Source organism: Homo sapiens, chromosome 3 (genome assembly GCF_000001405.40).
Source record: "Homo sapiens chromosome 3, GRCh38.p14 Primary Assembly".
Taxonomy (NCBI): Eukaryota; Metazoa; Chordata; class Mammalia; order Primates; family Hominidae; genus Homo; species Homo sapiens.
In genome coordinates this window covers 39453077-39597255 of record NC_000003.12, presented here as the reverse complement: position 1 = coordinate 39597255, position 144179 = coordinate 39453077, and the positions used below count along the sequence as shown (strand labels likewise).

General features: G+C 40.6%; 1 protein-coding gene across 8 annotated transcripts, besides 6 other annotated features; it reads right to left on the bottom strand.

Annotated features, from left to right (window-relative positions):
• Window positions 13496-14028: an enhancer, noted in NCBI's record as "OCT4-NANOG hESC enhancer chr3:39624719-39625251 (GRCh37/hg19 assembly coordinates)". NCBI's record gives its function as "activates a minimal SCP1, AML or CMV promoter by ChIP-STARR-seq in naive and primed H9 embryonic stem cells {active_cell/tissue: H9 hESC(naive and primed)}" and the evidence as "EXISTENCE:reporter gene assay evidence [ECO:0000049][PMID:30033119]".
• Window positions 18941-19880: an enhancer, noted in NCBI's record as "OCT4-NANOG-H3K27ac hESC enhancer chr3:39618867-39619806 (GRCh37/hg19 assembly coordinates)". NCBI's record gives its function as "activates a minimal SCP1, AML or CMV promoter by ChIP-STARR-seq in naive and primed H9 embryonic stem cells {active_cell/tissue: H9 hESC(naive and primed)}" and the evidence as "EXISTENCE:reporter gene assay evidence [ECO:0000049][PMID:30033119]".
• Window positions 67759-129576, bottom strand: MOBP (myelin associated oligodendrocyte basic protein). 8 transcript variants are annotated; one of them, NR_103505.2, is made up of 7 exons: window positions 129516-129576; window positions 117133-117216; window positions 94981-95190; window positions 94342-94721; window positions 83650-83873; window positions 72930-73013; window positions 67759-72812 (listed from the first exon to the last, which is right to left on the bottom strand). NR_103505.2 is itself a non-coding variant. In NM_001278322.2 (5 exons), coding segments are annotated over exons 3-5 (621 nt in total). In that variant the 5' UTR covers window positions 95187-95190; window positions 117133-117216; window positions 129516-129576; the 3' UTR covers window positions 81253-83872. The 8 variants fall into 8 exon arrangements, 4 of the variants coding, with proteins under 4 accessions (NP_001265251.1, NP_891980.1, NP_001380633.1 ...); NR_103504.2 differs by having other exon boundaries at window positions 94380-94721; NR_003090.3 differs by lacking the exon at window positions 94342-94721.
• Window positions 90865-91364: an enhancer, noted in NCBI's record as "NANOG-H3K4me1 hESC enhancer chr3:39547383-39547882 (GRCh37/hg19 assembly coordinates)". NCBI's record gives its function as "activates a minimal SCP1, AML or CMV promoter by ChIP-STARR-seq in primed H9 embryonic stem cells {active_cell/tissue: H9 hESC(primed)}" and the evidence as "EXISTENCE:reporter gene assay evidence [ECO:0000049][PMID:30033119]".
• Window positions 123327-124134: an enhancer, noted in NCBI's record as "OCT4-NANOG-H3K27ac hESC enhancer chr3:39514613-39515420 (GRCh37/hg19 assembly coordinates)". NCBI's record gives its function as "activates a minimal SCP1, AML or CMV promoter by ChIP-STARR-seq in primed H9 embryonic stem cells {active_cell/tissue: H9 hESC(primed)}" and the evidence as "EXISTENCE:reporter gene assay evidence [ECO:0000049][PMID:30033119]".
• Window positions 124135-124942: an enhancer, noted in NCBI's record as "H3K27ac hESC enhancer chr3:39513805-39514612 (GRCh37/hg19 assembly coordinates)". NCBI's record gives its function as "activates a minimal SCP1, AML or CMV promoter by ChIP-STARR-seq in primed H9 embryonic stem cells {active_cell/tissue: H9 hESC(primed)}" and the evidence as "EXISTENCE:reporter gene assay evidence [ECO:0000049][PMID:30033119]".
• Window positions 129276-129958: an enhancer, noted in NCBI's record as "NANOG hESC enhancer chr3:39508789-39509471 (GRCh37/hg19 assembly coordinates)". NCBI's record gives its function as "activates a minimal SCP1, AML or CMV promoter by ChIP-STARR-seq in primed H9 embryonic stem cells {active_cell/tissue: H9 hESC(primed)}" and the evidence as "EXISTENCE:reporter gene assay evidence [ECO:0000049][PMID:30033119]".

Here is a 144179-nt window from a genome sequence, read left to right as displayed (position 1 = left end):
TCAGTTTTATGAGGCTGTCTTCACTTGGGTTTCCCTAAAAACAGCCTGAAATAAGGCCTTCAGTGCAGATAATTCAGATAGGTGGTTCCGGGAAGCAGAAATGATAAAACTTGGTGAGGGAGAGAGGGAAAGGGGAAAACCCAGTATCAGATTGTGTTACTGAGGCCACAGCTACATGGGGGTCAAATTCTATCAAGACCCGCTAAGAGGCTCCCCAGATGCATCATCTGAATGTCATAGGTAAGAGCATTTGTGCACTTCTGGGGTACCTGTGGGTTGTTGTTCTAGTTGCCTGGAGCAGAAAGACTAAACCTTGGAGTGGGAAGCTGTCAGTGGAAGATGAACTTGAGCTTGCACAGAACTGCCCTTCATAGCAGCAGCTGAAATCGGAGGCTGCCAGGGACCAAGGGGATGTAGCACACAACACAAAAGGTAACTAGATCACCCAGCTGCTAAATGAAAGAGCCACAATTCCAAGTCAAGGCAGTTGGACTCCAAAACCTTCCTCCTTCTCGCCTCAGCCTTGAGTGCAGGATTCTCCCTAAATCCTTTGTTTCTGAACCACTAGTGACCTCAGCTGCCCCCTAAATCCACCCCATCTACCCAGTTCTTTATAGATTCTCTATCATAGGAAACACCTCACAGGGAAGAGCATATGTTCTTTGGTTTGCTCCTGGGGACAGAGAAATTCCTGCCCCTGTTCAACATTCAGTCATTCAGCACATGTCCGCTAAGGGCCTACTGTGTGGTAGTGTGGCAGGCCCTAAGTGTAATAGTGAACCACACACACTTTCACAGCACACACTCTCACACACTCACATACAGACACAAACTTGCACACAAGCACACAAAGTCTGTTTATTTTCCTTCCTCTATTGATTTGTGCAAGCCCAAATCAACCTGGGTTTACTCTTAGAGAAAGAACTCTATTTTCCCATCATCTTTCAAAAGAGAGCAACCAAGCCATATTAAATTTGAGCCTATTCATAACATTTAAAAGTAGTCCAAGATGCAGTTTACTTTGAGGGCAGGTCCATGGTTCATTTCTGTCCAACATTCCCCCACAGCATCTAGCAAACACCTTTATAAAAGAAATAGTTTGCTGAGCAATATAATAGTGTAAATGAGATTAAAGGGAAGCCGTTTAACCTACTCTACAGAATAACTCCCCTTCAGCATTCTTAAACTAAGTATTTTATAGAAAAAATTATGCTAATTATGTCAGCCTTATCTATTTCTTAATGCATTTTCAAAAATTTTACCCAATTCTTTTAGGATATAGGATTATCCAGGCTTTTTCTAATTTGGTTTCTATTGCAGAATTGGTGTAATTTCTATGTTTGCACATAGCATTCATCTTCAGAAAAGGATATTCAGTCTTTATCCTCCATTACCTCCATATCAGCTGATACTCTGTTGTGTGAAACCTTCCTGGGATCCCATCACCGCCAAGAAAACAAAGCAATTCCACATAAAGAGCAGATGGCGAGGGAGTTGGCCAAGACATGGAAAAAACTCATCAGATAAACGTTTTCTTCTTTGCTACTCTTTTCCTCATCCACAACTGTCTCCTTAATGAGTAAAAGTGAAATACGAGTACTATTAGATAAGTTTCCAACAAAAACTGTTGCCAGGTCTCTGAGAGCATGGCTTTCCATGTATGGCTCTCCTCATGAGAACAGTATTCATTCTCTCATTGCAAGGGGGGAATAACATTGTCCTAACAATGTTGCACTACGAAGAATTAGTAATTTCCTGGAAGTCGATGCTACTCTTTTTATTAATGTTTGTTAAAGTAGTAGCAATAGCTTATGTTCATTGAGCACTTACAATGACAATCGGAATTCTAAACACCTTTCATATACCAGCCATTGAATCCCCCCGAAATGTGTAAAGAATTTAACTATGATTATTCTCATTTTCAAGAGGAGGAAACTGAGACTAAAGGAAGTTTGGAAACTTGCCCAAAATAAATGAAAGAGCCCTCTCTGCCACACTCCAACCATTAAGCATCATGCAACTCTACTTCTCTGGCAGATCTCTTAGTCTATCTCTTCTTCCAGTACCGGGATGCTAACTTACCAATCAATCAAAAGTTTCTGTGTTCAGGTTGATTCAACTAACTCACTAGATTCTTATAAATAAGTTATGGTCATGTTAACTAGGCCCTAGTATGCATTACTATTTGACTTAAAGATATCTACCTTCTCAGACAGGTCATTTTAGCTTCATCTAAAATAGTTTTGAGAAGACTGACCAGTTTGCTCCATGTCACTGTCTTAGTCCATTGTGTTGCCATAAAGGAATACCTGATTGCTCACGCCTATAATCCCAGCACTTTTGGAGGCAAAGGCATGAGATTACTTGAGGCCAGGAGTTTGAAACCAGCCTGGTCAACATAGCAAGACCACGTCTCTACAAAAGAAAAATTTAAAAAATCAGCCAGGCGTGGTGGCACATGCTTGTGGGGAGGCTGAGGCAGGAGGATCACTTGAGCCTGGGAGGTTGAGACTGCAGTGACAGAATGAGACCCTGTGTCAAAAAAAAAAAAAAAAAAGAAAAAAGGAATACTTGTGGCTGGCTGGGTATTTATCAAAAAAAAAGAGGTTCATTTGGCCCACAGATCTGCAGGCTGTCTAAGAAGCATGGTTCCATGGTTCCAGCATTTGTTCCCGGGGAAGGCTTCAGGCTACTTCTACTTATGGCAAAGGGCAAAGAGGAGCCAGCGTGTGCAGTGATCACATGGTGAGAAATGAGGCAAAAGAGAGAGAGACATGCCAGACTCTTTTTAAAAAACAGTTCTCACCAGCCATGGTGGTTCACGCCTATAATCCCAGCACTTTGGGAGGCCGAGGCAGGAGGATTGCTTGAACCTAGGAGTTTGAGACCAGCCTGGGCAACATGGCAAAACTCTGTGCCTATAAAAAATATATACAAAAATTAGGCGGGTGTAGTAACACATGTCTGTGGTCCCAGCTACTGGAGAGGCTGAGGAGGGAGGATCGCTTGAGCCCAGGAGGTCAAGGCTACAGTGAGCTAAGATAGCGCCACTGCACTTCAGCCTGGAAGACAGAGTGTCTTAAAACAAAACAAACAAACAAACAAACAAACAGCTCTTGCAGGTGTTTTAAGCCCTTCCTGAGGGATCTACCCCCATGATCCAAACATCTTCCATTAGGCTCCACCTGCAAAACTTGGGATCCAATTTCAACATAAGGCTTGGAGAGGTCAAATATCCAAACCATAGCAGTCACATAGCTAGAAAGCTGCAGTGAATACTTTACAGAGTTAGGCCTTCACTGTCCATCCCTGGTGGACTTGGAAGCTGCATGAAAGGGCCACCTACACACTTTCCCCAGCCCTTTGACACCAGCAGCCACAGCCATGTCAGAAAAGGACACACTAGGAGCAGATTGGCTGGTACAGAGCTCCTGGCTTTTCTCCTTACCAGGCCCCAAATAGGATGCTGGGGTTCTGAATCTGACCAGCCCTCTGACTGTACTCTGGGGGGTTTTCTGACATCATCCTTCAGGTGATGAGCAGCAGTCCACTTACTTCCTGGAGGAACAGGGGTGGTCAGGAGACATGAAAGTGGGAGAGAGGGGAGAACTGACCCCAGATGCAACACAGAACTGCCTTTAGCTAGTCTCTCTGCCTCCCCACCCTCCCAGGGTCCGGGCAAGGTCATATCTGTGTCCTCCTCATGAAAGAAAAGCCATCAAGCACCCGTGAACACAAGCAATGTTTTCAGAGTCATCAGGGAAAACACATTGTGCGCTGGCATTTCCCCATCAGCCTTCACATTTTTTCCTACTCTCATTTTTCTTTGTTCTGAGTCTCTTTTGTTTTTCTTCTTTTTTTAATTTTCTATTTTCTTTTTATTCTTCTTTGTTGGCCCATATTTCTCTAGCTGCTTTCAAATCTCTTTTGTGTACAAGACGAGATGTTGAATAAATGAGAATGAGGAAGGTTCTCCTTCACTCCCAGCACACTCTAAACTTGGGCTTCTTTGTCTCCTCAGAGAAACATCTCAGAGAGTCAGAAAGGGCTTGACCCTAGAATTAACTGCCATTGGAGGAAGGAGGAAATAGCTAGTGGTGAAACCAGCTATTTGCATCCTTTCAAGAACTCAGCCAAAGGGTATTTAGGAAATCTGTTTCCAGTAGCCCAGCTAGGAGGAATTGCCCAGAACAGGGGAGCCCCAGATCCCCATGAACCCAGAAACTTATGGCCATGGGTGCTGGAGGCATATTTCTGGTTGACTATCTTTGGATTTCTGGTCAAGTTGTCTCCGCTGGTGAAGACCTGAAAGTTGAATATGAATTTGGTTCTTCTCTTAGCACAAGTATCTGCAGGAAACACGTGGCAGTCTGTTAGGTCTGTTAGGCCAAAGAGAGCCTGCTTGGTTTCTTCTGCCTCTGCCAGCAGCAAAATGTACTGTCGATACAAAACAGTCTTTGGGGAGAGAATGCCTTGGGTACCCTAAATAAATTCTAAAATGGGCAGGGCTGTCAGCCAAGACATATCTGCATAGTGTCGATAATAGTGTGTGCACTTTTGTTTCCTAATGCAGCAGCATTCTTTGTAAGCAGGGAGCCTGCCCACTAGGCAAGAAGCCACAATCCACCCCACATTTTATGGAGAGGGAGTTTGAAGTGTGGACTCACCCAGGGAACTAACCAAAGTCACATCATTGGTCTATGATAGAGGTCACTTTCTTCTGTAAGACTAGTGTCCTATTTACCCTATGAGGACACCTGCCTTCAGGCAATATAAGTGCTGCATTCTGTTTGTGACATGACTCACTCTGAAAATATACTGATTTAAAGAAACCCTATGATAAATCCCTAAAAAAAAATATTCTGGACCAGGCACGGTGGCCCACATCTGTAATCCCAGCACTGTGGGAGGCCAAGGTTGGTGGATCAATTGAGGTCAGGAGTTCGAGGCCAGCCTGGCCAACATGGCAAAACCCTGTCTCTACTAAAAATACAAAAAAAAAAAAAACAACATTAGCTAGGCATGGTGGCGCATGCCTGTAGTTCTAGCTACTCAGGAGGCTGAGGCAGGAGAATTGCTTGAACCTGGGAGCAGAGGTTGTAGTGAGCTAAGATAGTGCCACTGCCTTCCACCCTGGGTGACAGAGTGAAACTCCATATCAAAAAAAAAGAAAAGAAAAGAAAAGAAAGAAAGAAATATTCTGTAAAGTACATCTCTCCATCCACACATTGATGCACATCTACCCATGGAAGTAACTTTCCTTCCCCTATACCCATCCTATTCTTACTTTTGCACTATTTATCACTTATGGGATCATAGAATTCCAAACAGAGGCTCTAACAGGCTTAGTAGGTTGTCATTAGGTACCTTAGATGCCTGTTTGGTTCATAGGGAATGCACTCTAAGCTTGATAGGTTTACATGGAACTTTAGCAAACAAAAAGTGGCAATATTAAAACTAGGGATAAAATTGAACCCGTGTCTCATCTTCTTTTCTTTTTTCATGACTGGACAGCCAGATATAACCTGGCTACTATGGTTAGGCTCCTGAGGAAGTTGAAATTTTCCTTAAGATTCACAAATTAACAAAATATTGAGCCAGGCCCATGCAGCATCTTCCAGGAGTTCTAATAACAATTAAAAAGCTCCTGCCCTGGGTGGGCCAGTTGTTAATTCTCTACTCACATCATTTGAGGTGGAAAGAGCGACCCCATTCATGGTTCCTACTGAAGGGCTAGCCTGAGATTGGTCACAGTTGACTAAAGATGGACATCTGAGGAGGGGTGGGATGGGACTGAAAGCAAATCCATGGGCTGGGCTGAGCCAGTTTCTCTGTCAAGAATGTGAATTACAAAACCAAGTCCCTGTGCTTAGACCCTGTGTCGTATAGAGTTGGGACCCTGCTACCACTATAGTGAGCCACAGCCAAAGTTATCCAAGTAGCTATTGAGTGTTTACTATGCAGAGGAATCAGAAGATGCAGAAATAGGAGAAGTCTTATGGCCCAAGAGTTAGAGACCTCATGTTCTGACTTCACAGGCCCTGTCCATGAGCCTGACTGTACTTTATTTTCAGCCCTTGGATGCCTGTGCAATTGCCTGTTGGGGCCTCACGAACAAACTGCCTTTTCTTAATCCTGCACAAGAGGGATCCTGCTTCTTGATGCTCTGTGTATCCCAAACAAGACAGCTCTTTATCCCCACTGTGAAGGTGCAATGACAGTGGGATGTGTTGTCGGCCAGTGCTGGTGCTTCCGCTGACAGCATGAGCCTGCCTGAGCCACTGCTGTTCCCTGAACCAATGCTATGTCTTCAGGATGCAGGCCCACACTGGCCTGTTTGTGGGAGGCACAGCTGCTACAGAAAGTGCTCAAAAAGGAAAAAAAGAACTGTTAGAAATGAGGCAACTTAATGTAACTCATTGATTCTAGAACATACCTTTTAAAATGTTTTCATAGTGTTTGTTTGTTTGTTTGTTTGTTGTTTGTTTTTGAGACAGTCTCACTCTATCACCCAGGCTGGAGTGTGGTGGCACAATCTTGGCTCATTGCAACCTCCACTTCCTGGGTTCAAGTAATTCTTATGCCTCAGCCTCCTGAGTAGCTGGGAATATAGGCGCAAGCCACCATGCCAAGCTACATAGTTTAACTTTTGTAAAATCAGAAGGACAATCACTGTCAGTGAGGTAGAACTGACATGAGCAAACTCGGTAGTAGTCGTGAGCAAACTCGGTCATGGCTGTTCATAATGCTGTCACTTCAACTGAGTTATATGCATTGTTAGAGCAATGAGAATTTGTTATTGAAAACATCTTCAGAAAGATTTCATTATGATTTAGCAATCAAACAAAAAGTCATTGTGTGTGCAGAAAGCATGGAAATGGAGCAGCAGAGCATATACTTTATGTTAATGAAGCAAATATTTGTTGTTGAAGGAATGATTGCAATCTCACATATCTTTCAAAGCAATAACCAAGTATTTTAGAAACCCACAGGTAGAAGAAATTGTGGTACATTTTGTTACTGAGAGAAACGCATGAGAATGGCTTATCATCCACCAACACAATGCAACTAAAGAACAGGAGAAACTGCCAAATCCTTCAGAACAGATGAAAGACATTTTGAAGAATCAAGAAGCTGGTATGCCCAATCCATGCCAACTCTGCCAAGGTACATGCCTTGGCACTCCTTTTCTCTTCCTTTCTTTTTCATTCCCTTTCTTCTTCCACAACTCCCTTCCTTTTACCTCCCTGCAGCAGCAGCATGTACATACTGGAAAGACAAGAGCGTTTACGTAAGATGAGAAAATACCTAGGGATAAGTTCAGTATGTTTGCATGTGTCTCAGTGCACACATTCATGTGTACATGTGTGTGCAGAGCCAGTGTTTCTTCTCTCATTCCCAAATTTGGGATTTTACAAAGGCATGCAGCATAGGGTCTTCAAAAGTGGCAATACAAAACCATGAGTTCCTCTCAATGTATCAAAAAAAAATATGTATATGTGTCCTTGATAAAACTTCCCAACCTAAAATATCTCCATTTTCATCTATCATCAAGAATCCATTTTCATCCTCCATTTTCTTCTATCATCAAGAATGTATTTTTATGTATGTTAAGACTTAGAATCCCAATATTGCATTCTTGCAGGTAAAGTACACGTTAGGCCAGCATCATATATTAATATTAAATAAACCCCTGAATTGAAATGCCAACTTTGTCATAAATACATTCTGGGATTTACATACAGACTCTTCACTCTGCCTCTCAGTTTCATGTTTACTATTCTGACAATATGCATTTCAAATTTCAATAAGTTTTATATAATAAATTTTAATGGCTGATAAAGCAAATATGCAATCATCATTTTACTTTTCAAAACCATTTTAGCTATTCTTCCATATGAATTGTAAATAAATTTGAAGCAGGTAACCAAAAATGTTAGGATTGTGATTGGAATTGTGTTAAGTATGTATGTATATGTATGCATATGAAAGGGTAATATTTTTATGATATGTTTTCCCAACCAGGTATATAGCATACCTCAGTTTAGAGTTTATCTTAGCTCTAATAATATTTTGTGGCTTTCTCCATGTGCTTTTTATAGCTATTTAAGCTATTTTATACTTTTTAAATTTAAATTGGATTTTTAAAATTTCTATTCTAACTATGGTTTATATAGAGAAAGCCACTAGCATGTGTATAGTCACAGTTAATCCAGTCACATCTTTTTATTTTTAATTAATTTATCATATTGTCAAATAGAGTCTCTGGAGTTTTCTGGATGTGCAGTTTATCACCAGCAAATATCTTTTTTGTCTTCTTTTCCATAACTTGTGCAGTTTCAATTTCCTGTGTATTGAATTAGCTAAAATCTTCAAAGAGATTTTGAATCCCAGAGCACCCTTTCTAGTTTCTGATTTTAATAGAATTGGCTTTAAATTTTTATAATTTATTATGATTGCTTTTGGGTTTTCACAACTATATAATACTCTGATGGTTTGCTTTTACTTATAAATATTTTTACTGAGGTTAACATGCAGGAAAATGCTCAGATCATAAATGTACAATCCTATGAATTTTGCCACATGTATATGCCCATGGAACTAATAGCCCCAAGGTTTTGGTTACTTACTGCTACATAAATATTGCCCCAAAGCTGACTAACTTAAAATATGAACAATTCGTTATTCCTCAAGGTTCTATAAGCTGACAGGTGTACTATGAGTTGAGCTCTTTGATGTCAGTTGGTGGCTGGAATGGCTGGACAGCCCTAAAAGGCTGGCAACCGAGACTGGATACCAGCTGAGACTACTGATGTAGGGCCTCGGTTTTCTTGATGTGGGCCTCTCCAGGCAGCTGCATGGGAGCTGGATGCCAAAGAGGAGTGCTTTAAGGGACAAAGATGGGAATGGCAGTCTGAGAAGGCACAGGTCTGAAAGTTTATACATCATCACTTCTTCATTTGGTTGGTCAAAAAAGGTCACAGCACTAGGCCACATTCAATGGGAGGAGAAAGCTTGTGGTGGTGGGAGAGTGGAAAAGTCACACTGGAAAAGCACATACAGGATGGGAGGGATTATTACAACCATCTTTGGAAACATTTACCACCCTGATCTACATATAGAACATACCTGTAGCCCTAGAAAGTTCCCATGTGCTTCCGTCTAGTCACTCACCACCTCACATGGGCAGGTAATGTTCTAGCACAAGTTAGCTTTATCTGTTTTTTTGTTTGTTTGGTTTTTCTGTTTTTTGTTTGTTTGTTTGTTTGTTTTGTTTTTGAGGCAGAGTCTTGTTCTGTCACCCAGGCTGGAGTGCAGTGGCACGATCTTGGCTCACTGCAACCTCTGCCTCCTGTGTTCAAGCGATTCTCCTGTCTCAGCCTCCGGAGTAGCTGGGATTACAGGAGCCTGCCTCCATGCCCAGCTAATTTTTGTATCTTTAGTAGAAACGGTGTTTCACCATGTTGCCCAGGCTGGTCTCAAACTCCTGGCCTCAAGTGATCCACCTGCCTCGGCCTCCCAAAGTGCTAGGATTACAGGCGTGAGCCGCCACGCCTGGCCTAATTTTTGTATTTTTAGTAGAGGCAGGGTTTCACTGTGTTAGCCAGGCTGGTCTTGAACTCCTGACCTCGTGAGCCATTCTTTTATTCCTTTACTTTCTTAATAAACTTGCTTTCACTTTGAACTGTGGACTGACCCTGAATTCTGTCTTGCATGAGATCCAAGAACCCTCTCTTGGGGTCTGGATTGGGACCACTTTCCTGTAACAAAAAGAAAAGTTATCCATCAAGGAACAAGGATAAGAATTAAGCCATGTCTCATCAGAAACCATGACACCCGGAAGACAATGAGATGACCTCTCTAAAGTGCTGAGAGAAAAAAGTTTCCAATGCAGAATTCTTCTGTACTCTCCAAAAATATCTTTCAAAAGTGAAAAAGAAAGAAAGACTTTCTCAGACAATCAAAAATGAAAGACATTTATTGTCAGGGACTTACTCTGTAAGAAATGTTTAAGGAAGTTCTTCAGACAGAGGAAATTTGGTGTAGTCAGAAACTAGAAGCCACACAAAGAAATGAAGAGCATTGGAAATAGAATAAATGAAAAGAAAATACAATATTTATTTTTAATTTATTTCTCTTGTTTAAAAAAATCTGTTTAAAGCAGAAATTATAACAATGTAGTATATCTTTATAGCATGTGTAAAAGTAAAATATGTGGCACAAGGAATGAGTGGGAGGATTGGAAATATGCAAAGTGTGTATATATTATATGAAGCTAGATTCATATTTTTAATGCTTATTCTAAACCCTAGATTAATCACTAAAAACACTTAAAAAGAAGTATAATAATAAGTCCATGAAGGAGATAAAGTGGCATCATAATGTCAGGCTTCTGAGCCCAAACTAAGCCATCATATCCCCTGTGATCTGCACGTATACATCCAGATGGCCTGAAGCAACTGAAGATACACAAAAAAGTGAAAATAGCCTTAACTGATGACATTCCACCATTGTGGTTTGTTCCTGCCCCACCCTAACTGATACATATATTCTCCCCGACCCTTAAGAAGATACTTTGTAATATTCTCCCCGCCCTTTAGAATGTACTTAGTACGCCTATCCCAAACCTATAAGAACTAATGATAATCCCACCACCCTTTGCTGACTCCTTTTTCTGACTCAGCCCGCCTGCACCAGGTGAAATAAACAGCCTTGTTGCTCACACAAAGCCTGTTTGGTGGTCTCTTCACACAGATGCGTGTGACACATAAAATACTCAAACTCAGAAAAAAAGCAAAAATTTTGAAAATAAAAAACAAAACTGTAGTTTTGATTTGCATTTCTCTGATGGCCAGTGATGATGAGCATTTTTTCATGTGTTTTTTGGCTGCATAAATGTCTTCTTTTGAGAAGTGTCTGTTCATGTCCTTTGCCCACTTTTTGATGGGGTTGTTTGTTTTTTTCTTGTAAATTTGTTTGAGTTCATTGTAGATTCTGGATATTAGCCCTTTGTCAGACGAGTAGGTTGCGAAAATTTTCTCCCATTTTGTAGGTTGCCTGTTCACTCTGATGGTAGTTTCTTTTGCTGTGCAGAAGCTCTTTAGTTTAATTAGATCCCATTTGTCAATTTTGGCTTTTGTTGCCATTGCTTTTGGTGTTTTAGACATGAAGTCCTTGCCCATGCCTATGTTCTGAATGGTAATGCCTAGGTTTTCTTCTAGGGTTTTTATGGTTTTAGGTCTAACGTTTAAGTCTTTAATCCATCTTGAATTAATTTTGTATAAGGTGTAAGGAAGGGATCCAGTTTCTGCTTTCTACATATGGCTAGCCAGTTTTCCCAGCACCATTTATTAAATAGGGAATCCTTTCCCCATTGCTTGTTTTTCTCAGGTTTGTCAAAGATCAGATAGTTGTAGATATGCGGCGTTATTTCTGAGGGCTCTGTTCTGTTCCATTGATCTATATCTCTGTTTTGGTACCAGTACCATGCTGTTTTGGTTATTGTAGCCTTGTAGTATAGTTTGAAGTCAGGTAGTGTGATGCCTCCAGCTTTGTTCTTTTGGCTTAGGATTGACTTGGCAATGCGGGCTCTTTTTTGGTTCCATATGAACTTTAAAGTAGTTTTTTCCTATTCTGTGAAGAAAGTCATTGGTAGCTTGATGGGGATGGCACTGAATCTGTAAATTACCTTGGGCAGTATGGCCATTTTCACGATATTGATTCTTCCTGCCCATGAGCATGGAATGTTCTTCCATTTGTTTGTATCCTCTTTTATTTCCTTGAGCAGTGGTTTGTAGTTCTCCTTGAAGAGGTCCTTCACATCCCTTATAAGTTGGATTCCTAGGTATTTTATTCTCTTTGAAGCAATTGTGAATGGGAGTTCACTCATGATTTGGCTCTCTGTTTGTCTGTTGTTGGTGTATAAGAATGCTTGTGATTTTTGTACATTGATTTTGTATCCTGAGACTTTGCTGAAGTTGCTTATCAGCTTAAGGAGATTTTGGGCTGAGACAATGGGGTTTTCTAGATATACAATCATGTTGTCTGCAAACAGGGACAATTTGACTTCCTCTTTTCCTAATTGAATACCCTTTATTTCCTTCTCCTGCCTAATTGCCCTGGCCAGAACTTCCAACACTATGTTGAATAGGAGTGGTGAGAGAGGGCATCCCAATCAAAACCACAATGAGATACCATCTCACACCAGTTAGAATGGCAATCATTAAAAAGTCAGGAAACAACAGGTGCTGGAGAGGATGTGGGGAAATAGGAACACTTTTACACTGTTGGTGGGACTGTAAACTAGTTCAACCATTGTGGAAGTCAGTGTGGCGATTCCTCAGGGATCTAGAACTAGAAATACCATTTGACCCAGCCATCCCATTACTGGGTATATACCCAAAGGACTATAAATCATGCTGCTATAAAGACACATGCACACGTATGTTTATTGCGGCATTATTCACAACAGCAAAGACTTGGAACCAACCCAAATGTCCAACAATGATAGACTGGATCAAGAAAATGTGGCACGTATACACCATGGAATACTATGCAGCCATAAAAAATGATGAGTTCATGTCCTTTGTAGGGACATAGATGAAATTGGAAATCATCATTCTCAGTAAACTATCGCAAGAACAAAAAACCAAACACCACATATTCTCACTCATAGGTGGGAATTGAACAATGAGATCACATGGACACAGGAAGGGGAACATCACACTCTGGGGACTGTTGTGGGGTGGGGGGAGGGGGGAGGGATAGCATCGGGAGATATACCTAATGCTAGATGACGAGTTAGTGGGTGCAGCGCACCAGCATGGCACATGTATACATATGTTGCTAACCTGCACAACGTGCACATGTACCCTAAAACTTAAAGTTAATAAAAAATAAAAATAAAAATAAAAAAATAAAAAAAATAAAAAATAAAAAACAAAACTGTAAAGAAAAATAATCTCAGGACCCTCAAACTTGTTATGCCAAAGGGCAAAGTTACACCAGAAGAAACTGGAAACAGAGTCATGCAACATTTCCATCTTTTCCCCAAATTAATAGCTATTGCTTCACAACCTTGTGTCAGAGCATTGACATTACCCAGGCCCCACAGAAAGGCAAGAGGCCTCAGGCATCTCTGGATGACTGCCCTCATCAATTGTTCTTTGGTGGCCTCTAAACCTTTCAAGATGTATATTCTCCCATAAAACAATGATATGTCTATTGGACTTCACACTAATAATCCTTATTTTCTCACGTACAGAACAAAGACAATGTGAGAGCAATCATTCTTCTGCCTATCCTACACGCCTTTTCTCCCTTAAGGAAATGTATAAATACTGAGCCTCCTGAAAACCCCTTCAGGGAGAATATAAGCCACAGAAGATTTCTGTGACTCCTGTTTATCTTGGGCATGCCCTCAAGCTCGAGCTCAATAAACATCAATTGATAGAGACTCTTGCCTTAGTCACTCATTTTGGTTAACAGAACAAATAGAAAACAGCCAGCGACATGGTACATTTCAATTCAAATATATTAGTAATCAGTTTAAATGTAAATGGTGTAAATATGCCAGTTAAACATCAGATTATCGGATTGGATTAAAAAGCTAGACTCTACTATAAATACATGCTGTCTGTTAGGCCTCTGAGCCCAAGCTAAGCCATCATATCCCCTGTAACCTGCACATACACATCCAGATGGCCGGTTCCTGCCTTAACTGATGACATTCCACACAAAAGAAGTGAAAATGGCCTGTTCCTGCCTTAACTGATGACATTGTCTTGTGAAATTCCTTCTCCTGGCTCATCCTGGCTCAAAAGCTCCCCTACTGAGCACCTTGTGACTCCCACTCTGCCAGCCAGAGAACAACCCCCCTTTGACTGTAATTTTCCTTTACCTACCCAAATCCTGTAAAACAGCCCCACCCCTATCTCCCTTCGCTGACTCTCTTTTCAGACTCAGCCCACCTGCACCCAGGTGAAATAAATAGCCATGTTGCTCACACAAAGGCTGTTTGGTGGTCTCTTCACAGGGACGCGCATGAAATTTGGTGCCATGACTCAGATCGGGGGACCTCCCTTGGGAGATCAATCTCCTGTCCTCCTGCTCTTTGCTCCGTGAGAAAGATCCACCTATGACCTCAGGTCCTCAGACCAACCAGCCCAAGAAACATCTCACCAATTTCAAATCCAGTAAGCGGCTTCTTTTTACTCTCTTCTCCAACCTCTCTCACTGTCCCTCAACCACTTTCTCCTTTCCAATCTTCAATCTCTCCCTTCTTTTAATTTCAATTCCTTTCATTTTCTGGTAGAGACAAAGGAGACACATTTTATCCATGGACCCAAAACTCCGGCGCCAGTCACGGACTAGGGAAGGCAGCCTTCCCTTGGTGTTTAATCATTGCAGGGACACCTCTCTGATTATTCACCCAGGTTTCAGAGGTGTCAGACCACGCAGGGATGCCTGCCTTGGTCCTTCACCCTTAGAGGCAAATCCCTCTTTTCTGGGGTAGGGGCAAGTACCCCAACCCCTTCTCTCCATGTCTCTACCCCTTCTCCACCTTTCTGGGGGGCAAGAAACCCCCAACCCCTTCTCCCTCACTCTTAGCAGCAAGTCCCGCTTTTCTAGAGGAGGGGCAAGTACCCCAACCTCGTATCTCTGCATCCCAATCCCTTATTTCTGTGCCCCAACCTCTTATATCTCTGCACCCCAATCCCTTATTTCCACGCACCAACCTCTTATCTCTGCACCCCAATCCCTTATTTCCATGCCCCGACCTCATATCTCTGTGCCCCGATCCCTTATTTCCGCACCCCAACCTCTTATATCTCTGTGCCCTGATCCCTTATTTCCATGCCCCAACCTCGTATCTCTGCACCCCGACCCCTTTCCCACTTTTCTGGAGGGTAAGAACCCCCAAACCGCTTCCCTCCTTGTCTCTACTCTCCCTTTTCTTTAAACTTGCCTCCTTCACTATGGGCAACCTTCCACCCTCCATTCCTCCTTCTTCTCCCTTAGCCTCTGTTCTTAAGAACTTAAAACCTCTTCAACTCTCACCTGACCTAAAATCTAAGTGTCTTATTTTCTTCTGCAATGCTGCTTGACCCCAATACAAACTCAACAGTAGTTCCAAATAGCCAGAAAACAGCACTTTCAATTTTTTCATCCTGCAAGATCTAAATAATTCTTGTCATAAAATGGACAAACGGTCTGAGATGCCTGACGTCCAGGCATTCTTCTACACATCGGTCCCTCCCTAGTCTCTGTGCCCAGTGCAACTCGTCCCAAATCTTCCTTCTTTCCCTCCCATCTGTCCCCCCAGTCCCAACCCCAGGTGTCACTGAGTCTTTCTAATCTTCCTTTTCTACAGACCCTTCTGACCTCTCCTCTCCTCCCCAGGCTGCTCCTCACCAGGCTGAGCTAGGTCCCAATTCTTCCTCAGCCTCCGCTCCTCCACCCTATAATCCTTTTATCACCTCCCCTCCTCACACCTGGTCTGGCTTACAGTTTCGTTCCATGACTAGCCCTCCCCGACCTGCCCAGCAATTTATTCTTAAAAAGGTGGCTGGAACTAAAGGCATAGTCAAGGTTAATGCTCCTTTTTCTTTATCCCAAATCAGATAGCGTTTAGGCTCTTTTTCATCAAATATAAAAATCCAGCCCAGTTCACGACTCGTTTGGCAGCAACCCTGAGACACTTTACAGCCCTAGACCCTAAAAGGTCAAAAGGCCGTCTTATTCTCAAAATACATTGTATTACCCAATCTGCTCCTGACATTAAATAAAACTCCAAAAATTAAATTCTGGCCCTCAAACCCCACAACAGGATTTAATTAACCTCGCCTTCAAGGTGTACAATAATAGAAAAAAGTAGCAATTCCTTGCCTCCACTGTGAGACAAACCCCAGCCACATCTCCAGCACACAAGAACTTCCAAATGCCTGAACCGGAGCAGCCAGGCGTTTCTCCAGAACCTCCTCCCCCAGGAGCTTGCTACAAGTGCCAGAAATCTGGCCACCAGGCCAAGGAATGCCTGCAGCCCAGGATTCCTCCTAAGCCGCGTCCCATCTGTGCGGGACCCCACTGGAAATTGGACTGTCCAACTCACCTGGCAGCCACTCCCAGAGCCCCTGGAACTCTGGCCCAAGGCTCTCTGACTTCTTCCCAGTTCTTCTTGGCTTAGCGGCTGAAGATTGACACTGCCCGATCACCTCGGAAGCCCCCTAGACCATCACGGATGCCGAGCTTCGGGTAACTCTCACAGTGGAAGGTAAGTCCGTCCCCTTCTTAATCAATACGGAGGCTACCCACTCCACATTACCTTCTTTTCAAGGGCCTGTTTCCCTTGCCTCCATGACTGTTGTGGGTATTGACGGCCAGGCTTCTAAACCCCTGAAAACTCCCCCACTCTGGTGCCAACTTGGACAACACTCTTTTATGAACTCTTTTTTAGTTATCCCCACCTGCCCAGTTCCCTTATTAGGCTGAGATATTTTAACCAAATTATCTGCTTCCCTGACTATTCCTGGACTACAGCCACATCTCATTGCTGCACTTCTCCCCAACCCAAAGCCTCCTTCGCGTCTTCCTCTCGTATCCCCCCACCTTAACCCACAAGTATGGGACATCTCTACTCCTTCCCTGGCAACCGATCACATGCCCATTACCATCCCATTAAAACCTAATCACCCTTACCCCGCTCAACACCAATATCCAATCCCACAGCACGCTTTAAAAGGATTAAAACCTGTTATCACTCGCCTGCTACAGCATGGGCTTCTAAAACCTATAAACTCTCCTTACAATTCCCCCATTTTACCTATCCAAAAACCAGACAAGTCTTACAGATTAGTTCAGGATCTGCGCCTTATCAACCAAATTGTTTTTCCATCCATCCTATGGTGCCCAACCCGTACACTCTTTTGTCCTCAATACCTTCCTCCACAACTCACTATTCTGTTCTCGATCTTAAAGATGCTTTTTTCACTATTCCCCTGCACCCCTCGTCCCAGCCTCTCTTTGCTTTCACTTAGACTGACCCTGACACCCATTAGGCTCAGCAAATTACCTGGGCTGTACTGCCGCAAGGCTTCACAGACAGCCCCCATTACTTCAGTCAAGCTGAAATTTCTTCCTTATCTGTTACCTATCTCAGCATAATTCTCATAAAAACACACGTGCTCTCCCTGCTGATCATGTCTGATTAATCTCCCAAACCTCAATCCCTAATAAAACAACTCCTTTCCTCCCTAGGCATGGTTAGTGCGGTCAGAATTCTTACACAAGAGCCAGGACCACACCCTGTAGCCTTTCTGTCCAAACAACTTGACCTTACTGTTTTAGCATAGCCATCATGTCTCCGTGCAGTGGCTGCTGCCGCCCTAATACTTTTAGAGGCCCTCAAAATCACAACCTATGCTCAACTTACTCTCTACATTTCTCATAACTTCCAAAATCTATTTTCTTCCTCATACCTGACGCAGATACTTTCTGCTCCCCGGCTCCTTCAGCTGTACTCACTCTTTGTTAAGTCCCACAATTACCATTGTTCCTGGCCCGGACTTCAATCCGGCCTCCCACATTATTCTGGATACCACACCTGAGCCTCATTACTGTATCTCTCTGATCCACCTGAGATTCACCCCACTTCCCCATACTTCTTTCTTTCCTGTTCCTCACCCTGATCACGCTTGATTTATTAATGGCAGTTCCACCAGGCCTAATTGCCACACACCAGCAAAGGCAGGCTATGCTATAGTACAAGTCACTAGCCCGCCTCTTAAAATCTCTCATTTCCTTTCCATCGTGGAAATCTATCCTCAAGGAAATAACTTCTCAGTGTTCCGTCTGCTATTCTACTACTCCTCAAGATTATTCAGGCCCCCCTCCCTTCCCTCCACATCAAGCTTGAGGATTTGCCCCCACCCAGGACTGGCAAATTAGCTTTACTCAACATGCGAGTCAGATAACTAAAATACCTCTTAGTCTAGGTAGACACTTTCACTGGATAGGTAGAGTCCTTTCCTACAGGGTCTGAGAAGGCCACTGCAGTCATTTCTTCCCTTCCTTCAGGCATAATTCCTCAGTTTAGCCTTCTCACCTCTATACAGTCTGATAACAGACTAGCCTTTATTAGTCAAATCAGCCAAGCAGTTTTTCAGGCTCTTAGTATTCAGTGAAACCTTTATATCCCTTACAGTCCTCAGTCTTCAGGAAAAGTAGAACAGACTAATGGTCTTTTAAAAATACACCTCACCAAGCTCAGCCACCAACTTAAAAAGGACTAGACAATACTTTTACCACTTTCCCTTCTCAGAAGTCAGACCTGTCCTCAGAATGCTACAGGGTACAGCCCATTTGAGCTCCTGTATAGATGCTCCTTTTTGTTAGGCCCCAGTCTCATTCCAGACACCAGACTAACTTAGACTGTGCCCCAAAAAAACTTGTCATCCCTACTATCTTCTGTCTAGTCATACTCCTATTCACCGTTCTCAACTACTCATACATGCCCTGCTCTTGTTTACACTGCCGGTTTACACTGTTTCTCCAAGCCATCACAGCTGATATCTCCTGGTGCTATCCCCAAACTGCCACTCTTAACTCTTGAAGTAAATAAATAATCTTTGCTGACAGGACTATGCTGAATTTCCTTAGGCACTCTAATTAGATGTCGTAGGTCCTCCCAATTCTTAGACCTTTAATACCTGTTTTTCTCCTTCTCTTATTCCATTTAGTTTTTCAATTCATATAAAACTGTATCCAGGCCATCACCAATAATTCTAAATGACAAATGTTTCTTCTAACAGTCCCACAACATCACCCCTTACCACAAAATCTTCCTTCAGCTTAATCTCTCCCATTCTAGGTTCCCACGCCGCCCCTAATCCCACTCGAAGCAGCCCTGAGAAACATCGCCCATTATCTCTCCATACCACCCCCAAAAATTTTCACCGTCCTAACACTTTACCACTATTTCATTTTATTTTTCTTATTAATATAAGAAGACAGGAATGTTAGGCCTCTGAGACCAAGCTAAGCCATCATATCCCCTGTGACCTGCATGTATACATCCAGATGGCCGGTTCCTGCCTTAACTGATGACATTCCACACAAAAGAAGTGAAAATGGCCTGTTCCTGCCTTAACTGATGACATTGTCTTGTGAAATACCTTCTCCTGGCTCATCCTGGCTCAAAAGCTCCCCTGCTGAGCACCTTGTGACTCCCACTCTGCCCGCCAGAGAACAACCCCCCTTTGACTGTAATTTTCCTTTACCTACCCAAATCCTATAAAATGGCCCCACCCCTATCTCCCTTCACTGACTCTATTTTCGGACTCAGCCTGCCTGCACCCAGGTAAAATAAACAGCCATGTTGCTCACACAAAGCCTGTTTGGTGGTCTCTTTACACGGACGCACATGAAACTGTCTACAAGAAAACCCACTTAGATATGAAGACATAGCTAGGTTATTGCCCCCACATGTGCCTGGCAACATGGCCGCCCCCACATATCCCCACATGTGTAGGACATCATGGTGCCCTGTATTTGCATATTAAAAGGTTAGGGTGGGAGGGCCAGTTTTTCGTTGGCTATGTGAATGACATACCAGGTCAAACTAATCCCCTGAGCCCTATGCAAACCAGACACCACCTCCTCCAGCCTCCTCATATTACTGGCTGATTTCCATGGCACTCGGGGTTTCCTCTCTCAGCTTTGGAGCCCCTCTTCCTGTGTCTCTGTACAGGGGAGTTTCTTCCTTCTTTCTTGCCTATTAAACTCTCTGCTCTTTAAAACCGGAAAAAAAATATATATATATAGCTAGCTAGGTTAAAAGTAAAAGGGTGGAAGAAAGATACCATTATATAATATACTCACCAAAATAAAGCTAGAATAGCTGAATTTCTGGCAAAATAGATTTTAGAATGAGAAAGACAATCATTCATCATATAAAGCAAAAAATAATTTGAAGCCTAATTTTAAAATAATTATCACAGAAGAAAAGAAAAAATGAGTTTCAGGAAATCTTACTGTTTAAACTGAACTTTAATTTCATATATGCTTTTACTTAGATGTTCTGACTGTGAACATACATTTATTAAATGAAGAACTCCTGATATTTTGCTTAAATAGAAATATTGCTTAAAGCCACATATCTTTCTGATTCCCACAAATAGCTTTTTACTTTGCAGAAGGGTTTTGTCTTTTCAGACCATTTGGTAGAGGGGCATACCAACATTTCATTAAAAATGTTATATAGGCTGTATGCATTTAACATATTCTTTTCTCATTGTTGTATGATGAAGTCCAGGTGGAAATCCAAGTAGGAGTGAATTAAATTACATTTTTTGGCTACTGGTAATACTTTTCATGCTTGGGCTGAATGTAGATGAGAGAAGGGAATCTGTGAGTTTGTTTTCTTTTCTTACAGTGTTTCTCTGCTTGGGAGACACTAGAATTGGTGCAAGAGCATTTAAACACATCTGCTCAGTCGGTTTTAAGTCACTTTATCTTTAAGTTAGAAGGTGATATTGCTTTATGAACTTACATAGGGTAAATTGGCTAAAAATCTTTGATTTCAAAGCTGGATTGATGATATATTTATATTTATTGCTAATGTATAGTCATAATCAAAGGACTCAAAAATAACAAAACATACATTTGCAACCAAGAACTATTATAATGCACTAGTGACCATTTTAAATAATCTGATTTAATTTATGTTATGCTAAGAGTTTTGAAGCTCTTAATAAATAGCTGAGAATAAAGTCTTTCCAAGGGCAATAACTATAGGTAGAAGTGATTGTAATATGCTCACTAATCCATTTGTACTGAAATTGTTATTGGCTAGATATTATGAATGATTAAAAATCCGAAAAGAAAATAATGCGTGTGGCCAAACTGTTACCTTGGTGCACCTTAAAATAGATGCATGGGTGTTTATAACATTAATATTAACATGATTAATGCATGACTATGTGCAAATACTTACTGCAAATGGCATAGCATTTAAGGTGTCTGTAGCTCCTCTGGGGATTAAAAAAACCTATCTAGCACTGGTGAGCCTTGGATTCTTTGGGCAAGACACTAAAGCTGGGTATGCGTCTTTTGTGTCTTTTTGTGTCTCAGTTTCCTTGACTGTAACAACAAAAAAAAAGTATCAAACAATTTCCTAAAGTGGTCTGGGAGGGTCAAATTAAATCAGCTGACAGATAAGAACATATTTTGGAGAAGATTAAAGAGTAATATTACATATGTGAATGAAGAACATGAGATCACCTCATAATTTAGAAGAACAAATGCTTTAATTTCATTTATTCTTCTGCCTGCCTAAGCAATACAGTAGATGCGATGTTGAGGTTTTATATACTAATGGTCTCTTTCCCAAACCAGCAAATATTTGATAAATGTCAAAACATGATAGTAATGTTCATGACAAATTATCCTCAAATAAAGGAACTTTTCTTATCTCTGGGATTATGTATAGACTAGAAACTGATCCAAAGTACCCGATTTGAAAAAGATGAGATGTGATGATATTGATGGGTCAAAGAATAAAAGTGACTAAAAATAAAAGAAGATAAAGGTGCTGCAAAAGGAAAAAATTAACACCTGCTGACAACTTTATGTATGTTGTATCTTGAATCCTGATATCGTCGCCCACATTTTTCTGTTAAGCAAAGTTCAAAGAGAAGTAAAATCAATTGATCTAAACTCTTTTGATTGGATTCCATTCTTGTTTTTACCAGCTTCAAGCTCATCCATTTTCCAACTATCACAACCTGTGAAAGAACATAAACAGAAGGCCAACAGCACAAACACTTCAGAAAAATATTCAGTTTTCCCTACTAAGAACACTGCCCCTAAAATATTTACTTTTAATATTTTCAGTCTTCATTTCCCATGGCATATGCTGAGTCTTGAAATTATTAAAGGTCCTGTTAAACTTGACCTATTTCTAAAATTCATAAAGTCAATTTTACAGTCAACAGACTCTTTAGAAAGATGCCAACATGAATGCTGACATTTCGGAGAGCCCTTATCATGAAGTTACTTTACATCATGAAGTTATTGCTGTTGAGTCTCAATTAATTAGAGCTGTATGTCCAAAACTTCACCTGCCCAAATTCATGTGCAAAGGAAGAGGGAAGCCAGGACAGTAACAATGCCTTTCATTTGCTAATGATATTCATAGTTTTAAGTTTAGACATTGTAGCTACAAACCTCAAAATATGCTGAAGAACTAGGAATTATATTTATGATTAAATCTAGTGAGAAACACTCAATAGAGATTTCCCCAAACTATAAATAACCCCCCAAATTAAGAAACTCACAGCCACGCTGAAACCACAATTTGTAGTCAATAGCCAAAATCTAGTAACATTTTTCACTAAAAAGGTAGATGGATATAGATAAATAAATGACAATAGGTGGTCCATGCCTCATCCCATCACCCAGCCCTGCTTTTTTGAAAGAAAGAAAAAAAAATTTCCCTCTCCCACTGCATATCTTCTGTAGCAATCAGACTTCTGAGTAGCTGTCTGCTGGTTGGGCACATATCCTGTAGTGGCCAAGGTGTTAGACCCTGTCCCTGCACCTTTATCCCATGTAAGACTTATATACCCATTTGGAGCCTAGAACTTCTAGAGAATATCAGGGCAGGAAGTCATAGAGAGAAAATGGTGAAGCTTATGACTTTCTGAGAAGTTTGGGATACATAATGAGAGAACATGAGAATGACAGAAATATTTTTTCTTGACAGTCAAGTTGTAAATTCAATTTGTAATGAAATGGAGAAAACATACCTCAAGAAGTCAGAAGGGATTTCTATTTAGCAGGACCTATCTAAACAGATTAAACATATTGGTATCTAAAGAAGAAACTTCCTTAGAAAAGGGCCTGTATCAGCCATGCAAAAACCAGAGAGATCCCCTGAACACTGGAATGTTAAGAAGCTAAACACTGTCCAGTGAAGATAAGATCATGCCCAACAGAAGTAGTGCATTTAGGTTGTGGTGCAAAGACAGCTTTAATATGAAGATGGAGAAAGACATGGTGAATCCTTGATAATGGACTCTGAGTATTCCAATGCCATTCTAAGACCATCCCAACTGTAAGAGAACAGCATCCAGCTATGATGTCGTGATGGTATTGATAGTGACAGGAGACAGACAAATTCCTAGGCAGACAGGGATGGGTCCCCAGTGAAACCCCACCTTCAAGCCAAGGACAGTTTAAAGCCTGAAAACCAAGCTGCCAGTTCCAAACAGAGTCCACAACTGAGTGAGAACTTCTATCCCGGTTTTACCCACTCTCTGGATTGGTTCCTTCTTAATTATGCCTTTTACCCAATTGAATGGTGCTTTTTCCAAGACCATCCATGGACCAATCAACACACACTACCCCATTCTAGACCCATGAAAAACCCTGGACTCAGCCTCACAGATAGCAACCCACTTTTGGGTCCCCTCTTGATACTGAGAGCTGTCTTTCTGTCGCTCAATAAAATTCTACTCTGCTTTACTCACTCTCCAGTGTCCACGTGTGTTATTCCTCTTGGTCGTGGGACAAGAACCTGGAACTCGCCGAACTGTGGGAGTGAAAGAGCTTAGTACTCCTGCCCGCTGAGCTGTAGGCAGCAGAGTACAAGAGCTGTAACACTCCCTCCCACTCAGCAAACAACAGGAGAGAAGCAGCTGCTGGGCGCCACTCTCGTTCGCTGAACTACAGGAGTGAAAAAGCCACAAGTATTGAACATTTATTTAATTCCCCTGGTTCTGATTCCACCCTTACCAATCAACCTTTGGATTATTTGGCTTCCTGCATGGCTGACTACAGGGAATATCTGTGGACCCCTTGGGCTTCAGAATGTTCTCTCCGTGGCAGAGATTTCACTGCAAATGAGAGTTGGGATTCTGATTACGATTTGAATTTCAACTAACTCTGAAAACAGGGAAAGACTGTGCTACTAATTTGAACTTTAAACATTTTGCTTCTTGAGACAGTTCTTGTAAATGATGGATTTGGCCTATTTACATTATACGTTAGTCTTATTCATGAGCTTTATTAATGTAAAATTTGCCTGAGAAATGAATCCATTCTCAGGGTGCTCAAAAACTAAACACACACAAAAAAGCTAAGGACAGGGCAACAGGAAGAACACCACTGGGTAAGGTCTGTTTGGGCAGGACTTGTGCTCTATCCTTTAATACAACCTGACATCACCACAGGCCTGGGAGCATATTCACAAGTAGAGGTGCCTCTCTATAGGTGGAGGCAGAAAGAGAAAGAGCCTGGGGAGCAGCAGGTGCTCAGATTGTCATTTCTCTTACCTTTCATCAGTTCAGATTGTCAGAGTCAGGCACTGGGATAGAAGAAACTTCTATATCACCGAGTGGTAATGTAGGGAAACCTCCCAGTGGAGAAGTCGGCTTCTATTCAGGCCTCAAGGCTATAGCACAGGTGTGCAGCTGCACGTAGATAAAAAATATTACATATTGAGACTACAGAGTGTCTGCTCAGAGTAAGTTATTGTTAGACAGAAGATCAGGAAAAAAATCTCATAATTGGTAAAAGGAGCACACGTGCTTCAACAGAGATGCAGAAGAGAAAGAATAAATATGTCATTGGAGAATCCAGGACCCTTGCTGAGAGCCTCCAACAATTCTTGCTACTGTAGGATGGAGGCCGAGCTCCTTTGCTCTAAGGACCTCAGGATTTCCGAATGCAGTTTCACTCTTTGCACTCACACATCTCAACCTGGAGAACCTAATATAGGAGTTCAGTGCCCTGGTGGGAGCTCCCTCTGTGCTAATTCCCCCTGTCCCTCAGGTGACAAGCTAATTCACCACAACCAAGTGATTTCCCATTTCTGCCTATGCCCTCTGCACTGCCAGAAGTCCCATCTCCACAGTCCTCTGCATTCCTTCACTGATAAAATACAGGTAAGAGGAAAATAAAGCAAACTAAGGCCCCTACCCCTAGTGCAACCAGATTGAGGTCAGGGAGAGGGCAGAAGAAATGACGGCCCTTGGAAAGCTCAACAGACTTCATAAATCTTTACATCAGTGTGGATCTGAAGTATGGGTGGTCATATGGAAAAAATTCATGACATTCCCAGCACAAGTCACCACCAGGATAGACAGTGAGTGTGCACATTATTTATGTGAAACTTGGGTATATTTGTTTCCATTGCTGCTGTAACAAATTACTACAAATTTGGCAGCTTAAAAAAATACATATTATTATCTCACAGTTCTACAGGTCAAAAGAAAGAACTACGACTGGGCACAGTGGCTCATGCCTGTAATCCCAGCACTTTGGGAGGCTGAGGCAGGCAGATTGCTTGAGCCCAGGAGTTCGAGATCAGCCTGGCCAACAAAGGGAAAACCCGTCTCTACAAAAAGTGCAAAAATTAGTTGGGCATGGTGGCATATGCCTGTACTCCCAGCTACTCGGGAGGCTGAGGTGGGAGTATTGCTTGAGCCTGGGAAGTAGAGGCTGCAGTGAACTGTGATCGCACCACTGCACTCCAGCATGGATAACAGAGTGACACTCTGTCTCAAAAAGAAATAAAGAAAAAGGAAGGAAGGAAGGAAGGAAGGAAGGAAAGAAAGAAAGAAAGAAAGAAAGAAAGAAAGAAAGAAAGAAAGAAAGAAAGAAAGAAAGAAGAAAGAAAGAAAGAAGAAAGGAAGGAAGGAGAGAGAGGGAGAGAGGAAAGAAAGAAAGAGAAAGAAAGAAGGAAAGAGAGAAAGAAAAAGGAAGGAAAGAAAGGAAAAGAAAGAAAGAAAGAAAGAAAGAAAGAAAGAAAGAAAGAAAGAAAGAAAGAAAGAAAGAAAGAAAGAAAGAAAGAAAAGAAAGAAAAAAGTTTTTAAGAGTGGACTTGACTGGTCTCGTTGCTCTGGGTTTCATAGGTGGAAATTAAGGTGTCAGCCTGTGGGAGGCACTGGAAAGAATCTGTTTCTAACTCATTCAAAATGTTGGCTAAATTAAGTTCCTTGCAGCTATAGGATGGAAGCCTCTGTTTTCCTTACCAGATGTCAACTCCTAGAGGCCACTCTCAGGTCCTTGCACTTGGCCCATGCATCTCAGAGGCAACAAACGTGTGTCAAATCCTTCTTATGCTTCCAATCTCTCTGATTGCTTCTTCTGCTGCATCTTCCTGCCTCCTTCCAGAGAGTTATCTGCTTTTAAGAGTTCACATGATTAGATTAGGCCCACCCAGGTAACCCAAGATGATCTCTCTGTCTTAAGATCTACAACCTTAGTTACACCTGCAAAGCCCCCTTTGCTGTATTCATAAGCCCTAAGGGTGAGGATGTGAACACTTTGAAGGGGGCATTATGTTGCCTACCAGACTTGGCTTATGTCTTAGTTGGATTCCACAGAAGCAGACCTTGAGATGAAAGTTTGAGTGATAGTAATTTATTAGGAAGTAATTTTCTCTAGGGAAAACCTGGAGAAGTGAAGGGGAAGTGGGATCAGGAAAGAAAAAAGGTCAAGCAATGTATGATGCCCAGCTAAGTCCCCAGAGGAAACTTTGGCTTAACCTCACAATGTCTCTGGAGGCAGGTTAGGCACATGTCGGGGACAACGAAAGTAGAGTACTTCTACTTTACATCCATCTATCACCAGTCAAGGGCTGACCCTGGGAAGGACATAAATTCCCAGGCATATCTTGGTCTTCATGGGCACAGGCCAAGCAGGCCCCTCAGCCTTGGGGCAGTCATCGACAAAGGTGCATTTGCTGGCCATTGGGAGGGAAAGCATGTGGGGGGCCAGTATGCACGAAAATGGTAAAGGAATCAAAAGATACAGAGAGAGTGCACTAAGAAAGTCAGCAACAACTTTTATGCAGAGGATTTCCACCAGGGAACAGGACTCAATACCCTGGAAATCAACTCTGTAGAATTATTTCGCGGGTAACTAACAAGCTAAGAACCAAGTAGCCATAAAGCTCCAGAATCATATAGAAATAGAAACCCTTAGCCACCAGCCACAGGAGCAGGGGTTAAAATCCACAGAAGCAACAGAGAAGGCCAGATTACCTAGAGCTGCCAGGTTCCCTATTCCTGAGTTTTGAAGAACTTTTAGCAACAGATTCCTTGCCATGAATCCTAGCTCTTGATTTTATATATGCAATTATTTCATTCTGGAATGTTCTTACTCTCTGTTTATCCAAGTCTACATATAAGTCTAAGCCCAGTTGAAATGTCTTGTCATAATTCTCATTATATTAATGCTGCTGCAACATCTTTCTTGTTATCCTGTCCCTGCTTGTCACAGTTGACCTACATATTTCAAGACGGTCTTCACCCAGTTCCCATCTTCATTTTTTAGACAGATAAGGCCCTGTACCCTGAACCACTTAACCACCTTACTTCTGCTTCAAGCCTGGTGAACTTGACAAGGTAACCCTAAGTTCCCACACTTAGCTTCATACTCCCTTCAAATTAAGCAATCCAACCCTCCTATGGGAAACCCCTATAGGCAATGCCCTGAATCCCAGTCAAGGCTTCAGCCCACAGTTTCCTCCCTCTCTTTTGTTTCCAATCTGCTGGTTGAGCTCATGTGTTCTGGATGTCCCCTTCCCCTTCCTGTTGACCTGAAAGGTGTACTGTTCTCATGTCTCAGGGTCTGTGAGTAATAAATGTAATTGTTTTGCCATTCCAGTTTGAATGTTTCTTACTATGCCACACCTGACTACACCAAAACTAACTTAAATACCTAACCTAACAGGTCACAATATCCCTCTTCCCTCATGAAGAAGGCCCCTGGTTCCCTCCACTCTAGATGCCCCAGGACCTTGTAAAAATCTCTTTTGTGAAATGTATGACTTTGTATTTTGCACCATGCTATTTATGTGCACAGCTTATCTGCTTGGCTACACTATGCGGCTAGGAAGCAGGGATTGTGCTGCGTCAGCTCCATGCCCAGTGCCTGGCACAGGGCCTCACACACAGTGGTGCTCAGTGTGCACCCACTGAGAGCCACATGAGTGAAATCTTCCTGCTCCCCATCAGCAGTGCTACACATGGTGCCTAGGGAAGATGTGGGCCCACTCCAGAGCTCAGGCCACCTGCAGTGTTATTTGAGATGTGCTCCCATTCTTTTCTTCCACTATCTGTGCCCATCCACAGCCTATTTCCTGGCATCAAAGCTGACTGCAGCAATTCTTCTTGCATCCTGTGATTACTCACAATTCTGAATTTTCTGCCCTTACCAAATAGATTTCATCAACAGCATTTCTGCATTTCCAGCAGTTTTGGTTTCCAGAAAGCAAACTAAGGACAGAGAGCAAGAGAGAGAGAGAGAGAGCACATCGTTCCTAACATCTCCAGCAGTAATCTGGAAGAGACAGCCATAACTACTGATGACAGTGAGGCAAGGAAGAGCCTCAAGCCCAAGTTCCAGGCCTTCCTTCACTTGCCCCTCTCCCAGGCTCCACAGGCTATGAGCATGAGGTGTCAGGCCTCTAGTCAGCAGAGGCTCAGAAGTTTTCATTCAGCTCCACTGGCCTACAGTATCCCCTTGCCAGAGCTACTCTCTGAGGAGCAAGCTTTCCACTGAGTGAGAGATCCAAGCCTGCTCCAGTGAGTCTGAGGCCAAATTTAGCCAAACTGGTCTAGCCTTTGTAGACTGCATGCTTTGACCTGAGCCCTGCCTCTTCTCCTTGCCACCTTGCTAACTCTGGGAAAATGATTTAGACTCTGTAACTCTGCAAAAAAGAGACTCAGCTACCAAAGGGAGTTCTCAAGGTCATTTATTTCATAGGGGAATGTGAAACTTAACCGACATGACTGATCTACAAATGTGTTGAAAGCTTCTGGGTGCTACATATGTTAAGAAAACTATTCAAGTCTTCAATTCAAAAACAAACAGCTCTAAAGTCATTTCCTGGGTCGTTCCATCAGGAAGCGAGTGGACATTTTCAAACAGATGAGGTTCCTTTGAGCGTGGCTGCGCCAGATGTGAACTCATCTATGCACAGCCATTGATTGATTCATTCAATATACATTTATTGAGTACTTGCAACATGCCAGATACTTTTCTGGGAGCTGGAGGCAAGTCTGAAGACAAGGAGACACCAAAGGATTTAATTTCTGTAATCTAGGCAAGAGATGATGATGTCCTGAGATAATGGCAGTAGGGATAAAGTACACAGATTTAATTGATCTTTGAGAAGCAGAAGTAATACATCAGTTTGTTTGGATGAGGGAGAGGAATGTCGGCAAAAGAGGGGATGTAGTCAAGGATAACTCCCACTCTCTGGATTGAGCAGCTGGATAGATGATGATGTCAAATACAGAGATAGGGACTCTAGAAGAAGCAGGTTGGGTAGGGGAGGAAGTGAGTTCAAGTTAAGTCACAATGAGCTTTAAGTCCCTGTGGAACATCAGATGAGAGATATTTGTCAGATGATTGGATCTGGAACTGGGGGAGAAAGCTGAGTTCAGCAGATAGACCTGGGAAACACCAATATATAGATGAGAATGGATGGGACCATCCACTGAGCATCTACTACACATAGAGATACAAAGATGGACAGTCTCTGTCCTCAAGAAGTTCACAGTCTAAAGCAGGAGACAACCACAAGAGTTGACTCTAACATAATAGTAATAATGGTACTGTATAGTGGACAAAGTCGGTACAAAGGATTACAGAAACCCAGAGAAGGAAGATATTAATTCTTCCTAGGAAGTTTGGAGGAAGTTTGGATGAAGCTTTCAATAGAGTCGACATTTGCTCTGAGCCCAAAGGCTTTGCTAGAAGATAAAGGGGGTGAGTGATTTAGAGGTGATGGAAAGAGCCAGAAGAGAGGATCTGAGAAAACAAGACCCAAGAAGTGCTGAGTTGTGGCATTTGAGCAGGTGCTGGGTGCAGTGTGGAAGAGGAAAAACCCAACCTGCTTCTTCCAGAGATTGCAGATGGAGAGGAAAGAAATAAGGCTGGGATGGCATATCAATGTCCACTTATGCAGACTAAAGGGATTGGTTGTAATTCGATGGCCAGTGAAGATTGGCTTGTGTTTGTTTGTTTTATAGCGAATACATATAAACAAGTCTGCATTTTCAAAGGATAACTCGGGCAACATTGTGAAAACTGGATTGGAGGAGAAACTGGTTAGAGCTATTGTGTAAGAGTGTGAGCACATTTTCTGTTGTTTTCTACACTTGCTGTAGAGAACCAGGGGTCCTGGAAGAGAATTAGGGCTTATGACCTAATTCTATGATTAGCCCTTTCTGAGTCTTTGTGCAAAACACTTTACATTTTGGGAACTATAGCTATAAAATGAGCTTTATAATAGATCTACTTTATTCAATGTATTCTGTGAGGATGCAGTAAGAAAATACATGGAATACATTGAAAAGTATTCGGTGGGTTTTATGGAGAGTTATTTTGCATGCATGGTAGGACAGGATATCTGGTGGAATCAAGTCAGGAGTCTGAGATCATATTAGCATCAGAGCTCTTCAAAACTTGGCCATGGAAGGTCATCAAAATTAGTAGGAGGACAGTTTGTTTGTATGGTTAATGTACCTATCTGAAGACTTTAAAAGAGCTAAATCAATTCTGCTACAAGGGAGACTATAGATCTCTCAATGCCCTTCCAAGAAAGAGTAAAAAACCATGATCCATTTGGTCTTTAGCATCTTAAAGAGTGTCACCCATAATGAGAGACAAATGGAAGGTGGTGGAGTGTTGAGGTTAGAGGATACCCAGGGGAACTGGCATGGAAGAGAGGAGAAGGGAGAGTGATGGATCCCTGAATATTTATCCTGGGTAGACTTCACAGGGACTGAAAGGTGATGCAATGAAAAGGGTAGTGTTTTCTTCCGTCTTCTAGAGCAGTGCTGCCCAACAGAAATACAATGTAAGCCACATACACATTTCTAAACTTTCTAGTAGCCACATTTTTAACTTCAAAAATGGTGAAAATTAATATTACTAATAGATTTTATATAATATATCCAAAATATATCATCTTGACATGCAACCAATATTTTAAACTTGTTAATTAGATATTTTAAAAGTTTTTTCATGCTAATTCTTTGAAATCCAGTGTATGTTTTGCACTAACAGCACTTCTCAATTTGGACTAGGCACATTTTGAATGCTCAGTAGCCACATATGGCTCATGGTCACTGGGTTGGACAATGCAGCTCTAGACTGAGTGGGGTCTTATATCATGATTAGTGAACTCTACTTTTGATAATGGACGGGTCCATACTTCTAGGCATTGCAGACACAACTGAAGATTACACATATTTCCTTCCAAGCAGAATTGTTTCTGGGAATTTTCATTAATGTAACTGGAAAGTGCTACATCCCATTCCTTAATTAAAACATACCTCAGCAAGCTTTTGGTGGAAATTACCCTTCACCTTTCCACCACAAAGAGGCCACTGCGTGAATGTTGCAGGAAACAGAAATCCATCTGGGAGGACGATCAGGGAGGGTATATGTTGGTATAAAGCAAATACTTCAGAGCTTGTTTCCATTTCAGGGATACCAAGTCAGAGATAATTGGACAGTATAGAAAATGGGGCAATGAGAAAAGGAAGGGACCTAAAAAGGGCAAGGCTTCAAACATGGGCAATTAATCACCTCACATTTGTTTTACAATTTCCCAAATTTACCAACTGTGACATTAGGAAAAAGATGGAACAATTTATCAATCAAAAGTTGGCTTGAGCTGGGTGCAGTGGCTTACGCCTCTAATCCTAGCACTTTGGGAGGCCGAGGCTGGCAGACTGCCTGAGCTCAGAAGTTCGAGACCAGCCTGGGCAACACGGTGAAACCCCATCTCTACTAAAATACAAAAAATTAGCCGGGCGTGGCAGTGTGCGCCTGTACTCCCAGGTACTCAGAAGGCTAAGGCAGGAGAATTGCTTGAACCCGGGAGGTGGAGGTTGCAGTGAGCTAAGATCGTGCCACTGCACTCCAGCCTGGGCAACAGAGTGAGACTCCATCTCAAATTAAAAAAAAAAAAAAAGTTAGCTTGATACCTTTTCTGTCTTTCAGACCATTAGAAGCTATTGAATAACTCTTTATGCTTGGGATCTTAGTTAATTTTGTGAATGTCTAATATCTAATTTCAGTGCTCCTTCTCCACTGAATTCCTATGGTGAAAATCCTGCACAGTTTTCCACCTATTTATAAATCCACTGGCTCCTTTGCTCTGTGGAAGGAGAAACTCCATCTTCCACTCTTTCAGCTCAGAGCTGAATGTGTGGAAAATGCAAATTTCCATTTTAATCTTGCACTAGCCAGGGACTCTTTGCTCACTGACCATGCTCCCTTCACCCAAATAGTTTGGCCACTGCAGTCTTGATAGTGAGGAGGGCAGCCACATCAGGAGTAGAGAAGAAAAAATAAATGGAAAAGGGCCTAGCACTCAGGATGTTAGTAGAAGAACAGATATTCAACAGCATTTTATGAACTAGAGAGGAAGAAAAGCTGCCTGAGCATATGGCCTTGGCCCATCCTTAGGAAGAACAAATAACCTCACACATCTCCTCCTAGGGCTGGGCCAGTGAGGCTTTCCCTCCTTGCCTGTGGCCAATTGATGCTCAGAATGTCATCGCCACTCCAGCCTGGGTAGCAAAGAACTAACCTTGACTGACCCGCAGTACAGCTACCCTCCCTGCTTCCCAGAGCACACAACGAAGGCTGTTTAAACTTCTCAGGTCTGGGTGTGAGAGCATTTTTGAAAGACAGCTTACCTGGAGACTGTGTAGCCCATCCATTTATCAGACTCCCAGTAGCAAGTAAAATGCCTGCCAGATAAAGTACCTGGGAATTGCAGCCTGGGGTGGCCCATGATGGACTGGGCATATGCCATGAAAAGAGGCTGCCACTCCCCAGCCCTAATGATCTTCCCCCAGCAGTTTGTGGACTCACGCTACCACTTTCTTCCAATTTTTCAAGAGAAGTAGAAAATTCTGTCTTTTATATGAAGTCATCCCATTTTTACAGACTGGCATGCATTTACCTTTAAAATAGTGCTATGCAAGTTAAACAAAATGAATCTGTAGGCCAAATATGAGTGTATGAGTGGCGTCTGCTTATGCCTGGAATTCGACCCAGTATGCAGAAGGTAGCAGGCCACAGCCACTTTGCTTGGGCCATGGTAGGGCTGTTGCTTCTGAACTGCCCTTTGGCATGGCAAATTGGCTTACACTGTACCAGACTTGTGTGTGTGTGTGTGTGTGTGTGTGTACATGTATTTTGTCAACTGTAAAGTGAGACATCTTGTCCATGAAAGCATTACTCATTGTCCTCACAAACCTCAAAGCATGAACAAAGTATTATTATTGCAATTTCACAGAGAAAGTTCTATAACTTGCTCAGTGACCAAGTCAAGATTTACATTCAGGTCTGGCTCACTCTAAACCCATTTTTCAATTAGGTCTCCTAGCACCGTACACATTTCCACAGAGCAGAACACAGCAAGAAAGTGACTGAACAAAATCAGGAAATATTAGCAGTTGCCAGTTCTGTAGAAAACCAGAAAAATATGCTTGGGACAGTTAACAGAATAACCAAAAATAATAAAGATAAAGTAGGATCTAGCCTAGGGGTGTCATCTTGGTATTATAGATGCAAAACATTTCATAGCTCATATTCAATTTTTTAATAATCTTAGTTTATCTTTTTCCTTTCCAAACTGTACATTTTGAGCTTCTAAAATGTGGGGTTTTTTCCTTCTTCTTGGTGCAAATTAATGGAATTCTAGCATTTGGCCTTGATATTAACAGGCTTTTCTAACAAATGGTGAAATAAATCTCAATAAGGAGAAAATGTTCATTTTATCCAAAAGCTGCTGAAATGTGATAGTGCCTGCTTCATAAAATTGTTCTTGCAGATGTTATTTTTGACAAAGGAGTTTATGTAAGAAATTTGAACTTCAATATTTATTGCTATGGTCTATAATGAGTTGTCGACTTAATATTTTGTTGCCTTGATAAAAATAGTTAAGTTGACATTCTGTGGGAAGGGGGTTGGCTATAAAAGTGCCACACATGGTGAATTTTAGGATGTATAGTGCTGTGGTGGTCTAGAGACCTTGAGTATAAATTGGCTTACAAAAAGGTAGTGGGCTTTATCATTGAATAGATAGAAAGAAATAACATTCCATATTGACTCAAGTGGAAGCAGAAGCTATGTCACTAGGCAATTCAGCCCCGTGCTGGAAGAGAGTGGCAATGAAGAGGTTTTTAATAAGCAAAGTAAGAAAGATTAAACAGTGCCAACAGTAAAGATATATAAATTTTGCAAAACAAAGCAACAAAAACAGGAATGTCTGAAATTCCCTTTTTCTGAGAGAATTTATAATAACTGGGTTTTACCTATTAAATATAACAAACTTAATATCACAACTAACTCTGGGGCAAAATATTTCCGCAGGTCAAATTTAAGTTCATAGAGTAAAATGCAATATCTGGGGAAACGCAAGTATAAAGAAATTGGAGAGAAAGGAAGAGAGTCTCGATTTCAGTCTTTGGGATACCAGGCAATTTTGCATCCTTTAAAATACATTATATACTAATACAACCACGCTATATGTATTCTTTTGTCTCTTATTCCTTTCACTTATTTATTATGCTAATGAGACTCAACCACGACATATCAATCCACAATTAGTTTATTATCAGCTCTACTGTGGATTAACATTCAGGTCATTTCCATTGAGGCTGTTAAGAGCAACACTATCATAAGCATTCTTATTCTTATCTGTTGGTACACATGCAGATAATTGTTTCTAGGATATGTACTAAGGAGTGATAATGCTGTATTATAGAGGTTGCATCTCTTCAAATGTACTAGATAATGCCAAACTGTTTTCTAAAGTGGTGGTACAAATTCATGCCCTTTCAGCAATAAGTGAAAGTTTGTCAGGCTGCCCACTGACTTTAACACTCAAAGTCTTTTGGACCTTTCAACCTGTACCAATCTGTTGGCTGTGTAATATATATCTATATGTTTAACTGTATTTAATTATAGTTCCATTTATAGTTTAATTAGTTTAAGGTTAAGAGAGTTATTCTGTTTCTCAGCAATTTACCTTTCCTCTCTTGTGAAGTGTCTATCTGAGACTTTTGCCCAGTTTTCAGTTAGGCTTTTGGATTTGTGGAAGTTCTTTATACATCTTTGACTTCAGCCCTTTCTTAGTTATTCACATCTCTCGCTTCGCGGCTCAAACATTCACTCTCTTTGCAGTGACTGATGAACAGAAGTTCTTTAATGTAGTCAGATTTATTAATCATTACATTGTTGATTAACATTTTTGTGTCTCATATTTTTAAATATTTTCTTATGCAGGGTCATCAAAATAGTCTCCATCATATCTTCTAAACTCTTCACAGTTTTTTAATTAATCGATCTGGAATTGATTTTTGTGTTTAGTGTCAAAAGGTGTCGGATTTCTTTCCTTTATTTATTTATTTTTTTGAGATGGAGTCCAGGCTGGAGTGCAATGGCTCGATCTCAGCTCACTGCAAACTCCGCCTCCCGGGTTCAAGCAATTCTCCTGCCTCAGCCTCCCAAGTAGCTGGGATTACAGGCACCCACTACCATGCCAGGCTAATTTTTGTAATTTTTTTTTTTAAGTAGTGATAGGGTTTCATCATGTTGGCCAGGCTGGTCTCAAACTCCTGATCTCAAGGGATCCACACACCTTGGCCTCCCAAAGTGCTGGGATTACAGGCATGAGCCACCACGTCCAGTCTCTTTTTATTTTCTTAGATGAATAGCTGTATACTATGTATGGACCCAAAGGCTATTTTTTAAAATTCTTTCTTCTTCTAGTGATCTTCAATGCCTGTTTTCTCATAAGTAAAATGTTAATATAAGAAAGGATCTGTGTCTAGACTTTCTAGTCCCTTCCATCGGGTATTTGTATTAGTCTGTTTTCACACTGCTGATAAAGACATACCCGAGACTAGGTAATTTATAAAGAAAAAGAGGTTTAATGGACTCAGTTCCACGTGGCTAGGGAGGCCTCACTATCACGGTGGAAGGCAAAAGACACATCTCACGTAGTGGCAGGCAAGAGAGAATGAGAGTCAAGCAAAAGGTGTTTCCCCTTATAAAACCATCAGATCTCATGAGACGTATTCACCACCATAACAGTATGGAGGAAACCACCCCCAGGACTCCATAATCTCCCACTGGGTTCCTCTCACAACACGTGGGAATACAATTCAAGTTGAGATTTGGGTGGGAACACAGCCAAATCATATCAGTATTGTTCTGTACTTGTTTTCATACCACACTATCTTGACTACCAAAGCTTTATATCAATCTTGATATCCGGTAAGGTGAGTCCATACCTCATTCTTCTTCTTCACGACTATCTTGGCTATTCTTAGCCCTTTGCAATTTTACATAAATTTTAAAGTCAATATGTCAAGTTCTGCAAAATAAGTTTGTTCGAGTTTATAAATCTATTTGAAGCAAAGACATATATACTTATATTATATTCTATTATACATTCTGTATCCAGCAAATTATAAAATTTGCTTATTCTAACGTATCTGTAGATTCTTCAGACTTGTCTGTGTAAATATCTGCAAAAATGTCAACTTTGTTTCTTTATTTTCATACCTGGCTAAGAGCTCCAGAACAAAATTGAAGGTCCTTGGTGATGGTGGGCATCTTTGCCTTTTTCGGGACTTCAAAGGAGAAGATTTTAACCTTCCACTATTGATGATGCCATTTGCTGTGGGTTATTTGTAGACACTCCTTATCAGATTAAGGAAGTTCTTTGTCATCTAGGTTTGCCTATTTTTTTAATCGCAAATTAATGCTGAATTTTATCAGATGCTTCTGTATTAACTGAAACAATCATATGATTATTCTTCCTTAATCAGTTAGTGTGGTGGTTACATATTACATGAATTCTTACACTGAATCAACGTTATTTTGCTGGATTAGCTGTACTTAATCATTACGTAGTATTCTTGTCATGCACTAGTGGATTTAGTTTGCTAGTAATATAAATCTATGTTCATGACTGATAACTGGCCTGAAATTTTCCTTGCCCATGCTGTCCTGTTTTTTGGTATTAAAGTTAAGCTATCACCTTTAAATGAGTTGAGAAGCAGCCCTTCTCTTTATATTATCTCAAATAGGTCATATAGATTAGGATTATATGTGCCTTGACTGTTTGATAGAAGTTAACCAAAAAAGGTTTTTGGATACCTAGTCTTCTTTGTGGTTATAGGACTATTTAGTTATTTGCTATCATATTTCTGAATAATATGTTTACACTGCCATTTCTGAATATACCAGTTTTAGAGCATTATGCCTTAACTTCCTTTTGAGGTAGTTGAGGATTTAACTCTTACATTCTTCAGTCTTACCCCTTGTGCCCTCTCTTCTGTCTTCCCAATAGATATATCACTATTTTTGTTGGCATTTTAATAAATAAAATTTTCTCAAACATACTATTATTTCTGCAGTGAAGCATGTAAATGTGCACATTCAGTGGAAAAATTAAAGGTTATAAATAGCCTTGTGTCAGTTCAAGTTAGCTTCTCTCCAAATGAGTGAAGTCAGACCACTTTATGCAACTAAATGAGCTTTCCAAAAAAGAATTGGTCTGTTTTCCAACCTTCATGGATTTTGGAATTGCAAGTATCTTCAAGTGTTCAATTTCTCAGGGGTTCCAGGTCTGGCACATGTTTTGTCAGTAATCACCCAACAGGCACTACATTGTATTATCCTTTGTGATACTAATCTGTTCCCTCTTGTCTATCTACATATCCAAAAAATTGGTGAACTCTCTTTTCAAAGAATATTTCCCTTGCAATTCTCTTTGTTCTTACTAGTTGATACCATTTTAAAACTTTTGCTATTATTTTAGCAGTGTTTGTGGAGGGTTCAAACCTCCATTTTTAATGTAAAATCCTGGAATTTAGTCTTACTAACCTCTAACTTTTTATTTTATTTTATTTTATTTTATTTTATTTTATTTTTGTAGAGACAGGATCTCAATATGTTACCCAGGCTGGACTCCAACTCCTAGCTTCAAGCAATCCTCCCACCTATGTCAGCGACTCCATCTTGAATAGGGACTGGGTAAAATAAGGCTGAGGCCTACTGGGCTGCATTCCCAGGAGGTTAGTTATTCTTAATCACAGCATGAGATATGAGGTCAGCACAAGATACAGGTCACAAAAACCCTGCTAATAAAATAGGATGCGGTAAAGAAGCCAGCCAAAACCTACCAAAACCAAGATGAGGATGAAAGTGACCTCTGGTCATCCTCACTGCTCATTATACTCTAATTATAATGCATTAGCCAGTGCCATGACAGTTTACAAATGCCATGGCCATGCCTGGAAGTTACCCTATAAAGTCTAAAAAGGGGAGGAACTCTCAGTTCTGGGAAATCTCAGCCCCTTTCCCAGAAAATATATGAATAGTCCGCCTCTTGTTTAGTATATATTCAAGAAACAACTCTAAGTACACTCAGTTGAGCAGCCCATGTTGCTGTTCTGCCTTTGGAGTAGCCTTTCTTTTATTCCTTTACTTAATACACTTGCTTTCACCTTACTCTATGAACTCTCCCCAAATTCTTTCTTGTGTGAGGTCCGAGAACCTTCTCTTGGGGTCTGGATTGGGACCCCCTTCCAGTAACACCTAGACCTCCCAAAGAGCTGAAATTGCAGATGTGAACCACCGTGTCTGGCCCAGACTGTAAACCTTGATGCTTTACTTTCCGAATGTGTAAGAACACTCAGAACCAATGCCATGCTAGTCTGAAAGAATCCTCAAAGAGGACCAGGCGCAGTGGCTCACGCCTATAATCCCAGCACTTTGGGAGGCCGAGGCGGGTGGATCACCTGAGGTCAGGAGTTCAAGACCAGCCTGGCCAACATGCTGAAACCCCATCTCTACTAAAAATACAAAAATTAACCAGGCACGGTGGTGGGCACCTGTAATTCTAGCTTCTAAGGAGGCTGAGGCAGGAGAATTTCTTGAACCCGGGAGTGCAGTGAGCTGAGATTTTGCCACTGCACTCCAGCCTGGGCAACAGAGCAAAACTCCGTCTCAAAAAAAAAAAAAAAATCCTCAAAGAGAACTTTCCTTAAAGTGCCGTTTCAGCAGGACTTTGTGAACCTAATGCTGTTTTTCACAGACTTATCCTCCAATGTTGAGATTCTCCATACCTATTTTAAAGACAAAAGGCCTGGTTACCTATGGTATCTGTCGGGAGACCGCAGGTAAAACTTTCCAGTCTACTGGGTCTTGGGGCTGACCTCCAGAGGGAAATGAGTTGCTCTTGTGAAAAAGTCCTCCTGTGAGGGAGTATTAAAGAAAACCTCAAGGTGGAGGGGAAAGAAATGAGGCAGGTGGCAATGAGGAGAAGGGAACAGGGCAACTGAAAAACAGGATAGGACAGGCTCCATGGCTAAGCCTGTAACCTCAGCATTTTGGGGGGCTGATGCAGGAGAATTGTTTGAACCCAGGAGTTTGAGACCAGCCTGGGCAATATAGTGAGACCTTATCTCTACAAAAAATTAGCAGGGCATGGTGGCATGCACATGTGGTTCCAGATACAGGGGAAGCTGGGATGAGAGGATCACTTGAGACCAGGGTTTGGAGGCTGCAGTGAGCCATGATGGAGCCACTGCACTCCAGCCTGAGTGACAGAGTGAGACCCTGTCTCAAAAAAAAGAAAGAAAAAGAGAAGAAAAGAAAAGAAAAGAAAAAATAGGACAGATGGGTTGCAGAGGTAGCTAGTGAATCACAGCAACCAAGGCTTAGGGGTCAGGAAGAAACTTTTAAACTATTTGACCATATGCCAATCTCTATGAGTGGTTCAGTCAAAGGGGTTGAGCAGATAGGGCTGCGTGAAGGCAAATAACTTGGTTCCCCTTCAAAATAATATTTTTTATTATACTTTAAGTTCTGGGGTACATGTGAGGAATGTGCAGATTTGTTACATCGATATACATATGCCATGGTGGTTTGCTGCACTCATCAACCCGTCATCTACATTAGGTATTTCTCCTAATGCTATCCCTCCCCTTGCCCTCCACCCCTCGACAGGCCCCAGTGTGTGATGTTCCCGTCCCTGTACCCATAGGTTCTCATTGTTCATCTCCCACTTATAAGTGAGAACATGCAGTGACTGGTTTTCTGTTCCTGTGTTAGTTTGCTGAGAATGATGGTTTCCAGCTTCATCCACGGCCCTGCAAAGGACATGAACTCATGATTTTTTATGGTTGCATAGTATTCCATGGTGGATATGTGCCACATTTTCTTTATCCAGTCTAACATTGATGGGCATTTGGGTTGGTTTCAAGTCTTTGCTATTGTGAATAGTGCTGCAATAAACATACATGTGCCTGTGTCTTTATAGTAGAATGATTTATAATCCTTTGGTGATATACCCAGTAATGGGATTCCTTGGTCAAATGGTTTTTCTATTTCTAGATCCTTGAGGAATCACCACACTGTCTTCCACAATGGTTGAACTAATTTACACTCCCACCAACAGTGTAAAAGTGTTCTTATTTCTCCACATCCTCTCCAGCATCTGTTGTTTCCTGACTTCTTAATGATCACCATTCTAGCTGGCGTGAGGTGGTATCTCATTGTGGTTTTGATTTGCATTTCTCCCATGACCAGTGATGATGAGCATTTTTTCATATGCTTGTTGGCCACATAAATATCTTCTTTTGAAAAGTGTCTGTTCACATCCATCACATACTTTTTGACGGGGTTGTTTGTTTTTTTCTTGTAAATTTGTTTAAGTTCCTTGTAGATTCTGGATATTAGCTCCTTGCCAGATGGATAAATTGCAAAAATTTTCTCCCATTCTGTAGGTTGCCCATTCACTCTGATGATAGTTTCTTTTGCTCTGCAAAAGCTCTTTAGTTTAATTAGATCCCATTTGTCAATTTTGGCTTTTGTTGCCATTGCTTTTGGTGTTTTAGTCATGAAGTCTTTGCCCATGTCTACATCCTGAATGGTATTGCCTAGGTTTTCTTCTAGGGTTTTTATGGTTTTTAGGTCTCACATTTAAATCTTTAATCCATCTTGAGTTAATTTTTGTATAAGGTGTAAGGAAGGGACCCAGTTTCAGCTTTCTACATATGGCTAGCCAGTTTTCCCAACACCATTTATTAAATAGGGAATCCTTTCCCCATGGCTTATTTTTGTTAGGTTTGTCAAAGATCAGATGGTTGTAGATGTGTGGTGTTATTTCTGAGGCCTCTGTTCTGTTCCATTGGTCTATATATCTGTTTTGGTACCAGTACCATGCCATTTTGGTTACTGTAACCTTGTAGTATAGTTCAAAGTCAGGTAGCATGATGCCTCCAGCTTTGTTTTTCTTGCTTAGGGTTGTCTTGGCTACATGGGCTCTTTTTTGGTTCCATACGAAATTTAAAGTAGTTTTTTCTAATTCTGTGAATAAAGTAACTCATAGCTTGATGGGAATAGCATTGAATCTATAAATTACTTTAGGTAGGATGGCCATTTTCACAATCTTGATTCTTCCTATCCATGAGCATGAAATATTTTTCCAATTGTTTGTGTCCTCTCTTATTTCCTTGAGCAGTGGTTTGTAGTTCTCCTTGGAGAGGTCCTTCACATCCCTTGTAAATTGTATTCCTAGGTATTCTATTCTCTTTGTAGCAATTGTGAATAAGAGTTTGCTCATGATTTGGCTCTCTGTTTATCTATTATTGGTGGTTAGGAATGCTTGTGATTTCTGCACATTGATTTTGTATCCCGAGAGTTTGCTGAAGTTGCTTATCAGCTTAAGAAGTTTTGGGGCTGAGATGATGGGTTTTCTAAATATACACTTATGTCACCTGCAAACAGAGATCATTTGACTTCCTCTCTTCCTATTTGAATACCCTTTATTTCTTTCTCTTGCCTGATTGCCCTGGCCAGAACTTCCAATACTATGTTGAATAGGAGTGGTGAGAGAGGGCATACTTGTCTTGTGCCAGTTTTCAAAGGGAATGCTTCCAGCTTTTCCCATTCAGTATGATATTGGCTGTGGGTTTTTTCATAAATAGCTCTTATTATTTTGAGAAATGTTCCATTAATACCTAGTTTATTGAGTGTTTTTAGCCCATGAAGTAGTGTTGAATTTTATTGAAGCCCTTTTCTGTAATCTATTGAGATAATCGTGTGGTTTTTGTTTTTGGTTCTGTTTAGGTATTGGATTACATTTATTGATTTGCATATGTTGAACTAGCCGTGCAACCCAGGGATGAAGCCAACTTGACTGTGGTAGATAAGCTTTTTAATGTGCTGCTGGATTCAGTTTGCCAGTATTTTATTGAGGATTTTTGCATCAATATTCATCAGGGATATTGGCCTGAAATTTTCTTTTTTTGTTGTGTCTCTGCCAGGTTTTGGTATCAGGATAATGCTGGCCTCATAAAATGAGTTAGTGAGGAGTCTCTCTTTTTCTATTGTTTGGAATAGTTTTAGAAGGAATGGTACCAGCTTCTCTTTGTACCTGTAGTAGAATTCAGCTGTGAATCCATCTGGTCATGGGCTCTTTTTTGTTGGTAGGCTATTAATTACTGCCTCAATTTCAGAACTTGTATTGGTTTATTCAGGGATTTGACTTCTTCCTGGTTTAGTCTTGGGAGGGTGTATGTGTCCAGGAATTTATCTGTCTTCTAGATTTTCTAGTTTATTTTGTAGAGGTGTTTATAGTATTCTCTGATGGTAGTTTGCATTTCTGTGGGATCTGTGGTGATCTCCCCTTTATCATCTTTTATTGTTCCTATTTGATTCTTCTCTCTTTTCTTCTTTATTAGTCTGGCTAGCAGTCTATATATTTTGTTAACCTCTTCAAAAAACCAGCTTCTGGATTCATTGATTTTTTGAACAGTTTTTCATGTCTCTATCTCCTTCAGTTCTGCTCTGGTCTTAGTTATTTCTTGTCTTCTGCTAGCTTTTGAATTTGTTTGGTCTTGCTTCTCTAGTTCTTTTAATTGTGATGTTAGGGTGTCAATTTTAGATCTTTCCTGCTTTCTCCTGTGGGCATTTAGTGCTATAAATTTCCCTCTAAACACTGCTTTAGCTGTGTCCCAGAGATTCTGGTACATTGTGTCTTTGTTCTCATTGGTTTCAAAGAACATCTTTATTTCTGCCTTCATTTCATTATTTACCCAGTAGTCATTCAGGAGCAGGTTGTTCAGTTTCCATGTAGTTGAGCAGTTTTGAGTGAGTTTCTTAATCCTGAGTTCTAATTTGATTGCACTGTGGTCTGAGAGACTGTTATCATTTCCATTCTTTTGCATTTGCTGAGGAGTATTTTACTTCCAATTATGTGGTCAATTTTAGCATAAGTGCAATGTGGTGCTGAGAAGAACGAATATTCTATTGATTTGGGGTGGAGAGTTCTGTAGATGTCTATTAGATCTGTTTGGTCCAGAGTTGAGTTCAAGTCCTGAATATCCTTGTTAATTTTCTGTCTCATTGTTCTGTCTAATATTGACAGTGGGGTGTTAAAGTCTCCCACTATTATGGTGTGGGAGTCTAAGTATCTTTGTAGGTCTCTAAGAACTTGCTTTATGAATCTGGGTACACCTGTATTGGGTGCATATATATTTAGAATAGTTAGCTCTTCTTGCTGCATTGATTCCTTTACCATTATATAATACCCTTCTTTGTCTTTTTTGATCTTTGTTAGCTTAAAGTCTGTATTATCAGAGACTAGAATTGCAACTCCTGCTTTTTTTGCTTTCCATTTGCTTGGTAAATCTTCCTCAGTCCCTTTATTTTGAGCCTATGAGTGTCTTTGCACATGAGATGGGGCTCCTGAATACAGCACACTGATGGGTCTTGACTCTTTATCCAATTTTCCAGTCTATGTCTTTTAATTAGGGCATTTAGCCCATTTACATTTAATGTTAATATTGTTATGTGTGAATTTGATCCTGTCATCATGATGCTAGCTGGTTATTTTGCCCATTAGTTGATGGAGTTTCTTCATAGTGTCGATGGTCTTTATATTTTGGTTTCTTTTTGCAGTGGCTGGTACTGATTTTTCCTTTCCATATTTAGCACTTCCTTCAGGAGCTCTTTTAAGGCAGACCTGGTGGTAACAAAATCCCTCAGCATTTGCTTGTGTGTAAAGGATTTTATTTCTCCTTCACTTATGAAGCTTAGTTTGGCTGGATATGATATTCTGGGTTGAAAATTCTTTTCTTTAAGAATGTTGAATATTGGCCCCCATCTCTTATGGCTTGTAGGGTTTCTGCAGAGAGATCCACTGTTAGTCTGATGGGCTTCCTTTGTGGGTAACCCGACCTTTCTCTCTGGCTGCCCTTAACATGTTTTCCTTCATTTAATCCTTGGTGAATCTGATGATTATGTGTCTTGGGGTTGCTCTTCTTGAGGAGCATCTTTGTGGTGTTCTTTGTATTTCCTGAATTTGGATGTTGGCCTGTCTTGATAGGTTGGGGAAGTTCTCCTGGATAATATCCTGAAGAGAGTTTTCCAACTTGGTTCCATTCTCCCCGTCACTTTCAGGTACACCAATCAAACATAGGTTTGGTTTTTTCACATAGTCCCACATTTCTTGGAGGCTTTGTTCATTCCTTTTCATTTTTTTTTTCTCTAATCTTGTCTTCATGCTTTATTTCATTAAGTCAATCTTCAATCTCTGATGTCCTTTCTTCCGCTTGATCAGTTCGGCTATTGATACTCGTGTATGCTTCACAAAGTTCTTGTGCTGTGTTTTTCAGCTTCATCAGGTCATTTATTTTCTTCTCTAAACTGGTTATTCTAGTTAGTAATTCCTCTAACATTTTATCAAGGTTCTTAGCTTCCTTGCATTGGGTTAGAACATGCTCCTTTAGCTCAGACGAGTTTGTTATTACCCAGCTTCTGAAGTCTACTTCTGTCCATTCGTCAAATTCATTCCTCGTCCAGTTTTGTTCCCTTGCTGGCAAGGAGTTGTGATCCTTTGGAGGAGAAGAGGCATTCTGGTTTTTGGGATTTTCAGCCTTTTTGCTCTGGTTTTTCCTCATCTTCATGGATTTATCTACCTTTGGTCTTTGATGTTGGTCACCTTCAGATGGAGTTTTTGTGTGGTCTTTTTTTTCTGTTGATGTTGATGCTATTGCTTTCTGTTTGTTAGTTTTCCTTCTAACAGGCATGCCCCTCTTCTGCAGGTCTGCTGGAGTTTGCTGGGGGTCCACTTCAGACCCTGTTTGCCTGGGTATCACCAGCAGAGGCTGCAGAACAGCAAAAATTGCTGCCTGCTCCTTCCTCTAGAAGCTTCATCCCAGGGGGGCACCTGCCAGATGCCAGCCAGAGCTCTCCATGTATAAGGTGTCTGTCGACCCTGGCTGGGAGGTGTCTCCCAGTCAGGAGGCACAGGCATCAGGGTCCCACTTAAGGAGGCAGTCTGTCTCTTAGCAGAGCTTGAGCACTGTGCTGGGAGATCTGCTGCTCTCCTCAGAGCCAGCAGGCAGGAATATTTAAGTCTGCTGAAGCTGCACCTACAGTCACCCCTTCCCCCAGGTACTCAGTCCCAGGGAGATGGGAGTTTTATCTATAAACCCCTGACTGCAGCTGCTGCCTTTCTTTCAGAGATGCACTGCCCAGAGGAGAGGAACATAGAGAGGCAGTCTGGCTATGGAGACTTTACGGAGCTGTGGTGGGCTCCACCCAGTCTGAACATCCCAGTGGCTTTATTTACACTGTGAGAGGAAAACTGCCTACTCAAGCCTCAGTAATGGTGAAGGCCCCTCCCCCCACCAAGCTTGAGCATCCCAGGTAGACTTCAGACTGCTATGCTGGCAGCAAGAATTTCAAGCCAGTGGATCTTAGCTTGCTGGGCTCCATGGGGGTGGTATCTGCTGAGCTAGACCACTTGGCTCCCTGTCTTCAGGGGAGTGAATGGTTCTGTCTCGCTGGTGTTCCAGGCGCTATTGGGGTACAATAAAAAAACTCTTGCAGCTAGCTCAGTGTCTGCCCAAATGGCCACCCATCTTTGTGCTTGAAACCCAGGGCCCTTGTGGTGTAGGCACCTGAGGGAATCTCCTGGACTGTGGGTTAGAAAGACCATGTGAAAAGAGTAGCATCTGGGCTGGAGTGCACCGTTGCTCATAGCACAATCCCTCAGGGTTTCCCTTGGCTAGGGGAGGAAGTTCCCTGAGCCCTTGCACTTCCCAGGTAAGACGACACCCCACCCTGCTTCTACTGGCCCTCCGTGGGCTGCACCCACTGTCTAACTAGTCCTAGTGAGATGAACTGGGTACATCAGTTAGAAATGCAGAAGTCACCCACCTTCTGCATTGGTCTCACTGGGAGCGGCAGACCAGAGCTGCTCCTATTTGGCCATCTTGCCCGGGGCAGGCAAATGAATATTTTTTAAACATTTATTCCATGTGTGCACAGAGGAAACGCTGAGTGTGAGGGCAGGGCAGAGAAAATGGCTAGAACTGGTGGCCTAAGGCTGTCTTCCTAGGGTCTGGAGACATGCAGCCCCTGCCACAAATTTGCAGAACTTATTTAGTTAAACAAAACTCTGTAGGTAACGCAATCCATCATTTTTATTGGTCTTCTGTGAGAGCATAGTGCAGATCTCAGTCCCTTCTCAAACTGCAATTAGCATATTTCTTTCTTTTTAATTACTCGTCACACTCCAATGATTCTGGTTGCAGTTGCACAGGGTGCATCTCCACCCTGACTCAGGATGGGACACAGCCCTGAGTGAACTGGCAAGCAAGGTCTAATCAGCTACAGATGGGTTGTTATCTGAGGCATCACGTCCACCCTCTTTAAGTGAGTCTAGAAGGAATTGGGCCTAAGATATTGAACTAAAGGAATAAGACAGGAGTAAGAAACTCCTTCTACAACACAGGCACAGAGCTTTTTTCTTTGGGCTCACATGTCACGAGACCAGAGAGGAGGCACCAGTTTGAAGGCTGATTAGTTGTGAACCAGGATAGGAGATTGCAGGATTGGGGAAGGCATTTGAGTCTTAGGGGATGGCATGAGTAAAACCCTAGGAGCATGGACTGCCTAGCTTGTGCAGTTTGGTGTGGTCAGAGGGCTAACTGTCAGGTGGGGTGACTGGAGGGGCCCGCCAAGGCCAAACCATGACTTCATGCTTTCTTGAACTGTGGAAAGATTTTAAGCAGAGGGAAAATAGGCTTAGACCCACAGCCTGACTCCCAGAGTGCTGGCAGTGGGAGACAATTTGGGGAGCTCCTGCTGACAAGTAATTAGATACTGTGGTTTCTGTTATTTTTCAGCCTGTTCATCCTTGAGTAGAAGCAACAGAAGATAATACCCAAATGCTGACTGCCGTTGTGGAAAAAACTCACCCATATCCTGCCTGTAGTTAACGGCAGAGGTACTGCATCCTGCAGTGTTGGAATGGTCTAAGGAGGCTGCTGAGTTGGATCTCACTGGCTTACATGTTCATCTAAACCTCTTTCCTATGGATTCATGCGTATGCCTGGTTTTTGTCTAATGCCAGATCTGAGGTAGAGTGAATGTGTGCCCTTCCCCATTACAAACACTTGGATTGATATCTTCTCTTGGGTTAGAGAATAGAATTTCCTTCTGAGGATAAAGTGGACAGTGTGCATTAGATCTATCCCATGAAGTTCCTGCTGGTTATGGTGAATGGGAACCAACCTCACTAGGGTGAAAGTTAAAATTCACCACTGATTGAATTAGAACAATTGTTCATGCTGTTCAAGAGCAGAGAACAGTCTGATATCTAAAGAGTTTAGTTAAGCCCCAAGGAGCAATTTTTCTCTCCTGTTCTAAGTTTTCCTCTTGAGTTTTTCCCCTGTGGGAATTATTATCGTGTTTGCAACATTGAAAGTTTTGATTGACATTTCCTACACTTGCAGGTTTTTAACACAAACTTCAGTTTGATGACAATATAACCAAATCCCAGGGACATGAATAAAACACTCCTTTTAAATTTTTATGAGATTGCCTGAGTCCTTTATTTCATTCTAGTTAACCTGAGAATTTAGATAAATAACATTCAAGTCATGTTTATTGGGAATGAACTCATCTATAAATAATCATTGCCCTTGAAAATAAAACACATTTGAATAGTGTGCTCTAATATTTTAGCAAAAAGATGGAAATTCCTAGTTCTTGGATGAAAGCTGTTAGGTGATTCTTTTGCACAAGCTAGAAGCCTAGCAAACAAGCAAATGTAAAACTAGGAGGTGAAATCCTAACCAAGCCTCAAGGAGTAGCCAAAACCAGCTGTGCTTGTGTCAGGAAATCACTTACACCAGTATGCTTCTGGAATAATTGTGTTGATTGATTTACTCTTTTTTGGAGGAACTAGGGAGAAAATTAGACCTAATTTTCTTAGCATAATCTTGTAGAGTAGCAAAGGCCAAGAACACAGTTACTGAGGGATTATACTCTATCTGGATAGCCTGAGCCAGAACAGTCTGCCATGCAGCTATACTCAACTCATCTTGCCCACTCAGAAGATCTCATTACCATGGAGAGAGTAAATGGTGATGCAGTAAAGCAGAGATCTAGAGAGGGCTCTGGGATAGGTTTATTTTGTACAGAGAATTGGGTGTGTTAAGGTATTCCTGCATGCAAGTTTTTAGAGTTTTTTTTTTTATGGAAAGAATTATTATGAAGCCTTCATGGTCTAGAGGATTATTTCCCAATCATTTTCCAGTAAGCTCTGAGGACATGGGAGATGGATTCACGTGTAAGGAAGCAGAGTTCAACTCAATTCAGTTTCGACAAGTGTTTGTTGTTCATACAGAATGTACACAGCTGTGTGTTTGATTCATAGGAGATTAGGAAATGAGCTACACATAGTCCTTACTCTTCCCCCTGGGGCTCAGTCTAAATGGGAAGAGAAGGACACACAAGAATATTTGACTTTTTTGACGAAGGTGTCTGTACCTGTCTGTTCAGAGGCTCTGGAAGCCCAAGGCAGAGCAATTATTTAAGACATAGAGGGAGGAGTCTGTCTTGGCTTTCTCCTTATACTGCATCACCCCAAGCTCTCACAAGCCATGGGAGAAACCTAAAGACAGAAAATGTTTATAGGACCATGCTAAATTTAAAACTCCTTACCCTATGCCCCATCTGCCAAGCTGGAAAAGGTCATGGGAAGCAAAAGTGAAGAGGAAATATTTGGGAGCCCATTAATACTTCCTTAAAAATACACAATTTTATGATGGTGGAAAGGCCCCCTCAGATGCAAATGTTTTATGTAACATAATCAAAATACAAATTGTAGATAACTCTTGAGAAACACATAGTTGGATTCAAATTTTTCTTCAGTCACTTTCTAGCTACAATATACTGGACAACATACTGAAACTAACCAACCTCAGTTTTCTTACCTATAAAATGGGGAAGATAAAAATGCTAATCTCACAAGATTAATTGATGAATTAAATAAGACCTTGTATATGAGCCTAAGTGTCCCCAATTCTTCCAGCTGCAAATTTCCATAGCAGAGGAGGGAGATAACAACCAATCCCTCCAAATTCCTCCTGCCAATAGCCCTGTTTGCTGTCTTGCCTCCTCTGTTCACCCCACTTGGGCCTAAACAAGAAACAGCTCAAATCTGAGAGTTCTCAGAGCATCATTAGCCCAAACAGATGTATGACAGGTCTTTATTACATTACTAAAGATTCTGGAATTATGGTGGGTAAGGAGTCAGGGAGAGGAAGTTTATCTACCTTTGGCTTCCCCTTATCCTGAGAGCCTGTTCTCTTGACTCCCCATCACCCTAAATGCCCCAGTCTTTTTTCCCTCTCTCCTCCCTGCTTTGTTTTTAGTGTGGAATAGCCTCTCCCCCTTCATTTCCCAGAGTACCAACCCCAAACTATTAGGTGGTTAACTAGGGAAAATGAAAGATTTTTTCAGCAGAGCAGGGAATAGGAAACATCAATAATAGAATGTTTGACATTTTCCCCTTCCTCCCTGTATTAGTCCATTCTCATGCTGCTATGAAGAAATACCCAAGACAGGGTAATTTATAAAGGAAAGTAAGAACGCACTCATTATCACAAGAACAGCATGGGGGGACTGCCCCCATAACCTAATAACCTCCCATGAGGTTCCCTCCCTCAACACATGGGGATTACAATTCAGATTACAATTCAAGGTGAGATTTGGGTGGGGACACAGAGCCAGACGATATCATTCACTCACCCCCACCACAAAGAACCATCTGAGTGATGCCCTTTTCCCTGGGACACTGCTCACCAGTAATCTTCTCTTCAAGATTTCCTCCATCTCAATGCTTCTTCTTTCCCCAGGACCTCTCAAACTCCCCCCATCTTGAGCAGTCAGGGGGCAATTCTGAGATTTATGTTATTTATATCCCAGTGCAATTAAATTTTCTTCTATTCTAATTAACTAAGACATCCTTACATTTCAAAATCCTAAAATCCATCAAGATATTTTCCTAAACATAGGAATTCTAGCACTTACATTTTTTTTTTATTATTCCTTTACAGTCATTCTGGGGATTTTGGGGGAAATGGAAATAAACCTGTGTGTTCAATATGCTTTATTTAACCAAAAGCCCAAAGTTTCATTTTCCTAGAACGCTCATATTACCAGAACTCTGAAATAACATTTGATCACTTCTTGGAAATCCTAAAGGCTTTTAAGATCCTAGCATATTTGATGTTGTTTATTATGGGGACTGCTTCCTGATGACAGGAAGAATGTACTTTATTTCTATGTATAGACATCTCCAAATCACATTACAAAATAGAATGGATTTCACCTGCCCAGTGGACTCTGGTGCTTGTCAGCTCAGCCATAGAGGCTACTGTTTGCTGCCCTTGCCATGTGACTTGAGCATGAGCTTCACTTTTGAGACTATGATTCCTACATCTTGTAATTCCCTGGAATTACAGAATTAATCTTCTGGACCCATCCTCCCTAGGGTAAACTTTGTGCCTGATCACTAGTCAGAGAAGAACTGACGTGGAGCCTGCAATTGTGGTTCAAGTTCCTTCCTTGGCACTCACTAATTTTAAGACTTGAAGTTATTCCGCCTCTCTAGGCCTCAATTTTCTTACTTGCAACGTAGAGACTTACTGATGTCACAAGGATTTTGTGGGGAGTAAATGAGGTCAAATACGTACCTTTCACACAGGAGGTGTTCAACAAACAGTGATCTGGATAGTCTCCGTGCAAGTCCATTAACATCACAACTGCCTCGTACCCTTTTATAGAAACCAATCTAATCCGTTGTACTTGTTAATTGAGATGGTAAGCTTTTAAACTGATGGCCTTTTTCTCTCTTTCCTTTTTTTCCTCCAAGACAGAGTCTTGCTCTGTTGCCCAAGCTGGAGTGCAGTGGCACGATCTCGGCTTACTGCAACCTCTGCCTCCTGGGTTCAAGCAATTCTCCTGCCTGGGCCTCCCGAGTAGCTGGAACTACAGGCACGTGCCACCACACCTGGCTAATTTTTTTGTGTTTTTAGTAGAGACAGGGTTTCACCATGCTTGCCAGGCTGTCTCAAACTCCTGACCTCGTGATCCCCTCGCCTCGGCCTCTCAAAGTGCTGGGATTACAGGCATGAGCCACTGCGCCTGGCATTCTCTCCTTTCTTTTTTCCTTTTTTTTTTAGAGACTGGGGCTTGCTCTGTCACCAAGGCTGGAGTGCAGTGGCATGACCATAGCTCACTGCAGCCTCGAATTCCTGGGCTCAAGTGATTCTCTCACCTCTGCCTTTCAAAGTGCTGGGATTATAGGCATAAGCCACTATGCCCACCCTTTTCTTTCTATTTTTAAAAGATAATGATGAAACTCTAAAATTTGTATCTCCATGTAGTGATTTACCTGAGTAGGTTTGGGCAGTACTTCTCAGGCCTTGATGTTTATGATAGTCCCCCCAAGGATCTTGCTAAAATGGACATTCTAATTTAGTACACATGGGATGGGGCAGAGCATGTTGCTATAGACCTATGGGTCATGGATTTTGACCACTGCTAGCATCTCCCAGTTACAGAGTTTCAGGCTGTGCCCAAACTGTCTTTCATGTGTTCCATCAGTCACAATGGATCCAGGGGAGAGAGTGAAGAATGCAGATAGAGAGTTTGGGAGATAGACATAGAGAATAGCGGGGGAAGGATGGTGTGAAGGGAAAAGTGCCAACCAACCTGAATATCAGATAGATTTGGGGTCTGTATTAGTCTGTATTCACAATGCTGATAAAGACATACACAAGACTGGATAACTTATAAAGAAAAAGAGGTTTAATGGACTCACAGTTCCACATGGCTGGGGAGGCCTCACAATTATGGCAGAAGGCAAAAGGCCGCAGACAAGACAGAAAGAGAGCCAAACTAAAGGGGAAACCCCTTATAAAACCATCAGATCTCATGAGACTCATTCACTGCCATGAGAACAGTATGGGGGAAATCACCCCCATGATTCAATTATCTCCCACCGGGTCCCTCCCACGACATGTGGGAATTATGGGAGCTACAATTCAAGATGAGATTTGAGTGGGGACACAGCCAAAGCATATAAGGGTCGAAGTCTCACCCTGTCACTTGCTAGTTGTATGACCTTTAGTAAATCACCTCATCTCTTTGAGGCTCAGTTTCCTCAACTCTAAAATGGGAATGGGAAAATTTACTAAAACTTGTGTCTTTCCTCCTCATGATTTATACACCTTTGTTTTAAAAGAAATACATATAAAAAGCCTTATTCATCTTTCCTCCTAAAACTTAAGAAATAACCAGTAATAATCCCTACCTCACTGTATTGCTGTGAAACTTAAATAAGACCACACTCCCACAACTCTGTCATTATGTTCCAAAGAGTTTTGATATCAAATGAATATTCTCAGAGCCCTGAAGATGGAACAAAGCTTTCTTTACTATTCCCCTCTGGTCAGCTTCAACCCATACAGAATTTATCTCAAATGGGCACCCAATGCCTTCTTCTCCCTTGGTTTCCTCCTTCTTTTACTATTCAAGTGCTTCCTCCACAGCGACCCAGTTCCATCTTGCTGACATCCCTTGGTGAGGGCTGATAAGACCTAATCCCAACTTCTTCCTGAGAGGGGTAGAGTAGAGATTCTAGGAGACAAAAACACTGTCTTGATAGGATTGACTGCCACCCTTAGCAAAAATTTAATATAAAAATTCTCAAGAGGTTAAGAATGGGAAATAATAAAGGCAGTGGAAGGCAGAAAGGGACCCTCTCTTAAAATGTAAATGTCACTGCACATAGGAAGTCCCAGTAAACTGTGGCCCACTACACTTGTCCTCTCATTTTCAGTCTCAAACCATGACCACACTTGAGAGTGGGGGAGGGGTGCAAAGCTTTTTCTCTAATTCAAAGGTTTTGCTTAACACCTTCCTGCATATCCTTTTCTTAATATGTCTGTGTGTATCAAGACTTTGTTGAGTTAAGGCTAAGCTAGCAAAAGGAGCACAAAGCTATGTCTGCCCACAAAACATCTTCCACTGTTGTCTACGGAATCATGTACTTTCGCAAAAAAATACCAGACTGCCAAGTTAGCATAACACAAACCATTCCCAGTGATCTGTAAATGGATTAACCATTTTGTAGAACTTTCTTGCTGACCCCAGTATTTCCTCTTTTTCTAGCATTTAGCAGGTTCTAAAAAGTTTTATCATTAGGGGAGCTAGTCAAGTGTCTCACTTTAAGGCTTTTTGTAGCCCATTAAGAGTCCAGCTGGCCTCAGGAAGTGCCTGCTCTGTGGTCTTAACACTCTTTCTGCTCAGTGGCCTACAAAAAGCCTTGAAGTGAAACGCCTGACTAGCCCCTTCCCCTGGATATGATGTATTTTCAGAGTGATTGTCCAGAGGCAAAACTACAAAACTGTTTTAATTCAAATTAACAAGTATAATGTAATGGATAGTGCCGTTTTGCTAAAATTGAAAGCTTGGTGTTGATTTAATAATACAAAGATGAATTTGCTGGGGTTTTGCTTTGTTTTGGTTTTTTACTTGTTGACCTACCTTATTTTTATTTTTAAGCATGCTGAGTCATTGCTATTTTTTTCATTTAACAATGATCCATTATTACGATGAACAAATCAATAAAACTGTACAGTCAGAAATAATGAGAATGTATTGAAAAATCTTCACAGCTACTGCTGCTAAACTGTTTGGAGTTGATAGCACACAAACAGGATCTGCACAAGCCTTTTACTTTCCATTGGTATATTTCTGCCTGCTGTGATCCAGGTCTTTCGAGTTCAGCTTGTCCATCATTTAGGTGAGGGCTCAATCTACTACCTCTTTTCTCTTTCCAAACCACCACAGCGTGGCTTATTCGGCACACTATATTGTCATGCAGCTTTCATTTGCACGTGCGAATTACTAGTTATGCATTATTGTTCTGTTCCCTTCTCAAGCCCAGGAAATGAAAGCACCAAGTACATTCTTCCACTGCAGTAATTTTCATTACGTCAAATCAGAACCTCAGTTTGCAAAATGACTTGTTTCTAAAACCTTATTCTGTAACAATGCTTTCAGTTGCATGTTATCCCTGCTGAAGAGAAAATTTGTCTTTATGAGTACAATGGTAATGATAAGTCAACTGTTGTCATTTTGACAACACCAACCTAATGTCAGCCAGAAAGACTTAGCAACACATTAAAACTTCAATGCTGTCACTTCAAGACAGGGATCACTTGGTACCAATATAACTGTCAACACAAATGCCAGCACAGCCCTGAAACCTCATGGCAGGTGCTGGTTTTGAGTATATTATCCACATGACTGAGAATATGGTTAAAATAATCCTTTTCGGACCATCAGCTTTTGAGAATGTAACATTCTCAAGATGGTTGCCTTTGAAAAAAGAAAATTAAAAAATTTTTAAATTCTCCTAGAATTCTCCAGTCCCTAGGAAATGTCCGCGGGCTCCAATGTGATAAATTCTAATCTCTGTTACCTTCATTGTTCTGGAGAGGAAATAGACTAGGAGAGAGAGCAAGCAATTGACTCAAGGGCATGAAGCCACTTTCGTGGCGTGGCTGAAATGCACACCCCTGCCTTTTGCCTTCCACCAGCTTTGTCTCTGTATCATTCAGCTCTTGTATTCCACGAAGCACATTTGGTTTCTACTGAGTTCAGATATACAAAATGGTGTTGTTAAAGGATACTTCATACTTTTTGGTTTAAAGAAAATAATTTCTGTGTCTCTATTAAAACACGGACACTTGGCATTCCAAGTAAACATTGTCAATTCACAGAGGTTAATTTTGTTTTTAAACTGCAACCAGAGCTCCCTCTAATGGCTGTTTATTTTGACAGCAAATCCTTAGGGAAATAAAATAACCGTTGTTCATTTAAAACTAGAAAGGGCTATTTTTTTATTGTTTTTACTGCTTCATGGGTCATTATTGATCTTTACAAGTGGACCATTTGTATCTCACTCAGTCTATAGTTTCTAGAAAAATCATAGTATTCCCACCTCTGAAAAATCACATCAGTAGAAGTGAAAATAAAACTTAATTGATGTGGTTAATTTTACATGTGAACTTGACTGGGTCATGGGGTGCCCAGAAATTTGGTGAAACATTTTTCTGGGTGTTTTTATGAGGAAGTTTCTGGATGAGATTAGCATTTGAGTCTATAGACTGAGCAGAGCAGATTGTCCTAATGTGGATGGGCCTCATTTCATCAGTTGAAGGCCAAACTAGAACAAAAGAGTTGACGATCCTGAAAACAAGAGAGAACTCGTCCAGCCTGACTGCCTTGAACTAAGACATCAGCTACCTTTTAACTGGAACTGAAACATCGTCTTTTTTGGGGTCTCAAGACTACTGGCTTTTGGACCAGAACTGACACCATCAACTCTTCCGGTTCTCAGGCCTTCAGATTCCGACTAGAACTACACCATTGGCTTTCCTGGGTCTCTAGCTTGCCAAATGCAGATCTTGAAACTTCACATTCAAAATCATATGAACCAATTCCTTTTAATAAATCTCTCTCTCTCTCTCTCCACACACACACACACACACACACACACACACATATGCACACGTCCAATTGGTTCTGTTTCTCTGGAGACCCCTAACTAATACACTTGCTTTCAAGGAGTTTAAAGAAAACATAAATTTTTTTTAATGTTTAGATCCTGCTATTACAGTCAGTAAGAGTATACGGTAGTTCGTGCAGCTTCAGTCTATCTACCATTATGGATGGTTTCAACTAATTAGTTGTCAAGTCACCCTGACAGTGAAGAACAAAAAAAATTTAGATCTTTGATCACTGATCTTAAAAAGTGTCATATACAATGATATAAAATAGTAAATGTATTCAATAAAAGTAATATCTACTCTACTGGTATTGCATTTTACATTTCACATTTACCATCACCTTTGATTTTATCCTCACAGCAATTCTGAAAGATAGAGCAAATATCCTAAGCTTAACACACAGATTCATAATCTAATACCCACAGATTGTAACTGCTTCTAACATTTTGCCTTTTTCATTACAACCACAATATCACTCTGAGTCATTCTGTGCCACAATCCAGCAAGACAGCACGTCTAACCAGTTATTTCTCTAACCACAAAGGCTATTGATGATCTTCAATTCAAAAGGTGCTACCCAATGGCTATTTTCTAGCTGACTTGGCAAAATAGACTAGAGTAGAATGTAAATAATCTGAGGCTGAAAGCTGGGATTTTTGTTTCAAACAAATGACTTTCTCCCATTGGATGGACATTGAATGTACCCCACCACTGTACAAATAGGGGATTGGATCTCAACAGTCTGTGTGAAACTGTTGTTATATTTCCCCAACTAAAATGAAATTTTCCCATTCCAAAGCTGGTGGAATGGGAAAGGGGGGAGGTGTGCACTTCAGTCATGCCACAAAGTAGCTTCATGCCCTTGAGTCATATCACTAAATGTCATTTCATATTAGTAAGATATGTCAAGAGGCATATCTTAGTAATCTTTGCCCTCCAAAGCCCTTCCACAGAGCAGGTGCTCTATAAACATTGTTATATAAATTAATGAATGCATAAATAATTATCTGGTTATCATTTGTTGTGTACCTACTAGATGTCAGGGCCTGTGCTAAGCATCTTACATTCATTACTTCTAATTCTTCAAACCATCCTTTTGAGCAGAGAATGTTTTCATTACACAGAAGAGGAAACTGAGGGTCACATCAGTTAAGTGATGTGTTCAACATCTCACAGCTGAAAGTGATGGTGCTGAGACCAGTCCCTCAACCTCTCGCTTCTAAAGCCCACATAGTCTCAGCACCACCCTGAAAGTTGCCCACTATTGATTAAAAAAAAAAATGGAAAGTTCACAGCCCATAGGAAGTAGATTAGGAGCCTCATGCTACATAATCTGCAGAAATAACCAAATAAGCTGAAGGGTTAGGACTAGAGGTATCCTATCATCTCAGTACCCTAAATAGCTGTTCCCTTCACTTCATCTACCTGAGAATGGTGTAAGAGCTGCACATATAGCTGGAATACCAAGAAGAAGATTACGTATCCTCCCTGGGATACAGGGACATCACACATGTTCCAAGCAGCAGGAGCAGGATAGGGCTGTTTTCTTTCGCATTTGTGTGCTCTAGGTCTTCACTTGTTCTGAATGCTCCCAGCAATGATGTCTATGGCTTTGGGTAGTTGCTCTTAGAATCCTGCTTTATAATATAAAAAAGAAAGCCTTTGTAAGATAATATTCAGTTTTTATGATTTCATTTGCAACCTGTAAATAAATCTAGCTTTATTTTGGGAGATTTTATATATATATATATATGCGTATATATATATGTATATATATGTGTGTGTATATATATATATATATATCTCCTCAATGTTCATTTACTAAGGGATCTTTTAGTTTCTAATATTTCTCTTCCAAATCACACTTGGCTACTAAGGTTATGGTAATCAGCAAATGTCAGTACATTTCACTGTTTTTGAAATCACATTCATAGCTGGGATTACAGGCATCCACCACTACACCTGTAGAGACAGGGTTTCCCCATGTTGGCCAGGCTGGTCTCAAACTCCTGACCTTGTGATCCACCTGCCTTGGCCTCCCAAAGTGCTGGGATTACAGGCGTGAGCCGCTGTGCCTGGCTGACAATTATCTTTTGTGGTGTTTTATATTTGCTTTAATTTTATTTATTTCTGGAGATTTTCTTTTTCTTTTTTTTTTTTTTTTTGTACTTCATTTAACCAGATTCCTATTGATGAACATTTGGGTTATTTTCAGTCTTTTGCTATTTCAAACATCTTGTAATGAATATCTTGTACATACAGATTTCCCAAAAATGTAACTGATGAATACAAAGTGCAGTTGATGAATCCATATGTATTTGTAATTTTAATTGTTATAGCCAAAATCTCTCAATAATGACTGTATCAACTTACACTGCCACCATAAATAAAATGTAGCAATTTTATTTTGCTAAGGCATATTTACCTCTATTATTGGAATCAAATAGAAGGAATAACTTCACAAAGGTAGGATTTACATCTTTATGATGTCAATATTTCTATCAATAAATATATCTTTTCATTTGTTCAGGTCTTCTTTTGTTCCCAAAAAGAGTACTTTTCAAATGTTCTTCATATACTTCTTAAACAATTTTTGTTAAATTTATTTGTAGGCATTTTATTTTATTTTTATTTTAAATTTATTTGTAGGCATTTTATTTTGTTGCTACTATAAATGGTTTTATAGTGTATATTTTTATTTTATTTTATATGAAATTATTTGTCAACTTAAAAGCTATTGATTTCTGTATATTAATTTTGCATCTATCTTACTCTGAACTCTTTTTATTGTTGGTAGTACATAGGTTTCAGTTGATAGTATTGGTTTTCCTAGTATCATCTAGAAATAGTGATAGTTTTCTATCCTCCTTTCCTATTTTAATAACTAATTTTTTATTTGATTATTTGCATTTCCTTCTGTATTAGTTGTCTACTTTTGCTGTGAAACAAATTACCTCAAGATTTAGCAGCTTAAAACAACACATATTTATTATCTTACAATTCCTACAGGTCAGGAATCTAGGCATGGCTTAACTAGGCCCTTGGCTTCAGTTTCCATGAGGTGGCAATCACCATATTCTCCAGGGTGAGCTGGGGCCTCATATGATGAACTGACTGAAAAAGAATCCATTTCCAAGCTTGCTTTCATGATTGTTGGCAAGATTCAGCTTCTTAAGTGTTGTTGGACTAAGAATCTCAGTACCTTGGTGACTGTTGGTTGGAGGCAAGGTCAGTTCCTTGCCACATAGGCCTCCCCAATATGACAAGATAATTGTCAGAGAGAAATAAAGAGAGAGAGAAATAAGTCATGATCTTACATAACCTTATCATGGTCCATCTTCTCACTTTTGCTGTATTCTGTTGGTGAGAAGCAAGTCAATGAGCCAGCCCACACCTAAGGGAGGGAACTGCACAAGGGCATAAATACTAGGAGGAGGGGATCACTGGGGGCCATCTTAGAGCCAGCCTGCCACTCTGATCAACTAGAACACAAGCAAGAGATGATGTAAAATATCAATGTATTTGTAATTTCACATTTGTAATTTTACATTTACAAATTTACAAATGTAAATGTAAAATTACAAATACATTGATATTTTACATTGACAGGGGATTGCAGGACGAGAGCAAGGAAGTAAATGTTTACTAATCTACAAACTTTTTGTAACTCAGGTGGTTTTCCATTCTTTGCTTTTAATAAAATGAAAGGAGGATTTCATGGAACTGACTACTACTAGATCCTTAAAAATAATTTTGGTTGATAGATCAAAATATAGCTTTTAGCTTGTAATTCAAGTTTTCAAAAAATCAAGTAACAATGGTCTTTTGAAAACTCCTTTTTTAAAATCTATTTATATGAATGAAACTTATCAGTGCTTTTCTATATAAAAACAAAAGATAAAGCCAGGCTCAGTGGCTCACATCTGTAATCCCTGTGGTCTGGGAGGCCAAGGAGGGAGGATCACATAAGGCCAAGAATTTGAGGCCAGCCTGGGCAACACAGCAAGACTCTGTCTCTTAAAAAAAATTTAAAAAAATTAGCCAGACATAGTGACATGCACCTGTAGTCCTAGCTACTCAGGAGGCTGAGGGGGAGGATCCCTTGAGCCCAGGAGTTAGGGGTTGCAGTGAGCCTATGTGACAAAATAAAACCCTATCTCAAAAAAAAAACAGAAAGAAAAGAAATTAAACTCATGCTTAGTCCTGTCTTGTTCTGAGTTTAACTAGCATTTATTGACAAAAATGTGTAGTAATAGAAAAAAAGAGCTATTTTCATCTTACGAAAATATATGGTCCTGATTTTTAAAATTTTAGAACTTATGTTTAATAACTAGGTTTTAAATACAGTATATTTATGTTGTTTTATCAAGTTAAAGTACTAATAATTATAATGATGACTCAATCACAAGAAATTTTGAAATTTTGAAATTTTATCTTGTATAATATGTGTTTTGCACAGAAGCATTATAGAATGCTGAATAAAAGACCATAAAGCAGTAAGTTTATTACATTAGAAAAAAATGTGAAAGGAGTGAAATGAAAACATTAGTCCAAAGGAAAAGGGAACTGATATAAAATTTCTAACTGTTAAAGAATAGCTTATCTAGGGCCGGGCACGGTGGCTCACGCCTGTAATCCCAGCACTTTGGGAGGCCAAGACGGGCGGATCACAAGGTCAGGAGATCAAGACCATCCTGGCTAACATGGTGAAACCCCATCTCTACTAAAAATACAAAAAAATTAGCCAGGTGTGGTGGCGGGCACCTGTAGTCCCAGCTACTTGGGAGGCTGAGGCAGGAGAATGGCATGAACCTGGGAGGCAGAGCTCACAGTGAGCCGAGATTGTCCAGCCTGGGCGACAGAGCAAGACTCCGTCTCAAAACAAACAAACAAACAAACAAAAAGAATAGCTTATCTATGTATTTTTCATGAATTATAAAGTTGATATGGTATTTAGATTTCATTTAACACAATAGAAGAGTGATATAAGTGTTTTACTTTAAAATATCAGTATTTACAATATGTTGTATCATAGTCTTTGCAACTATTTAAACTTATTTAAAATGTCAGGGTTATAAACTTTTTAAATATACTTTAGGTTTATGAGCAAAAAGGATGAAGAAATTGCTCCATGAGGAAGGAAATAGCATGAACTGAGTTGCAGAGATAACCAAGAACATGATGTATTTGGGGAATCACAGGTAGTTTTAGTATCACTGGGATAAAAGGGCACCTTGGATAGCACTGACAGAAGGGTTTGGAGAAATAAGGTGTACAGCCATGAAGGGCCTTGTGTGCTAAATCTAAAAGATTTGAACTTTATCCAAATGGGTTGGGGACTAAATGAAGGATTTCAATCTGAGGAGAGGTGTGATTGCATCTGCAATTTGGAAAGAGCACTTGGATAACCTTTTGTAGCAAGAATTGAAGAGGAAGTACGGCAGCTAGGAATACCAATTAAAAGTCCACTGCAGAAATTCAGGGTACAATTATGAGGCTCTAGAGCAGAGACAGGTGAGGGAGAAGATGAAACCGATGAGGAAGTGGAACACAAGAGGCTTTAGCAACTGAATAGCTGTATGAATTGAGAGGGGATTGCAGATTTCTGGCTTGCAAATGCAAGAGGAACAAGGTTGAAGAAAAAGGGATGACATCTGTTTAGGAAGAAGATTGACTGGCGATATCTGTGGAATGGTTGGATTTATGGTTCTCTGAAGCCCAGGAAATAGATCTGAGCAGGAGATAAAAATGTGGGAGCTGGAGTCTGATTGTTAATCCGTATTATTTTGTGTGATTGTTCATAGGAGAAACTTGCATGTACTTTTTATTTTATGCAAGATCTGTCAGGTTTTAGCATTAATGTTATATCTCCAGATATAATATTTGAGAGACTTCTTTATCTTTCAAACCCTAGAACAGTTTACAGAACATTGAAATTTACTGCTCCTTAAAAGTTTGGTAGAATCATATGGTCAAACTATCATGCCTCACTGAATTCTTAAAGAAGCAGCTCTTTGGTGACTTTATTTATTCTATTAAAATAATGTGTTTATGTTCTTAATTATTCTGGAGTCAGTTTTGGTAAATTATATTTTTCTAAAAATATTTTCATTTTACTCAGATTTTCAAAGATTTTCCTCAGATTTGAGAAAAGTGGTCTGTTATGATTGTTTTAATTTTTTGTTTTTGTCATTATTTTTCTCATATCAGTTTTTATTTCATTAACCTGTTTCTTCTTTTTTTTATTATATCAACTAGTAGTTTTCTTTTACATAAGTACAAAAGAAAGAGCGAGAAAGAAAGAACAAAAGAAAGAAAGGAGAGAGGGAGGGAGAAAGGAAGGAGGGAAGGGAGGAAGGAAGGAAGGAACGAAGGAAGGAACGAAGGAAGGAAGGAAGTTAGTTGCTGAGTGGGCACCAATCACTAAACTGACTTTTCTGACTAGTAGGTTGGACGCTGAGACAGTGGATCTTCACTAAGGTAGCCGACATGTGCCCTCCACTCACAGCTGTGGCAAACTTTCTCCTTCCTCAGTAGAAACAGCCTCTCTCAGAGGCTGCTCCAGAGAACAGTGTGGTACTTTGCAAGATGGAATCAAAGATCTGGGTTTGAAAAAAATAAGAGATAAACTTTCAGATTTATTAAGTTTTCTCTTTTCTACTTCATAAACTTGTTTTCATATTCATTTTTCTTTTCTTCTTTATTTCTTTGGATTATTTTGCTGTTTTTTTTAACATTTTCAGTGGGGTGCTTATTTCGTGTACTTTCACTATTTATTTTTTCATTGATATGAGAACCGGTGTGGTTCGAATGATATCTCCCCTCCAGATCTCATATTGAAAAGTGATCCCTGGAAGGTGTTTGGGCCACAGGGGTGAGCCCCTCATAAATGGGTTGGTGCCTTCCTGCACTAATGAGTGAGTTCTCACTCTATGAGTTAGCACTAGATCTGGTTTGAAAGATCTGGCATCTCTCTCTTGCTCCCTCTCTCACCAAATGATACCCTGGCTCCCCTTTGCCTTCTGCCATGATTGGAAGTTTCCTGAGGCCTTCCCAGAAGCAGATGCCAGCCCTATGCTTCCTGTACAGCCTGCACAACCATGAGCCAAATAAACCTCTTTTCTTTATAAATTATCCAGTCTCAGGTATTCCTTTACAGCAACACAAGCAGACTAACACAAGAACTTAAGGCTTTTAACTTTCATCTCAACACAGCTTAGCTATATTCCTTATGATTTGTTGTGTTTTCATTTTCTCTGAATATTATAATTTTGGTTTGTATTTCCTCTTTAACAAAAAAAAAAGTTGCTTAAAGAGAAGTGATGGTGATGGTGATGTTTCTAATACCCAGGGGAAAAGATCCTTTTGAGTTTCATTGTTATTATTAATTTCTTCTTTGTTTCCTTCTTTTTTTTTTCATTGTGGAATTTATTAAGGTTTTATTTGAGGGCTAATATATGGTCATTTTCTCAAATCTACCATTGTCACTTATATTCACAGGGATAATAGATTCATAAATGTCCATCACATCTATCTTACTACTTTTGTTATTAAGACTTCTACCTCTTTGCTTTTTTGCCTAGTACTACTGTATTTTGATCTTTATTTTCTTTCATATCCTGTAATTTCTGTATAATAAATGTTGGTGTTGTGTTATTTGTGCACAGATATTCATTACCTTTGTATCAATTGCATACCAGCGTTATATAAAGAGCACTAGTCTCATTTCATAGTTTTTGGCATTAACTAATATTCTTGTTTGATATTAAGATTGTGACCTTCCTTGTCTTTTGTGTGCGTGTGAATGGGGTTATTTTTCAGATACACTTTGCCCATTCTTTTATTTTTAGTCTTTGTGAGTCACTCTGCTCTAGATGTTTCTCTTGTGTACAGTTTGCTTTGTGATCCAATTTGAAAATCTTTTTCATTTAATAGGTTAATTGAATCCATTTACACTTAATAATATAACAAATGTAATTGGCCTTTGCTCTGTTATTATTAAACATATAAGCTCTCTCCTTTTTAAATTTTGAAGCTTGTGGTCTGTTTACTTTTTGCATATTTTCTTCTTTAGAAGGCTTGTGGGAAGGGTAGGGTTAAAGTGGGTCTACCGTCCCTCCATCTTTGGGGTTGCCTGAGGTAGTTTTGACCCTGGTCAGAACTCTTAGAAATATTAACTGATCAAATGTACCAATTAAAAGATAAATGAGGGTGTTGCTGGGTTGCTTTGTACTGAGGTATTGCTTTTTATTTTTTGTTTGTTTTGGACAGCTCACATTTTGTCTCCTGCCTTGGGTCCTTTCATTTCTGCTTGGTAATCTTCCTTCATAGTGGCAATTGATTTCTTAAGGGTTTCTCTTTTTTTTTTAACTCATGGCAAAGTATTGGGATACAAAGATTTTCTGGTATTCTTCATCTGATAGGTTTTGCTGACTTTTTAAATTATACCTTTCCACTGATGCTTGGTCAGCTACCTTTCATTTTCTCAGCACTGAATTAGTTGGATTTTCCCAACTGTCTGTGTGCAAGTGATGGATATCTTTGTTATTTTAAGTTTTTTTGTATGTTCATTTTGGTGTTTTCTGAGGTTTGTCATTGCTTGCTCTTCACCATGCATTTTCATTGCTTTCTCTCTCCCACCCCCTCATAGTTTCAACTCAATCTCCACTGTCTTCCCAGATCCTTCAGCTCCTAAGGGCACCTTAAGACCTGCTGGCCCTGCAGGAGGACACCACAGTGTTTCTTTTTCTACAGAAAATATATTTCTGAAATCCACTGCCAACAGTCCATCTTTCTATTCACTTCACCCAAGCAGCTCCTGAGCTTATTTTAATTGTTTCTGGCAGCCCTAATTTTTGGAAACTTACATCTTATCTGTCTTTAATTTTGCTAAAATGGTGTTTAATTTTAGCATTTAACAACTCATTTGTTGCTTTCTTATGACATACAAAAGAAAGAGAAGGTTACTGATTCACACAAACATGTTTACATTGGAATTCCAACGTAATTTCTTTTCTAGAATAGCCAAAATAATACATGCCATTGACACAAAGAACAATAAACCTATATTTTATATAGGTGCATTTCTACAGGTCTTTTAACAGGTAGGAAATAGTATAGATAGACATTGACCCAAAAAATAGCAATTTAGGCCCTGTCTGGCTTTAGAAATTAGTTAGCCCTGGTTTTCAACATAGGAGTTGAAACCTATGTTTCAACATAGGAGTAGGTCTCAGTGGGAACAAGGAGTCCATTTATTTTCCAAAGGATTAAGCTCAGAACATTTGGGTGGTGTTGCCAATGGGATCAGGAAACTTCCAAGTCAGGAAATGTCTGGCTGAATGATATCATCAGTTCAAAAAACACAAAACTGTAGCTGGAAATTGAGTAACCCACAATGCCTGTGAGTCATTAAGTTGACACAAGGAAGAAGAGGTGTGCTCAATGTCTGGAGTCAGACAAGGTGGCAAAATCAAGAACCCCAGGGGACAGCAGGTCAATACGCAAGTCAAGAAAGCCAGTGACTCGGGCTGCTGGTTCAAATCCCTGCCACATTTCGTACTAATTTTGAAATCTTGGGCCACTTATTAATGGCTTGGAGCTGATTTATTTCTTCTACAAAATTTAGATAATAAAGCTATATATCTGAAAATGTTGTCAAAATTAAACATCTGAAGGGCTTCAGTGTCTGGCACATAGTAAACACTCAGTAAATGGTGACCACATTTTATTAAGCTGAATGAGAAGGATGATGGAGTAAATCTGGGGGGAATCAGGATCCAGCACAAGCCGAAACCTGACCAGAAAAGGTTGAGAACCAGCGTTTTGCTCAATTCAGAGATTCCATCAAGCTGTGGCCTATGACATTTGGTCTTGTTCTGCCTGGATTTGAAGGGTCCAAATGTGGAGTAGCTGCATTATGCCACTTTCTCTACAAGCCTCTGTGACTCACCAAGTGGCCAACACTGGCCAGACAACACATAGAAGCATCCTGGCCACTCACACGCGGGAGAGGGCAGCAACAGCAGGAGCCACTCATCCGTTAGGAAGGGCGCCTCAAGACCTGCCAGCCCTGCAGGGGAACACCAGGCAGTTTCAATTCAAGATTTACTAGGAAATGAGGGATGAGAAGTAGAGTTTGCATAGGTGTCAGAATCTCAAGTGCTCTGAACATCAGCTGTGTCACTTTTAGGTAGGTCTCTAAACCTTATTTTTTTCTCATCTGTAAGCTATTATTGCATTATGGGTAAATAAGATAACATGTTGTCTTATAAAATACCTAACAGCACATAACAAAGTAAATCTTTAACACATGTCAATGGAAGTGGGAAAATGGTATTTAAGGATCTGTGGTGATGGGTAAGTGACTGGATGAGAACAATTCAGTTTTTTCTACAACAACAATTGGAAGCATTGGTGGTTGTGCCTGAACACTTAACAATGATGTCCATTGCATGGTGAGTTTGCTCTGGTGCGGTCAAGCACCTTTAGGAGCCTGTGAACAAGTGTACGCTCCATCCAGTTGGGACGCTCTCAGAACTGTTGTGCTTTAGGGACTACTCCCCTGAGTCCTTGTCTCCCATTTCCTCAGCATTATCCCCTTGTCCCCAGAGACACCTTATGTCCCCAGGAACCTTATGGGTGCCATAAGGTTCAGATAGTGATAGCAAGAGACAGGAAGAAGTAAAGCAGCATCAAAAAGCTACATGATAGAAATCCTTGACATCTGAGTAAGGAAGCAAAGCCAGGGAGATAGAAGAGTGAGTAGCAGGAATGAGTGAATTGTATATGGAACATGATTTTGACTATAAACTCACCTGCCTGTGACTATAGAAATTGACTTCAAGTCCCCAACCTGTGAAGAGAGGAATTTGAACTCCTCAAAATACCCCTAAGTTGTTTTCAGGCATTCACAATGAGGCCAACAAACCAACACACCCCAGTAATTATCATTGAAGTCCCCCTTTTCTTCTCCTCAAGCTGACATTCACTGTCTGCAAAGGCAAGACAAGTCTCTTGTCTCATCCAGGCCCCTGTCACTCCTGTTTACTGAAGATCTAAAGATAGAACCTTCTGGATTTTTTACATACATCCAGGATTTTTTACATACATCCAGGCAATAGGTTTTCAATGGTGTCCAGAGCAGAATGTCCCAAATCCCCACAAGTTACCTGCAGTTATTTAAAGAGCCAGTAAAGGACAGATGCTCCTATGTTGACAGCCTCCCTTTTCACCCTCTCTCCAAGGGTCTCATCTTTTCTTCATAGATATTATGAGCAAGGAGAGCAGTTTGTTTGGAGAAGGAGGCTGTCTTGATTGCTGCGAACCCATTTTAGCTCCTAAGCCCCAGGGTGCGTTGTCCCAGTGACATGCGAGAGAAGAGCGAAGTGACTCAGCGAGGCAACACTGACCATGGCAGGGCTCTGATCTCTCACACACCCATTCAGGATTTATGCACGTATACAACACCAAAGCCCTGCTTCCTGTGTTCCTCGCTTGATCCCACCCAGTTCCCACTTCCATCACGCTGTCCTCTGGACCATCCCACAGTGCTGCCCACTTCTTGCTAACACCAGGTTCCTCCTGCCACCTCCTTCGGGGAAAGTGATTTGACCTCCTAGTTGCACATGTTCAGTGCTGTGCTAACCTGTGTTGATGACAGACCTGTTGTTAGTTGGTTTCCTTCAAATTTTGTGTAAACCATAGTGTGTGTGTAAAATACAGACTTTGCAAATAAACATGTTATTATGGGCACCAATTGGTGTTAAACTGGCCATTTTTTTTGCTCATTTTATTATACATTTAGTTCTTACAGACATCAACTGGCATTATTTTGACCTGTTTTTCCACTTGATTTTTGCATATTTGGTTGTTTTAGTGCAAGTATGTTTTTCCCTAGATATTCATGGTCAAACTTACACCTTGGCATTTTACTTTGTTTCTTCATGTATTTCCTATACTTTATTTTTAAATCTCTTTAGGAGAAGAAGCTCAGTTACAATCTAAATTTTTGTGGAGTATTGTCCCTTTACATTTCTCCTGTTACTTTTTTAACTAGCTTTGATACTTCTCCTTCACCAACATACTGTTTTTCTCTTTGATACTGACCACTTGCTGTTTTGTGTTTATCACTGTCCACTTACCTAACATTTTCTGACATCTGTAAGATTTTCTTCCCTTATAGTGAGTCATAGTGAGCCCTGCTGAGGGTAGAGAAGCTGATTCTGCTTTGCCACCTGAGGCGCACAGACACGTGGTAATAAAAATAACATAGAACGAGGCTGCAGAGCCCCGCACAGAGGAAAGCACTGTTGGATAAATGGCCATAAACAACACAACATAACTTGCAATAGTGCCCACACACTACTAGTTGATAAAACTCAGTGTGGCTTTCATGGGAAGAAGCAGGCCTACTCTGTGCAGCTGCTGCTGAAAGACTAGGAAAAAGTGTGATTTACAAACAATGCTTAAGGTCATCCCTAGCATCACTAGAAGCCCTGATTCTCTCCAATAGGCTTGCATTATTTTCTAGCAAATGAACCACATTTCATGGAGAACTTTGATTTTGTGATAATGTCCTGTGACACTCCCTTCTGACTGTTTTGTCTCCTTATAGAAAGAAACAACACCCTGCATTTTCAAACTGTTGATTATAAACTCTTAAATGTAGACCTCACATAATTGGGGTTCATCAATACACAGCCTTTTCAGTAAACAATGCCAGAAATTCAGGTGCGTTTTTCAGGCAATTTTATTTCATCTTCCTTTTTGCATCCTATGGACTTGTGACTCTCCGATGCCCTAATGAAACCCTGCTTTCTCTCAACATCTAGAATTCACAGACTAATTCTGATTTTTTTTCCCTAGCTTGAGGTATGGAATCAACTATTCTTCCAACAGGCAGTGGTTTCTCTTTTCAGAAAATTGCTTTAGAAGCCACAGGCACTAGGTCTACAAATAAGCTTGTTCCATATTCCAACTAGAATTTGTCAGGATGACAGCAAAAATATCCAAGAGCATAAATCACTGTAGGGACAGAACAGATAAAGTCTCCTTATAAAAAATGTCCATGGGTTCTTATTGACATTTCTAATTTACCTCTATTTTAATATGTTCTTTTGCCTTACTCTAATAAAAAGTTTATGAATCCATTTTTCAACTTTTGAGCAACTAATTTTTCTTGTTTTCATTAATGTTAACAATCACAAAAAGCCATATATTGTCATACCAAATCACAAGTCTAAATTTCACTGCCACCACCCCAAAATGCAGGCGGCTCATATCTTCTCTTCTTTCTTGACCGTCAGCTCAGCCATCCTGAAACCGGCTTTACAGTGTGCAGATCCCATCAATTCTTTGGTCAGCTTCATGTTAGCACCAATATCTGAAAGGAAGGAAGCCCCAGCTTCCATCTAGATGAACACCAAAGAAACTAACAGCTCAGAACACTCAGTATGATACATAGATACGCTGTTTGCTTAATAAAAGATAATAACAGGCCGGGCGCGGTGGCTCATGCCTGTAATCCCAGCACTTTGGGAGGCCCAGGTGGGTGGATCACCTGAGGTCAGGGGTTCAAGACCAGCCTGGCCAACATGGTGAAACCCCATCTCCACTAAAAATACAAAGAATTAGCTGGGCATGGTGGTGGGTGCCTGTAATCCCAGCTACTCGGAAGGCTGAGGCAGGAGAATCATTTGAACACGGAAGGTGAAGGTTACAGTGAGCCGAGGTTGCAATGAGCTGAGATTGCGTGCCATTGCACTCCAGCCTGGGTAACAAGAGAGAAACTCCGTCTCAAAAAAAAAAAAAAAAGGAAAAGAAAAAAAGGAAAAGGTAATAAAAGGTGAATCTAGACAAATACTACTTTTCAAAGTTTCAAAAATATTATCTGTCAATTTTCTCCATTTGAGCTCCCTAATTTGAATTTAGTTTATATTCTCTTTATATTTTTTCTCTTACTAGTGCCTTTGTATATTTATGGAGCACAAATTTTAGTAGTAAACTCTAGCTTCACAGAGGGCCATGGATATATACAGTGGTGCACTGGCACCAGCTTGTGCCAGCTGACGAGAGTCAATTGTGTGCTTCTCTTCCCAATTCTGCATCAAATTTGCCAATTAAAAGACAAATGGTAAACTCCAGAGAATCATGTTCATAGCTTGAAATCTGCATCATGGTCCGGGCGTGGTGGCTCATGCCTGTAATCTCCAGCACTTTAGGAGGCCGAGGCGGGTGGATCACCTGAGGTCCAGAGGTTGAGACCAGCCTGGCCAACATGGTGAATCCCTATCTCTACTAAAAATACAAAATTAGCCAGGCATGGTCGTGGGCACCTGTAATCCCAGCTACTTGGGAGGCTGAGGCAGGAGAATGGCTTGAACCCGGGAGGTGAAGATTGCAGTGAGCCAAGGTCGCACCTTTGCACTCCAGTCTGGGTAACAAGAGTGAAACTCCATCTCAAAAAAAAAAAAAAAAAAAAGGAAGGAAGGAATCTGCATTGTGGAAATATTTACACCATGGAAATTAGCAATCTCTATAAATTAGGCCTTTTTACCCAGAGACCCAGTTGTTGGGTATTTACGAGGAAAACTCTTTTTTCCCAAAATTTTTCCCAAAACCAGTCAAAACATCAGAACATAAAATCAGTTAACATCCAGAATTATCAGTCATATTCCAGATATTATGGTTGAGAATTCCCACTCAAGAAGTTTACACAGAGTAGCTTTTGGAGCTTTATGTAATTTTTGCAATATTTACTGGTAGTGCTCCTCAGAACCAATCCTTAAAAGATAAAAAATATAACTGGATTATAGCACCTTTTAGTTATAATATCCAAGGCACATTACATTTAGCTATTCACCCATTTCAAGTAATTGTCAGATAGTTTTGATTCATCCCCAGAAGGTTTTATTTCCACAACAGACAAACAGAGAATTCAGTAGTTTCTTGTTACTAACATTTCTGGGCTAATATCTAACTTTTTGCATGAATTAATATGCACTATACTCTCACCTCCACAATCATTCCATAGCAAATGTGTGTCTTCTGGATGATGTGGAAGAGAGAGCCCAGCAAGCACTATGGGCCTGGCTTTGCCAAAATCTAAAACAGGCCAAAGGGATATTAAATTTCTTATTTGGTGTGGGTTGGGCTGGGCCAGTAATTTGTTCTCACTTACAGTGGTCTGTCGTATGTTTCACCACCACCACCACCCTGCACCTCACCATGTTATTCCCAGGAATGTAATGGCCTCAGATATCCCATCATTGGAAACACTTCATAGTAGAGGTTACCATTTTGTTGTTTATTTAGCACCTGAATTTAGGCAAGAGAAACATTTCTACCTGAAGACTCCATGCAGTCAAATTTCCCTGCCTTTATATTGGAATTTCTACAGAGACCCATGGTCTCCCCAAGTGAGGAAGCCAGGGCACTCAGCCCTCACCCTCCAGCTGCCTTGGGACAGTACTTGCCTGATTCCTCTTTCTGGGGGCGTGGCACTCTGAGCTGTATCTCATCTGGATCTATCACTCTTCCTTCATACTCTGTGGCATTCTCTCTCATCCTAGCCCCATACCCTGAACAAGACTTCATCTGACATTGCCCCTATATTTTTACTTGCCTCTTAAACTTGGCTAGGAATGGTTGTGCCCACTCAAGGACACAGAGCCATGGCCTTGTTGGATCTTTGGGCATCCGACTGTGCTTGGCCACACCAGCTCCTAGCACAAGACTGTTCCTGATGCTCTTTCTTTCCTCTAATCTGACTTCCCCTCTACCCTAGTACTGTCCATTTTACATCCCTCCACATTCTGCAACATTCTATTTTCTTCTTCATTTTCCTACCTATTACTAAACAAAGGTTTGGGTGGAAGGACGTATTTCAACTCTTCCCCATTTTTCCCCAAGTCAGAAATCATCAGAAGCCACAAGAACAAGCCCAGATCCAAAACTGAACCCAAACAAGTATTTTTGTTTTCTAAGACATATAACCTTGAATATACCCCCAGGCTTTTCAACTATCTTTCACCTATCTCTTCAAACAAATATGTCCACCTAATATTGTTAACCGTTTATATATAGCTTTTAATTTGTTATTTCTTCAAACCAGGAATTATTTTAAATCTTTTTTTTTCCAAAAGGATAGTTTTATTTTTGGGATACCCTTTTACTTTGTTGTCATTTTTATTCTATTGCATTATAAGAAAAGTGTGAGACCTTATGGCTTCTGCTTATTGGGCAATATGCAATATAATATTGTGTGTTGTTAAAATTTATGCATAGTATATTATATTACATTTGCCATCTACTATTTGCTTTTCATGTTCCTTATTTTGTCCTCTAAATTTATCTATCTAATGTGTGTATGTCTGATTTGTTTTACCTTCTATTTAATATTTTTATTTATAAATATACCACAGGTGATTCACTCATTCTATTGGTGGACATTTTGGTAATTTCTCATGATCTCTCTCCTATTTTCAATGCCAAACAATGATTCCTTGAACAGATTTACGTGTACCTACTTTTTCTATGAATTCAAGTTTTCTCTAGGATGGGTGCCTAAAATTATTATTGCTTGATCACAGGTTGTACAATTTTCTGCTTTGCCAGTATCCCCAGATTGCAACCCAAAGGTGTCATAATAATTTATAAATTCTCATCAGTAGCTTATGAGAATTTTCCCCACATCTTTGCCAATACTTGATTTTTTTTATTTTTGCCACTTTGATGGTTGTATAACATCTTTTTTTTTTCCACATGTCCCTGGAGAAAGACATGTATCTTCAGATTGAAGAAACTTGAGTCCTGAAGAGAATAAATAAAAATAAATCTGTACTTAGTGACATTATAGTGAAACTTCAGAACACCAAAGACAAAGAGGAAAATCTTAAAAGCAACAAGGAGAAAACACAATTTACTTACCGTGGAAGGATAAGCAGACTGACAGCAGATCTCTCAGTGGCAATTATAGAGGTCAGAAGACAATGGGATGACATCTTCAAAGTACTAATGGGCAGGAAAACCTGTCAAACTACAATTCTATATGCAGCTGTTCAACCCACAGTTATTCCCCCAGTGGTTGTATCTGTGCATCCCCAATTGGCCTCCCTCCTTTCTTCACAAATGGATACTGCTCCTTGACCAAGAGGGTGAGAGGTGTCTGAAGGGTGGCAATCCCAGCCCCTCCCTCTCTTTATGATATTCCCTCAGAAAACATATTTCCATCTAGGTGTGCTAAACCTTTAGATTATAATTTTTTTCTTAGCCATCAGGATGCTGCAGGGATAAATTAAAACTTTCATTTCCCTCGGTTTGTACAATTGCGCTGTGGGGGAGGCAAGTCAGTCATTAATTAAGAAACTGAGGCACAGATGGGTTAAATGACTTTCCCAAACTCACACAGCTAGTGAGAAATAAAACCATGTCTCAGCCCAGTTTTTGTTACATAACTCCATGTCTTTTCCAAGATTGCAGTGTTCTTGCCCATTTTCCTGACACTTTCTTTGAGCCAATACTCTCAAAATGCCAACAACTGGAAGGTGTATTAATTTACTAAATTTGCTCTTATGGGAAGGTATTAAAATTAAGCAAAATAATCAAGATTTAGGCCATAAGTTAAGAAGAAATATCAAGAAATTGAGTGTATGTTTACAAATCAGATGATTTCTTTTAAAAATAAAAAAAAGAAATTATGAAAGAATTAAATTAGTGGGGAGATAAACCTTGTCATGGATCAGAAGAGTTGTTATGTTTAAAAAGTCAGTTCTTCATAAATTGATCTCCAGATCCAATGCAATTCTGATAGAAATTCCAACTGGCATTTTGGTAGAAATTTACAAGTTGATTCTACCATTTATATGGCAATGTCAATGATCAAGAATAATAAAAGAGCAATATTATAAAAGAAAAAATCAAGATATGTATCAGATTATACTGAGAGGCGAATATACTCCAATGAAATCTTACTTTATAAATATTAACTGTAGATAATCCTATATAGAAATACCCATAGAAATATTGCTCAGGGCAGAGGAAAAATGATTTGTAACATCCAAGGATTTTTGATTAGTTGATTGTTTTGTGAAAGCAATTTTTTGTTAGCTTAAGTAGGACCAGGCACCTTGATCATGAGAGTTACTCTGTGGAATAGTGGCAAGGGTTCTTGTGGAAGATCTGACATTGTGTCATCTACTTCTAGATACTCTGAATAATGAAGGCAGAAGACTGCAGTGCATCCAAAATTCACTGGTCACAGAGGAAGGACTCTGCCTATTTCTTTTGCTCTAAATGGATGGCATTAGTTTGCACTTGGTCCTAGGCTAGCACAGGGTCTCTGGCTGCAGCCCTTCAAGTGCTTTATTTCCCACTAGGAAGAAAGTCATATTTTTGCCTAAATCACAGATGAAATTATTGAATAACTGATTGAGCTGGAGGGCAAAACCAACCTGAAAGTTTTAGGACAGGGGTCAGCAACTTACTGCAAATCTTACAGTATACGGAACCTTTTGTGTAAAAGTTGATACTGTGTACATCTTAAGAAAGAGAATGAGATATTTACTTTGATAATAATGACTTTTCTTACTATTATAATTATCTTTTTTAAATGAATTACAAAAATGGGACATTTCTAGGCAAAGTCTGTTTGTTGTAGCAGAGTAGAAAGTAAGCCAAGTCCATACTCTGCCAAATCAATAGCATGATGGCTTAAAAAGTAGATCAGAGGGGGATTTAAGGCCATGGTTTCAAGACTGTTTCCATACATTCCAGAAAACAACAGTTGTCCATATCAAATAATTGGGGGGAGAAATGAGGGACAACATCAAGGTGTAAAGCCATGGTTCTTGCTCTTATGAGGTTTACATTCTAGTGGTGGAGACAAGTAATAATCAAGTACACAAATAAGTATAAGAGCAAATGCAAATAGTGAATAGTGCTATGAACATGTGAATAAGCAACTTTTTTTGTTTTACTGTATGAGCTCTATCTACATGCAAGCTTTATGCTAATTGCTTAATGTGTTTGTTTTTAATTTGTCTTCACTTGTAAAATGAAGCTTAGAGACCTTCATTCCCTTGTCCAAGATCACACAAGTAATAACCTTCAAACAGGAATTCCACTAGAGGGATGTCTGTTTCCAGGTTGCTTTCTCTGAACCACCTTACATACCACCTCTCCCAGTGATGGAGAAGCAATAGCTGCTGTGGTCAACTCCTATTTCTGGTGAGAATGTGAGAGCTAGCCTGATTCCATACCTTTAGTCCAGACCCACCCTCCTCCCATACCCACTCACCACCACAAGACCATCAACCAATTAAAATGAGCACTTGTCAACACAGGTTATGCGCAATGTACCTGTGATTCTTGGTATCAAGCCCCATGTGGGTGGAAGAGATAGTAGCATAAGAGGAGAAGACGGTATTATACACTTAGGTGTGCTCACCTGTCCTCTGAGGTAGTTGCATGAGTTTTGGCATCAAAAGTTATGGTTCGGACACTCTGCTTTTTAGTCGGACATTTTCATTTTTGAGTCTTTACATACTCAGTAAAACCCTAAATGACTTTATCTTTAATACTGTTTCATTTTTTACCCAGTCAGCAAATATTAACCCTGTTGGCCAGCAACACTTGTGATGAGTAGACTTGCCCATGAATTTAGGAGCAGACACTTTCATTTTTATCTTTTAAATATATTACAAATATAAAAGTGTTTAGTGCTGCAGGGTTCCATGAAAGGGGCTCCAAAAGAAAAAGCATTAAGAGTGAAGAGCAAAAGTTGGTTAGTCCCTTAAAAAACTTTAAACGGGGGCTCAGATTTTAAGACAAAATAAATTCTATATTCACATACACACACAAGCCTGATTTTTCCCCTGTATAAAAAATGTCCTGGTATAACAAAACTGGCTGTTGCATTCCCTGTATGAGAAAGTCACTATATAACATTGTTCTAAATTAGTTCTATCCTAATGGTGGCTTTAATGTTTAGAATATACAGCTGTCTGGCCAGGCATTGTGGCTCACACCTATAATCCCAGCACTTTGGGAGGCTGAGGCGGGAGGATTAACTTGAGGCCAGGAGTTCAAGGCGAACCTGGCTAACATGGTGAATCCCTGTCTCTACTAAAAATACAAAAAATTCGCTGGGTGTGGTGGCACACACCCATAATCCCAGCTCCTCGGGAGCTGAGGCATGAGAATTGCTTGAGCCTGGGAGGCAGAGGTTGTTGCAGTGAGCCGAGATTGTGCCACTGCACTCCAGCCTGAGTAACAGAGCAAGACTCTGTCAAAAAGAAAAAAAAAAAAGAATATAGAGCTGCCTTAAGAAGCAGCTTTATAAAGCCTTGTTGGGTGAGATATGTACACTAAAGTTTTTTCATTTTCACAGACAACTTGAGTTTTTCAAGTCAGAAGGGAGAAGAAATTAACGTGAATTGCCAGCCAAACCTCTTGCATGGGCAAAGACCATCCTGAGGTTTACTGTATCAGGAGCCATGACCTCCTGTCAGCATGATTTTTGAGCAAGGAGACATACGGAATTGAAGGGAGGAAACCCACCTTTCCCAAAACACAAGAAGCGGTAGAAAGAAGAAAGCTACAAAAAGTAAAAAGGGAAGACCAATCTCTTTTCCTCTGTCTCTCTCTTCTCTCTCTCTCTGTCTCTCTCTCTCTCTCTCTCATACACACACACACACATACACACACACACACACACACTCATGAACACATTTGGTACTTTGGTACCAGATGTTCCCTCCTCCTTCTCTGGACTGCAGAAATTCTCTTATTAGGACCCCAAGAGCTCACCAAAAAGAAACTTAGACCAGAAGAGGAAAAGTGTCACAAGAGAAGCTGTGTTCAAGTAGACTGAGGACTTTTGAAGACTTAAAAACAATGCAAGCAATAGTAAGTTAAAATTGTAGGTGAACACAAGTTAAGGAAGCAGATTCAGCAGTGATAGAACTTATCCAACATAATCTAATGTAACTGTGTCATCAGGCCATTTGGGAATTAGAGAGACTTGGAGACAGAATGCACTTGGCTATGGGTCAGCACACTTATCAGGGGTCATTGCTGGTGGCTTGATGGTGGGAAACTGCATAAGTCAGAGCAGAGCTGGTTTGGGAAAAATCAGAGTTAGCAGCCAGGGACAAGATCTGGAGAGAGAAAGCAGTGAAGAGGGTATAAAGTCCAGAGCAATAAGAATATGGAAAGGTTGTTAAGTAGCTCTGCTACAAATCTATAAACCAAGATCTTCTTGGTTTAAATTTAAGTTGTAAAAAAAAAAAAAAAAACAGATGTCATGATCAGAGATGTACGCATTGAGGTGAAGAAAGAGATGGAAGATAGGAGTTAGAAGAAGAGAAAGAGGTGGCAGTACAGATTGTTTGGAGGGGCATGGGGAGGCTGCAGTAAATAGAAGGCTGTGGTCTCTTTCTGCCCCTAACTGCTCCTGCCCCAGCCCCTACCTACTGAGGCAGTGAGCAAATCAGATAAGATCTCAAGTCTCAGAAAGAAGCTGCGGTTTAGGAAAATAATGCAGTTGTAGTAATGAATAAATATACTAGACAGCTGAAAGCACTTGATCTTTGAGTCAGAGGAGAAAACGCATAGAAAAGGAAATGAACTAGATGATTTGAAAATAAAGAGTCAACTGGCAGATTACCATGGTAAAAAGATGAAAAGTTAGGGTCATCAGACAATGCCAAAACCCACATTAACAAGAATTGGAAAAAAAAAAAAAAAAAAGATGCCATTTATAGTCTAAGCCAAATAATGAAGTGTCAGCAAGGCATCAGCTGGAAGAAAAAAATTTTAAACTTGGAAAATGATTTTTTAACTGCTGCCAGCCACCAAAGCTCTAGTTGAAAATAAATGCAAAATCTGGCAGCTGGTAGTAGAGATCCTTAATGATCTCCATGAGCAGAAAACTAAGGCTTTGCTAAAAGATCTGACTCAGAAAGCTCATAAGCCCCAAGAGAAAGAACAGAAGCTGTCAGCTACAGGAGAAAGGGATGTTCACAAAGAATTCAAGAAACGCAGGGTGAATTATAGTAAAAAGAGATTACGTAAAAATCTGTTGAATCTCCATGAGAACAAAAACAGGGCAGGATACCAGGCTTTTTCTTCTTCCTGCATCAAGATTTCTTCCTGGAGAGAATAGAGATGCTGCCTTCCTAAGACAAAAATTACAGGTAGCAAACCCAAAGATTGATGTACTTAAGAGATCAAAGAAATAAAATCAAATCCAGGAAGATCCACTAAATAACTTCCATCCATAAGAGGTCCTAGAAGCCAGCCTGGCTCCCATAGGATGCCCCTGTGAGTGCTGAGGTGTTCTAATCCCCACTATGCCATCCATCTGTACTTGTTAGGAAAGAGGTCTGCCTAGCAGTGAATTGGTTGTGAATGGACTTCCACCTTGGAAGAGAAGGATATATAAGGTGTAAAGAAAAACTTTACCCTTTGATCTGCATGTAAACATGATTGAATTAATAGTCAGAATGTCTATTGAGTCCCACTTTCTCTGAATGACTGCCCAACTCTCCTTGATGGTGGATGCAATAGGATTATCTCCATTGCATCATTAATCAAGTAGAACTGCCTGGAGGTAGCATGGGCCACCACCTGAGCCAGGGAAGTATTTTCAGTGTATTTCAGAGACACTGTAATATTGACCCTGGTATGGTTTCATTAATAGAGAATGGCCCAAGAGCTCTTTCTTTCTGCATGAAGGGTAGATTTGGTTAATGTCGATGTAAATAACTTCCCATCTTTATCAGAAATACGCATCATTAACTCATCACAGGAAGGACTTCCACCACCATCAGTCACCTTCTCAAACATGGACCCAGACTTTCTTCCTCACCCTTACTTCCTGGTGATTTTAAACCTCCTAACTAAAGGACCAACATCCCTGCTGAAGAAACTTAGGAAACTCACACTCTCTTGATCCAAGAGAAAACTTTCTTTCTAGACCCCAGTAACTTGGCATTATTTACCTTTCCCTCTACAAAATCCTTGCACCTTTTGGGTTCTAGGGAGGAGCCCACCAGCCTCTCCAGATACCACTACTGGGTCCCACAGATCCCCAGCCTGAAGTTGTGAATTGACTCTTAAGAGAGTGCATATGCTTCGAAATCCAATATGAATGTTGGTAATTAGATTTAATACTTTTTTAGAACTTAATTTTATTAAGAGATCTTTTTGAGCCAAATGATCAAATTATGATAGATAACTGATTTGCTATGAAGTAAGGCCACTACTTAAGCTGTAGCTTCCTGTTTTCTCCCCTCTCCTCAAACCTATTTTATGTTTACCAATGTCGTTTATATGTCAATGTACCTTATGCAACAGAAATTGATTTTAGTGCCATGTAAAATATAATACTTTTACATAAATTTGTTTAAAACTAAAAATATAGGAATAATTATCAGGACTGTTTCCTCATCTGTGTTCTTCTGCTCACCTGTACTTTGGATAAACCCAGTCAGTTGATCAAAGTCAAAGCACTGAACTTGATGGTAGTAAACTGTTGCCTAAGAGGAAATGAGTAGTCACTGAAATACCAGTCAATTAAACTCAAACCTATGATATCAAATAGTACACTCTTTAATTCAGTAAACCATTTAGAAAACCACTAACACAAGGATTCTATCAATATTTGTTGCATTCGTGAAAATGTAGTCAGACTCTTTTTGTTCCAGTGGAATCCTTTATCTATATGAAGTCAGAAGTCAACATAGACACTAAACATTACTTTTGTTGATGTGAAGGTGTGGCCTGGAGTCCTGCTGGCTCTACCTTCCTCTTATCTCATACAGTGGGATCTCCAAGTACCCCAGGGTACTCTAAACCAATCTCTGTTTAGAAAATTCTAGGCTGCCGCATCATGGTAGTAAGGTAAAGGTCATGGTTTCAGTGGCCATGGGGGTCATGACAACCTCTCTCATTTCCCATTTACAAACACAAAGCATCCTGTGATGTAAGGTGAATGCATAGTTGATGCTCAACAAGAAGAAGTTATTTTATCACTCCCCTTACCCAACCATCCCTGCAAGTGTATACCTCTACTACAATAGAAAGAGTGAGTATGCAAATTCTCTCCAAGTAACAACTGCACACCTGACCCTTGGGTCAACAGTATCATCTTTGCCCACTAAGGACACTTCCTTTTATTCAAGCAGAGATACTAAGTACCTGGTAATGGTGTTATTAGCTGGACAGAGACATGTGTGATGGAGTCAGGCAGGAAGCCCTCCCAGGGCCCCTCCAGCCCTGAGTTTCCACGTTCTCTGGTGTAAGCACAGCAGCCTAGATGGACAGGGAGCAAATTACTGTCTCAGAGTACAGGTCCATCTCCCTGTAATCTGTTGGAATTTTTACAGCTTCCCTTCATCAAAATTTCCTCATGAATCTTTATTTGCTGGGAAAATTAGACTCTGCATTTCTTTCTCCAACTCTTATTCCTTCCACCTGAAACCATATGAGCCTCAAGTTTAGATCTGGGATTTAGATCTAAATATGAAGTTGTAGGCAAAACTGTAGTGGCAAAATGTTATCTTGAATTTTAAATAAATGAATAAAAATATAAATTCATCTGGAGAAAGAATTATATAGGTCATTTCAAAGATGTGAGTTGAAATGATTTCTTTATAACTCTCTCTCCCATCCTCATGCCTCTGACCCCAACACCATCACCCACATTGTGAACAGGCCACCTCATCTCCTACTTTACAGAGGAAATCAAAACCACAGGCAGAAAATGCCTCAAGGTCCTGCTACTAAGTCTGCAAATCCACCAGAATCTATACTCTCCTTTTCTCCTTCCCTCTTTTCCAGTGAAAAGGCACCCCTGCTCCATGCCTGATCCTCTCATCTGAGCCTGATTTGGCCCCCTCAACTCCTCAGCTGCTGGCTCCATCAGTGATCCACTCCTCCTTCTTCACACACCCACTGTGCCACCGCCCTCCCCGCAGCACTTTCACATGCTCAGGTGCCTCCTCAGTAAGTGCAACACTCCAGCCCTTGCCCTACTCCTCTGCCTTCCTTCGTGGTCAAGCCTAGTGGAGAAAATTGCATCTACAATTGCAAATTTCTGTTCCTCGCCTCCCATTTACTTCACACAGAGAGTATCCTACACGGTCGCCAACAGTTCCTTGTTGCTAAAAACAACAGACACCTTTGACTTCTTAAAAATATCTGAACTTTTGAAAAAATATTCCTATAAAAAACAACAAACAAACATTCATTCCGTCAACAAGTGTTTATTGGTTCTTACTAGTGTCAGGAATGTGGGGGGAGGGGGAACTGTAGTAAGTAAACAGGTGTTGGCAATCATGGAGTTTACGTTAGGAGGGGAAAAGAGCCAAGCATTAAACAAGTAAATAAATGAATAGAATAGTTCCAGAGGGTGACAAGTGCTATGAAGACAACCAAACTTAGAGTGATCAAATAGAGTAACTATGGAAACAGCACCGAGTTTTCAAGGGAAGCACCTCTGAGACGATATTTGAGCAGAAGGCACCTGGCCAAGATCTTGGACCAGAGTATCACATGCGGAATGAAGAGCAAGAACAGAGTTCCAAGGTGGGCACAAGCACTGAGAATATATCACAACATACCATTTATACGCACAAAAAGAAAAAATAGAAAGAAGGCAAGAAAGTGTAGTCTTGCTGGGTAGGGAAAGAGCTTCTGAATCAAAAGCAGAGTGAACCAAGCCTGGAAGAACAATGAACCTTGTCCCCTGTGGGCTAGGGCATGGCCTCTCCTCCCTTCCACTGGCCTCCTAAGTAGAAAAGCGCTGGAAAGGTTGGGGAGGAGTGTGCAGAAGGATTCATTGCCTGCATCTTTTCACTCTTCAATCCCGACTTTGGGAGCCAATAAACAATGTAGCTAAGTTTGGGCCCAAAACAAGCCAGGAAGACTCCTAGAGTAATCCCAGCTGGAATTTGAATAGAGATGGATTCACTCCAACCCCTCTTCTCCCACCACCCCAACTCTGGGCTGAATAGGGAAAGCAGTCCAAAAGGGGCTCCTGCAAGGCCGTTGCTGAGGATACAGTGCAGCCCTAAGTCAAGGCCAGGCCCCTGAAGGGGGTGTGTCAGCATACAGTCATCTCATGATCAGCTTCAGTGGTCAGGCTCCTCAGGGACTTGGAGAAGTCCCGAGTATTTTTGTGTGAGAGAGAAAATGAGAGCCCATAGACATTCTCTGAAAGCTAAGTTTCCCAACATACACACACACACACACACACACACACACACACACACACACACACACACACGCACACACCAGTCCACAGGAGCACAAGGTGATCTAAGGATCCTCAACTTGACCCAGGGGAAAACTCCCTCCCCACAGCATGTGTTTGTGTGTAGGGGATGTGGTAGATCCTGGTGGAGTGAGGATCGGGGTTAGTTCCTATGGCCCTGACCAATAGCCTATACTAAAGATCAAAGTCCTCCATAAGAGTTTTGGGCTACAGATAGTGGGAGAAAAACAGAGAGAAGAGATGGGAAGTCAATGCCCAACCCTGTCCCATCATAATTGGGTTCAGACCCCTCACATCAGGAAATGGCCTCCTACACAGAGAGAGAAATCTTGGACTGCTTAACCTCCTATAACTCACCCCTTTCCACACTTAACTCTCTTCTCCCCCAAGGCAAAGCTCCTGTCCTATTTTTCCTGATCTCACTCCACCATCAGATGAAAATGTGGAGAGGCCAGCCAGGGAAAGCACTGGGGGGACCAGGCCTCAGACTTTCCCAGGAATTAGGGGGTTAGATGTGGAAATAGGAACTCTGAGCACCACTTCTGGTGGTGAAGTGCCATGAGGCCATGAGCCTGTGTCCCGAGGTGGGGTAGGGTCGGGGGGAAGCAGCCCTGTATCTAGGATCATTTGGGAGAGGAGCTGGGGGTAGGGCATTGTGGTTGAAGCCAGATAACATTCCCAAGGTCACACAATTCGAAAGCAGTCAATTCTAGAGTTGGGATAGTTCAGATGGGCTGAGCAAGGCTCAAAGGCAGTGCCTTCGAGGACTTGCTCTCACCCCAGCTGGGCCAGGAGGAGATGTTCAAAAAGCCTCATGTAAGGTTGGAGACAAGGGCCTGAGGAGTGGGAGAGAGCTGCTTTTCAGGCCTTTTCTCTCTGCTTCTGACATAATTCGTTGGCTACATCTGACACATGGATTTAGACAACTCCTACACTCTCTAGGGATTTCTTTGCATCTCTGGATCATATGGAAGCCTAATATCTTACTCAGAAAATAACTTGGATCTTCCCCAGAGCCAATTATGGCTCTGACTATGGGCTGGCACAGGGAACTAATTAAGGAAACCAAATGGCACAGAGAAAGAGAGAAACCCAGATAGAGATTAATTACAAAGGAGAAAGTCAAAAATTAAAAGTTGAGCTCAGCAACAGCATGCCAGGGATAGAAGGGAATATTTGGAGGACAACATGTGGGTTGGCACTTGAGCCACCCTGACCCTGAGCCATGAAAGACCCTGGAGGCCTGTGCATATCCTGGAGAAGAAAGGACTGCAGGTGAAACAAAAAGAACTGTGCATTGAGCTCTAGAGCCTGCGGGTGCTGCTGGAACCCCCTGACTGGAGTACAACACACAGAGATAGCCCTGCTCACCTCCAGGCAGGCTGCCCTGAGGCCCCCATGCCATGGGGACCATGAGCATCAGCAGTTGCCACATCAGCAGGTGTTTGCCCCTGCATAATATTTGAAGCCAGATAACTTCATCCAGGGGTAGATGGGTTGTGAAGCAATGAGTCCAGGAGCCGAGGTTGTTCATTCAGTTTAAACTCCTCCTTGGTCACTTCTTCTTTGGGGTTGGCCTGATCTTCCTTTTCAATCTGGTTTACAAAGAGAAAAAGAAAAACACATGACATAGGTAGGTGATGTATACTCTCTCTCTTTCTCTGTGTTCAGTTAGTATAATTGTGGATTTTGAGACTACCTTTGAGGTTATTCTGCAAAATCCTTCTCTTTAATTTCTTAATTCTGGTAGTCTCTGGCCAAAAATAATATGATATTTTTTTCTTGGCCCGAGCCTAGGAAAGATATTCTTTAAGAGTTCTATTTTATGTATGATAATTATTGCTTTTCTGGTTAATCATTGTAGATAATTTTGAAACATAGAAAAACACAAAGGAAATTAAAGTACACCCACTCCTGGAAAAAATATTTTACTACTTATAGACGTAAAGATGTGAATGTACATACATATACACATAGAGTATATGCACTTATAAAATTGTGAACATACTGACATGTTTCCACTTTGATGAGGGAACAAATCGTGTTCAAGAAGGAGATAAACAACATCCAATAAAGACATTAGACATTATAAATATGTGGCCCAGACAAGCATTGCCTGCAAGCTTACCCAACTGAAATGTTGTGTGATATCAGCTTTAATTTATTTAGATAGCAGAACTCTATGTGACTGCCTTTGAAATGAGGCTATGTCAAATAGTTTCAGTGCATCATCAAAGTTCTTAGTTTAAAAAACAAATACACAAAAAACAAAATGCATGCATTAGGAATGTCACATAATTTTATTCTAGAGACAAAACTTATGAGGATCACAGCTTTTGTGTAATTTGGAAAGTTTTTAATATTAGAAATAAAATTTATACTCAGATATTAGCAATACCATTTTTAAAATCCCAAATGATGTATCACGCTAGCAAAGCTGATACCCTTCAAACTGGATTGAGGATACCAGAAAAAAATAAATGCAGAAATATGTTATTAAAACTTGTAGAGTGAATTGTAGCCTGAAAGGTTGGAACACATCCCTTGAAATTTGAGGAAGGAATCTCTTTACACTTTCTGGATTGCCTGTATGACCTCCAGACATGTGGCAGCCTGCATGTTTTCGAACTCCCCATAGATACTGCTGAATATAAAACCCAGGTGCTGAGACTAGCACGGAGGCCCACAGATCCCAGGCATCACCCTCAGCAAGTATCTCTGCAATCAGCCACTGTGGCATCCTAGGTAATATGAGCATCTAATTTTCTAATTGGCATTTTACTAGCAATAGCAGCCACATTGATGGTAATGGGGATGACCAGTTTATATAGCAACAGCCCTGAACTCCCAATCAACCAGGGAAGGCAATTGAGTTGGAGATAATATGCTAGTAGATAGGGTTAAGTGACACAATGTATTCATTAAATAATTGTTCCAATAATATCCACTTACCTAGTCCTATAATATGATGAACTAATGAAATAGATAATACCCTCATTTTACAGATGGGAAAAATGTGACTTAGAATAAGTACTTAAGACACAGGAAATCCACAGGCAGCAGAGCTCAGATTCAAACCTTTTCAATTCATGCCTTTTTTTTTCCATTTTAATTTCCAATTGTTGGAATGATGCCAGAGCCCTTACCCTTCTCACTGTGCCAGACTGACTGCAAGTGTATTTATAGGGCTCATTCAGTCAACATCATCAGCCAGGCCCTGAGTGAGGCCCTGGGGGGATGAGTGTAAGATTCTCTGACCCTGACTTATGCACACTCCATCCAGCAAGGAAGATGGACAAGTAAGTGATGATCAGCAAAGATGTCCAAATTATAGCAGTGGAAGTATCAAGGGAGCTCACAGAAAGGGCGACCATCTGCTCAGCAAGAAGTGTGAAGGCTCTTAAGTCAGAGGGCTATGCCAGGACCCCTTATCACTGCCAATAATGATGACTCTTTAGACTCTGCTTCCACAAAATACCCCACATCAATCACCCTGACAAACCCAAAACAGGAAAATAACAGGTCACTAGTACACAAAAGTCATGTCCTATATAAAATGCTCTAGTCATCGTATTGTAGCACAGCTTTGAAAGGTTAAATTATAAAGACTGCCCACATAGCTGAATAGAGGAAACAGATAATTCAGGGCCATGTAGGGTTTGAGAAGAAAGTGCCATAGTCTTTGGTCCACACATGGACAACTACCACATGACTGTTCTTCAAGATGTTAACTCCCTCCAAGACTGAGATTGTCCCCAAATGTGAACTGAAATTGAATCCACCTTGTAAATCCAATCCCTAGAGCTTTGGTAACCATCTCTCATAACCATTAAGATGACATTAGGCAATTTTGAACAATTACCACCATAGTAATTCTAATAGTATTTAGGACCTCTGTGATTTTTTACATCCAAAGAATGCTCGTGCCAATTTTCTATTTTGATGATACAGTACATCAGTCAATAGGCCATGAGGAAAGTTGAGCCATATCTTGAAATAAGGATATAAAGAAAGCACAGGAATAAACTAACAACCTAACCTAAGCATCTTGTGTTATTAGGCTTGGGCCTTCAGGCTGTAATCCCTTGTAATAAGCCAGAGAGCCAATTTGGCAAGAATTTAATCTTGTTAAAATATTTCTCTAAAAATTAAATGTTTTGAACAAAATAGCAGTTCGAAACATATACAAAAAATAGGCATACAGATTGAAAAGAAAAATATCAAACCGTCTCTATTCAAAGACAACATAATTTGCAGTATAGAAAACCCTAGAGTCTACCACAAAAAATCTAGAATAGGTAAGTTTAGCAAAATCACAGGATACATGATCAATATACAAAATTCACTTATATTTTTGTATACTAGCAATGAACAATTAGAAATCAAAATTGAAAAAGAATGCTATTTTTGATATCACCAAAAAGCATAAAATCTTAGGTACAAACCAAACAAAATATGTGCAAGATCTATGTACTAGAAACTACAAAACAAAAAAAGACCTAAATAAATAGAGAGATATACCATGTTCATGAATTATCAGACTCAGTATTGTTATAGTTTTCCCCAAATTGATTTATAAGGTCAACACAGCTCCTTTCAAAATCCTACCATAATATATTGTAGAATCTGACACAATGAAAATTTATATGGAAAAGTAAAAAAACTCGAATAATTTTTTACCAGAACAATTTTTTTAAATGAAGAACAATGTTGGAGAATTCACACTAACTGATTTCAATACTTACTACTAAGCTACAGTAATAAAGTATGGCTTTGGTGAAAGGAAAGATATATAAATTAATAGAAAAAATAGAAAGTCTAGAAATAAACCCATAAATATATGATCAACTGATTTTTGGCCAAATTGCAAAGGTAATTCAGTGGAGAAACTTTTCAACAAATGATGTTGAAATAATTACAAAAAAATTGAGCCATATGCAAACCATATACAAAAAAATTGAACCTCAATTCATACGTCACACCATTACAAAAAATTAACTTAAAATGGATAATACTGTAAAAGTAAAACCTAGAATTTAAAATTTCTACAAGAAAATATCTTTGTGACCTTGAATTAGAAAAAGATTTCTTAAATACAACACAAAAAGTATGACCCTGCTGGGGGTCCCTGGGGAACAGTGTAGACCTGTACATCAGTATCTCATCTGTATCTCATCAGAGAGGTGAAGAAACTGGGGTATCAAAAATAAAAAATAATAATTTTTTATTTTTAAAGACCAGTGTGATAGTAAAATTTGATAAATTTGACTTTGTCAAAACTTTGGCTCTTCACAAAACACTGTGAATAAAATAAAAAGGCAAGTCACAGACCTGGAGAAAATGCTTGCAAAACATATTGTTTATAAATGTCTTGTATCTAGAATATTTTTAGACCCCTCAAAATACAATAATAAAACAATCCGATTTTTATATGTAGAAGATTTAAGCAGAGATTTCACCAAATAAGTGTCTTTAGTGGATTATCTTTATACTCATTAAAAGATGCTCAACTTCACTAGTCATTAGGAAAATGCAAAATTAAAACTACAATGAATACCATTACATACCTATCAGAATGAATAAAATTTTTAAAGCTGATAGTACCAAGTGTTAACAATAAGCCCAGGTTACTGGTAGGAATGAAAAATGTTACAACTTCTTTGGAAAATAATTTAGCTGTTTCTTAGAAGTTTAAACAAATAACTACCATATTACCCAGCATTACCAGTCCCAATTATTTACCCAATAGAAAGGAAAACTTATGTTCACATAATGTTCACAGCTTTATTCATAATCACCAAAACTGGAAACAAACATCTTTCAACCGGTGAGTAGCAAACTGTGGCATGTGAATCCATATATATATATATATACACACACACACACAAACACTCTCACACACATATGTGCACGTATGTATATACATATATGCACATACATATAAACATACACATATATAGAGAGAGACTATATGGATGCATATGTATATATACTATATACATATATACTGTATAGGGATGCCTGTATATATAGTTGTGTTCATCCAAGGCTGGGGTTTTCCCAGGGGTATAAGACAGATATTCAGAAGGCAAGGGATTCTAGGGTATTTGTGAAAGAGATTAAAATGTTGGGGCCAGGCGCGGTGGCTTATGCCTGTAATCCCAGCACTTTGAAAGTCCGAGGTGGGCAGATCATGAGGTCAGGAGTTCAAGACCAGCCTGACCAACATAGTGAAAGCCCTCTCTACTAAAAATACAAAAATTAGCCAGGCATGGTGGCGCATGCCTGTAATCCCAGCTACTCAGGAGGCTGAGGCAGGAGAATCACTTGAACCCAGAAGGCAGAGGTTGCAGTGAGCCGAGATCATGCCATTGCACTCCAGCCTGGGCAACAGAGTGAGACTCCGTCTCAAAAAAAAAAAAAAAATGCAACAATATGGTTCAAAAGCACTATGTTAAGTAAAAGAAGCCAGGCTCAAAAGGCTATAATATTACATAATTCCACTTATATGGAATCTTAGAAAAGGCAAAAGTTAGGGACAGAAGATAGGTCAGTGGTTACTATGGGCTGGGGAGTTGACTGCATAGGTGAAATATAAGGAAATTTTGAAGGGTAATGAAAATATTCTATATCTTACTTGTGGCAGTAGTCACAGGACTATGTGCGTAGAAATGTATGCCAAAAGAGTTTAATTTTACCACATGTAAATTATACTTCAGTAAGCCTGATACATATGAAGTATGTGTGTGAGCATATAAACTACACATGCATACATGACACTTTTGAGGTACATGCTTCCTTTTTTGTCTGAATGCATGCAATTGAACTATAACTGCCCAAAGGAAACTGCTTAGTGATAGGATAAACACAATTCTGCTTATACCCAGCTACTATCGTCCTGCTGTGTGCTGTTCTCCAGTGATGCTTAGCTGCCCAAAAACAAACATGGTGAAGCCAGTTAGCTGGGTTCATCAAAGGCTGGGGTTTTCCCAGGGGTGTAAGACAAATATTCAGAAGGCAGGGGATTCTAGGGTATTTGTGAACGACATTAAAATGTTGGGATATCATTTCTAATTTGGAAAGCGAGGAAAGTGGAGTCTGATAGATGGAGATAAAAATGGAGGAGTCAGAACACTGGAGGCACATGGTAAAGTTTAAGAACAGTTGCTGTGAGGGCATTTGGCAAACAAGTTGGAAGAGAAGCAGAGTGTGGATGTGGAGTTGTGTGATTCCACTGATAATTTCAGAGGTGGCAATCTGTTTCCTTTCATTGGAGAAGGAGCTCCTTAAGAACAAATGATTTATATACAGCTCTGTTGAGCTCAGCTCAGCCAGCCCTAACTACTGCCTAGAAGCCTGGTCTCTAACATTCCAGGTGTACCCTAACCTTCTCAAACTTCTAGCTCGCTCATTCTCGGGCATGACCTCTATCTTAATGCCTATTAATGGGTCTCTCTCTACTTTGCACAATCTAACAGCTTTTCTTGTTCCCATCAAAGGCCAATCCCTCCATATGTGCTATGGAGGAGACTTATTTTATCAACTACCTCCATTCCCTCTACTTTGTTTCTAGCTTGATCTCAATCCTGCACCCCTTCCCATCAGAAAGTCAAATTGGCCAGCATTTATATGCAGGGGAAAATTGGAAGTTACAATGTGCTTAGGTTTCCAACTTGGGGGATTAGTTGGACAGCTGTGTTATTTGCTGAGATAGCAAACAAAAAGAAGAACAAGTTTTGTAGGAAAGAAATCAAGTGTAGACAGATTAGGTTTTCCAACATCAAATTGATCTGCTGAGTGAATAGGCTCACATATTAATGTCAATGATGAATTAAGGTTTAGAAGTCATCACACGTGAGTCATAATTAAAACCACAAGAGAAGGCAAAATCATATAAGCAGAGAGCTCAGTAGGGAACCCTAGGGGACCTCAAGGTTGAGCAATTGGCAGAAAAGGAAGCACTCACAAGAAGATGAAGAAGGAAAGTTCCTGCAGAGAAAAGGAAGAAGAGAGTCACAGAAACCAAGAGAACAGAGAGTTTAAAGACTGAATGAGAGAACAGCCCAACAAATCCAACAGAAAGCACCACTGATATACAGATTGGGTTCAGCACTCATTAGGAAAAGCAGCATGAAGGCCACAGGTAACCATTAGAGCAAACACTACTGGTGCCTTGCCCATAACCCCTTGCCCTTACCACTCTTGTGCTCAGCCCCACTTCCAGGTGCCAGCACTTGCCTTTCTTTTCCTGAGGGCTTTTATCTTGCTGCTGCAGTCCACTTTGCCATCTCCTTAACAAGCTAGACGTGTCAAAGAATGAATGCCCCCATCCTTGAAGCAGCGTTGGCTGACTAATGTCTGACGAGAACTGGTGTATAAATATCCCAGTTCCTCCACCCCTCTGGTAAGATAACTGACGCACATGTCTACACTGTTCCCCAGAGGTCCTCGGCAGGACTAAGTCCCAGGAACCCACGGTGAGAATTGGTTAGATAATGCTTTTTTTTAATTGGCTCTTTCCCTTCCTTATCTTGCTTCCCACATTCCTCCAGTGTCCCCTTCACCTCCCAAATAAACTTCTTGCCCTTGCATTGTTACTTCTGGAGGAATCTGCACAAGAGGAATTCCAGGGGCGGGGGTGCTAAGGGAAGAAATTAGAACACAATGAATTGAAGAGCAAATGGGATTTGAGGAAGTAAAGATGACGAGTTTACACTATTCTTTTTAAAATTTGTCTAAGGTAGAGAGAAAAGAGGATAGGGCCAGACGTGAACAAACAGTCAATATGAGAGAGCAAAACACGTCAAAATGCTAATGAGAAAGAGACAAGATACAAAGGCTGAAGTGGTTAGGGGGGTTGCTAAGTTGTACAGCAAGACCTCAAAGGAGATAAGAGGTTGGAAGATCACAGGGAGGGGTGGGGGACTGGCCTCATCAGCGAATGAATGCTTCAACCTCTGAGGCTGAGGGGAAGGATTTAAAGACAGATGCATATTCTGATGAACGTGTGGGGGCTGGTGGAGCCAGGACAGTCTGGGGAGTGGCTGGGGTTCATCCATTTGTGGTGGCACCAACCCACCAGGCTATAAAGCTTTTCCCAAACTGCACTCAGCAGCTCTATGCACACATGACCATCCTCAGCAGCTGGAAAACCAATGCAGGCAGGTTGTGAGCTTGATCTAGAATCAGGGATTTATAAAACGAGTGTTGAAGGAGAATGAGAGACAATTGGGTTAAGGCTATCAGAGAAGGCGTAGTTAACCATGTGGTCTGGACCAGGTAAGGACCTGTGACCAGGCAGAGGCTGTCACACTCCAAAACAACACACAGCTCCCAGGACTGGAAGCCTCTCTGGCTAACCTAGGCCTCTGCAAAAGCATCTGTTCTGCATAAGCATTGTGCTATAGGGACCACCAGGATGTATAAAGGACTGCTCCCAGATAGGAAAGAGTATATGCCACAGATAGGGCAAAATTCAAGAGTTCAGTCACCCAAACTAATAAAAGCAATAATGCAACCTGAGACACAGGCAGAACAAGAGCCTGAACAGAAAGCAAAGAGCTCAGGCCTTTTCTCTAGCTCTGCTGTTACCTGGAAAATCATAGTCTTCCAGGCTGCTTGTGTGCAGGGCTCAATTTAATAATATAAAACATGCTGTGCAGAAAAAAATGAGTCAAAGGCACACACAGCACTTCCCAATATATGTGACTGATTGACTCCAAATTAACCACCCACAGCCATGGTGGTTTTCAAAGAACCACAGATCCCCAGCTCCCAAAAGCAGAACACTGAAACCAAAAGAGGCCCAGGACATACCTGTTAAACCCAAAGGCAAGGACAACCTTGTGAAATCCTAAAATCTTAGAACTGGGAGGACAGAATAAACTAAGAGGGAGATGCCACGGTTTCCTCCTATCAAATATTATGAATGCTACCATGTTTAATCAGGATGCTGGAAATCGTACAATCAGTTTCTAAGATTAAATCATTCTCTGGTTTTTGAGAAGACCTATCCAAGGGAGTTATTAAGAATCCAATTAGGCCTTTGCCAAAATTATTTAACCTCTAAAAGCAATACCTCAGAAATAGCACTGTTTCAGAAAGCAAGTTGGCTTCAGAAAATCTTTTTTACCCTTTCTTCATGTGCAAGTTAGTAGCTCTGCTTAAGAGCAAATATTTCCCATCACATCAACCTGCCTCCCACTCCTTTGATTCAAAATAGTCAATCAGTATCAATAAAAGGAATAGACAATATGATGAAGAAGTGGCTCCAATATATTACCTGAAGACCTTTGGGAATCTAAGAAGGAAAAATGAATATCTCAAATAGGACTCAAGACAGTGCATAAGTGAAGTCAGGGGACATTACGAATGAAGACTTTCAGATCCTCTGTTCCCAGGTAAGGGACAATGGCTGAGGAGGTAATAACGGCCTGTGGAGGCACCTTCTGATACCCACTGAAATTAGTTAACTGAGGGAGTCAAAGCACACCAACACTAGGGTATCTCCTGAATTTAGGTGAATACACTGATCCAGGTTAGGTCCAGACAAATCTGTGGGTATGGTGAAGTTTGCTTTCATTGTCTTCTAACTCCTTTCCATGTCCTGATTGAACTCCAGCCACCCAAAGCCACCACTATAGGTGGCATGCCTTTTATACAATTAATTTCCTCTGTTTCATACATTTTCTAACTACTTCCATATATCAATACTTACCTGTCCTAGGACCCTTCTACTCAGGGTCCTTAAGAGGGACTCAGTTAATGACTAGGTAACCTGTCATACAACTTGCTATTAAAGTTTTAGTGACTAGTTACTTCCTTCACAAATTAAACTTGCCTAATCTTGTGCCTTTTTAATGCTTTCACTTTTGGTACCATAAATTTATCACTCTCCACATTTCTTTACCTCACATCACAAATAATCTGGATTATTCATTTATGGATTGTTTAGGTCAGCATTGCTCATTGTGTAGTCTGCGTACTGTCTACATAACTGTACCTTTGCGGGGTGAATGCTTACTAAAAAGGCACATACCCAGGCCTTAGTGGTGACCCAAAAATCACATTTTCTAGGGGCATCTTTAACATTCTTCCCCATTGACTCTTCTTCCTACTAAATCAGTAAACATCATGTGATACCTACACATAGTAGATGCTACACAAGTGCTGGGTATCAGAGTAGATATGAGAATCTCAAATACAATTAACACCCACTACTAACTTATAAACAGATTCAGTTCCAAATAGTAAAAGGTCTAAAAAGTTGGCATGCTGATATACCTTCAGAACAGTAAAATAAATAAATAAATAAATAAAAAATTGGCCAGGCATGTGTGTATTGGGGCAAGAATATAGAGGAAATCTCTGTACCTTCCCCTTAATTTTGCTGTGAACCTAAAACTGCTCAAAAAAAAAAAAAAATAGCCTACAGAGCCAATAACTCCCTGCTTATGGTTCTCATGGTCCCATGTACATGCATATTATGAAAACATTAGGGCACTGATCCCTACACGATGACACCTATTCTCTTATTTGGTCCTGGTAAATCTCAAACAACACGGCTTCCTCACTGCCATATTCCCTTCCCCCAGCACATCAAATGGAACTTTACAGGTATGCAATAGGATTTGTTGAGTAAGTGAATGAGTGAATGAATGAATGGTATTGCCACTGAGATTGACATCAGATGAAGTGTGTTGGGAGATGGATGGGTCCAATGGATTACCCTCTCCTTTTACTTATACGGATATTGATTAGAGTCACCATTCGTTATCTCCCTGAGGCATAGGCATTGAGGAACTCATTTATTCAATCTGTTACCATGGTCAATAATCTCAATTGATAGATTAACAACTTCCAGTCCTATTAGACAACGGAAGCAATGGCCACAGCCACCTGAAGTATGCACCAATAGCACCTAGGAGGAAACCAGAAGCCACACTAGGTATTTCAAACAGAGGGGATTTAATGGAGGGAGCTGATTACACAGGTTGGGTAATAAGGCTGAAGAGGGCCATGGAGACAGCCCGGTGTTAGTAAACACAGGAAGCAACTACTAACCTTAGGGCTGGGGAACAAAAGGGAAGAGATGGTGTTACCAGAACCTAGAAGCTTTGACGGGGGACCCCCCACGGCTGGCGCCTGGCCCTCTGAGGGGGCTGCTGCGCGGCTGTTGCTTGGACTTCTGAGGGGGACGCTGCTTGGCTGGCGGTGGTCGGACCTCTGGGCGGGGACGTGGCTGACGCTCAGACCTCGGAGGGGACCGTGGCTGACGCTCAGACCTCGGAGGGGACCGTGGCTGACGCTCAGACCTCGGAGGGGACCGTGGCTGACGCTCAGACCTCGGAGGGGACCGTGGCTTGGCTGGCGCTCTGACCACCGCGGGGGGCGCAGCTGGCTGTTGCTTGGGCCTCTGAGGGGACTTGGCACGGCGGCTGGTTCTGAGAGGGCCAAAAGAAGCTGGAGGCGGGAGCCAGGGCTCTCCTCTGCTGCTTAAGCGACGCTGGCAGGAGCTGGAAACAGGTAGGAAGGCCCTGCTCCCCCACCCACCTTCCAGTCTCCCTGGAGTGCCTTCCGGTGTCGGAGCCTAACCCGGAGCCGACTAGGGGGAAGAGTGGGGTGCGGAGCGGGAGGGGCGTGCTGGGAGCCGAGACCACGCGCTGTGCCCAACTGGTGCCGCGGGGCTGGGCGGCCGCTTACCTGGTCTTCTGGCAGGCGCAGCAGATCCAGTCCTCCTCTTTCTTCTGGTAGAAGCAGCCGCTCTTACAGATGCTGTATTTCCGATCCACTATCTCCTTCTTGGAATTGAGGAAGGTGAACGGCGGGCAGCAGTGTATGCTGAAGTGTTCGGAGTACTTCTGGTTTTTGGAGAGTCTGGGACCCTCCTTGGCCGGTTTCTGACTCATCTCACTGGAAATCGCCGATGCAAGGAGACAGGAGGAGACATAAACGCACATCAGGAAAGGGAGCCCTCTACTCTGGAAGCCCCCTGCTACTCCCATAATCCAAGGTAACATTCAGGGGGGCCCTACAGAGCAACACCCTGGAAGACCAACTTCCCCCCAACTCTGTGGAAAGGAACTCAACTAACAGTTCATTAATTTTCATTTGTGTATTTTTAAAAATCGTGTTTTTAAGGAGAAAAAGAAACATGGGCTCTTGTTTTCCTTATGTTTTAGAGACCCATGTAAGATAGGAAAACATTTAAAACCAAACATATCCTTGACTAAATAATATTCTAGAGTTAGGAAAAGCCTTTTCTCTAAAAAGCAAAATAAAAAATTTATTATTATTTATTATTAAAACAATCATCATTCATGCAATAAAATACTACACAAGGAAAAAGAACAAACTGCTGACCTGCTGACATACATCAACACATTTTGATCTCACAGACATACCATTGAACAAAAGAAGTCAGACACAAGAAAACAAGCTGTGTGTACAGGAGGTTCAAGAACAGGCAAAACTAATCGATGGTGCTAGAAATCAGAGCATAGTTATATTTGGAGAAGGTGGGTTCCGACTCAGAAGGGGCAACAGGGGAGCTTGCTGGAGACTGAAAACAGTCCTTCTAGGAATGTGACAGATGCAGAAATAGTCCTACCTAACACTGCAAAACACCGAAGCCCACAGGGGACTTACGTGACTATCAATCAACAGGAATCAACTTAGTTAATGGGCATAAACTGGATACTGAGAATGTCTCTGCTCTCAACAAACTCAGGGTCAGGTTGGAGATGCATATGTGCAGTATGTAATTACAAAACACTGTTATGTTGGCCAATACAAGTGTGTACAAAGCATGGAAAAAGGATGGATTCCTTGAAGACAGAACCTATAATCTGGGTTTTTAAGGATGAGTACAGAACAATAACTAAATAACTTTGAGGGGATATTTTAATTTTTTTGTCTGTTGGTGTGGTTGTCTTCTACTACAAATAGAAATGACAGCTGAGAAGCAGGTAGAATGCAGTTACAAATACGTTGTTTTTGCACCTCTGTTTGTGATCATCAAAATTGTGTGTCACATCTGTTATGTATGTTAAAAATATTCTTTCCCAATGTTTCACTTGATTTTATCATGCAAAAATAGTTTTATGTAATTAAGTATCTTAGATCTTATTAAAGGTTTTGTATTTTTCCCAGAAAGTTTTCCCCATTCTGTCAGCTTTTAACATACTCATGATGCCCCATTTTAAAAGAAAATCCTCTCTGGATCCTGCTCCCGTGTCTTTTTGCTTCCCTATTACCCTCCTCTTTTGTATAGGTAAAGTTCTTGAAAAGGTATTAATATTTTTTCCCTCCATCTTTACATCTTCCACTCACTCACTCATCAGTGCACCCCACTGTGGCTCCTGGCCCTTTCCTCCCAAGGAAAAATGACTCTACATAGCTCCCCACAGACCTCCATGCTGCTAAACCAATTGCCTTCATATTTGGTCTCTCTCCATCTAAAGTCTTTCCTTTCCTGTGACACCACATTCTCCTAGATCTCCTCCTCTATCTCTAGTCTCTCCTTGTCCATTTCCCTTATAGGCTCATCTGCTTTTGGCAAATCTTTCATTTTTTTAACACTAAACTTTTAATGTTAGAGTTATTTAAGGTGTAATAAATACTAAATAATAAATGAAGTTACCTTCACCCATTTAATTTAACATTTACTATACACTTTGGTTTTGCCTGGCACAGTGCTCAGTTCACATACTGGACACAAAGCTAAATCATGCTGAGTCCAGTCCTCAAGAAACTTATCCACCAGTGGGAGATACAGGCAAGTAAGTGATTAGAATGCACATAATGTGCTAATGGCCAGAAAAACTTCATTTACTGAGACCAAATAAGTACAAGTCACTGAGATGAGGAAGTGGGTAGAGCAGATAAACATCCTGCTCACAATGAGCTCACCTTGTAGGTAGAGGAATGTCCACAGACATCAGTGAGTGTCATACAAGGCCAGCATGCTCTGCAACATGAGAATGTGCTGGTGCAATGGCATGAAAAGTCCACAGAAGAGAGGGCAATATGTTGGGCTAGAGAACAAGGTGAAACTTCATGGGCAGAGGCATTTCATCTGGCCAAAGATGAGGGCTTGGGAATGACTGATACCTAAGCAGATACACAGTGAATTGCATTACCCCCGAGAGCCCTCATCCTATCTGCATTGCAGAATTGGAAGACATAATAGAGCCAGGACACAGGCAATGAGGCAGGTGAAGTGTCTAGCCCATGTGACTGGGAACACAGTCATGCCATCAGCTAATCAGAGGTCGAAGTAGATGAGAAGGAGGGAGATCATCTCATGGGTCTGAGACACAATGAGTTTAAAGAGCCAAGGACATCCATGAAGAAACAGGCATTCTAAACTCAGGACCTAAAGCTCTCATTTTGAGAGCGCTTCACCTCATGGAAGGGGGCACAACGTCGGGCACGGATGAGATACCTGTGAACTCAGCGAGGAGTCAGTCAAGGGAAGGCTTCCAGGAGGAGGCGTGGACCTGCCTTCAAGCTGCAGGAAGAAGGAGTAATGGGTATTCAGAAAGGTAGGATGAGTAGCAGTCTCCTAGGAGAGAAATTGCTGAATTTTCAAAAGGAGATGATCAGATATATTCAAAGGAGCCCTTTACCCAGACAGGTATGTATAGACCAATGAGAAGCTGCAGCTGACTTATAGGGTCAGATTCATTGCAAAGACCCTAAACGTCTGCTAAGCCCTTCCCCAAGTCCTACATAGGTCGCGAAGTTCAGCTAGAGTTTCTCCTCCCATGGGAAATAATGAAGTGAAACACTTTAGGATTAACCTTCAGGAGTAATTTCTTCAGGTGCCCAGCACATGGAGACTGTTACTCAACTCTCCACAGGCAACCCAGGCATTCCCAATTCCTCTGGCCTTCTAGGGTCACCTTTTCCCAAACGGCTCAGGCACCCGTCACAAATAACAGAAAATTTAGCTCTTACTCCAACTGTTTGAGAAATAACTAGTATGTGATAAGAAGGAGATTTGAAGCCCACTGTGACTCTGAATTCCTTCCCTAATTGAATTCTCAAATCCCACTCACTGCTCCAGCTGATGTAATGCCTGGGTCACTGTATGCCCATCTGCACCCCCGCCCAGTCATTTCTTCCCCCAGCACTTCAGGGGAAAATTGTTTCTTACTCCATGACAACTTCCCTCACTCCCTGTCTCCCCCGACCATGTCCGGCAGGGGGCAGCATCACCTCTAGTTATCCATCGATGCATGGTCCTGAAGGAAAAAGTAATTCTCTTCCCTGGAAGAACCTCGCCATTCCTAACACAACCACCTGAAAATGCATCCAACTTTCAAAATAATGTTTTCTCCCTCCTTTAGTAAAATGTTTATATTTTTGAAAAGACTGGCGGGCGGATCACGAGGTCAGGAGATTGAGACCATCCTGGCCAACATGGTGAAACCCGGTGTCTACTAAAAATACAAAAATTAGCTGAGTGTGGTGGCACGTGCCTGTAATCCCAGCTACTCGGGCAGCTGAGGCAAGAGAATCGCTGGAACCCGGGAGGCGGAGATTGCAGCGAGCTGAGGTCGCGCCACTGCACTCCAGCCTGAGAGATAGAGCAAGACTCCGTCTCCAAAAACAAAAAAATAAAAACAAAAACAACAACAACAAAAAACTGCCCTCCTAACTCTTTTCCCAGGTGGCAGAAATACAGCACTTAGTTGGGGTACCTGCTTAAGCAGTTCTATATACTGCTTCCCCAACTATCGGCCCCATGCCACCCTCCAATTTAAAAACGCTAAGCCTCACATGCTAAATCAGAGTCATCGTTTTATAACACACCAGGATTGCTAGTAAATTCCTTGGAAATACAGGCTGTTAAATTAAGTTTAGCCTAAAGCCACATCCTTACATATTTTAAGTTCCACCTAACGGTTTATTTGTACATAGTAAACCGTAACCTAACCGGATGGGTACATTGTAACCCAGTCTTATACCAATCACAGAGTTTTAGTCAATCACAGACAGCCAACAGTGTTCAAATAGGCAAATTCCAGCTGTAAGCAGTCCAGCTGTTTCTGTACCTCACTTTTGGTTTCTATTTGTCACTTTCCTTTCTCTGTCCATCGATGTTTTCTGACCGTGTGGTGGCCCTGGAGTCCCTCTGAAACTAATCTGGTTCTGGGGACTGTCTGATCTGTGAATTGTTCTTTGCTGAATTAAACTCTGTTAAATTGAATTTGTTTTATTAAAGTTTTTCCTTTAATAAAGCAAATAACTAACAGCGAAGAAGTAACAGTTTACTGAGCACCATTGTGTATAGTTGTTTTGCATACTTTATCTCATTTTTTAATGTGGCATTATTAACAAACTAAAGATGGAAAATCTACAGAACATGACTAAGTCCATAAGCCAGTAAGAGGCAGCAAGGGATTTGAATCCACATCTGTGTGACTCCAGCATCCCAAGCACTTTAGACAGGTCCAACACTGTTTTGTGCTTCCTATAGACTCAACCCTCCTCCCAAGGAATAGGAGTCCAGGTGCTGGGCCCAGACTAGACTTCAGAGGACTAGAGATGGACCCAGGGGTGGGATAAGTCTCAAAGATCCATGAGTCTATGTCCTAGGGTGACAAAGACTGAAAGTTGGGGAAACAAATCACTCCAGAAGAGAAAGATAGAGAATGGAGTTTGGAGACTTCACAACAACAGAAACCAGGACTTCTCTGCCAGCGCCAGAAGGGTCCCTGTCCGGGACTGATAGTAAACTTGGGATGGGCCCTGAGGGAAGTGTGACCTACAGGCACTTCTGCAGCTCCTCCCCTCCAGTGAATTAGTGGATTAAAAAAATCTATATTCACTGCTGAAAGTTAGAAAACTCAGATGGATGAAAATAATATGCCCAGTGCGGTGGCTCATGCCTGTAATCCCAGCTCTTTGGGAGGCCGAGGCAGACAGATTACTTGAGGTCAGGAGTTCGAGACCAGGCTGGTCAACATGGTGAAACCCCATCTCTACTAAAAGTATAAAAATTAGCCAGGCCGGGCGAGGTGGCTAACGCCTGTAATCCCAACACTTTGGGAGACTGAGGCAGGCGAATCACCCAAGGTTGGGAGTTCGAGACCAGCAGGACCAACATGGAGAAACCCCATCTCTACTTTTTATACAAAATTAGTTGGGCATGGTGGTGCATTCCTGTAATCCCAACTACTTGAGAGGCTGAGGCAGGAGAATCGCTTGAACCCGGGAGGCAGAGGTTGTGGTGAGCCGAGATTGCACTATTGCAATCCAGCCTGGGCAACAAGAGCGAAACTCCGTCTCAAAAAAAAGAAAAAAAAAAATTAGCCGGGCGTGGTGGTGGGAGCCTGTAATCCCAGCTACTCAGGAGGCTGAGCCAGGAGAGCTGATTGAACCCAGGAGGCAGAGTTTGCAGTGAGCCAACATCACTGCACTCCAGCCTGGGCAACACAGCGAGACTCTGTCTCAAAAAAAAAAGAAAAGGAAGCCAGGCGTGGTGGCTCACGCCTGTAATCCCAGCACTTTGGGAGGCCAAGGTGGGCGGATCATGAGGTTAGGAGATCAAGACCATCCTGGCTAACACGGTGAAACCCCGTCTCTACTGAAAATACAAAAAAATTAGCTGGGTGTGGTGGCGGGCACCTGTAGTCCCAGCTACTCAGGAGGCTGAGGCAGGAGAATGGCGTGAACCTGGGAGGCAGAGCTTGCACTGAGCCGAGATCGGGCCACTGCACTCCAGCCTGGGCGACAGAGCAAGATCCGTCTCAAAAAACAAAAAAAAAAAGAAAAAAAAGAAAAAGAAAATAATACAAATTCATAAATTCTTACCCCATGGTTAGCCACTTGTAAAATATGTTAACTTTTTTCTTTGAAAATATTTACCTGTAAATATACAGTTAATAAAAAGTAGGACCACACCTTACATATTTTTCAAATTTATATTATTGAAAAAATCATTCACTTTTCAAGTTCATGTTGTCTGTAGTGTTCTCTTACCGTTTTTAAAATTTGTAATAAATCTGTAATTATAATCTTCTCTATAGTTTATATTCTATATTTGTATCTTCTCTCATTTTTTTTGAGTACTTTTGTCAGAAGCTATCTACTTCATTTTTTTTCAAAAGTAAGGAAGTGGTTTTCTTGTCTTTGTTCTTTTTTCCCCCAGTTTATTCATTTCTGTATGCACTTATAATTTCTTTTTTTCCTCTTTCTTTTCTTTTTTTTTTTTTTTTTGACAAGGTCTCACTCTGTAGCCCATTCTAGAGTACAGTGGTGCAATCACAGTTCACTGCAGCCTCAACCACCTGGGCTCAAGCAATCCTCCTGCCTCAGCCTCTCAAGTAGCTGGGACTACAGGTGCGTGCTACTACACCCAGCTAATTTTTTTTTTCTTCTGTAGAGACAGGCTCTCCCTGGGCTCAAGTGATCCTCCCACCTCAGACTCCCAAAGTGCTGGGATTACAGGTGTGAGCCACCACGCCTGGCCTATAATTTCTTTTCTTCCATTTTCTTTATATTTGTGTTATTTTTTTTTTCCTTATTGAGTCAAATGCTTCATATATGTACATTTATGGCTATAACCTTTTCCATTGTGCAACTTCAGCTGCATGCCACAAATATTAAAATAATTTTTAATCTTCATTTTAATTATGGATGAGTTCTTCTTCAATTCATCAGTTATTACAAAATCTATTGTAAAATTTCCAAATATATGGAGATATTTTTGTTACATTGGCTTCTCATTTTAATGCAGTTAGAGAAAGCAGTCGCTATGACAGTGACTCCAACAGTTGTTCAAATTTGCTTTATGACCTTGTTCTACGTGTGCTTGCAAAGACTGTGCATTTCTGGAAACAATTTGGGATTGTCTAGTGAGGATAAAAATGTGCACAAACTGTAGTCTAGCAGTTTACTCCTGGGTACAGGAGCCATCTTGGACCACAGCTCAACTTCACAGGTGAAGCCACTTCCTGTGAGGTGGTGGAGCAAAAATACCAGAGGAGCCTGAATCCTGGAGGACTGTGGAGTTTGTTGTTTCAGGCCTGGACTCTTGAACTCTGAACACCTCTTATATGAGAGACAAACTTCCACCTTGCATAAACCACTATTATTTCAGTTACAAGTAACCAAATACATTCCTAATTGGTTAGACTCAGTTTCCTGTAATAATAACAACACGTAACTCGGGGGGCGGGGGGGGGCTTTGAAAATATGAAATGAAATAAAGTAAATAAAAAATTGTAACTAATGTAAATAACTTGCTTAATAAATTATATTTTCCTTTCACAGATGAGAATTCATTTAAATGACCTATCTAATCCTGCTGAGTTTTTTAGACACACTCTATTTATCTCACTGTGTATCTCTGATGATACTTAAGCATTAATCACATCTTTATTTACTTTAGTGGTTAAAAACAAATTATAAACACTGCATGACGTTTTCACAAAAGATACCACCTAATTGCAAGCAAAGATAACTATGAACTCTCTGGCAGGATGAGGAAAAAAAAAACAAATTTGAAACTGCAAAATATAATCTTCTCCAGGTTTCCATATAACTTAAAACTAAACAGGAGAGAAAAGTGAAGTAAGCATTCAAAGAAGGAGAAGAAAGTGAAGGGAAGGATCCAAAGAAAGGAAAACAAAAACCTCTCCACCATTTATTGAGCACCTAGTATGTTCCATATGTTTTATATCTAATATTTGTAATTCCCCAAACAACCCTCCAGATAGTTCCTACTATCCCCATTTTACAGATGAGAAAATTGGGGAAGAATTTAAGTGAAATCCCCAACATCATACAATAATAATTTTAAAATAGCAAACTCATAATGGTTAATAGGACTAGTAGACTGCCTAATAACTCAGTAACGAACCTTGATTTTGTTTGGCAGTGCTATATGCCTTGTTTAATCTATATAATTCCCCCATGTGACCACATTCTAGTCAATGAAAGGTAGGCAAAAAGTCTATGGGAAGATGACCTTTCTTCAATAATAAGGCTTTTTATTCAAGAAGGAACCCTCCTCTGGTAAGTGCATCCAGCCCAACCCAGTCATTCCTAGCCCCCAAGAGACAGGATTATTTCAAGCCTTTGGAACTTGTCCCATAGGGTTCCTTCCCCTGTCTTTTACCACTCAACAGTTGCACAGCAAATGCCTCCATTGCCTTGAGGTTCAGCTCAAAGTCAAGACACTCCTTGGGGAGCCTTTCCAGATCCTTCCCTTCCCCCAAAGAGTAATGATCATACCTCCTTCCTTTGTGTTCTGTGAATAATTCTAGGAAAGCATCTAGAACTTTAGTGCTACCCTTACTGTTTCACTGTCTCCTTAAAATTTTTGTCCTTAAGCCTGTTCAATGCCTGATACAGAACAGGTGCTCAGAAGATGTTTGATTAAAAATGAGAGAATGAACAAAGGGTGCCTTTCACAACAGCTGCAGAGCCCTTAGCCACTTATGTCCTGTCCCCAGATGCTCTCTAGCAGTCCCATGTTCCAATGGGGATTCAGGCAAAAATGTCTGTTCAGTAGAGGAAGGGACCTTTCTCACTAACCTTGAAAGTTCTAAAACTGGGCTCTTTAGGGAAAAAAAAAAAAGATTTTGTGAACACAATATATCTTTTTCTAATTCATACAAATTAATTTGCTATCTTTAATCATTACATACACATTTCATTACACGTCCTAGGGGTGGCATTAAGCTCTATGTAACCACTAGTGTCATAGTATCTATAAACACAGCTTCGCCATTCCCTAAAAAGGCTACAGGAAGAAATTAAAACCATGAGTATAAAGTGGATTTTTTGCCCTTCTTCCCACCCTTCCTCCTTTCTTTTTATCATCTTTTCTGAAAAAAGCAATCGGGATGTGGCATAATCATGTCATGAAAGCCACAGGTGGCCCTCAATTCTGGGCAGTCCTCTGGAAAGGAAAGAAAATGCAAGTGGTAAGTTGACATGCTGCAGCCCACTTGCCCCTTCATATCTGCATGGTATCACAGGAAGTCAGACATGCAAACGGGTATAGAGTTTGCAGAATGAAGGGTAGATGCAGGTCAATATTTTGAAAGCAGAATAGGTCTTCAATTCTTTCACTCGGCTCCCTCACAACCTTGAGCAAGGGTCTGTTCTTCCCTTGGTATAAAGAACTCAACATGGGAAGAACAGGAGACAAGCTTTGACCTTGACTGTGCACCCAGGACCTGAACCCTATGTGAGAATAACACACTGGCTTCAGATATCAAAACTCCAAAGGAAAATAATGATCAGTCTCCAGATCTATTATATGAATTAAGGAATGGGATGTTTAATATATACTTAAGAAAGAAATTTCAGGTTAATAAAGCAAGAAATTTCAAATTTATTCAAATCGAGATTGATTTTACCAAAAAAAGCACAACTTTTTTTTATTTCTCTGTAACTGTAGAATTGATGTGATATTACAAGCCCAACCCATGATGAATATTGGCTGAGAAAGAAAGTGGAAAGAAGAGAGCAACCAAAACTCTAAATTTATAGTGGCCTGGTCACTTCTAGCTGAAACCATCCCTTCCTACTTTGTAGTCAGAGTTCAGTTCCCTAACATGACTATTTCTCACCTCCCTCTCTTCCTTCTCAAGGTGGATAAGAGTATGAAAAACCTGAGTATCTTCATGGCAGTGAGGGAAGGGGTGGCTGGTCTGGGTGGTGTCCTCTGCTAGGCCTTGCCATGGGGTACCTCATCTGGTCTCACCCACCTTTTAGCATGAATGACACACATTGCTACTGACCACTTGATCCAACCAAAGCCACTGGTCATCAGGCTCCTGACTCAGTAGCCTCCTATTCTGGTCCAGCTGTCCTCTCAGCTCCTTCACATCTATTCTAGGAAATGTTTGGTTCCCATGCATTACGAGTAGGGAACCAAGAGCGTTATTCTGGGCCATTGGCTTAGACAGCCTCCCAGCCAAAGCTGTGCAGTCACTCATAGTCATGCTGGATGAGGCTGAGGGCAGCCTTTTCTAGAGGCTTGCAGGGCCCCCACTACACTATTCCTGTTGAAGTGTGTCACTGCCCCTCATACACACACAAAAAATTTTAAACCTATCTGGATGATTCTACTACACCATACCCACATCCCCCACCATGGTTTTGAGGTTTCGCCTAGAAAAAGGAGAAAACAAGTATCTGCCTCCTTAGCTTCCTCTCTCTCTCTTGCTTTTTCTCTTCTTTCCTATTCTTTTGGCTAGAAAAACTCTTCTTTCTGCTTCCTCCTTCTCTCTGGCAAAGACTTGGCCTCTAGCCTACTCTCTTTTCACCTCCAGGCACCAAACCTGAGGCTCAGCTTTCTTTGCAGAAAGGACATGCATTTTACACCATAGAGGAAACTCAATGGTCTGAGTTGTCTGGTATGATTCTTGGTATGTAAGCTGCCAGTCCATTTGAAATTAAGAATTACAAAAACCCAAAATATATTATTTTGCTATTTCCTAAATCATACCCATTGAGAAGCATAAGTTATAAATAATAGCTAATAATAGTACTACTGATGGAGAGCTCACTGTAAGTCAGGCACTCTTCCAAGTTCATAACATTTATTCATCTATTTAACCCTGGTAATAATCCTAGGAGATAGATTACATTTATCCTTATTTTACAGATGAAGAAACTGAGGCCCAGAGAAGATAAAAAAGAATTGGCACAATTTATGAGTGACCGGTGAGATTAATTGTCTGTTATAATCCGTACCACACTGTTTATACAGGGGAGATGGGGCCTCAGTGACATCATCAATTTGTCATTCACAGTCCAGAGGATGACATCACTGCGACATACCTAACACTAGAGAAAGGGTGAAGATAGTCATAATAAATTACCTATCCCAAGCCTCTTTCTTTGTTCCCACTTTAAGGAACAGAATGGAAAAGTGTTCCCTTCAGTGACCTAAGAATGTACTCCATAGGACACAGAATTTCCCCCATAAATTCACAAAGTAGAAAAGACTTGAGCAAATAAGGTCATGTTCTTCCTAAACCTTCCCTTTCCTTTTTCCTAATTCCTTCCGGTACATGGCTGTAATTTCTCAAAACCCACACCATCACCCCCTGTGCCTTCAAATGATTAGAAAAAACTGTAAGGAAGAGGCCAGGCACGGTGGCTCACACCTGTAATCCCAGCACTTTGGAAGGCTGAGGCAGGCAGATCACCCAAGGTCAAGCGTTCGAGACCAGCCTGGCCAACATGGTGAAACCTCATCTCTACTAAAAGTACAAAAATTAGCCAAGGGTGGTGGTGCATGCCTGTAATCCCAGCTATTTGGGAGGCCAAGGCATGAGAATCGCTTGAGCCCGGGAGGTGAAGGTTGCAGTGAGCCAAGATCACGCCACTGCACTCCAGCCTGGGTGACAGAGCAAGACTCTGTCTCAAAAAAAATGAAAAAATTGTAAGGAAGAGATGGAAACAACTGGGAATTACAATTTTCATAATCTGGTTTTAAGAACAAGAGGAAGTGTCTAACATTTAAAATACTGAATTTTTTCAAAGCATGAAAAATTAACTTTGAGTCTTAAAATATTTATCAATCTTCAATGAGTTTTTGTTAAACCTTGCCTCCATTTCACAATTTAATATTTACTCTCTGAATATCAATGCCCTTGAGAGCAATAAAATCTTTTAACCTTTCATTCTGTGAAGAGAAACAGAAATAAAATATATTTTCAGTAATAATAATAATATGCATGAAAAACTGTAACTTGAATTTTACTAATTGATGAGGACAGGGGGAGGATAGTAGGAAAATCTCAAACTTAATTTCTGCATATACCCCAGAAACAGGAGTGGTAATGAAACAGAAAAAGTGAAGCATTCACTATTCTTTATCTTTCCTAAAGTCAGCCTAGCTTATTAAAGAAGAGAAGATAAGTGGGGAGATCTTGCATATTTACAAAGTGTGCAAATACAATGTAAGCAGTAAAGATTTGATTCTTATTTAATTATTGATATTCTTATAATTAGCTAACTACAGAAATATTATGGAGTCATTTGAAGACCAACTGAATATTAGACATCCATTTTTAAAGGTGCTTATGAAGAGGTTGTATTGACATAAGAAAATACTTCTCTAATAGCAACTGAAAGCAGCAGGAAGCTAGGTCATTAATTATATGGCAGAAACTCGGAGTGGCCAGCCATCCCAGCTGAAGCCAGTTAACCGTCAATGTGGCAGTCGGCTCGAAGGAACTTATAGCTCCCTCTGTTATCCTCAGTCACCTCCAGAGGTAGCACTCTCACCAGGGGCTGGGACAGGAGCTGGGCGGGGAACAATACACCCAGCTCCTGCCTTGAGTAGGTAAGATATATTAGTACCCTGGAGAGCAATTCTTGGTGCTAATTTTAAGACTGACAAGGACCCCCTGAACAGTAGATAGGAGCTACTGAGACAATTTATTTATGACCACAATAGATCCCACTGACAGGAAAGGCAGATGATATCAGTCTATATGTGCAAAGAATATACACATAAGATGACTGAAGGTAAAGGCAGCCAAATACAATCCTAACAGTCATCCATTTGAAGATTTATTGAGTACCTTTAAGTGCCAGTGGTGAGTAAGACAAAGAAGGTCCCTATGCTCACAGAGCTTAGGGTACAGAGAAGAAGACATTAACAGACTATCTCTTACCCCATGAGTAGTATATCCAATGTATGACTGAAATGTGATTAGGGCTCTAAAAGGAAGGAACTGGGTGCTAGGAGACAATATAGCAATGAGACAAATTTAGATTAGAAGGCTAAGGAAGGATTCCTGAAGAAATGAAATTTAATTTGAGATCCAAAAGATATGTGGGAGCCACCCATACATGAGGGAGGAAACAGTTACAGACAGAGGCCTTGAGACTTGATGTCTCCAAGAAACCAGAGAACAGAGTGGCTGAAGCACAGTGAGGGAGGGGAACATTGAGGCTAGGGGCAAGGCATGAGAAAGACCAGGCAGGCCCTTGAAAGTGAGCTAAGGAATGGGAAGGATAGGAAGGTGTTGAAAGATCTTCACTAAAGGAGATAAATCTTCATATTTAGCTTCCATGAAGATCACTCAAGCTCCTTGCAACATAGATTAGAAGTAAGCAGGAGAGGAAATAGGAAAACCAGGGAGACATGACAGAGACTTTGACAAGGGCAGCAGCAGTGGAGGTGGATTTTAGAGGCAAAATTAATAGCACATGAGGACAAACTGGATGTGCGATTTGTTGTAAAGAATAAGGCAAGGATGACTGCCACACTTATGACTTAAGCGAATGCCCAATGAAGCAATTTACTGAGGTGGGGAAGGCTGGGGGGAAAAAGGTAAGAGTACAGTTCTAAACATTTATGTATTCAACAAATATTAATTGAGCACCTACTATGTTCCACACAGGTTAAGCCTGAGATGCTTCTAAAGGTCTAAGTGCTGATGGTGCCACCTAATAGACTAGTCTGGGGTAGGTCAGAGTACAGCATTAGCAAGAAAAGAAACCTAACAATGAACAGGACATGCAGACAGACTGAATGTCAGCAAGGAAGCACAGACATCCAGGATGTCTCCAAGAGAAATTAGGTAGACAGCCAATCATGTTTCTAAGGTGGGGGAATGGTTTAGGGATGGGGAAGAAAAGAATCAAGAGTTCAATCTTAGACATGTTCAGTCTGAGATACTTCTGAAACCTCCAAGTGTCTGTAAAAGGGAATGACTGGTCATGTGGATTGAGAAATCACAAGAGAGAAAGGCAGAAATCAATTGCACTGTATTTGACATAAAAATGAGATTTACAGCCAAGGGAACACAGGAGAACACCCAGGAAGAGAGGGAGTATGGAAAAAAATAATTACTGAAAAAAATTTTATTCACAATAGCAACAAGAATCCTGAAGTACCTAGAAATAAATCAAAGACTAAAATGTATGGATTGTTTTGAGAAAAAATTTCAAAACTTCAGTGAAAGTATAAAAGAATGCATGAATAAATAGAAGGAAAAATTGTGCATAGATAGAAAAAAACTTTATCATAAAAGATGTAAACTTTTCCAAAGTGAGTTCAGAACTTCATGCATTTCTTACTAAAATCACCAACAGTCTTTTGTGGCATGTGATGATCTGATTCGATGGAAGGGCAAAGGACCAACAATCAAAGGACTAAGAAAATTCTGGGGCCGGGCGCGGTGGCTCACACCTGTAATCCCAGCACTTTGGGAGGCCGATGCGGGCAGATCACGAGGTCAGGAGATCAAGACCATCCTGACTAACACGGTGAAACCTGTCTCTACTAAAAATACAAAAAATTAGCCAGGCGTGGTGGCTGGCACCTGTAGTTCCAGCTACTCGGGAGGCTGAGGCAGAAGAATGGCGTGAACCTGGGATATGGGGCTTGCAGTGAGCAGAGATCACACCACTGCACTCCAGCCTGGGCGACAGAATGAGACTCCATCTCAAAAAAAAAAAAAAAAAAAAAAAGAAAGAAAATTCTGAAAAGAATGACAGGACTTTTCATACCCAGATATCCAAACACATTACTAAGCAATAGTAATTAAAATAGTGTGGCATTGCCCAGAAATAGACAAGTGGAACAGTTCTATTCAAAAATAGAAACACAACCATATTAACAAGAGAACTTGATATATGATAGGGATGTTATTATAAATTGGTAGGGGGCAGATAGATTCTTCAACAAATAATGTTGATAAAATTAACTTGCAAGGAAAAGTGATTACATCAAAATTAAAAACTACAGGCTGGGCATGGTAGCTCATGCCTGTAATCCCAGTATTTTGGGAGGCTGAGGCAGAATCATTTGAGGTCCAAGATGGAGTTCGAGACCAGCCTGGGCAACACAGCAAGACTATCCCTACATTTTTTTTTTTTTAATTAGCTGGGCATGATGTCACATGCCTATAGTCCCAGCTACTCAGAAGGCTGAGATGAAAGGATCTCTTGAGCCTGGGAGTTGGAGGTTGCAGTGAGCTATGATCACACCACTGCACTCTAGCCTGGGCAGCAAAGCCAGACCCTGTCTCTAAAAACAGAAGTTAAAAAAAAAAAAAAAAGCTACTGTACATCAAAAGACACAATAAACATAGTCAAAAGTTAAGGAACACTGGGAGAATGCAACACATATAATATACAAATAATTCCTATTCAGAATATTTAAAGAACTCGTACAAATCATTAGGAAAAAACAACCCGAAAGAAAATTGGGCAAATCATATGAAAATGCAGTTTACAGAGGAGGAAGTCATGGATGACCCATAAGCATATAAAAATACATTCAAACTCACCAATTATCAAAAAGACACAGGTTATAACAATTGATACCATTCTACAAGAATCAGATGGGTAAAAGTTAAATAGCCTGACATTAACTTAAGAGAGTCCGTAGACAAACAGGAACTCTCACACATAGTTGGTGAAGAGCCACTTCGGAGGGTAAGCTGGAAGTATAGTATGAACTTCCATACTATACACTACATATATACTATACATATGTATAGTAGCATGGATCACAACACAGGGAGCATTTTTATTTATTTTATTTTATTTAATAGAGTCGGGAAATGGATGGACTACCCTAAAAAAAGACAAGAAGAAATTAGAACAAATACCCTAGAAAAAAATTACAATAGCAAACACGTGGAATGAGATACAAACCAGGCACTGTTCAAGGGCTTCACGTATTTAACTTATTTCATCCTCATAACCTCATAATAGCCCCGTTTTGCAAATGAGAGAGTCAGAGAAGTCAGATAACTCAACCAAGATCACAGAGCTAGTAAATGGAGTCCCAGGACCCCAACCAAGGTAAACTAGAATGTATGCCTAACCCTGACACCATGCTCCTTCTAACACAACAAACTTGAACAGGAGGAAAGCAAATCATAGAGACTCTTTTATAAACTAAAAAGATTATTTTATACAACTTGAGGTTACAAGTTAAAAGACCAGTGCTTGTATAGAAGAAAATATTCCAACATATAAACGTATGAAGTTTTAGTAACCAGGATGTTTACATTAAAAACAAACTATACATTTTTTTAAAAAGTAGACAAACAGGGAAATAATAGAAAAAGAGGTATCTTTTATAGCTAGCAATCATATTACAAATATTCTTAACTATGTAGTACTCAGAGAAAGGCAAAGGACAGTAAGGAAGCATCGTTTGTGTCCATCTTGATTGATCCTCAAAAACAGGGGAAATGACGTCAGGTAGGGGGAAAGCAGCCAATCAGAGGCACTGGCGAGGGAGGTGGGTCCATTCAACCACCATTGACTGGACTCGCACTTGGTGAGAGGAACGCCCACAGGCCGGTGAGCCCCAGGCTGTCAGAAAGAACCCATGATTTCCTGCAAGTGAGGAGTGCACACGGGTGCTTCTACAAGAGCTATTTTGGAATAATAACTGGGGGTCCAAAGATTCCATTACCGGCCCAGGTTTTCACATATGCCTAACCACAGCCTTCCAAAAACTGCTCAGCCCCAACTCCTTAGCTGTGATAAAAATCATCCATGTTTCCCAAAGAGTAATTTCATTCCACATTCACCAGCTCCCGTAGAGACCTTAGTCTCTAAAACCTTGCTAATCCTCTCAGGCCAGCGGCTGACGACCCTTTCTTCTGAGTGTAGATTTACACAGTAAAAAACAATGGCTTCTGTGTTCATCAGTCCACAGCAGCAAAAACACAAAAATGTAGGACCCCAAGGTTGGCTGTAACTACTACATGCTGTCTCTAAGGATGTCATTATCTGTCTGTCCTTGTTTATCCATTTGTCTCCGTGACAACTATTATGTTTACAAATTAGTACAATAAATGTTGAACAGTAGATTGTTGGTGACAAACCAGTGCCAGGTAATGGAAAATTTCATACACATATTTATTTGGAATCTGGGTGCTTTTCCACAGAAAGCAGCAAGATGTCAAAATCTAATACTGTTGTGGGGACCTGCCAAGACTATGAAAAAATGAAAACATAAGAGAGTCCTTAATTATTTTGAAGGCCCATGTGGGGACACAAAACAAAGCCATGTTAAATGCCCTCATTGTTTTGCTTTGTTTTAGGCAACAAGGACAAACTAATGTGGTCCAAGAACCACACTGCCCACCTGCAACTATCTCATAAAGTTGTGCAAAAGTCCTTTCTGATGAACAAACTCTACCTGCTTCCAGCTATTCTAAGGGAAAGGAAAGGGTGTGACCTACGGTTGTTATCTTTAGCACACAGATAATTTATTTAGCAATTATTTCAGGAGTAAAACCTTCACTTATTGTAGTGGGGCCAGATAAACATTCAAGAAGTGCAGTAGTTTTCTGAATGTTATGTAAATAACATGATACCCTTCAGTTTCTTGTATCTAAAATTATACAATACATGGTTTTAGTTTATGGACACTCAAATTTACCCTGGAATTGTATGTGGATGAATATTCCCACAATTTTCTACAGGCCAAGGGGACAGGCGGGCCCAGCTGGTCTCTCCGTTTATCTGCTGGCTGGCCCTGACTCTAGACTCACTTTCCCCTTATCTATCCTCCACGTTGCCACAGAGATGATGTGAAATTGATTATACCTGTCCCTACTCAAAAACTTTAAGGGTCGCCTCAGTTACAGAACCAAGTCCTTGTTTCTCAATTAATACGGCACATAGACCCCTCAGGGTTTGGTCTCTGTCCTTCACCTCCCACACCATTTCTTGCTGGTACAGGCCAGAAGCATTATCCTGTCATCAGAAGATGGACCTTTCCCTGGAATGCCTTTTCCCTATCATGTCTGTGTGGTAAATACCTATTCATCCTTAACAACCCAGCTGAGGTCTTACCTCATCAGGATTTGATCCCCCAAAAAGATTTGTCCCTCTCTGGGCTATCTTTATAACTTGTACATACTTCTATTTGTGGACTATGTTATAATAATGTGGCTATATGTCTGTGATCTCAGCGTGAGCTCTTTGAGGACAGAGTTTCTGTCTGAATCCTCAGGGTTCTGTTTCACCATCCACTTAATGAACGAACGTTGACACTGATTGGGTTGAAAGTGTCTTAAAATTCCCCAGGTGCTTCTGTCCTCTGGGATGTTATGTAGGACTCGGGCTGCTTTTGTCAGGTTCTCAGCAAGGGTAGTTTAAAAAATTAAGGTTTTAGCATAAAATTGTCTCTCCATAGAAAGCATTATAATTTCAAAGTGTACTAGGTTTTACAATTATTTGCCTTTCTTAATCCAGTGTTTGTGGTGTAAGAAATAAGGAAATAAGGATGATTTGTTTCTCCCTATGAAAATGATGGGATTTTGAATGTACACATACGTAGGTAAAACAAATTCTCTTATAATTTTTTCCTGAATGATGGGGAAGACAACCAATCTCCCAAATTGTATTGTTTTATAGAAAAACCTAAATGATCTGTGGTCATAGCAGGGGACTTAAGAAGAGAACTCAGATTATCTGATGGGCTAATGTATTGCTCCACCTACAACTAGTGAGTGGTGATAGCTACTAAGCTGCCTTGGGTTTTCCAGGGGTTCCATTCTTTGAGAGACAAAGAAGAGGCCAAGCTGGAGACACAAGCTGAAATAAGCACTAGATTGCTGACCACCCTATTCCCAAATTTTGTGTCCAAGACCATCATCTGAGTCACACAATAGCAATTACACTGGTAGACTTCCTCAGCTGAGTGAAATGCCACTTATCTCTGTTCCATTTTGCAATCTCTATGCCTCCATCTTTATATTTACCATGTTATATTAAAACCATTCATTCATTCAAAAAAGCAGTCACTGAGTACATATGATGAGCCAAACATAATGTTAGCCCCTGACAATATGACAATGAACAAAGACAATGAACAATGATCTCAGGAGTGCACATTCTAGCAAGGAGGACACACATTAAACAAGTACCATCTTTAGAAGTAATTGTTTAGAGTCTTGACTAGCACCTTGAAGGAAAAGTACAGGTGGCAATGAGTCCATATAGTTGAGGATCTTAACTAGGATAATAGGTCAGGGAAGGCTTTTTGGAGGGTAGGAGCTGAAGAGTGAGTCAATGTTATTGCAGCAGAGAAAGGAGTAGGCCGAGAGTGTTTGGGACAGAAGGCTCTGAGTTGGGGTTGGGGAGGTATATTTGAGGACTTAGGACAAGGCCAGTGCGGCTGTAACAATGTATATAAGAAGGAGTGGAGCAGGATGGGCTGGAGAGGAAATCAGAGGCTGAGCTGTGAACTGACATGCTAGGTAGATCAAAAAATACTATAAGGGAGGGAAATCCTTAATATACTGAAGGATATTAAAGTAGAAATATGTCATAGTCAGAGGTGCTTTTTTTTTTTTTTTTTTTTGAGACAGAGTGTCGCTCTGTTGCCCAGGCTGGAGTGCAGTGGCGCGATCTCTGCTCACTGCAAGCTCCACCTCCTGGGTTCACGCCATTCTCCTGCCTCAGCCTCCCAAGTAGGTGGGACCACAGGTGTCTGCCACCACGGCCGGCTAATTTTTTTATATTTTTAGTAGAGACGGGGTTTCACCATGTTTGCCAGGATGGTCTTGATCTCATGACCTCATGATCCGCCCACCTCGGCCTCCCAAAGTGCTGGGATTACAGGCATGAGCCACCGTGCCCGACCCAGAGGTGCGTTTTTGTAAGATCACTTCCATAGCTTTGAGGAAAATTGTTTTCATGGGCAAAGCCCATTCCAGGAGGCCATGTGATTAATGAAGGTGGTGACAAAATATTCCAAGAGTAGAATTAACAAGACTTGGTAATTCGTTGCACATAAGAAGTGGTAATGAGGAGGAGTCAAGGGTATATCCAAGGTGTGTCGTTTGAGCAACTAGATGGGTGTTGGAAGTATCTACTAGAGAAAAAGAAGGTTTGGGCGAAAAACAGAAGCATGAGTTCACTTTTAATGGATTCAAGTTGAGGTGTTTGAAGGCTTCTAGATGAAGATGTCATGTGAATAGTTCAGAGGAGAAGTTGGCTCGAGATAGAATTTGAAAGTTGTTGGAGTATAGGTAGCAATTGAAGCCATGAGAGTGGAAGGGATTGCTTTGATGGCTGAATGGGAGAGGTAGAAGAGAAACTAGGAGCATGTGACATCATAGGAATCAAAGGGAAAAAGTATTTCAAAAGACGGAATGCTCAACTTTGTAGAATGATTCTGAGAGGTGGCATGATATGAGGACTACTCGAGTACAGTTGATTAAGTGGTAAGAAAATAATTGGTGGCTTTAGTAAGAGTTGATTCCATGGAGTTGTTGAAACAGAAGTTGAATTTGAGGGTTTATGGAGGGAATAGTGACTAAAGATAGACAGAGAAACTATAGGCAACTCAGCCCAGAAATTTGAGAACAGTGGGAGAGAAGTAGCTAGAGAATCACGTGGTTTGCAAAGGGTTCTTTGTGGGGGCAGAGGGAGATGTTTGGCTGGTTTGTTGAGCTGTTTGTAGTAATGAGATAAATTGGACTATGCATAAGTGCTAATAGGAAGTAGAGAGGAAGAAATAGAAATAATATCAAAAAAGAGAGGAAATAATTAATATTCTTGAGAAAAACCTGAGGAGCTAGAGTGCAGAGCACATGCAAAATGGTTGGTCTTTGTTAGAAGAGAGAAGACTTTTGACAGTATGAAGTCTCCGTCTAATAGTTTCCATTTTTCCAGTGAAATGGAAAGATGCTGAGAATAAGAGAGTTTGAGGCTTGAGAGGAATAGAATGGGTTTAAGAGAGATTTTGTAGAAATTAGACCAGTCAGTTTTGGGAGTCTAGTTGAAGTCACTGACCATTAATTTGCAGAAATACAAATCTGCTCCACTCTGTTTTTCTTTAGTTTTTCTTAGCAGCCTGGGTGTAGACATAGAGGAGATGGATAGGTTCACCCTGGGGTGGAATTCACCAGACAATTTTCAAGAGAAGAATTGAAGTAATGGATCTTAGAATCTATCAGTAATGTGAAGAAAATAGAAGGTAGAAAAAGGTGATAGATGAATGGATAGGTAAATGAATGGGAGGTGAAAGGGCAAGTCAACTAGAAGCACCTAGTGAAAGAAGACTTGTAATGGGATATATATAACAAATGAAAAGAAAGGAAGTTGTGAATGAGATGCTAGACGTTTGCACTGTTTGCTTGATGGAGTAGTTTGAGGTACTGACAATGGTCACAGAATGACAATAGATGGATGAGCAGAGTGGATAATTCACTGGAGTGGTGAACACTTCATTCAAGTAAATAGTAAAGTCACCTAAGTGGAGAGGGAGTGGGCAGCCCAGTAAAAAACCATCAGCGAAGGAGGAGATGTGACTTGGAGGCCCGGTGAAGGCTGCCACAGGAATGGAGCACAAGCTTCAAATTGCAGAGGTTTAACTAGAGGGTGAAGGCACAGTGGCCTAAGGTGGCAGTGGGGAAGACACTGACCCCCCTCTCAAACCTGGAGCTACCTGGAGTGTAAAGTGGCCGCCATTTGAGAGGCTAACAGATAAAGCCTTGTTCTCAGAGAACTGGCTAGATTCAGTTAACACAAAAAGATGGAAGGGCTCTCCTGCAGAAAGTTTGGGAATATAAAGGGAGGAAGTCTGTTTATCAGAGAATGGCTGTTCCGCTGTGCATGATATGTGGGTTTGCCAAGCACAGACACTCGGTGGCTTGGGTCATAGTCCCTCTGGGGTAGAGAAAATTTTTTTTTATATTTCTGCTCCCAGAACCTAGAATAGGGTGAGCCATGTGGACATACTAAAGAAGTGTTTAACTCTTACTGAAAATTTGATTGCTCATTCTTTTGCTGATTCTGCATTCTATTGTGACATTCTGAATACTAGTCATCATTATGCAAAAATTTAGATGCAGATCCAAAAGGCTATAAGAGATTCATTTGTACCTGTATTTTCATCCGTACACATCTGCTGATTGGATCTCTGTTATGAGCTTGTCTTGGTATCATTTGCTTCTTTTTTTTTTTTTCCTAAAAGTGAAGCAGTAGAATATGCTCTGGTTAATATAGTGTTTTGGTTTCTCAGGTTGCAGTTAATTCAAGTGTGTTATACATGGAGCTTCACTCTCATAATCCTAGGGAGGATTATGACGTTTGATCTAGATGCCATCTGCCAGCTGAGGGATGGGGGAAAGATACAGTCACAAAATCACGTGTAAACTTTTAATAACCGCCTTAACATTATACAGAAAAAAAAAAAGCTATATGTCCAGTTAATTCACTGTCATTATATAGAAAATCTGTAGTTCTTTTTTTCATTTCTCCCAGTAAATTTGAGCTTTACAAGCCGAATTTTTGCTTATAAACTTGATAAATGAAATTCCAGAGTCTGGCTCTAAAAATATAAATCTTCACAATCAAATAAATCATCCCAAGAAAGGAGCCTAAGGAATATCCTCCTCCTTTTCTACGGCTCTCAAAGAAGAGATGTGTTCTTTGTGCTGTATATCACATGAAAAAATCTAATTTGATAAAGCATTAAATTGAGAACTTCCAGAGGATATTAATACTGTTTTCATATGAAATATGGAAGTTCATGTGTATTCATAACCTTTGGTCCCATTCCTTATTAATACATATCAGATCTCAGAAGGGCTATTTGAAAAAAAAAAAAAAAGGTCTTATAAGATTATAAAGATTCTAGACACAAAAATAGCTTCCAAAAGAACCCTGTAATTCTAGTTGGTTCTCTTAGTTGATCATTTTTATTCTAGTAATAAGGATGTAATTGAAAACTTTGTGTAATGAACTATAGAAATCTTTGTAAGAGTTTTAAGTGAAATCAGATAAGGATCACTAGCATGTTTCTTTTCTCCCCTCTGCTTGACAGAATAATTGAAATCCTATGAATCTACAAGCTTTCTTATTTAGAAAAATGATCAGGGCCGTGCGCGGTGGCTCAGGCCTATAATCCCAACACTTTGGGAGGCCGAGGCGGGTGGATCACAAGGTCAGGAGTTCGAGACCAGCTTGACCAAGATGGTGAAGCCCCGTCTCTACTAAAAATACAAAAATTAGCCAGGCGTGGTGGCAGGCGCCTGTAATCCCAGCTACTCAGGAGGCTGAGGCAGGAGAATTGCTTGAACCCGGGAGGTGAGGGTTGCAGTGAGCTGAGATTGTGCCACTGCACTTTAGCCTGGGTGACAAAGTGAGACTCCATCTCAAGAAAAAAAAAGAAGAAGAAAAAAAAAGACAAATGATCAGTAGTGATATAGAAGCAAGTATTGAATTTAAACTCCTGCTGAAACAATAAAGCTGAAAAAATATACAGAAGAATTATTCTCAGGCACTGGATGGCAACGATTGCAGGGCTATGATCCTTGAGAGAAAGGAAGCAAAGCAGTTAAACCCCACATTCATCCTGGTTTTTTCTGTGAAGATATTTTTCAATCTGCTGTACAGGGAAAAAAAGAGTCCAAGGAGAGACAGAAAGAAACAGAGGTAGGAGTTAGGGGATGCTAAGGCCGTGGGAATCTGGAAGGGTGGAGGGGAGAATAACAGACAATAGGGAACCACTGGGAAAATATACAGTCATGTGTTGCTTAATGACAGGGCTAAATCCTGAGAACTGAGTCAATAGGCAATTTTGTCATTGCACAAACATCATAGATGCTTTAGCCTGCTACACACCTAGACTATATGGTATAGCCTATTGCTCCCAGGCTACAAACCTGCACAGTATGTAACTGTACTGAATACTGTAGGCAACTGTAACACAATAGTAATTTAAGTATTTGCATATTGAAACATATCTAAAATAGAAAATGTACAGTAAAATACAATATAAAAGATTTAAAATGGTACAGCTATATAGGGCACTTACCATGAATGGAGCTTGCAGACCCAAAAGTTGCTCTGGGTGAATCAGTAAATGAGTGGTGAGTAAATGTGAAGGCCTAGGACATTACAGTGTACCACCATAGACTTTATAAATGCTATATACTTAGGCTACACTAGAATTATTTTTTAAATTTTTTCTTTCTTCAAAAATAAATGTTAGCTTACTGTAACATTTTACTTTATAAACTTAAATTTTCTTAAGTTTTTGACTCTTTTGTAATAACACTTAGCTTAAAACCCATTATATAGCTATAGAAAAGTATTTTGTCTTTATATTCTTATTCTATAAGCTTTTTTCTATTTTTAAAATTTTTAATTTTTAATTTTTTAAACTTTTTTCTTAAAAACTAAGATGCAAACAGACACATTAGCTTAGGCCTACACAGGGTCAAGATAGTCAATATCACTGTCTTCTACCTCCACCTCTCATCCCACTGGAAGTTCTTCAGGGACTATAACACACATGGAGCTGTCATCTCCTATGACAACAATGTCTTCTTCTGGAACACCTCAGGAAGAACCTGCCTGAGGCTGTTTTACAGCTACCTTTTTTTTAATACAAGCAGAAGGAGCACACTCTAAAATAACAATAAAAAGTGTATTATAATAAATACATAAACTAGTAACATATTCATTTATCAGCATTACCAAGTATTATGTACTGTACATAATTGTATGTGCTGTACTTTTATACAATTGGCAGCACAGTAGATTTGTTTACACCAGCATTACCACAAACAGATGAGTAATGTGTTGTGCTATGATGTTATGACAGCCATGGCATCACTAGATGACACGAATTTTTCAGCTCCATTATAATCTTATGGGACCACCACTGTCATTGACCAAAACATTGTTATGCAGTGCATGACTGTATATAATTTCTCTCAGATCCTTGGCCAAATCCAAAGTTGCACAACTGCAGGGTGAAACTATGGGAAGCCCCTTAAAAATTTTTGCTAAGAGGCTGTTAACCAAGTAGAAATATCTGAATTCACATATTAATGAGGAGACACTGTGAGACCTTGGTGAACATCCCAATCTTTCAGTTGAGACCCCAGAAAGCTCTCACCCTAGAATAGGGACAACTCATAGAAGTAAATGCAAAGATAAAATAGGTCTGACCTAGCAAGGCCTAAAACCAAGACTTGACTGGGTCAGAGTGTCTCTGGTAATTTAACATAATCCAGAACCTCTACAATCTATTATCCACAATGTCCAGCATACAATAAGAATTACCAGACACCTAAAGAAACAGGAAAAGGATACCAAATTTTTTTTAATGGTCAATGGAAGCAGACCCAGAGATTATCATTATTGATATGTTAAAATAGAGAAAAGATAAGCATAATGTATGACAAAATGAGGCTTTTCCATAAAGAATAAGAATTTTTTTAAAAAATCAAACAAAATAAATCAATCACAATGTGGGGAAGCAGAGGGAATCCAAGATGAAATGCAGGCTGTGAATAATGAAACTGACTACAATAAATAAATCAAATGAAATGAATCACATAACCACACTGAAGGGAAGGGGGGAAGAAAGGATATGGCTGAAGTAACTTTGAAAAATAGTGTAGATAATCCTACAATAGTAGAATTAAGCAAATAAATACATTATAGATAGTGAGAATCCAGTTTCTTACTATCCAAAGAATGAAGTCACAAAAAAGGAAAGGAAGAAGGCTAGAATGAAACTTGTGCTGCTAGATTGGAGTCAGAAATACAGAAATAAACATAGGTGTGTGCATATGTAAGTTAGTATACACACACAGATTTCCTAGCTCTGTCTGATGAGAAGCTTTAGAAGAAGTAACACCCCAATAGCAAGAAATACACCAGATATGGTTTGGCTTTGTATCCCCACCAAATCTCATGTTAAAATGCAATCCCCAGAGTTGGAGATGGACCCTGGTGGGAGGCGATTGGATCATGGTTTCTCATGAATGGTTTAGCATCATCCCCCTTGGTACTGTCCTCACGATAGTGAGTTCTCATGATATCTGGTTGCTTAAAAGTGTGCAGCACCTCCTCCCTCTCTCTCTCCTGCTCCCACCATCTGAGATGTCTCACTTCCCCTTTGCCTTCTGTGATGATTGGAAGCTTCCTGAGGCCTCTCCAGAAACAGAAGCTGCTATGCTTCCTGTACAGCCTGCAAAACCATGAGCCAACTAAGCTTCTTTTTTCTATAAATTACTCAGTGTCAGATATTTCTTTATAGCAACGTAAGAATGAACTGATACAACAAGTAATAACCAAATTTTGTTTTTTAATTATCATCAGTGTACTAGGCTACACTGGTAAAGTGTCCAATAAAAGGAACCATGGCTCATTAAAGAGGTGATTGATTTGAGACTGAGACAGAGAAAATAGAAGTTTATCCTGGAAAAAATTGTGATGTCAGAAAATGCTCAGAGGGGTTGGCAACATGTGAAAAAGGCACAGGAGCTAACCTAAAAGAGCTCCTACCAAAGTTATTTGAGCAAGAAGGTAAATAAGAATAGTATTGGATTATAAACCAAGGAATAAAATAAATATTGTTGGGCTTATACTGATATAAATAAATAACTGAATAAATAAATAAATGGAGTAGAAGAGATAATCTTCCTTAAAGAATCATTCCAATTAATGAATGTAGAAGTAATGAGAGAAATAGAAAATCACTATTAGAGTACCACAATAATAATTTCTGCAAGCATCATTGACTAATGGATGCTAAAATTAGTAGGTGAAAGTGTAAGGAGAAACACAATATTTGTATCATCTCAAAATATTCCCCCAAGAAATATTTACTAATTAAAAAGAAAAGAATAATCACTTTAAAGTGGAGAAATCTGGGAAGTATCATCTCAGCCAAATGATCAAGGTTAACATCACCAGTAATAAGACAGATCATCCTCGTTTATTCTCTGATATGAGAAGCACACATCATCCCTGTGTAATTCTTTTCAATAATATATAACTTCAACCTAATCATGAGAAGACTTCAGAAAAATTCAAATTGAAGGACACTATACATAACTTTTCAATGTTTTTAAAAAGTCTAAAGGTCATGAAAGACAACGAAAAACTGAGGAATTGTCACAGGTTAGAGAAAATTAAAGAGACCTGATAACTAAATGCAATGCAAGATCCTGGATTAGTACCTGACAGAAATAGGACTTTAGTGGTAAAACTTGTAAAATATGATTAGAGTCTACAGTTAATTAATAATGTATCAATGTTAATTTATTAGTTTTATTAGTTGTGCTACACAGTTACGTAAGATGTTAACATTAAAGAAAGCAATGTAAAGGGCACACTGCATGTATTTGCAACGTGGGTAATATCCCCTCCAAGAAGTAAAAACTGGATCTTGAGGGGAGGCAAAAAAACCTTACTTGTTTTATTTTATTTTTTTAAATCTCAGACCTATGTGAGAATTCTCACTCTTTTTATGTGCAAAGCACAGATATGTACAATACATAAACAGACATACTATACATATGTAGTATTAAAATTTAATGGATGGGGAGAAGCAATTAGGGAAAAATGGCTTTTTAGAGGGATGATGTGTATAAGTTAGGAGTTCCATGTATAGTCGTCTGCCATATAACAACATTTCAGTCAATGAGGGATCATTTAAACAACAGTGGCCCCAGGAAATTATAATGTTGTATTTTTACTGTATCTTTTCTGTTTAGACATACAAATATTTACCGTTGTATTAAGTAGCCTGTACCATCTAGGTTTGTGTAAGTACACTCTATGACGTTCACACAATGACTAAATCGTCTAATATCTCATTTCTCAGAACGTATCTTTGTTGTTAACCAACACATCACTGTAATTTGAGTCTGTGTTTCATTTAAGTTAATGCCATCCATGTGTTTTTATTACAGTAACTTACATAAACCATCAAGAGCCAGTGATTGGAATTTGAGTAATTTGAGTCAGTGTTTCATTTAAGTTAATGCCATTTATATGTTTTTATTACAATAACTTACATAAACCATCAAGTATCAGTGATTGGAGTAGGAACTCTCAAATCCCTTGTTTGGAGCATTCAGAAAACCAGCCAAGTGAAGAAAAATAGAGCTAAAAATAGAGCTAAAAAACATATTTAGCTCCTGTCTCTCTGTGTTTCAACCATATTCAATTGTCTCAATGCGCTATGGTTCCTTCTACCTTGGACTGGTATTTCCAGAAATACCTCCCCAGCTCACTTTACTTGTGTAACACCTGCCCAAGAATACAAGATTTCAAGTCAAATATGCCTCCCTCAGGGAAAACTTTCTTAGCCAGTCTAGTTTAACTCTCAAGCACCCTTATTACACAACCTTATAGCTTCCTGTGCTGCTTTTCCTTTGTTTTTATGGTGTACAGTGTGTGATGTTTTGATACATATATTCTGTGGGAAATGATCTTATTTTCTGTATTCTTTCTTGATGCTCTGGCATCTGGGGCATTGCTGACCCTGGAGACGCTGCCCCTCCCAGGGCTAGCTGATTCCTAGAGATAGCAATTGCCTCCCCTGTGAGCTGCCATTTATATGCAAATCAACCAATCCAGAACCCAAATTCACCAACTACCTCCTTTATTGAGCTCTTACAAGTTGAACTAATATTCTTCTGCCCTTATCCCTCCAGGACCAGATACCAGACAGCTCCTACGCCTCAGAGCCCCATGAAATTATTCAAACTAGCCAATCTTAAGCACGCCTCTCCTGCTTACTCTGCCTAGACCATTTCTCCCAACAAAAACCACAATAAAGGCTCTCACCCATGCTTTTTCACCCTCACTCCTTCTGACTCCTGACCTAAGACCTTAGCGCTTCCCCATGTGGCCAGGTGGCCCTTCCCCATGTTCCCCCTCCTCCTGGGAGTGATGGGTAAAACACTGTCTTTTCAATGGCAACTATCTCCTGATCTGGTTGGCCTCACCATACCTGAACAAAAATAAAATCAGAAGTACCTTTTAAAACGAAGATTCCTTAACCACCCAGAGCACAGCTGACACCAGGTATTTACCTAATGCTTTAAGGGTGACAGAAGCAACAGAAGCCAGAGTGGCCTGCACAGTTATTATAAGAAGTCACTCTTGGAGCACACATGATGGGATCTAATCCCAGGGGCCCAGTCCAGCCCCGCAGATTTCCAGGTTGTGGAAAGCAGCTTAACCCCTATCCACAAGACTCTCTGGCCTCCCAACCCTTCCATGTCCTGGCCCCCAATTATTTTTTTTTCCTTTTTGAGACAAGAGTCCCAGTCTTCTTTTCGAGACAGTCACCCAGGCTCGAGTGCAATGGCACGAATATGTCTTCATACTGCCTTGACCTCCCAGGCTTAAATGATCCTCAAGCCTCAGCCTCCTAAGTAGCTGGAACTGTAGGCACGCACCACCACGCTTGGTTAATTTTTGTATTTTTTGTGGAGATGGGGTCCCCCCATGTTGCCCAGGCTGGTCTTAAACTCCTGAGCTCAAGTGATCTGCCTGCCTCAGCCTCCCAAAGTGCTAGGATTACAGGCATGAGCCACCATGCCTGGCCAGTGGCGCCCAATTTTTTGGCTGAGTGAGAGAAGGGGGCCCTCATTTTTCACTCCAGGATGGTCCATCATGGGAATATCCTTCGAGTAGTCTTTTAAGTAGAAAACACTTTATCAAACTACAGAGTGACTTTTACGGCCCAGATGAAACAGTCATAATAGCTAATGCTACATTTTCCCAGTAGTTGAGTTCCTCAATATTAAATAGCACTATGTACAGAACCCCAAAATTTTAACCTAATTCGATATTTAGGAGAAAAAAGTTAATCTATGTCATCCAGGGAACAGTACTATTAAAGCCACAATATGTTCACTGTACTACAAAGATCATACAATAGGTTAACCAACTGCCCTGCATTTAAGTTTTTTGTGACTTCAGTGTTTTCTCTGCAAAAAATGAAAACAAAAACAAAAAAATGGATATTTTATATTTGTTAATCTAAGGAATTCATTTTAGTAATCTTCTCAAAGTAAAGGAAGTCTGCTGGGAAGTCAAAGCCTCTATCTCCACAATGATAAAACTGCCAGCCACTTCCAAACAGAGGTTCTCTTACTTACAAAGGAAATGAGAGTTCTGTCTCTACCAGGCACCCAAGGGGTAGGGACTTGAAGTTAACCTTGGTGATTCTGAGGAAACCACCACAAGGTTCTCTATAGTAGTTATAGAAAACCCTTTGGACTTGAAGACACCAGAAGCCCTCATCCACCTGCGTGCAAACATTGTGTGGAGAAATGAACTCTGCTCTGCGCTTGCAGAGGTGGTGGATCTGGTAGCTGAGTCAATGCCTCCACACACCTGTTGCTTCTTGGGAGCGCTGTGGTGTCTATATCTCAGTACATGTTAGATTCCTTCTATGCGTAATTACTAGCTCTCTGGATGTGGCCACTGGGCCATTGTAGCAGGTAATGCAGAGCTGAATGGAAACAAGTGCAGGAGGGGCATGCCGGCATGCCAGAAGAGGAGCTGGGAAAGGACTCATGCCTCATGCCAGAGGAGGAGCTGGAAAAGAACTTGGAATGGAGACGTTCCAGACTTGGGGTTGACAGAGACTGAAATACCAAGAGGAGTTTGGTGTCAGCCCATCATATCCTGGTGTAATTGAATTGTTAAGGTGGAAGGGTCAGCCCAGTGGTCTCCAAAGCAGATGTGCCTACCCATGGGAGTTCCCAAGATGTTTCACTGAGGTTCAGAAAGATGAGGTATAAGACTTTTCTTTTGCTGGGTGCAGTGGCTCACGTCTGTAATCCCAGCACTTTGAGAGGCTGAGGCAGGCAGATCACGAGGTCAGGAGATTGAGACCATCCTGGCTAACATGGTGAAACCCCGTCTCTACTAAAAATACAAAAAATTAGCTGGGCGTGGTGGCACGAGCCTGCAGTCCCAGGTACTTGGGAGGCTGAGACAGGAGAATCGCTTGAACCTGGGAGGCAGAGGTTGCAGTGAGCCACTAGGCTGGTGCACTGCACTCCAGCCTAGTGACAGAGTGAGACTCCATCGCAAAAAAAAAAAAAAAGACTTTTCTTTTCATATGTGTTATCTACAAAGATAAAAATGAGATTGTTACATTTAACATTTAATGCATGGGTTGATCCTGCCACCCTCATTCAGCACAAGTTAGCTAGCCACGCCCTGAACAATGGATGGTCATCTGGGTGCCTTCACTTGTCCCTTTGCTCTCAGTATACTGAAAATTATTGAAGATTGAGCCTGGTGAGTGGATTTGTTGATTATATCTTCTGGTTTTTAGCTGTTTTAGCTGAACTTATTCTTTCATAAGGAACTAGTGAATAACTTAAGACTTTTAAGATCATACTGGTAGTAATATAAGCCCAAATTAATTTTTTAATAGGCAGAGCTAACTCTGCCCCTACTACTAGGAAGATCTTTTTATTAAATTAACAAAGAGGAGGAAAAACTAAATTTGACATTGAACTCAATTACTCTCATTAAAAATACAACTGATATTTTTAGTGAGTACAAATAATTTTATACCATTAATAAAAATTATTTTAAAATATTGCTTAGTTCATTTTCAGCTCATCTTTTTAACTTAAATTTTTGTAACTTTAAAGTAAAGTGTGTGATGTATTAGTAAAAAAGAATAATGCATCTCATCCATAAATTCAATAGGCTTATATCATACTTGAGTTCCAGGCTCTGTCATTCACTAGCTGTGTGTAATCATAGGCTAGTCTCTGGATCTCAATTTTCTTCTCTGTAAAATGTGAATGATAGTTCCTACCTCACAGATTTTGTTGAGAAGACTTGTTTTACGAATGTCTGGTACAGCTGAAGGATCTCAGAGTTTTGATTCCTGTCCCCATAAGGGGACAGTTTTTAACAGTTTTGGCCAGTTATTTTGCTAGTTGTCCCTCAATATGGGTGTGGTCTGTAGTTCAGTGCTGAGGTGTGAGTACTAGAACATGTAGGAAACACTTTTGATCAGGAGACTTTTTGCAGCGTTGCCAGAGGTCCGCCTCCTCCACTAGGGCAGACGTCCCCGTCAACCCGCGAAAGGATGCCAGCCAGCCTGGAGTGGCTACCCAGGGAAACTCTATTGAGTTGTATCTGCTTTCAGCAGATGGTTGCACTTAGAAAGGAATTATTATATTTATGAAACTAATACTCAGAGAGCAGTAGACATGACTCCAACACACACAAAGAATCTAAATTGAATACCTCACTTTAAGCCTATAAGATCACATACAGGTCACTGTAATTGCTATTTATAATCCAAGGGCAATACTTACACACTTTTGGTGATTCCTTGGAAATTATCTGTAAAAGCTCTAGATTTTTAATTTTTGGCAATTTGGTGTACAAAGATTTTAGGTACTCATTTAAAATCCTAGTAACTATTAGGTAAACAAGATCTTGAATTTAAAAATTGTATACTCAGATTCAAGTATGAATTTGGATATGTATGATCTAAAATGCAAGCCTATTCCTTTGAAAACTGCATAATTGTGAGAAAACTGCAGACCAAACCCATATTGAGGGACATTTAGCAAAATAACTGGCTTATACTCTCCAAAACTGTCTAGGTCAAAGCTGCCTCAGGTGTGGTTCCAGACTAAAGGAGGCTGAGGGGACAGGACAACAAAAGGTCATGCATGGTTCTCAATTCGCTCCTTGGACAATTGATGAAATCTAGATATCTCTAGATTTAAAAACAGTATTTTCTCAATAGTAATTTTCTAATTTTAATTAATTCCAATTAAAATAAATTTTAATTAATTCCAATTAAAATAAATTTTAATTAATTCCAATTAAAATAAATTTTAGTTAATTCCAATTAAAATAAATTTTAATTAAAATTAATTAGATATAAATATGTGTATATATACATATACACACATATGTATATATATCTATACATATACACACACATATATGTATATATACACACACATATGTATATATGTATATACACACACATGTATATATGTATATACACACACACACATGTATATATGTATACACACACACATATGTATATATGTATATACACACACATATGTATATATGTATATATACACACACATATGTATATATGTATATACACACACACATATGTATATATGTATATACACACACATATGTATATATGTATATATATACACACATATGTATATATGTATATATACACACACATATGTATATATGTATATATACACACACATATGTATATATGTATATATACACACAATGTATATATGTATATATACACACTCATATGTATATATGTATATATACACACACATATGTATATATGTATATATACACACTCATGTATATATGTATATATACACACATATGTAATATGTATACACACACATATGTATATATACACACACATGTATATATGTATATATACACACACATGTATATATGTATATATACACACACATATGTATATATGTATATACACACACATATGTATATATGTATATACACACACATATTTTTATATATACACCCATATGTATGGATACAGAGAGAGAGAAAGAGAATGATAAAGGAAATATGGTAAAACAGGAACATCTGGGTAATTTGGCTGCACCTGAAATTTTCTGTATTGTTTGCAACTTTTCTGAAAATCTGAAACAATTTTTAAAACTCACTCACCAACAAGTTTCCTGTCATTCTAAATACGAAACAGCATATCCGCACACCTGGCAGCAGCCTGCTCTCTGCCTCCCTGATTTATTCACAAAGAATTAAAAAGTCCTTTCCCCGTTTTCCTGCTAGTACTGTAGGCCAAGTTCATTACTCGCCTCCCTGACACATAATATTTTTTCCTTTCTCTGTCATCCATAGAACTGAAAACTCCCTGTTGTTTCTAAGATATTCTGTATCAGACAAAGCATTAGCGCCTTTCCATTTAAGGTTGTTGGTCTACAGGGGGCAGAATTCCGAAAAGATTTGGGCTTTGTTGTTCCATTAAGATCCCCCACACATAAATCCAACTGTATGAGGAAAAAAATTGTTCCTAGATAAGAAGAAAAACTCATTTTTAAATCATGACAAATAATAAAAGAAGAAATAAATTAAAAAAAAAAAAGCAGCAGCAGCAGCAGCATGTACTACCATCCATCTAGCTCCAGGAACATGGGGCTTTGAATCTGAGGAAATCTGAGTAAGGGCTCAGAGCCTCTCTCTGGGCTCAGACGATTTCCAAACATTAGCAGGAACATTCCAGGAGGCCCCCTGCCCACATCAGAATAAACATGGTGTCCTCTGTTCTTGTTTTCTCCATCCTTGTATGTCCTCTCAATCTTGACTATTCTTACAGAAAGTTTTCCCTGGGATATAATGAAATGGCCCATACAAAAAAGTACACTTGTCATTTAAAGATGAAAGTATAAAATGAAGTAAAATAAAAACCAATGGAATCCTCTTACCTTCAAATAGCAGTTGTTGTGTGAAACAGATTCTGCGTCTATACCAGGTCCCTGAGGGTTTGAGCCTACTTCAATGCATGCAGAATATATAGGGAGAGGTTATAGATCTGGGTTTTTCATTACACAAGGTGTTTTTGATGAGTCCTCAGCGAAGATCCACTTAAAAACAAAAGCTACACAAAGACTACAAAAAGGCCACACAAAGTTTAAACAAAAGGCTAAAGAAAGACCAAACAAAAGCCAAAGAAAGTTTAAACAAAGAGCGAAACAAAGATAAAACAAAGGCCAAAGACAAAAACAAAGAGCAAAAGAAAATCTAAACAAAAGCTAAGCTAAGCTATAACCATATCTCACACACACATACACACGCACCCCACATTCACTCTACAGCCCCCCAACATTCACATATTCCAGCCTCCCACCTCCCACATAATCAACACCCCATGTGAAAACTCACCCCTCAAGGTTCATTCCACATAAACTCCAGTTAAGTTCCATGCCAGGTCCAACCACACCACACACCAGCTCACCCTACCAAACCACACACCCTTCCACCAACATGCTATGCCACCACAGCGCCATCCCACCCAGCACCCCATACCTCACTCACACATCACAAGCCATACCCATAAGCCATGAACACAGCTGCAATCACATTGACAAATTCCAGGAGTTTTTATACTCCATGTAGATTAAATACCGATCACACTTCCTTCCCTAAAACACTCATGTATACCCATAGATACACCCCAAAACTAAAATTCACACAAGCATGCCCTTGTACACTTGATTAGCAAGAGTCTAATCCAGTCTAGTTACAACTAACATTGAATTTGGAAGTTTCCATGACAATTACCCTATGCATTCACATTTATGAAAACACGTATAAATCATCTCTTATGTTGAACAGTTTCTGCGAATGATAAATCTCATTCAATTAACATTTTATTGGCTTCAGTCTTAGACACCGGCATTTTCTTATAATTTTCCTAACCTAAAATGTGGGGCCACACCTTTCTGTGCTCTGTTAAATGCCATGGGTCCTGTAACTCTGCTTCTGCTATTTATTTTATATATGTAGAACTAGAACTACCCACTAATGATTTGAAAGATGAAAGCTTACTTCTGAAACCAATCCAACCAACAGCAGCCTTGCCTTTTGAATTCCCAGCGCCCCCTCCATGACAGTGTAATATAAATGTCAACATTACCACCAAGTTTCTCTTTAGGCTCTTGTCTCAGTAAAGAATCAGCCAGGGAACCTTGAAAAGGTAATCCAGTGAGACTACAAACATTGACTATAAATCTCTTTGTACACTAACATTTTTGTTTTTGTTTTTGTTTTGAGACGGAATCTGGTTCTGTCCCCCAGGCTGGAGTGCAGTGGCGCTCTCACCTCACTGCAACCTCCACCTCCTGGGTTCAAGCTATTCTTCTGCCTCGGCCTCCCGAGCAGCTGGGACTACAGGCACCCACCATCATGCCTGAATAATTTTTGTATTTTTTAGTAGAGACAGGGTTTCGCCATGTTGCCCAGGCTGGTCTCAAACTCCTGACCACAGGTGATCCGCCTGCCTTGGCTTCCCAAAGTGCTGGGATTACATGCTTGAGCCACCGTGCCTGGCCTCTTCGTATACTAACTTTATAGTTAATTAAACATTCTCTGAGTAATGAGTTATAGACGTATGCTGGTTGATTCACTCCCACTGTGATGCCAGTATTTTGCTTGTGTTGTACTGACTGTGACTGAGGGCTGGGGAGTAGGGTAAGATGGTTTAGAGCTTGAGCTCTGGAGGCACTGACACTAGGATCATCACAGGACCCACCTCAAGGATTTGAGTGAGGACTAAATCAGTTAATATGTGTTCACTGGTGGAAAGAATGCCTGGCACACAGAGTCCTGCACCAATGTCACTCTTATGGCCCTGGCCCTAAAGAAGGTTACCAACAGGGGTGGGTGGCAGTTGTAAGGACTTGTTTTCTATTCACAAAATAACTGGAGACTAATTCAGGCTATTTAAAAAATACAAGATCTAGTAGATATATTATAAAGCTCTATCTTTATTAAAAGACCCTCTGCTTCTCAAATCTTTCCAACAAAAGTTCTTAATGACACATTTTGGGGAAGTCCCATCTTTGATCTTCTACTCCACCATATATAGAGTGATATACAATTTACACAACCAAAGTATGGAGGTTCCACAAAATGCTTGTAATGCCATCTTTTTCTATTTCTACTTAAATGTTAGTGTTTGCCCTTAGTGCGGTGGCACCCTCACTCCCAGAACCACTGGGGAGGCCACGTCTGAGTCAGTGTCACTCTTCTTGAATGGCAGCCTGTGTTCCACACAGAGCAAGACCTCCCAGGACTCACAGTCACAATTAAGAAACTTGCTAACACTACAGAGGATTTTCCCACAGAAACTTTGGCTACAATTGACAATCCCCACATGTTATGAGTTAAAATGTGTCCCATCCCTCATCTCTCAAATTCCTTTGTTGAAGTCCTAACCCTTAGTATCTCAGAATTTGGAATGAGGCCGGGTGCAGTGGCTCACTCCGGTAAGGCCAGCACTTTGGCCAGGAATTTGAGACCAGCCTGGCCAACAGGGCAAAACCCCATCTCTACTAAAAATACAAAGAAATTAGCCAGGTGTGGTGGCATGTGCCTAACATTACAGAGGATTTTAATTCCCAGCTACTCAGGAGGCTGAGAATCGAGAATCGCTTGAACCTGAGAGGCAAAGGTTGCAGTGAGCCAAGATTGCACCACTGCACTCCAGCCTGGGTGACAGAGCAAGACTCTGTCTCAAAAAAAAAAAAAAAAAAAGAATTTGGATTCAAATAAGGATTTGAAGACAGACCACAGAGGTGATCAAGTTATGAAGTCATTAGGGTGGGCTCTGATGCAACATGACTAGTGTCCTTACACAAAGAAGAAATTTGGACAGAAAGACACATTTGGAGGGAGGACAATGTGAAGCCACAGGGAGAAGATGGTCATCCACAAGCCAAGGAAGGAGGCCTGGAACAGATCCTTCATTCACAGCCCTCGGAAGAAACCAGCCCTGCCCATACCTTGACCTCAAACTTCAAGTTTTGAGAACTGTGAGACAATTCATTTCTGTTGTGTACGTCACCCAGTTGGTGGTACTTTACTTCAGCAGCCCTAACAAACTAATACGCCACAGTGACAATAAGTACTATTTCAATTGGTTTCTACATTTATCAAAATAACACTTGTGCAAAGTTATAATAATATTAAAAGGCTTCTGTTGGAAAACAATAGTCCCTTATGCTGCCTCACCAGTCAACATCCCAGCCACCAGAGGCAACCATTTTAAACCTTTTCTTAGCTATCTTTTCTCTATTTATTTCCATATATCTAAATAATTCACACAAATAGCCATTTATATACCTATTTATGGTAGGTTATTGGTTTCCTCTTAAGGGTATAGTTTTCTTACATTCTACTTTTTCCTCTCCCTTTTCCCTTACCTACTGAATGTAGTTAGTATTTATATTATTATAAATATGTAAATATTATTTCCTTCAGAACCTTGTGATTAACTACAATTGTTTCCTTTCTTTGTACAAATTTCTTGTTCCTGGAGTTAATAATCACCCCATTTTTAATTTTATTCATTTATTTTAATCTGCTTAGTTTTAAATTTTACACTACATCCTTTTTTCCAAATATTCCAACAGATCTGTCAACTATCTGTTAATAATTTTTAAGCATTCCAATATACTGAATGATCTTTCACATCTATTGTCTTCTGTAATCCTCTGTCATCTCATTCAGATTTCAGGCTGGTTGCTCTGTAGACCCGGCGCAGCCCTGGCTCTTCCCTTCATTGCTTTGCTGGAAAGAGATCACCTTGTCCTGGATCCCATGCCATCCTCATCTTTGGTTTGCTCCCTCATTTTTCTGAAGCATGCCTTACAATACTTTTCCTAGAAAGAGTATATATTAAGTGAATTTTTCTAAGTGTTTGCGTCCCTGAAAACTCCTTTATTCTGCCCTCACACTTGATTGCCTGTTTGTGTATAGAATTCTAAGTTGAAAAGTATTTTCCCTTAGAAAAACAATGTGGATGATACATTGGTTTTCTGTATCTTCCCCTCCAGTGTTGTTTTTGAGGAGTTCCAGACCTTTCAGATGCCCACTGCTTTTTCTGTGATTTTTTGTAAGCCTCTGGAAATGTTCAAGATCTTATTTTGACCCCAGTTGTTCTGAAACTTCACCATTCAAAGTGAATGTTTCTTCATCCCCACTTGGTGGAGCATTTTCATCTGGAAATTCACAAAATTCCACTCTAAAAATTCTTCCTTTTTGTTGCTGGTTTTATTAATTCATTTTTCTCCATTCTCTTTCTTGTTTCTGAAATTTCTGTTATTTGGCTTTTGAACGATCTAAATTGATCTTCTAAATTGTTACTCATTCTTCTCTTTCCTAGTTTCCAATTCTTTGACTTCTTGTTTTACCTTTCATGAAGTTTTCTTATTTTATTTATTATAACCCTCTTTTTGAATTTGATACTTCATTTTGACAATTATATTGTTAAATTTCAAGACTTCATTCTTGTTTGCTGACTTTTCTTTTCTCAAAGCACATAGCATTTTCTGTAAACTAGCAAACTAGGAAAACAGTAACTACTACACTGGGGGATGTTGCTTGGTTTTGGTTTTGTTTGTGTCTTTGTTAGTTTTGCTCCTAGTTTTGCTCCTTGCATTGAATCAGTTTGCTTACTCCACGTTTCTTCATCCTGGTTATTTGTTTCCATCTCTCCCCTTCTGACCAAAAGTTGTCCTCTTTATCTGGCGATCTTGCACTGTCCATTACTGCTTAATAGTCAGCCATTCAAGAGATAACTGGAGGCTCCAGGTACAAGGATGGGTTTGTTGCTGGAGAATGCAGTGGGTACCCATGTTGGCTTTTACAATGACGAACCTAGAAATATAAGTAGCTGGAGATTTTTCCATAGGGTCATTCAGTTTCTTCAAAGAAAAGCAATCTATTTTTCAGCCTGATAGAGGCAGGGAAGATACAGAAGTTTTAACACCGTGCTATTGATATTCTGTGATCAAAGTAGACAAGGGATCTGAGGGACCCACATGAGTGTTCCTCACTGTTCCTGAATCAGGAAATTTCTCCATAATAAACTTCCAGTGACCACAGCAAGTTAGTGCAATGACCCTGAGAGTCCATTCTGAGTGTGCGGCTTGTCTATGCCTGATCCTTGCTTTCCACTATACCTGGATGCTCCAAGTGTAGAGACCCTCAGCGTTTTAACAGATAACTTTTGATGTGCTTTTTTCTCAGGCATCGCTCCTGCAAGCACTCAGACTGAAACTTCCTCCACTCTGTTTACATCCTCCGTCCACTTTCCTAAAATTGTGTTATCATCTCTCATCTTGTTGTCTCCTTTTCTTTGGGAGTTAAAGTCGTTTTTAAAATGCTCTACTGCCTTTGTGGAGGAAAATATTTTTTAATCCTTTACCTTTTACAAATATTTTACTACTATAATTTTAGTAATTTTTTGGAAAGGAGAGTAGATAAAATAACCATATGTAGTTAACCTGCCACTTTTTACCAAAGAACAGTAATTGTAGCAAGATATAATTTATAGATCATAAAACTCATCATTTTAAGCTGCAAAATGTATAGAATTTTTAGTATATTCACAGGGGTGTGGAGCCATTACCACCATCTAATTCTGTAACGTGTTCATCACTCTGAAAAGAAACCCCAGGCTGGGTGTTGTGGCTCATGCCTGTAATCCTAGCACTTTGGGAAGCTGAGGCCAGCGGATCACTTGAGGTTAGGAGTTCGAGACCAGCCTAGCCAACATGGTGAAACCCTGTCTCTACTAAAAATAGAAAAATTGGCCGGGCATCGTGGTGCACGCCTGTAATCCCAGCTACTCAGGAGGCTGAGGCATGAGAACTGCTTGAACCCAGGAGGCACAGGTTGCAGTGAGCTGAGATCGAGCCACTGCACTCCATCCTGAACAACAGAGCAAGACTCTATCTCAAAAAAAAAAAGAAAAGAAACCCCAAACTCATTAGCAGTCACAATACTATTTTATATTAGCACAGAGAGAAAGTCAACCATAAAAAAGGTTAGAAGGAATAGCCAACATTTTGTTAGGGAGATTACTGAAAATTAATATAAATGAGTAAATTATTTACAAAAGAACATTTTCTTAGAAAGGAGATGTGCATGTCACTGGTAAGAACATCTCCCATATTTCACCTAAAAGCTTAAATATACATCAAGTCATATCCACAATTAGACAATTATTGTTTACTTAACAAAATTATGTATCAAATATGTGTTGTAAAAGTTGATTTTCAAGTAGAAAGACAGAAGATAGGCCAGAGAGTTTCTGATTCACGCCAATGCTATTTTTCCTGATATATATGAAAAATCAGTGTTTTGTTTTATAAATAATTATAAGACCAGCTGGGCATGGTGGCTCAGGCCTATAATCCCAGCACTCTGGGAGGCCAAGGCGGGAGGATAACTTGAGCTCAGGAGTTTAAGACCAGCCTGGGCAACATAGAGACCTTGTCTCTTAAAAAAAAAAAGTAATAATAAGACCACTTAATTATTGTAAAGTAAATAATAATGGACTGGTTGATCAAACCTGAAAGAAAATATTCCTAAATGGTTCCTCATTTGCCCTTCAATCCTCTCTTTCAGTGTAAACCTGTCTCATCCAAGATTTTGACCTCAATCTTACACATTTTTAGCACCACATTCTCCAGCATTCAATCGTAAACAGAGGAATATGATACCAACTGAGCTGCCAGCCACTCAGACAAAGCCTCTGTGTGTTCCCAAGCTCCACACCCAACATCTCCGTCTCTCTCCCTCTGCTCTGCTAGGGCCCAGTCACAATTGTGTTCTGGCCAGTGGTGACCTGTATAATAATGTACATAGTGTTCCCTAATTAAGAGACTGGGTTTTATTCAATTTTCAGTGTTAAAACTCACTCTATAGGAGCCATACCACCACTGTTAAACTTCCTGTGCCCAATCCATGTTTGGAACTCTGTGTAATTTGCCATTAGAGAAGGAAAGTGTGGATATGGGGTAGCAATATGCAAGGATTCTAGCAAAAGGGGAGACCCAGAATAAGAATGTAACAATGTGATGTCAGCCCGCAGCAGTGGAGGAAGCCTAATTCTAATTCCTAATACAAGTTTTCACTAGACAAGAAATATGCACCATGGAGCAGGACCCAACATTGATGGAACTAACCTTTGAAAGGAGAATTACCATTATTTTAATTCTATGCTTACCAAGCAGCCAAACATTTGTCACTTTGTGATCTGGTAGTTTATTAAGAAAGTGTCTTGAGAAAATCACATATCCCAAGTAATTGACAACCCTTGTGAGTTAATATATTGGAATTTATTATCAGGCTCTGTTTTTTGTTGTTGTTGTTTTTTAAGGCTCTTTTTTAACACTGCCTGGGCACAATAAGATGTTTATAAATAAAAGCTACCTTCTCTAATTTATTGCACCTTGATAAACTAAAAATCTGATTTCTGATCTTATTGATCTGAAATCCACAATAAGGTGTAGACAACACATGTGGCTGAGCTGACAATAGCCTGTTTTCAACTTAATCTTTTTTTACCTAAAGTTTCCATTAACCCTCTCCCATTTACTCCAAATATCGCTTCTCAGCTGTTGACCAAATTTGAGAAAGATTAACTTCATTGGGAGGATTTCTCAAAGAGGGCTCTGACTACAACACAACTCCAGCAAGATTTCTTTTTAATAAAAAGGATCCCCACCAATTAAAATTGTCCCAAGAGGCCGGGCACAGTGGCTCATGCCTGTAATCCCAGCACTTTGGGAGGCCGAGGCAGGCGGATCATGAGGTCAGGAGTTCAAGACAAGCCTGGCCAACTGAAAGGTTCTTCTATCAGTTCCAACCCCGGGAGTGCGCCAACAGACAACACAAGGCGGTGTGGAGCAACATACTGGTTTTCGTTTTTGTTTTTGTTTTTGAGACGGAGACTCGTTCTGTTGCCCAGGCTGGAGTGCAGTGACACGATCTCGGCTCGCTGCAAGCTCCGCCTCCCGGGTTCACACCATTCTCCTGCCTCAGCCTCCCAAGTAGCTAGGACTATAGGGGCCTGCCACCACGCCCAGCTAATTTTTTGTATTTTTAGTCAAGACGGGGTTTCACAGTATTAGCCAGGATGGTCTCCATCTCCTGACCTTGTGATCCGCCCGCCTTGGCCTCCCAAAGTGCTGGTATTACAGGCATGAGCCAGCAACATGCTGTTTTTATGAGCACCTCGGTAGAGGTGGGCTGAGGCCTAAAATGGCATCAGCCCCAGGTGAGGAGGGGAAAGGATTTTATAGTCTCCTGTAAAGAGGAAGTGTCCCAATCTGACGTAACTGCTACGTGGTACCTGGATGGCCTCTTTCTCAATCTTCAAGGGTAGGTGTCTTCTGGCCAGCTCTCTTCCTGCTTCTGCTATCTTGCTGACGCAGGCTGCTGGTGCAAGTGGCTTTGCGCCCTGGGACTGTGCCTGAGAAGGGAGGAGTTACTCATCCCTTCAAGCTTTCAGGCCTCGGGAGAATCTTTCACCAACATGGTGAAACCCCATCTCTACAAAAAATACAAAAATTAGTCAGGCATGGTGGCAGACCCCTGTAATCCCAGCTACTTGGGAGGCTGAAGCAGGAGAACAGCTTGAACCCGGGAGGAGGAGGTTGCAGTGAGCTGCTGAGACATGAAGCCAGCTGGGCTTCTGGATTGGGTGGGGACTTGGAGAACTTTTCTGTCTAGCTAAAGGATTGTAAATGCACCACTCAGTCCTCTGTGTCTAGCTAAAGGTTTGTAAACACACCAATCAGCACTCAGTAAAAACAGACCAATCAGCACTCTGTAAAATGGGCCAATCAGCACTCTATCAAACGGACCAATCAACTCTCTGTAAAATGGACCTATCAGCAACATGTGGGTGGGGCCAAATAAGGGAATAAAAGCAGGCCACCTGAACTAGCAGGGCAAACAGCTGTTTGTTGTTTTGCTGTTCGTGATAAGTGTTGCCGCTGCGCACTGTTTGGGTCTGCCCTGCGTTCATGAGCTGTAATACCAGGAAGGTCTGCAGCTTCCCTTGTGAAGCCAGGAGTCTATGATTTTTTTCAAATCACTTCTAACTTGTTAGAACATAAAAGTTATGTAAGTTATTAAAGCGAGCTATTAAGTATTTCTTTTGACTGTGGCCGTGAAGAATTGAATCGAGAATGTTTAAAATCTGTTCTGCTGTGGTAACAAAAAATAAGACCAAAAAAAGAATGTTTAAGAATCTCTGATATAAATTATAAAAATTAATAGTTGTGCTCCATGGGAACATTAAACCTTCCTTTTTTTTTTTTTTTTTTTTGAGACAGAGTCTTGCTCTGTTCCCTAGGCTGGAGGGTAGTGGCGTAATCTCGGCTCAGTGCAACCTCCACCCTCCACCTCCCTGGTTTAAGTGATTCTCCTGCCTCAGCCTCCTGAGTAGCTGGGATTACAGGCACGTGGCACCACACCTGGATAATTTTTGTGTTTATAGGAGAGATGGGGTTTCACCATGTTGGCCAGGCTGGTCTCAAACTCCTGACCTCAAGTGACTCGCCCACCGTGGCCTCCTAGAAGTGCAGGGATTAAGCATGTAACCCCACTGCGCCCAGCCTAAACCTTCATATTTAAAAGAAAAATATATATTGTCTGTGGAATCCCTAAAGCAGTTCTGAAAAACCTCTGTGTTTCCTCAAAGAACAGTATGAACAACTAATAAACGTGAATTTTTCTCAACCTGTCATCCAGACACACCAGTCTCACCCAAGTTTAGGTAGCAGGAGGGCAGGAGAGAGCATCCAAATACCCTGAGCTGTCTGGAAAGAACAGCACATCAGAAACCACTAATTGCCTACCTGATGCCTCCTCTACCTTTTCTTCTAAGTCCCAGAGCCCCTCTGATACTTGAGTGGCAACGCACTTAGCTTTACAAAGAACCTACACTGCCTAGTTTTCCCTGCACGTGCTGGTGCCCAGTGATGACGTGCACGTGGGAGCCTTGCTGGGCCTTCAGGAACATTCTTTCAGGGTTAGACTTGCTCCACCGGCAGGCACCTTTTTATCCTTCCCTTTTTCCCCTCTTCCTGCCTGTAATATGGGATGTTTCTTATGGCGCTAAGGTGGACATCTTGTAACCATGAGAATTAAAAACTAAGGCAGGCAGAGCACACGTAGGACTCTGAAACACGGAAAATATCTGGAGCATCTGTGCAATCTCTGGATTGCCTACCTGTGAATCACTTTTTACGAGTGAAAAATATGCCCCTATCTTAACTAAGCCCCTGTTAGTTTAGGCCTCTGTAACTAGCAGCCAGACCATTTCCAATGATACAAACAGGTCTCCAGGAGGAATGAAAAAGACATGGTTGGAATTAACCCCTATTTGTATTAAATATTCATGCCATAAAACTTTAACACTTCAATTATTAAATCGAGTGTGTCTTACCCAGAATTCTGTAATCTAGGTCAGTGGACAGAGTAAATGATGAAAAAGCAATCACAGTTACGTTCAATGTGTTTCTGAGGTGATTCTCATATGGTAGCCAGCTACAATAGTGATCTACTGTGTACACATAGTTTGTTTTTTGTTTTTTTGCCTTATCATATAACAAGGAGTATATTGATTAGTGTATTAGTTTCTTATTGTTGATGCCACAAAGTGCCACAAATTTAATGGCTTAAAACAGCACAACCTAAAACAGCTATATTATCTTACAGTTCTGAAGGTCGGAAGTCCAAAATTGGCTTCACTGGGCTAAAATCAGGATACCGGCAGGACTGCGTTTCTTCTGGAGACTGGGAAATAATATGTTCCCCTTTTCAACTTGCATTTCTTCAGGAGGCGCTACCTACACTGCTGCTGTAAAGGCAGTACAAATTGAAAATAAGAAAGAAAAAGAGCCAGGCGCAGTGGCTCATGCCTTGGGAGGCTAACGGGGGAGGATTGCTTGAGGCCAGGAGTTTGAGACGAGCCTGGGCAACATAGTAAGACCTCGTCTTCATAAAAATTTAAAAATAAAAATTAGCCAGGCGTGGTGGTGCGTGCCTGTAGTCCTAGCCATTCAGGAGGCTTGAACGGGGAGGATCGCTTGAGCCCAGAAGTTCAAGGACGTAGTGAGCCATGATCACACTACTGCACTCCAGCCGGGGTGACAAAACGAAACCTTGTCTCTAAAAAAAGAAAGAAAAGAGAAGAAAAAGAGGTTCAGTTCTCCCTTTTGAAAATAGGGGAGATCAGTCAAAGCGGCGCGGCCCGGGACGGGGAGGGCTGCGGCCGGGCTGGCGAGGAAGTGGCGGTGCTGCCTGGTGCGGGGATGGGGACTGCGCCGTCCCCATCCCTGTCACCACCGGCCTGCACACCGGCTTAACCATCACTTGGAGGTGGCAGATGTGTGATGGAGACATAGGCGAGGTTTTCACTAAGTTGGCGACAACAGGGTTAACTAGGAGTGAATTGGGGGGCGATGCTATAAGGATGGGATCCCCCCGGCGCCCCCACCACCCTTATGTCCTATTCATGCTGTCGCAGATTCTGGGAGGTCCCAGGTAGCCTAGAAATGGGAGATGTCAGACTGGGGGGTCCTGGGCCCCGAGCCTAAATCTTGCACCTCCCTACACCCAGAGCTAAGTGACCATGCCCAGGCTTCATTTGACCACGTGGACAAAGAAACAGGCTCCTTTCCATTAGTGAGAGCTGCAATTAATGCAGTCGTCTTCGGAAAGCAAACACATAACCCCGTGTCCAGGATCCGATCTGCGACCATCTCACCCAGCAGTGACTGCTCCCTTTAAACACCGAGAAGGGAATTAGCTTGATTCCAATTAGGAATCCCCCAGCCATGTTTGAAGTCTGCAAGTCCAAACAGCAGACGTGGCTCAAGATGGTGGAATCCAACCACCCTCCATCTCCATCTCCAGCATTCTTCCATTATTGCCCGCTGTCTTCCAGATCAAACAGAACCAGACTGCTACATGGATTTTTCCCCCCTTTTGTCTCTTCCTTTCGCTCCAGGGCCCCCAGTTTTCTGAGTAACTTAAGTAATTACTGAAAGATGTCTAGGTTCATAGACAAAACCCTTTCAAAGCAAGGCATGAGCACCCAAAAGTTGAGCTCAGAAAAGCACCAAAAAAACTTTCCCAGTCCCAAGGTTTAGCCAGCCACACATTCAGGGAAACAATCAGCCAATTTGCCTGGTCTCACCTTCCTTTCCTGCCACCTCCTTGGGGCCTGGCTGGTCCCCAGGGTCTTATTTCTCAATTCTCTTTGGACCCCAACACTTCCGTATGAACTTCACTGTGCTATAGGCAGGTCCTGTCTCCTCAGTAAACCACCTGTTCTATCTTACCCATCAGGCCAGTCACAGTGGCTCACACTTATAATCCCAGCATTCTAGGAGTCCGAGGTGGGAGGATCGCTTGAGGCCAGGGGTTCAAAACCAGCCTGGGCAACATAGCAAGACCCTGCCTCTACAAAAAAATAAAAAACTTAGCCAGGTGTGATGGCATGGACCTGTAGTTCTTGCTACTCGCGAGACTGAGATAGGAGGATTCCTTGAGCCCAGGAGTTCCAGGCTGCAGTGAGCTAGAATTTCATAGCTAGGAGACTGAAATAAATAAATAAATAAATAAATAAATAAATAAATACAAATGAAGAAAAAAAAGAAAAAGAAAATCAGGGAAGAGACTTCCCCCTATTTAAGAACATTTAGTTTAGAAAACTTACCATTCTAAGTTCTTTCTCTGCCTCTTTGGGATGTGTATAAATCTTTTTAAAAGCTTAAATAAGCCCTCTTGCAGACTTCATAGCCCAGGAATGTCCTTCTCAAGGATCTGGGCTTCATCTCTTTGAAATGTTAGCATCAAGGGACATGGCCCCCCTGTCTCCCAGTTCCTGTGGGAGGATGGGAGCCTACCTTCAGTGGGTGCCTCACTCCAAGTTGCAAAACAACCTCCTGTCTTAAAGATAAGAGAAGTTTATTTGTCCTTTGGATACGGCAGTTAGCTACATAGATGGCTACTCCAATTATCAGGTGAATTTAGGATGAACTATGTGTGACAAAGTCTGTAAACAAATTGTATTCATGATATCTTTGAAAGTTTTGTGACAGTGTTATTTTCTTCTGAAGTATGTGGAGAGGGAGAGAAGCACTGAATCATTGCCGCTGAAGTCAATCAAATGTCTTTTTTTTTTTTTGGCTGAAAGTCATTGAAGTGTCTATCTTAAGAGGTGCTGTCCGGTCCTCTTGCTAGAGGACTAGCTATTGTTTATCTTGAGAATATCTGATCTGGCCGGGCGTGGTGGCTCACGCCTGTAATCCCAGCACTTTGGGAGGCCAAGGCAGGCGGATCACCTGAGGTCAGGAGTTTAAGACCAGACTGGCCAACATGGCGAAACTCGGTCTCTACTAAAAATACAAAAATTAGCCAGGCATGATGGCGCACGCCTGTAATTCCAGCTACTCAGGAGGGTGAGGCAGGAGAATCTCTTGAACCGGGAAGGCAGAGGTTGCAGTGAGCCGAGATCACACCACTGCACTTCAGCCTGGGTGACAGAGTGAGACTCCACCTCAAAAAAAAAAAAAAAGAAAGAAAACATCTCTGTATATGTCTACCTGACACATACATAGAGGGTGTAAAAGGCATACACAGAGGTATAAAAGGGTGAAATATCTTTCTATCCTCATAATCTCTTTAGTAGATTGCTTGTGATGTGCATTACATCCTGCTTTAATGCTTATTCGATAATAAAACTATTTTCTTTTTCTTTTACTTTTTGGATATGTTTTCTAGGGTGGTAGGAGATTTTATTTTTAATTGTATTTCCCCAGCACTTGACTTGCGACCTCTTTCTCTGTCTTCAAAGCTAGCATTGTACCCATCTTCTCTGTTTTCTCCCTGTCTCTCTGCTTTGCCCGCACATGCCTCTGCTTTGCATCTTTTTCTCTCTCCCACCCCTAATTCCCTCTTACATGCACTCCTCTGATTATATTGGACCCACCTAGATAATCCAGAATAATCTTCCCATCTCAAGATCTTTAAGTTAATCACATCTGCAAAATGCCTTTTGCCCCATAAGGTAACATACTCACAGGTTCCAGGAATGAGGACATGGGTATCTTTGGGAACCAACTATTTAGCCCACCACAGCACTTTCACCAGGCTAAGGGAACAAAAGTTTGATTAGAGCCCATTAATAATGATAAATCTCCCAAATTTTTGGGCTATGAGCACAAGTGTCTGCCCTAAGAAAAAGGGCAAACAGGAAGTAAAATCGTCCTTGCACAGTCTTGCAGTCACCTGGTTGACTCAGAAAATTCTGTTTCTGGAGGTAAATATAGGTTAATAGTTTACCCAAGCAAGGAGAAATGACTATGTTTTCTGGAGAGAGGTAACAGTCTCCAAGTTATCAAGTTATTTCTTCAAACAACTTTTTAAATGAAATCCCTACCCATATTCAAAGACTATAAAGCATGTGAATAGACAATATAAATGGGAAGTTGCAGGAAAAAATGTACACCAGAAACAAAAACATAAAGGATCCTAATAATGGAATTATCTAACACAGATTT

Bases quoted from the DNA above. Each gene is read 5' to 3' on its own strand.
- MOBP (NM_001278322.2), bottom strand. From the start codon at position 95,186: ATGAGTCAGAAACCGGCCAAGGAGGGTCCCAGACTCTCCAAAAACCAG. The intron at 94,794-94,980 runs GTAAGCGGCCGC...ACCTGTTTCCAG, and splicing joins TGCGCCTGCCAGAAGACCAG to CTCCTGCCAGCGTCGCTTAA.